Source organism: Tricharina praecox (genome assembly GCF_024521635.1).
Source record: "Tricharina praecox strain CBS 144465 chromosome Unknown BZA05scaffold_23, whole genome shotgun sequence".
In the NCBI taxonomy this organism is placed as follows: Eukaryota; Fungi; Ascomycota; class Pezizomycetes; order Pezizales; family Pyronemataceae; genus Tricharina; species Tricharina praecox.
The window spans coordinates 1-131,778 of record NW_026250425.1 but is presented as its reverse complement, the minus strand read 5'-3'; the positions used below and the strand labels follow the sequence as shown (position 1 = coordinate 131,778).

The 131,778-nt window shown below is 55.3% G+C and overlaps 27 protein-coding genes across 27 annotated transcripts; 16 read left to right on the top strand and 11 right to left on the bottom strand.

Annotated features, from left to right (window-relative positions):
• Nucleotides 1–8,632: 8,632 nt before the first annotated feature.
• Nucleotides 8,633–14,179, bottom strand: BZA05DRAFT_406253 (uncharacterized protein). Its single transcript, XM_051484490.1, has 3 exons — nucleotides 13,225–14,179; nucleotides 9,146–13,167; nucleotides 8,633–9,039 (listed from the first exon to the last, which is right to left on the bottom strand). Exons 1-3 carry the CDS (start codon nucleotides 14,081–14,083, stop codon nucleotides 8,689–8,691), a joined length of 5,232 nt encoding a protein of 1,743 aa, XP_051336876.1. The 5' UTR covers nucleotides 14,084–14,179; the 3' UTR covers nucleotides 8,633–8,688.
• Nucleotides 14,180–21,969: 7,790 nt separating this feature from the next.
• On the bottom strand, nucleotides 21,970–25,263 carry BZA05DRAFT_420857 (uncharacterized protein; the record flags this gene model as incomplete). The annotated part of the gene is made up of 6 exons (XM_051485668.1): nucleotides 21,970–22,329; nucleotides 22,516–22,847; nucleotides 22,893–24,727; nucleotides 24,759–24,879; nucleotides 24,930–25,019; nucleotides 25,107–25,263. The coding sequence occupies 6 exons, from the start codon at nucleotides 25,261–25,263 to the stop codon at nucleotides 21,970–21,972; spliced, it is 2,895 nt and encodes a 964-aa protein (XP_051336875.1).
• A 2,141-nt stretch (nucleotides 25,264–27,404) lies between these two features.
• BZA05DRAFT_420856 (uncharacterized protein) lies at nucleotides 27,405–28,006 on the bottom strand (the record flags this gene model as incomplete). Its single annotated transcript, XM_051485667.1, has 3 exons — nucleotides 27,405–27,422; nucleotides 27,488–27,702; nucleotides 27,868–28,006. The coding sequence occupies 3 exons, from the start codon at nucleotides 28,004–28,006 to the stop codon at nucleotides 27,405–27,407; spliced, it is 372 nt and encodes a 123-aa protein (XP_051336874.1).
• Nucleotides 28,007–29,072: 1,066 nt separating this feature from the next.
• On the top strand, nucleotides 29,073–31,365 carry BZA05DRAFT_132945 (uncharacterized protein). Its single transcript, XM_051478818.1, has 4 exons — nucleotides 29,073–29,399; nucleotides 29,468–30,454; nucleotides 30,507–30,909; nucleotides 30,968–31,365. Exons 1-4 carry the CDS (start codon nucleotides 29,203–29,205, stop codon nucleotides 31,352–31,354), a joined length of 1,974 nt encoding a protein of 657 aa, XP_051336873.1. The 5' UTR covers nucleotides 29,073–29,202; the 3' UTR covers nucleotides 31,355–31,365.
• Nucleotides 31,366–38,899: 7,534 nt separating this feature from the next.
• BZA05DRAFT_132863 (ammonium transporter AmtB-like domain-containing protein) lies at nucleotides 38,900–41,129 on the top strand. Its single transcript, XM_051478817.1, has 4 exons — nucleotides 38,900–39,210; nucleotides 39,300–39,809; nucleotides 39,876–40,703; nucleotides 40,938–41,129. Exons 1-4 carry the CDS (start codon nucleotides 39,141–39,143, stop codon nucleotides 41,045–41,047), a joined length of 1,518 nt encoding a protein of 505 aa, XP_051336872.1. The 5' UTR covers nucleotides 38,900–39,140; the 3' UTR covers nucleotides 41,048–41,129.
• A 2,494-nt stretch (nucleotides 41,130–43,623) lies between these two features.
• On the bottom strand, nucleotides 43,624–44,340 carry BZA05DRAFT_447311 (uncharacterized protein; the record flags this gene model as incomplete). The annotated part of the gene is made up of 1 exon (XM_051487148.1): nucleotides 43,624–44,340. One exon carries the CDS (start codon nucleotides 44,338–44,340, stop codon nucleotides 43,624–43,626), a length of 717 nt encoding a protein of 238 aa, XP_051336871.1.
• A 1,532-nt stretch (nucleotides 44,341–45,872) lies between these two features.
• On the top strand, nucleotides 45,873–47,401 carry BZA05DRAFT_431251 (DHS-like NAD/FAD-binding domain-containing protein). Its single transcript, XM_051486180.1, has 2 exons — nucleotides 45,873–46,075; nucleotides 46,141–47,401. Exons 1-2 carry the CDS (start codon nucleotides 45,950–45,952, stop codon nucleotides 47,098–47,100), a joined length of 1,086 nt encoding a protein of 361 aa, XP_051336870.1. The 5' UTR covers nucleotides 45,873–45,949; the 3' UTR covers nucleotides 47,101–47,401.
• Nucleotides 47,402–50,491: 3,090 nt separating this feature from the next.
• On the top strand, nucleotides 50,492–52,047 carry BZA05DRAFT_406224 (glycoside hydrolase superfamily). The gene is made up of 4 exons (XM_051484489.1): nucleotides 50,492–50,780; nucleotides 50,844–50,857; nucleotides 50,944–51,071; nucleotides 51,138–52,047. The coding sequence occupies exons 1-4, from the start codon at nucleotides 50,597–50,599 to the stop codon at nucleotides 51,889–51,891; spliced, it is 1,080 nt and encodes a 359-aa protein (XP_051336869.1). The 5' UTR covers nucleotides 50,492–50,596; the 3' UTR covers nucleotides 51,892–52,047.
• Nucleotides 52,048–52,772: 725 nt separating this feature from the next.
• Nucleotides 52,773–53,199, top strand: BZA05DRAFT_447308 (uncharacterized protein; the record flags this gene model as incomplete). The annotated part of the gene is made up of 3 exons (XM_051487147.1): nucleotides 52,773–52,847; nucleotides 52,912–53,000; nucleotides 53,067–53,199. 3 exons carry the CDS (start codon nucleotides 52,773–52,775, stop codon nucleotides 53,197–53,199), a joined length of 297 nt encoding a protein of 98 aa, XP_051336868.1.
• Nucleotides 53,200–55,312: 2,113 nt separating this feature from the next.
• BZA05DRAFT_438127 (uncharacterized protein) lies at nucleotides 55,313–57,470 on the top strand (the record flags this gene model as incomplete). The annotated part of the gene is made up of 7 exons (XM_051486479.1): nucleotides 55,313–55,767; nucleotides 55,845–56,227; nucleotides 56,324–56,448; nucleotides 56,498–56,561; nucleotides 56,623–56,706; nucleotides 56,740–56,832; nucleotides 56,919–57,470. Exons 1-7 carry the CDS (start codon nucleotides 55,485–55,487, stop codon nucleotides 57,468–57,470), a joined length of 1,584 nt encoding a protein of 527 aa, XP_051336867.1. The 5' UTR covers nucleotides 55,313–55,484.
• A 2,687-nt stretch (nucleotides 57,471–60,157) lies between these two features.
• BZA05DRAFT_132758 (uncharacterized protein) lies at nucleotides 60,158–61,812 on the top strand. Its single transcript, XM_051478816.1, has 3 exons — nucleotides 60,158–60,256; nucleotides 60,361–60,670; nucleotides 60,756–61,812. Exons 2-3 carry the CDS (start codon nucleotides 60,400–60,402, stop codon nucleotides 61,697–61,699), a joined length of 1,215 nt encoding a protein of 404 aa, XP_051336866.1. The 5' UTR covers nucleotides 60,158–60,256; nucleotides 60,361–60,399; the 3' UTR covers nucleotides 61,700–61,812.
• On the top strand, nucleotides 61,614–62,839 carry BZA05DRAFT_406211 (uncharacterized protein). Its single transcript, XM_051484488.1, has one exon. It carries the CDS (start codon nucleotides 61,925–61,927, stop codon nucleotides 62,621–62,623), a length of 699 nt encoding a protein of 232 aa, XP_051336865.1. The 5' UTR covers nucleotides 61,614–61,924; the 3' UTR covers nucleotides 62,624–62,839.
• Nucleotides 62,840–68,465: 5,626 nt separating this feature from the next.
• Nucleotides 68,466–71,043, top strand: BZA05DRAFT_438125 (uncharacterized protein). The gene is made up of 3 exons (XM_051486478.1): nucleotides 68,466–68,508; nucleotides 68,568–69,646; nucleotides 69,722–71,043. Exons 1-3 carry the CDS (start codon nucleotides 68,475–68,477, stop codon nucleotides 70,553–70,555), a joined length of 1,947 nt encoding a protein of 648 aa, XP_051336864.1. The 5' UTR covers nucleotides 68,466–68,474; the 3' UTR covers nucleotides 70,556–71,043.
• A 5,447-nt stretch (nucleotides 71,044–76,490) lies between these two features.
• On the top strand, nucleotides 76,491–78,843 carry BZA05DRAFT_458085 (uncharacterized protein). The gene has a single exon (XM_051487592.1). The coding sequence runs from the start codon at nucleotides 76,833–76,835 to the stop codon at nucleotides 78,711–78,713; it is 1,881 nt and encodes a 626-aa protein (XP_051336863.1). The 5' UTR covers nucleotides 76,491–76,832; the 3' UTR covers nucleotides 78,714–78,843.
• Nucleotides 78,844–82,211: 3,368 nt separating this feature from the next.
• Nucleotides 82,212–84,786, bottom strand: BZA05DRAFT_132655 (uncharacterized protein). Its single transcript, XM_051478815.1, has 3 exons — nucleotides 84,188–84,786; nucleotides 83,132–84,090; nucleotides 82,212–83,061 (listed from the first exon to the last, which is right to left on the bottom strand). The coding sequence occupies exons 1-3, from the start codon at nucleotides 84,630–84,632 to the stop codon at nucleotides 82,354–82,356; spliced, it is 2,112 nt and encodes a 703-aa protein (XP_051336862.1). The 5' UTR covers nucleotides 84,633–84,786; the 3' UTR covers nucleotides 82,212–82,353.
• Nucleotides 84,787–87,596: 2,810 nt separating this feature from the next.
• Nucleotides 87,597–90,122, bottom strand: BZA05DRAFT_132616 (uncharacterized protein). The gene is made up of 3 exons (XM_051478814.1): nucleotides 89,935–90,122; nucleotides 87,727–89,865; nucleotides 87,597–87,667 (listed from the first exon to the last, which is right to left on the bottom strand). The coding sequence occupies exon 2, from the start codon at nucleotides 89,787–89,789 to the stop codon at nucleotides 87,738–87,740; it is 2,052 nt and encodes a 683-aa protein (XP_051336861.1). The 5' UTR covers nucleotides 89,790–89,865; nucleotides 89,935–90,122; the 3' UTR covers nucleotides 87,597–87,667; nucleotides 87,727–87,737.
• A 1,519-nt stretch (nucleotides 90,123–91,641) lies between these two features.
• BZA05DRAFT_132592 (FAS1 domain-containing protein) lies at nucleotides 91,642–93,140 on the top strand. Its single transcript, XM_051478813.1, has 3 exons — nucleotides 91,642–92,277; nucleotides 92,360–92,717; nucleotides 92,774–93,140. The coding sequence occupies exons 1-3, from the start codon at nucleotides 91,733–91,735 to the stop codon at nucleotides 92,918–92,920; spliced, it is 1,050 nt and encodes a 349-aa protein (XP_051336860.1). The 5' UTR covers nucleotides 91,642–91,732; the 3' UTR covers nucleotides 92,921–93,140.
• Nucleotides 93,141–96,749: 3,609 nt separating this feature from the next.
• On the top strand, nucleotides 96,750–99,586 carry BZA05DRAFT_476009 (uncharacterized protein). Its single transcript, XM_051488227.1, has 3 exons — nucleotides 96,750–97,402; nucleotides 97,488–98,380; nucleotides 98,451–99,586. The coding sequence occupies exons 1-3, from the start codon at nucleotides 97,114–97,116 to the stop codon at nucleotides 99,363–99,365; spliced, it is 2,097 nt and encodes a 698-aa protein (XP_051336859.1). The 5' UTR covers nucleotides 96,750–97,113; the 3' UTR covers nucleotides 99,366–99,586.
• Nucleotides 99,587–105,929: 6,343 nt separating this feature from the next.
• Nucleotides 105,930–107,299, top strand: BZA05DRAFT_132545 (uncharacterized protein). The gene is made up of 2 exons (XM_051478812.1): nucleotides 105,930–107,152; nucleotides 107,203–107,299. The coding sequence occupies exon 1, from the start codon at nucleotides 106,021–106,023 to the stop codon at nucleotides 107,125–107,127; it is 1,107 nt and encodes a 368-aa protein (XP_051336858.1). The 5' UTR covers nucleotides 105,930–106,020; the 3' UTR covers nucleotides 107,128–107,152; nucleotides 107,203–107,299.
• Nucleotides 107,300–108,359: 1,060 nt separating this feature from the next.
• Nucleotides 108,360–110,192, bottom strand: BZA05DRAFT_406188 (uncharacterized protein). Its single transcript, XM_051484487.1, has 4 exons — nucleotides 109,859–110,192; nucleotides 109,569–109,789; nucleotides 108,921–109,515; nucleotides 108,360–108,863 (listed from the first exon to the last, which is right to left on the bottom strand). The coding sequence occupies exons 1-4, from the start codon at nucleotides 110,069–110,071 to the stop codon at nucleotides 108,393–108,395; spliced, it is 1,500 nt and encodes a 499-aa protein (XP_051336857.1). The 5' UTR covers nucleotides 110,072–110,192; the 3' UTR covers nucleotides 108,360–108,392.
• Nucleotides 110,193–113,825: 3,633 nt separating this feature from the next.
• On the bottom strand, nucleotides 113,826–116,272 carry BZA05DRAFT_132501 (uncharacterized protein; the record flags this gene model as incomplete). The annotated part of the gene is made up of 3 exons (XM_051478811.1): nucleotides 113,826–114,847; nucleotides 114,994–115,430; nucleotides 115,682–116,272. Coding segments are annotated over 3 exons (1,977 nt in total), but the record flags the coding sequence as incomplete, so codon positions are not given.
• A 3,571-nt stretch (nucleotides 116,273–119,843) lies between these two features.
• Nucleotides 119,844–121,113, bottom strand: BZA05DRAFT_406169 (uncharacterized protein). Its single transcript, XM_051484486.1, has 3 exons — nucleotides 120,597–121,113; nucleotides 120,484–120,537; nucleotides 119,844–120,403 (listed from the first exon to the last, which is right to left on the bottom strand). Exons 1-3 carry the CDS (start codon nucleotides 120,932–120,934, stop codon nucleotides 120,310–120,312), a joined length of 486 nt encoding a protein of 161 aa, XP_051336855.1. The 5' UTR covers nucleotides 120,935–121,113; the 3' UTR covers nucleotides 119,844–120,309.
• Nucleotides 121,114–121,976: 863 nt separating this feature from the next.
• Nucleotides 121,977–123,624, top strand: BZA05DRAFT_406167 (uncharacterized protein). The gene is made up of 2 exons (XM_051484485.1): nucleotides 121,977–122,368; nucleotides 122,434–123,624. The coding sequence occupies exons 1-2, from the start codon at nucleotides 122,085–122,087 to the stop codon at nucleotides 123,548–123,550; spliced, it is 1,401 nt and encodes a 466-aa protein (XP_051336854.1). The 5' UTR covers nucleotides 121,977–122,084; the 3' UTR covers nucleotides 123,551–123,624.
• A 499-nt stretch (nucleotides 123,625–124,123) lies between these two features.
• BZA05DRAFT_132431 (uncharacterized protein) lies at nucleotides 124,124–124,712 on the bottom strand. Its single transcript, XM_051478809.1, has 2 exons — nucleotides 124,512–124,712; nucleotides 124,124–124,418 (listed from the first exon to the last, which is right to left on the bottom strand). Exons 1-2 carry the CDS (start codon nucleotides 124,598–124,600, stop codon nucleotides 124,202–124,204), a joined length of 306 nt encoding a protein of 101 aa, XP_051336853.1. The 5' UTR covers nucleotides 124,601–124,712; the 3' UTR covers nucleotides 124,124–124,201.
• On the bottom strand, nucleotides 124,590–128,735 carry BZA05DRAFT_132441 (uncharacterized protein). The gene is made up of 3 exons (XM_051478810.1): nucleotides 128,196–128,735; nucleotides 127,597–128,109; nucleotides 124,590–127,541 (listed from the first exon to the last, which is right to left on the bottom strand). The coding sequence occupies exons 1-3, from the start codon at nucleotides 128,537–128,539 to the stop codon at nucleotides 124,826–124,828; spliced, it is 3,573 nt and encodes a 1,190-aa protein (XP_051336852.1). The 5' UTR covers nucleotides 128,540–128,735; the 3' UTR covers nucleotides 124,590–124,825.
• A 1,298-nt stretch (nucleotides 128,736–130,033) lies between these two features.
• BZA05DRAFT_132337 (uncharacterized protein) lies at nucleotides 130,034–131,302 on the top strand. The gene is made up of 3 exons (XM_051478808.1): nucleotides 130,034–130,738; nucleotides 130,805–131,086; nucleotides 131,146–131,302. The coding sequence occupies exons 1-3, from the start codon at nucleotides 130,370–130,372 to the stop codon at nucleotides 131,164–131,166; spliced, it is 672 nt and encodes a 223-aa protein (XP_051336851.1). The 5' UTR covers nucleotides 130,034–130,369; the 3' UTR covers nucleotides 131,167–131,302.
• Nucleotides 131,303–131,437: 135 nt separating this feature from the next.
• On the top strand, nucleotides 131,438–131,756 carry BZA05DRAFT_420836 (uncharacterized protein; the record flags this gene model as incomplete). The annotated part of the gene is made up of 1 exon (XM_051485666.1): nucleotides 131,438–131,756. A coding segment is annotated over one exon (319 nt), but the record flags the coding sequence as incomplete, so codon positions are not given.
• Nucleotides 131,757–131,778: the final 22 nt, after the last annotated feature.

Below are 131,778 nucleotides of genomic sequence, written 5' to 3'. Positions count from 1 at the left end.
AAAAAACTACGCACAGATCTCCTCCCACCTTCGTCCGCCTTATCTTCTATGGCTACCACACGACTAGAACTACCCCTCCTCTCCTCCTCCTCCAACGTCTTCTTCTTGTATTCGGCATACTCGCTCCCAGAGTCCTCGTGTTGGGGCAAATCTCTAGCCCGACCCTCTTCGCCCTCACGGGCGAGGGTATCAAAAGGATTACTCTCGTTCCTGCTTGATGCAAGTTGTGACGTGAAGGCTGATAATGCGCTCACGGCACCGGTGGGAGTTCCGGGCCGGCTGCTTTTGCCAGTGGGAGTTCCAGGCCTGCTTTTGGCGGTTTCGCCTTCGCTAGGGGAAGCCGACGCGACTGTGCCGGTGGCCTTCCACACTCGATTCCAGAACGAGCCTCTTCTCTTGGGGCCAGGCGGCCTACGGATTGGTTAGCACTCATCTCATCGATGGAGGGATTGGGAATGCCATACTTCTTGTCGTCAATTGACGCGGTTGGGGATGGCGGCGCCACTTCTTCTTCCTTGATACTCATCGTCCGTGACGGGACAAGCTTAAGCTGTTCTAATTCATCCTCATTCTCTTCCGCAACCTCTGGTTGAGTCTTCACGATTCCTGATTTCTTCCTCCACAACGTTCTCCTCGGTACTGATGACGCCTCTGATGGCGGGGGTGGCGACGGAACAGCAAGCTCCGTGAGCGGCGTTTCGACAACTTTCTCTTGAACTGGCTCCGAACGTGGCACTTCGACAACCTTCTCTTGAACTGGCTCCAAACGCGGCGACTCCGGCAATTTCGGCAGTGCTGTAACATCAAGTGTGAACTCGTAAGGGGAGCCGGGAGCGGATGATGGAAGCTCCTTTTCAGTCGGTGCCGGGCCAAGTGTCGGCGAATTCCAGGGACTGCTCGGAAGCCCCGGTACCCAGGTGGGCATGATATCCGACAGCAGGTAGGGCGATCCCGGATGGCTGAATGGCAGCTCTGCCTCTTGGGGCCGGGGAAGCAGTGTCGGAGAGAACCATGGGCTTGAGGGCAACACGGGCAGACGCTGCTCGGCGGCATCCGGAAGGAAGTATGGAGATCCGGGATGGCTGGTGGGGAGCTCGAGGTCCTGCGGTGCCGGGCCAAGTGTAGGGGAGTCCCAAGGACTACCTGGTAGGGTTGGCAATGATCGCGGCTGCAGAGACGACAGAAGGTACGGAGATCCAGGCTCGCTTTCCGGGAGGTCAACTTCTTGAGGCCGGGGGCCCAGCGTTGGGGAGTTCCAAGGACTTGCCGGAAGCGATGGTATCCGTGCTGGCAGAAGCGAGCTCAAGTAGAATGGAGAACCAGGGTTGCTGATCGGCAGCTCGACGTCCTGAGGACTGGGTCCTAGTGTCGGTGAGTGCCAAGGGCTGAGCGGCAGCGTAGGGATCTCCGTGGGCAGCAAATCTGACAGCATGTACGGCGAACCAGGCATACTCTCTGGCATTTCCGCCTCTTGAGGCCTGGGGCTCAGCGTGGGGGAGTTCCATGGGCTCACGGGAAGCACGGGCAGCTGTTGTGCCTCGATGTCAGGAAGAAGATATGGCGATCCCGGCTTGCTAATTGGCAATGCCTTGTCCGTTGGCCTCGGCCCCAAAGTTGGTGAATTCCATGAGCTTGGTGGCAATGTAGGAAGGTCATCGATCTCCGGCATCATGTACGGCGACCCAGGCTTGCTCACCGGCAACTTCGTCTCGGTAGGTCTGGGTCCCAAAGTCGGCGAATTCCACGGACTAATAGGAAGCGCAGGCACATTGCGAGGCATCATCTCCGACAACGCATACGGCGATCCTGGCGCACTGATGGGGAGCTCCTTCTCCTGTGGTCGCGGAAGTAGGGTCGGCGAGTGCCATGGGCTGAGCGGGAGCTGCGGAATATCGGCGGGCACCTCTGGGAGCATATACGGCGACCCAGGACGGCTGACGGGAATCATAGTCTCTTGAGGCCGGGGACCCAATGTTGGGGAGTCCCATGGACTGGATGGAAGCGACAGAAGATCATCTGCGACTTCGGCTAGGGAATATGGAGATCCGGGCTTACTGCTCGGCAGCCCCGCGTCTTGAGGACGTGGAAGCTCGGTGGGTGAGTACCAAGGACTGCTAGGCAGTTGAGGCAACCCGGTCGTGATAACGCGAAGCTCCCATGGCGAACCCGGGCGGCTGATTGGAAGCGTCATCTCCGTTGGTCTCGGTCCAAGGGTAGGCGAATTCCACGGCGAGGTGGGCAGTGCAAATCCCGTTGGAACCTCCGGAAGCTGGTATGGTGATCCTGGCTGACTGAGTGGAACGGTGACTTCTTGCGGTCGGGGACCAAGTGTCGGTGAGTTCCACGGGCTCGGCGGCAGTTGCGGAAGGTGAACACATTCTGGAAGCTGATATGGCGAGCCTGGCTTGCTGACGGGGAGATCCACTTCCATTGGGCGCGGTCCAAGAGTTGGTGAATTCCATGGCGAACTGGGAAGCTGGGGTAGGTAGGCAGTCTCTGGCAGTGCATACGGAGATCCAGGTTTGCTAAGCGGAAGACCCAGTTCTTGAGGGCGGGGACCAAGAGTTGGCGAGTCCCATGGTGATCCAGGGAGCTGCGGCAAGTCCGTTTCAATCGCCAAACTGTACGGCGATCCGGGAACGCTGAGTGGTATTGATACTTCGGTGGGCCTCGGCCCCAAAACTGGGGAATTCCATGGTGAAAGCGGTAGCTCCGGCAAGTCGACAGGCAAAGACAGTTGGTACGGTGATCCAGGCTTACTGAACGGCAGATCCACCTCTTGCGGGCGAGGGCCAAGCGTCGGCGAATACCATGGGCTGGGCGGCAGCAGCGGAAGACCATCAAGCGTTGGGAGCTGGTAAGGTGAGTTCGATGAACTCGACGGAAGAAATACCTGCTGGGGAGCAGGGCCAAGCGTGGGTGAGTCCCAAGGACTTCCTGGAAGCTGCGGGAGATCCGCAGGGATAGCCGGGAGCGTGTATGGCGAACTTGGTCGCGAGACGGGGAGTGAGACTTCTTGAGGCCTAGGACCTAACGTCGGAGAATTCCATGGTGATTTCGGTAATGCTGGTAATTCCAAAGGGACCGGTGGGAGCTGGTAGGGAGAATCCGGCCTGCTAATGGGAAGGTCGGTCTCTGTCGGCCTTGGGCCGAACGTCGGGGAGTTCCAAGGGCTGTCTGGGAGCGGCGGGAGATCATCACCCACGAGCGGCAGGATGTATGGCGAGCCGGGTCCACTGCCAGGAAGTCGAACCTGTGTCGGACTCGGCCCGAGCGTGGGCGAATTCCATTCGCTCTCAGGAAGCTGGGGGAGATCATCGGGGATCGCAGGCAGAAAATAAGGGGACATAGATCTGCTACACGGAAGGCTCATGTCCTGAGGCGCAGGACCTAGAGTAGGTGAGTACCATGGGCTGGGCGGAAGATCGGGAAGGTTATCCGGAACGTCCGGCAACGAGTAGGGCGAGCCTGGTGCAGTCTCGGGTAATTCAACGTCTTGCGGAAGCAAGGTGGGGGACCCGAATGCACTAGGTGGCAACTGGGGAAGATCGTTGGGGATCACTGGAAGCATATAGGGCGAACCAGGCCCACTGGACGGTAAGTCGAGATCCTGTGGGGCCGGTAGCAGCGTCGGTGAGTCCCATGGGCTCGCAGGAAGCACTGGTAGGTTGACCGGCACTGCAGGAAGCTGGTATGGAGAACTGCATTCACTTTGCGGAAGCTCTAGATCTTGGGGACCCGGTCCCAACGTGGGAGAATTCCACGGGCTTGGTGGGAGTTGCGGTAGGTTTGACGGCACCGCGGGAAGTAGGTACGGTGAGGTGCTGCGACTCTCAGGCAAATCGGCATCGAGGGGGCTCGGTCCCAGAGTTGGGGAATACCATGGGCTCTCTGGAAGGTCAGGCAGATCGTTGGGAACAACCGGGAGCATGTATGGCGAGCCATCTCTGGTGGATGGCAGCGACAAGTTCTGTGGAAGCAAAGTTGGCGAGCTCGCGCGACTCTGCGGAAGCATTGGCAGGTAAGCCGGCATCGGGAGGTCGTACGGCGACGATGGCCTGCTCTCAGGAATATCCACATCGAGGGGGCTTGGCTCCAGGGTTGGCGAGTACCACGGACTACTGGGCAGTGTTGGAAGATTTTCTGGTACCTCCGGAAGACTGTACGGGCTGGCGGGCCAGCTTTCTGGAAGTTCCACCATTTCGGGCGCATCCTCAGGAAGGAAGTAAGGAGATCTAGGTTCGCTAGGTGAGCGAGACCAATCATCGGCAAGCAAGACGGGAGAGCCACCCGGGCTCATGGGAAGAGGCGGTAGATACCACGGCAAAGCCGGAAGCTCATAGGGAGACCCAGGTCTGCTTGCAGGAAGGGGGACATCCTCGGCACGCAAATTTTTGCGAAGAGGTTCCCTCAGAGCACTGGCAACGCGACGCAACGTCTGCTGCTTCTTCTCTTTTTCGAAAGCCTTCTTCCAAAGACCGCCATATACCAAAGGCACACCGCCTACGCCGTCATCTGACACTGGGGACGCCATCCTTGGCACATCCGTATTTCTTGCTTGTTCGGTAGGGAAAACCGGCGAGCTCTCTAGCGTATGCGAATCTAGCCTCGATGATGGGAGCGCTGACAAGTCCGATGGAACTGCGGGAAGAACATAGGGAGAACTCTGATCACTCTCGGACAGGGCATCTTCAGACAGCAAGGTTGGCGAATCGGGAGGGCTCTCCGGAAGCGGTGGTAGATACCACGGTAGAGCTGGAAGCTCGTAGGGAGACCCAGGGTTGCTATCTGGGAGCATCACATAATCGGGCTGCTGAAGACGGAGGTAGAGAGGAAGCTCTTCCTCACCATCGCTCTGGGCCTCCGAAGAACTGGCCGACCACGTAGTCCCGTTATAATCATAGTGTGCCTGTTGAGGTGATGATGCTGTCGACGAACCCTCATACTGTGTCAGTTGAGTCTCGAGAGATAGGTCCCCCGGAATAGACATGTGTGACTGCGGTGACTGGTTCGGCGAACCGAGAGGGCTCTCGGGAAGAGGTGGCAGGTACCACGGAAGTGCAGCAAACTCGTAGGGCGATCCAGGCCTGCTTGCAGGGAGGGGAACATCCACGGGACGCAAAATATCTCGTAGAGAAAGGTTGCTGAGAACCTTCAGCACCGTTTTCTTCTCTTTCTCATGACGGACCGCTTTCTTCCAGAGACTACCATATGCGAGAGATACGCCACCGGTTTCGCCATCATCTTCTTCTCTATCCTTCTTAACAGCAGTGATCGGGGTTCCGGCAATGCTGCTTGGCGACTTTTGCGATAGCTGTATGGGAGAGCCAAGAGGGAATCCGGGGGGAGTATGCTCATAGGGCGAAGCGGGATTGCTGAGCGGAAGGGTCACATCCCGAGGCTGCTGTACTTCGAGGTGAAGCTTCTCCGGAACACCTTTCTGCAACTGCGGCAGCTGCGTCGGCGAATTGGCTGGACTTTCCGGCAGCGGCGGTAGGTACCAAGGCACGCTGGCGGGCTCATAAGGCGAACCAGGATTGCTATCCGGTAGTACGACATACTCTGGCTGTTGCAACTTCAGATAGAGAGGGTATTGTCTCTCATCACTGTCCACCCATTCCGGTGATGCCGCCCACCACGAGTATTCCTCTTCGTCATCCATGTTCGTTGACCGGGGCGAGCCTAATCGCGAAAAGCCGATATTCTCCTGCTGCTGCTCCGCGAAAGGCAGGTTCTTCGAATCGCTGTCTTGCAGCATCTGTGTGGGTGAACCAGGCGCGCTCTTTGGTAGAGCAGGTAGATACCAAGGAAGTTCTGGCATTTCGTAGGGCGATCCAGGGTTGCTATCCGGGAGCATCACGTATTCCGGCCGTTGCAGCCTGAGGTGAGGAGGAAGCTCCTCTGCGTCCTCCAACCCAACCATTCTCGCGACGTCGTCCTCCTCCTTCTCATCTTGGGTGGCGAACGGGAGAGACACTGCAAATGGTGACTGCGCTGGCGAACCAGGCGCGCTCTCCGGTAGCGATGGAAGATCCCAAGGCATTTCCGAGAGTTCGTAGGGCGAACCGGGTCTGCTATCCGGGAGCATCACGTATTCCGGCCGTTGCAACCTGAGATGAAGCGGGAGCTCCTCTGCGTCCTCCAACCCAACCATTCTCGCGACGTCGTCCTCCTTCTTCTCATCTTGAGTGGCGGACGAGAGAGACACTGCAATAGAATCCGTTGGCCGCGATAATTGCGTTGGCGAATCGGGTCTGCTGTCTGGTAGCATGACATACTCCGGCCGCTGCAGTCTGCGATGAAGAGGAAGTTCCTCTGCGTCCTCTAGCCCAACTATTCTCGCGACGTCGTCCTCCTCCTTCTCATCTTGGGTGGCGAACGGGAGAGACACTGCAAATGGTGACTGCGCTGGCGAACCAGGCGCGCTCTCCGGTAGCGATGGAAGATCCCAAGGCATTTCCGAGAGTTCGTAGGGCGAACCGGGTCTGCTATCCGGGAGCATCACGTATTCCGGCCGTTGCAACCTGAGATGAAGCGGAAGCTCTTCTGCATCCTCCAGTCTGACCAATCCAGCAACATTGTCCTCCTTGTTCTCATCTTGGGTGGCGAATAGCCGAGTCTCCAGAGTGCTGTCGTGTAACTTCGGCAGTTGGGTACGCAAACCCAGAGCTGGCAGAGACCGCTGGATCTCTTCAACTTCGTAGGGCGAACCGGGCCTGCTTTCTGGGAGCATGACATACTCCGGCCGCTGCAACCTGAGATGAAGAGGAAGCTCTTCAGCATCTTCTAGCCCAACCATTCGCGCGACATCGTCCTCCGTGTTCTCATCTTGAGTTGGGAACGGGAGAGACACTGCAAGTGGTAACTGCGCTGGCGAACCAGGAGTGCTCTCCGGTAGCGATGGAAGATCCCAAGGCATCACCGAGAGCTCGTAAGGAGATCTAGGGGCTCTATCCGGGAGCATCACGTATTCCGGCCGTTGCAGCCTGAGATGAAGAGGAAGCTCCTCAGCATCTTCTAGTCCAACCATTCTGGCGACGTCGTCCTCCTTCTTCTCATCTCGAGTGGCGAACGGGAGAGTCATTGCAATAGAATCCGTTGGCAGCGATAATTGCGTTGGCGAACCGGGTCTGCTGTCTGGTAGCATGACATACTCCGGCCGCTTCAGTCTGCGATGAAGAGGAAGTTCCTCTGCGTCCTCTAGCCCAACTATTCTCGCGACGTCGTCCTCCTTGTTCTCATCTTGTGTGGCGAACGGCCGAGTCTCCAGAATACTGTCCTGTAACTTCGGCAGTTGGGTACGCAAACCCAGAGCTGACAGAGACCGCTGGATCTCTTCAACTTCGTAGGGCGAACCGGGCCTGCTATCTGGGAGCATGACATACTCGGGCCGCTGCAGCCTGAGGTGAAGTGGCAGCTCCTCCGCATCCTCTCGAGCAATCAATCCCGCAACATCATCTTCCTTCTGCTCGTCTTGAATTCCGATCGGCAGACTCTTCGGAGCAATGTACGGCAAAGCTGGCAACTGCGTCGGCGAATTGGGAGCGCTATCTGGGTGCATAACATACTCCGGCTGCTGCAGCCTCAACTGGGGGGGAAACGCTTCGATATCGTCCACTTCCTCACCGTGAATCAGCAGTTGTGTAGGCGAGTCGATCGGGCTCTCTGGCAGAACGGGTAGCCACCACGAGACACCTAGAACTTCGTAAGGAGATCCTGGGTTGCTGTCGGGCAGCATCACATACTCGGGCCGTTGCAGCTTCAGGTTCAGGGGCAGCTCCTCTTCATCGCTAACGCTGAGGACTCCCGGGGAGGGCGTTCTACCCAGCTGAAGCTCAACGTCGGACTCAAACTCGCTGGACATGGCGGGCGAAGATAGGTGCTCAATGATGAGCTGGGCGTTCTCCTCTTTCCCCTCTTCTGTGTGGAGGTTGAGGTCAAGGTGCTCCGGAAGGCTGGGCTGTAGCCGCAGCAATTGGGTGGGCGAACCGACGGGACTGTCTGGGAGCATAACGTACTCCGGCTGTTGCAGTCTGAGATGCAGGGGAAGCTCTTCGACATCGACGTCCCCATCATCCCGAAGCTGTGGCAACTGAGTCGGCGAATCGATAGGACTCTCTGGGAGGTCCGGCAGCCACCAGGGAACACCCGGAACTTCGTAAGGCGATCCGGGTCGGCTATCGGGCAGCATCAAATACTCTGGGCGTTCCAGCTTTAGGCTAAGCGGAAGCTCTTCCATATCGGCGTCACTCAGGATAACTATCGACTCGCTGTCCGACTCATACGCCGTTTGGTGCGGCTCGAGAGTGGGAAAAGTACCATGCAGCTTGGGGAGCTCGTAGGGCGAAGTTGGGCCGCTCTCTGGAAGCTGCACGTATTCCGGCTGTTGCAACTTGAGGTGGAGGGGATACGCTCTCTCCTCACTCTCAATCCTCTCCGGTGATTCCGCCCACCACGAGTACTCCTCTTCATCCTCGGTATTTGTTGACCTCGGGGAGCTGATCAATGGAAAGCCCTCTTCTTCCGCGGTAGTAACAGGTGATTTTGGGGTAGTCTCGGAAGTGACGGCTGGTGCTTCGGCGGGGCACGGCAAGGATGATTCCTTCTGGGATCCAATTTCTTCCAAACGGTGCTGGGGCAATTTGATCTCATGTACTAATACATCGTAAGCAATAGCCGGTAATACAATCAACAGAGAGGAAACACACTGGAAGACTTCAAAACATCAGGCTTTCCCTCCGGCAAGACGACCTCGGAGGGCTTCTGCAATGCAGGTGACTGACCTGGCAAGACAGGCTGTGTCTCGCCCGGCAACGAAAAACGAACAGATGGCAAATCCCCAGGTAACGTCGAAGACGAAGAAACATAATAAGAACCGGCCGATTTAATACTGCTGACGGGCACAAAATCTAAAACATGAGAAAACTTTCCACCCTCCTGCTCCTCTTCAACATCTGACAATCTATCTCCTCCCCTCAACTTTCCCTGTACAGCTGCCTTTTTTTCTTCTTTTCTACCACTCCTGTTGCCCGCAACCTCCTCGTTGACGTTAGCCTATGTTCGGAAAGGTCCCAAAGGGAGGCAATATCCAAACTGATAGCGCAGGATTCAAAGCAAAGGGAAGGACAGAGAATTAGGAGGATACCTGTTTGCGTCCTGCAACCAGGGCAAAATCATCTTCGTGCAACGAGGAGGGGGCAGTAGCAGTAGCATCAGAGAGCTTCTTCACCTTTTTCTCATCTGCAATCTTCATGGCTTTCTTGGCCATAGATCCCTCCTCCTCCTCCTCTTCCATATGCTCCGGCTGGATTCCAATCTGCACGCCGGGGAGGACAACACCGTTGTTGCCAGGCTGCTGCTTCGCCTGGACGTACGAGGCCTCGTCGATGTCGCTCTCACTGAGGTCCTCGACTAGCTCGGCAGCGCCGTTGTCGTCCAATTTAACACCCTCTTGTTCCTCCTCAGACGACGACTCTTCCACTGCCTCACCGGCCTTCTTCTGCTCCTCCTTTCTCATCTTCCTCCTCTCCTTCTTCTCCCTCTTTCTTTCGCGCTCGGCTCGCTCCTTCTCCTTCAGCGCCTTCTTCTTCTTGCGCTCTTGTAGCTTCTCCTTCTCCTCGAGATATGTGAGGATATCCATCTTCTTATTCTTCTTCCCCTCATCCCTCAGCTCGCCACCTCTCAGTCCCAAACTCTTTTGCTCCTCTTCAGTGCGCTCGATCTTCAACTTGGCAATAAGCCCATCAAGATCCTCGGCGAGAGTGACGGTGCCGGAAGCAGAGCGAACACGACCGGGCGTCCGTTCCGCCGAAGTAGTGTCTCCGACATCGGAGGAAACCGACGATTCCCTGTTGCGGCGCTTCTTCTTGGTCTTCTCCTCGCCGTCCTTCTGTACCCCCTGCCAGCTCTCGGTAGATGAGTCGCGCTGCAATTGAATTTTGCTGTCGAGCTTATCGCTGAGGCTCATGTCCGAGGTGGATTTCTTGAGTGACTTTTCGGAGCCGGACTTGACGCGGCGAAGGCTGCTGGCCTTGGTGGCGGCGACGGCGACGGCGGCGGTGGTGGGTGCGGGGCTGACAAACTTGCCTAAGAAGCGACTCCAGCTACCGTCACCACCAGATTGCTTAGGCGTCTCCTTGGTAGGCTTTGAGGTAGAGTCGACGACCTCGGTTTGTGAACGAGAGATCTTCCGGCGAACTTGCTGCTTCCCCTCTCCCTGCTCCTCCCTGAGCCGCCTCTCTTCGCGACGTGCTTCGCGGCGCTTCTTGCTAGCTGCCTTCTCCTCCTTCGTGCGGTGACGACGTCGGCCCTGGCCAGCATCTCCTCCACGGAGACCCAACTTCGGGCCTTCTTCACCCTGAGCCGTCTGCTGGCCTTCTGCGAGAGACGCTCCTTCCACATCCTCGCCTGACAATTCTCCATCGGAATCGGAGTCCGTACTATCGTCGTACTCCCTCTTGCTCTCGCGACGGCACTCGAAGGCTTCGAGATCATCGATGCTGGTGAGCACGGTCGAAGCCGCACCGCGGGAAATGACGGAGTAGGTGGTTCCAGATTCAGCCGCAGTTGTGGTGTCGCTGAAGGCAGACGAAGCGCGGCGTTGACGGCGTGACGGCGTGTTAGAAACCTCGGAATTGGGCTGTGAGAATGAAAGGGGGATTGATGCGCCCCAGCCTGGCTCAGATGTCGTGTATTCCTCAACCGGAGTGGTCAAGGGACTGGTGTGCATCATAGCGGTGGATGATGGCATCTGGATGTCGGCGGGGTATTGGCGCGGCGTCTTCTGGTCCGTCTCGTCTGCGATGTATTGCTGCGTCTGGCTCTGGCTGCGGTCGGCATACCGTTGCTGCCTGGCTTCCCATTCGATGACCGCGGGCTGAGAGCTGTAGCTCTGGGTGGGCCGCGGCCTTACAGGAACAGCCTCGCTGTGCTGGCGTTGCTCGTGCTGGCTCTGGTCGGCCTGGACATCATGCGACTGGCGTACATTCCACTCCTCCACGGCAGTCGAAGAGTTGGGGATCCGCCCTCCCTGTGCCGGCGTAGTATCCTGGTGTCGCTCGTACTCGAGTGCGGCTGGTTGGGGTACATAAGGAAGTTCAGCACCTGCGCTCGCGAGATACCCGCCCGACGTCCATTCCTCAGAGGGTGTTGCCGGCTGTGAGATATAGCCTCCAGTCGTCTGCGTTGGCGCAGGCATAGCTACCGATGTCTCGGTACTCTGGTATCGCTCGGACAGTCCTTGAGCAAACTGAGCAGCGCGGATTGCTGCCTGCTCCGCTTCCCATTCCTGAACCGCTGGCTGAGAGCTGGAAACACCCGCATTCGCAAGATATCCTCCCAAAGCCAACTGCTCGGTAGTCGTGGTAGGCTGGGTGATGTAGCCGCCAGTCGTCTGTGTTGGCGCAGGCATAACTGTTAATGTCTCGGTGCTCTGGTTTCGCTCTGAAAGGCCTTCGGCAAACTGAGCGGCACGAATAGCTGCCTGCTTCGCTTCCCATTCCTGAACCGCCGGCTGCGAGCTGTAGCTCTCGGCTGTCTGGACAGGAGCATTGTAGGCGAGCTCGACACCTGCGTTCGCGAGATACCCACCCGACGTCCATTCCTCAGAGGGTGTTGCCGGCTGTGAGATGTAGCCTCCAGTCATCTGGGCTGGCGCAGGCACAACTGCGGATGTCTCGGTGCTCTGGTGTCGCTCTGAAAGTCCTTGCGCAAACTGAGTGGCACGAATAGCTGCCTGCTTCGCTTCCCATTCCGCAACGGCAGGCTGAGAGCTGTAGCTCTCGGTTGTCTCGACCGCAGTATTGTAGGTGAGCTCGGCACCCGCGTTCGTGAGATATCCTCCCAAAGTCAACTGCTCGGTAGTCGCGGCCGGCTGAGTGATGTATCCTCCAGTCGTCTGGGCTGGCGCAGGCATAACTGTCAATGTCTCGGTGCTCTGGTTTCGCTCTGAAAGGCCTTCGGCAAACTGAGCGGCGCGATTTTCGGCCTGCTTCGCTTCCCATTCCTGAACTGCAGGCTGAGAGCTGTAGCTGCGCTCCGCTTGCACACGGGTGACAACATCCTCGCGAGCATTATCCTGGCGACGCTCGTACTCCTCGGTCTCCGTGGTCTGCAGGGGAATGTAGGGGAGCTCGGCACCTGCATTTGCAAGATACCCGCCCGAAGTCCATTCGTAAGAAGGCGTTGCCGGCTGAGATATGTAGCCCCCGGTGGTTGGCATCGGCATATCAGTATGTTCTGAAGTCCCAGTGGTTTGCTCGATCCGATGTTGGATGGCTTGGGCATTGACGGCTGACCGGCGTGCTTCCGACTCATGAACAGCAGACTGGGAGGTGTAACTCTGGGTCGCCTCCGCTGGCAGAGGGACAAATGCTGGACTCTCCATAGTTTGGTGGTGCTCGTACTGTTCTGATTTAGTGTGCCGAAGAGCTGCCTGGCGCGCATTCCACTCCGCAACGGCAGGCTGGGAACTCTGTAGAGAAGCGGCAACATCGACGGGCTGGGTACGTTCTCGTTGATCTTGTACCGACTGGGCACTGTGAAGCTCAAAGCCAGTGTTCGCGAGGTATCCACCTGCCGTCCACTGCTCAACCGGCGTCGCTGGCTGCGAGATGTAGCCGGTGGCTGGCACAGGCATGGGAACAAATGCTGCAGTGCCGGTGGCTTGCTCATATCGGGCCTCAGACGTCGTCTGAGAAGTCTCCGCAACCTGATGATGCGTACGCTGATTCCACTCCGAAATGGCAGGTTGTGAGCTCTGGATGGTGTCCTGGTGACGTTCCTGTGGCTCGACGGCCCTGTTCTCAACACCCGTGTGCGCGAGATACCCGCCCGAAGTCCACTGCTCAACGGCTGAAGCCGGCTGAGAGATGTATCCGCCAGTTGCGGAGGCTGGGATAACCGCCAGAGTCTGGGTTTCCTGGCGATGCTCGGACTGCGCATTTTGGGCTGCATCCACGGTCTGGTTATACTGCTTAGCTGAAGCCTGTTGTCCCGACGCCCATTCCTCAACGGCAGACTGGGAGCTGTAGCTCTCCTGAGTCGTTTCCACCGGGAGCGCGGTGTGGTGTTCAATCTCTGCTCCCTGATAGCGTTGCTGATGCTGGGTCTTTTCAACTTGTGCCTGCTGCGCCTCCCACTCCTGGACAGCGGGCTGGGAAGAGGAAACTAGATCTATTGTAAGCACTTTGCGCAATCTGGACCTCCAAGATAAGGGAAACTCACATTGTTCGGACTTAGTCTGGCTTAATTCGGCGCCCAAAGGTGGGGCGCCCACGTTCGCGAGGTGTCCACCCGAAGTCCACTGCTCAACTGGTGTGGCCGGCTGAGAGATGTAGCCTCCAGTGGTGGGTGAAGGCATTGCGACATATGGTAGGGTGCCTGTGGTCTGATCGTATCGGGCACGGGTAGCGCCGGATTCTGACGCCTGCGAGACATGAGGCGGGCGCTCGGTGGCGATTTGCTGACCGGAGGTCTCATGGTACGTGTCGGATTGGTGGCCCTGGATTGCTCCCTGGGTAGACACCCGCCCCCGAATCGCTTGTGCGTATGATTGAACGGGAGTAGTCCCAGGACGTTGTTGTTCCTGGGTTCTCCCCTCTGACGCGGAAGCTCCACTCTCGACGTTCCGATGGCTGCTGGAGCTCCTCTGATGGCTGACCTCCTTGATCGCCGATCCGTTCTCGCGATGCTTCTCCTTCTTCTCCTTCTTCCCCTTCTTTGTTCTCTCTGCGAATTTGTACTCATTTTCGTCGCGATCACGGCTGTGCAGATAACCTCCGCGGAGTCCAAGAGCGGTGAACGCCTCCCCTCCCTCTGTAGTACCCTCACGAAGCTGTTCCTCTTGTTCCTCATGGTCACTTCTCTCCTCGGCAGAGTGCTCGCTCTCCTGCAAATCCTGGTGCTGTTGCTCACGGCGTTGCTCAAGCTTGTGTTGCTGGGTCAACTCAACCCTCGAGGAAGACGAAGGACGAGAATGGTCCCGACGTGTATCGAGTCCGACAGTAGACGCGGTCTGCCTTATATCTTGACGCTGCTGTTCGTGATGACGCTGCTGGCTAACTTCAACCCCCGAAGGCAGCATGGGAGAGGTAGTGAATTGAGTCCACTGCCCATCCTGGCGCTGCAGCTGCTGAGTGGCCTCAAACGACTGGCGTTGGCTATCGTAACGTTGCAGTAGTTGCCGTGCATCAAAGGCCGTCGACACAGGAGAGGAAGCGGATTGCTCCCGACGTTCCTCAAACCCCGCCGCCGACGCAGTAGAGGAAGCGAATTCCTCCCGATTCTCCTCAAATTCCGCCTGTTGGCTGATTCCAAGCCCCATCGGCCCGGTTGAGGGGGCGTACTGCGACTTTGACTCCTCAAACACTGCCGGACGTTCCTGCTCGTAGGTATGGTGCGACTTCTGGTATTGCTGGGAAACCTCAGGCACCGTAGCGAACTGCGTCCGCTGAGCGACCCGGCCAACCTCAAACCCTGCTGACGTGGAAGGTGCAACAAACTGGCTCTTCTTCGGCTGATCGAACTCCGAAGGCAACATGGGAGAGGTGGTAAATTGTGTCCACTGCCCGTCTTGACGCTGCAGCTGCTGAGTGGCCTCAAACGACAGGCGCTGGCTGTCATATCGTTGCAGTAGCTGTCGTGCATCAAATGCTGTCGACACAGGAGAGGAAGCGGATTGCTCCTGACCTTGCTCAAACCCCGCTGCTGAAGCAGAAGAGGTAGCGACTTGCTCCCGCCGTTCTTCAAACTCCGTCTCTTGGCTGATTCCAAGTCCCGCCAGCCCGGATGAAGGGGTGTACTGAGACTTTGACTCCACCGACGGATGTTCCTGCTCGTAGGTCTGATGCGGCTTCTGATACTGCTGAGAAACTTCAGGCATCGCAGCGAACTGCGTCTGCTGGGCGACCCGGCCAATCTCAAACCCCGCCGACGTGGAAGGTGCAACAAACTGGCTCTTCTTCGGTTGATCGAACCCGTATAGCAGCGAGAGTGAGGTAGTGAATTGAGTCCACTGCCCATCCTGACGCTGTAGCTGCTGAGTAGCCTCGAACGACTGGCGCTGGCTATCGTAACGTTGCAGTAGTTGCCGTGCATCAAATGCTGTTGATACGGGGGAGGTAGCGGATTGCTCCGGACGATGCTCAAACCCCGCCGCTGAAGCAGAAGAGGTGGCAGATTGCTCCTGACGTTTCTCAAACCCCGCCGCGGACGGAGAAGAGGAAGCAGATTGCTCCCGACGTTCCTCAAATTCCGACTGTTGGCTGATTCCAAGCCCAGCCGGTCCGGTTGAGGGGGCGTACTGAGACTTTGGCGCCTCAAATACCGATGGACGTTCCTGCTCGTAGGCCTGGTGCGACTTCTGGTATTTCTGCGAGACCTCGGGCAACGTAGCGAACTGCGTCTGTTGGGCGACCCGGCCAACCTCAAATCCCGCCGACGTGGACAGTGCAACAAACTCGCTCTTCTGTGGCTGATCGAACCCCCATGGCAGCGCGGGTGAGGTAGTGAATTGGGTCCACTGCCCGTCCTGACGCTGCAGCTGCTGAGTGGCCTCAAACGACTGGCGCTGGCTGTCGTAACGTTGCAGTAGTTGCCGTGCATCAAAGGCCGTCGACACAGGAGAGGAAGCGGATTGCTCCTGACGTTTCTCAAACCCCGCCGCCGACGCGGAGTGCTCGGTAGTCTGGCGCTGCGGTTCCTGGCGATGCTGGTATAGCCGTTCCTGGGCAGTCTCAACTTCCGCGACCACATCAACCTCAGCCGCCACCTGCTGACTGGCTCCAACCTCCGCCGAACGACGTTCCTGCTTGTATTGCTCTTGTGCTTGCTGGCTAAACCTTGATGGCAGTGAGGGTGAGCTAGTGAATTGGGTCCACTGCCCATCCTGACGCTGCAGCTGCTGAGTGGCCTCAAACGACTGGCGCTGGCTGTCATAACGTTGCAGTAGCTGCCGTGCATCAAATGCCGTCGACACAGGAGAGGTAGCGGGTTGCTCCTGACGTTTCTCAAACCCCGCCGCAGACGCAGAATGATCGGTAGTCTGACGCAGCAATTCCTGACGCTGTAGTTCCTGGCGAAGCTGGTATTGTCGTTCGTTGGCGGCCTCAACGTCTGCGCGCACACCGACCTCAACCACCTCCTGCTGACTGGCTCCAACTCCCGCCAAACGACGTTCCTGCTTGTATTGCTCTTGTGCTTGCTGGTCAAACCCCCATGGCAACGTAGGAGAGGTGGTAAACTGTGTCCACTGTCCATCCTGCCGTTGCAGCTGCTGAGTAGCCCCCAACTGCGCCGATGTCGCCTGACGTTCAAACGTCGTCAATTGGCGTTCCTGCTCGACGTTCTGTTGGTGCTGCTGCTGGAGTTGTTGGGTTGTTCCAAACACTGCCGACGAGGACTGGGTCTGCTCAGCTCCCACCGATGCCGAAGGGGCAACATATTGGCTTGAGCTCTGGTGTTGGCTATCGTAACGTTGCAGCAGCTCCCGTGCATCGAAGGCCGTCGATACGGGCGAGGTAGCGGGTTGTGTCTGTTGGCTATCCTGATAGGCATGCTCGCTTTTCTCGTACCGCTCCTGCTGAACAAATCCCGTAGGAATCGTCGGAGAAGCCTCGACCTGTGTCCACTGCCCGTTCTGCCGTTGTAGCTGTTGGGCAGCCTCAAATCTTACCGCCGACTGGCGCTCCTGATCCTGCTCCTGCTCATAGTGCAGTTTCTGTAGTTGCTGCTGCGGCTGCTGCGGCTGCTCAACAAATCCCGTCGGGATCATCGGAGAGGCAGATAACTGTGTCCACCGGCCGTCCTGCCGTTGCAGCTGCTGAGTAGCCTCCAACTGCACCGAAGATGCGTCACGCTCAAACGTCGTCAATTGGCGTTCCTGCTCGATGTTCTGTTGGTGCTGCTGGAATTGCTGAGTTGTTCCAAACCCTGCCGACGAGGACTGGGTCTGCTCAGCTCCCACCGATGCCGAAGGGGCAACATATTGGCTTGAGCTCTGGTGTTGGCTATCGTAACGTTGCAGCAGCTCCCGTGCATCGAAGGCCGTCGATACGGGCGAGGTAGCGGGTTGTGTCTGTTGGCTATCCTGATAGGCATGCTCGCTTTTCTCGTACCGCTCCTGCTGAACAAATCCCGTAGGAATCGTCGGAGAAGCCTCGACCTGTGTCCACTGCCCATCCTGCCGCTGCAGCTGCTGCGTAGCCTCGAACTGCGCCGAAGTTGCTTGACGCTCAAACGTCGTCAATTGGCGTTCCTGCTCGATGTTCTGCCGGTGCTGCTGCTGGAGTTGTTGGGTTGTTCCAAACACTGCCGACGAGGACTGGGTCTGCTCAGCTCCAACATATTGGCTCGAGCTACTCTGTTGCTGGCTATCGTAGCGTTTCAGCAGCTCCCTTGCATCGAAGGCCGTCGATACGGGCGAGGTAGCGGGTTGTGTCTGTTGGCTATCCTGATAGGCATGCTCGCCTTTCTCGTACCGCTCCTGCTGAACAAATCCCGTAGGAATCGTCGGAGAGGCCTCGATCTGCGTCCACTGCCCATCCTGCCGTTGCAGCTGCTGAGCCGCCTCAAACCTCGCCGCCTCAAATCTTACCGCGTCTTGGCGCCCCTGCTCCCGCTCATGCTCCTGCTCCTGTTCGTACCGGCGGAGGTGGTGGGTTTGTATCGCGGCGCGGTCAGTTCCAAACCCCAGTAGCTGACCGCTGCGAAAACCCGCCGATGCCGATGCCGACGCCGCCTGAGAGGCCGAGACCTTCTGGCTATCATAGCTTTGGAGAAGCCCCTGCGCATCGAACGCCGTGGACACAGGAGAGTCGGGGACCTGCGTCCGCTGGCTTTCTTGCCGCTGGTACTCGGTCCGCTCATACGTCTCATCCTCGAACTCCGACTCCAGCTCCGACTGCGGCACCCTCCTATTCGCCCGCTTCTTCCTATCGTTTTCAATCTCGTCGAAATTCGACAGGAACGCTGTCGTCCCCGGCTTCTCACTACTCCCATTACTCCCATGCGCACTCCCATTACCATTTGCAACCCCGCCATGTCCATGCTCCTGATTAACCACCTTCCTAACCACGCCCTCGGAGTACCCAGCGGCCTCCGCGGCCATCGCGGTGATGGCGCGGAACTCTGCGGCCTCCTGCTGCTTAGGCGTAGGGGTGACGACCTCGGGCTCATTGAACACGTCGAGTTCCGACGACGGCTTCGATTCGGCAAAGTAGTTGACTGGCGCGGGCGCGCGCGGTGTCTGCGTGGGCGTGGTGCTGCCGGCAGTGTGGTACCCGCTCGACGAGATCGAGCTGCTGCTCGTGCTGGCGATGGATTGTAGCGTTTTGAAAGATGGCGCGGCGGGGCGCGGGAGACGGCTGGTGGATGCGCCGGCGGTGGTAGCTGTGGACTTGTCAGCGCGTGATCACCGGACGGGGAGGGGAGTTATACCTTGCGATGCGGAAGCTGACGCTTCAGGAATCGACGATGTCGATACCGCCGCCGACGTGGCATCCTTCAGTTTCTGTGCTGCCGCGTACCAACCGAGCGTGCCCTTCTTCTTCTCGACGGCGGCGGGCGTCTTCTCTTTCCAAAAGGAACCCCACCTCGACGGCTTCTTGGGCTCCTTCTTTGCGTCCTCAGGGGAGGATGGTGGGTGCTGGTCCGTCGCGTTCGAGTCGAGCGAATACAGCGATGCGGTCTCGGACTTGGTCGACGCACTCTCCGTGCGCTTGAGTATATGCTGCAACCGCTCCCTTTCCGAGTCGAGCGACTTGCGCTCCGTCTTCTCCTCATACGAACCAAACGACGTCCTGCGTTCCACGTCCACCGTCTCATGCTGCTGCTGGGATTCCGCAACGCGGAGAACCTGCGGCACACTCATGACCGGGGCAATACTCGGCTTCGCGGCGGCAACGGAGGGGATGCCGGGAGCACGGAACTTCTCGCTGCCCTTAGTTCCCTCAACAAACCCACCACTCCAGCGCTCGTGCTTCTCTTTCTTCTCCTTCTCCTCCTCCTCCTTCTTGCTATCCGCGGACTTGATCTGCTCTAGCTGCTGGTCCACCTCTTTCGCCATGGTGTAGTACTCCTGTCGCGATCCGCCAGTGCTCTCACTATGCTCAACCTGTGCGCGCTGCGTCTCCGTCGTCTCTCCCACTTGCCGATGGTACTGCGCCACACGTGCGGTCTCCTCGGATTTCTTGACCTCCTGCGCGACCTGGCCGGAGTAATAGCTAGCATTCTCGCCGCCAACGACGCCGGCAGACGGGAGTTCGGGTCCGTAAAAGACTTCACTCGATGGCATAGCCGGCATGGCGGGCACAAAAGCATTGCCATGATTCGACTCGATGCCCGCGACGGGGTTGAACGCAACGAACGGCGGCATATCGGTCGGCGCGAAATCATCGCCAAAGTCGGGTTCTGCGACGACAATTTCCAGCTCCGCGGTGACAATCTCCGGCTCGTCGCCGAGAGAAGGCAGGTCCGGAACGTCATCGGGGCCACTGATGGAGATAGACGGGGTCCCGGGGGCGGTCATGACGGGGTAGACAGTCTCCGGCGCGCTGGACGGCTCATGAGTCGCGCCGCCAAAGTAATCGCTACCCTCGCAGTGGACCACGGGGACAGTCATCGCGGCGCCAAACCTCGGCGTGGGCGGGGTCTCGATGAGTCTGGGGACCCTACCAGTCCAGTTCTCCCAGGTGCCGAAGCGATCAATCATAGCCTCCTTCTCCTCGTCCGTGAACGTGATAGCCTTCTTCTTCTCGTCGGGCGTGTCCTTGACGATGGGCCCGAGCCCGAGCTTCTTGCGGACATACTCGACCTCCTGTTTCCGTGCCTCGGCGCGCTCGGCTTCGCGGTCGCGCGACGAGTCGCGCTGCCGCCGTCGCTCCTTCTTCTTGTACTCGTCCGAGCTGCGCTCGCGGCGCCGCCGATCTTTGACGCTGCGCTTCTTCGCTTCCGCGATCATGGATTCGAGCTCGGCTTTTTGCCGCTCGAGCGCAGTGCGCGAGAGTCGGTTCTCTTCCGTCTCGTCGGATGAAGAGACCACTGAGGTCGACTCGAGTTTCTCTGTAGAGGTGACGACTTGTGTGCCTGATGGCTGCGCAGTGGAGATCGTCGTCTCCTGAGCCTTGGCCTCGGCCGCCAGCTGGATCTGCCGTTGCGTCCAGGTCTGCTTTCGTCCACGCTCCTCGGCCGCATGCTCGCCACTCGCAGATGTGGAGCTGGTGTTGATGATAGCCTGATCGCGACCGGACGTGCGTCCCCTGGATACGTCCCGCTGAACGCTCTCGGAGGAGGAGGAGGAGGAGTACGAGTGCAGTTCCTTCGTAGAGGAAGTAGTAGTAGCCGTAGCAGTAACCGACTCTCTCCTCTGCTTCTGTACCAGCCGCTCCTTCTCAGCTCTCAGATACCCCAGCCGCCTCGCCTCGGCCTCCAGCAACTCCCTGCGTCGGCCCTCCTGCTTCTCCCTCTCCGCCCGCTGCTCGAGCTCAATCTTCTCCTCGATAGCGAGACTCTCGCGCCTCCTGCGCTCGTCGATCCCCGCCTCCAGCGCCTTCCTGGTCCTCTCCGCCTTCTCATGTTCAGCCCTCCACAGCTCGGCCTCCTTAACCTCACGATCTCTCTTCTCGCGGGCAATCATGGCGGTCCTAATCGCCGCCTTCTCGAGCTCATTAACCCTCGCCCTCTCAACCTCCTTCAGCCTCTCAAACTCGCGAATCTTCTCCTTTGCGAGCTCATCAAGCCGTCTATCATCCTCGAGCTTCCGGCGTATCGTGTCCTGCCGCGCCTGATCCGCCAGCTCCTGATCGCGCCGCGCCTTGACCGCCTCCGCTTCCAGCCGCAGCTGGTCCGCGGCGATGCGCGACGCGTTGGCTGCAGCGCGCAGCCGCGCACCCGTAGATATCGGCGCGGCTTTGGCCGCGAGACCGGCTTGTCGCACGGATTCTTGCAAAGACATCTTGCCTGTGGGCATCGGAGGCGCACTGTCGAAGTCGATAAAGTGCCGTGCTGGCTGCTGGAATGCCCCGATTGCCGCTAAAGTGGATGCGCCGGCAACGAATTGCGATGATGACTGCGAGGAGCCGGAGCTCGAGGACTCGGAGATCGCGCCGTGCGAATATTGTGAGGAGTGCCCGGTCCCCATGAATGATCCTCCTCCTACTGCTGCTCCGCCAGTGAATGCCCCTGAGCCGGTGGTCGCTGATGATCCGCCTTCGGTCACTGTCCTCGATGCTGCTCCACTGCCTCCACTTCCTCCTCCAATGAGTTCTCCACGCATGACCTCTCCCATTACCGCCCCTCCTCCTGCTCCCCCTCCTGCTACCATTACCGCACCAGACGACGAAGCCTCTTTGCTCCGCCTCACCTGCGTCTCCGTTTCCGTTTCCGTTTTTGTTTTCGTGATTTTCGTCGATGTAGATCCGCCTGCCACTGTCCCTGCCACTGCCCCTGCCACTGCCCCTGCCACTGCCCCCGCTCTCCTCCGTGAAACATGCCCCTCATCCTCCGAGCTATCATTACTCGAACTCGAGCTCGAGTCGGAAGTAGAATCGCTGGACGAGGCCTCAGAAACATGTCCTGCAGCCGTAGACTGTCCGTGTCCGTGTCCGTGTCCCTGACCGTGACCGTGAACGCGCACGACCGAGGGGGCCGAAACAAATGCCTCTGAAGATGAAGAAGAAGAGGGTGATGAATGAGAAGATGAAATATGAGTATGAGAAATATGCTGATGAGAAATATGAGAATGTGAAATATGAGATGTGTGAGAAGAAGAAGTATGCTGATGGATATTATAACGAGAAGATGAAGAAGAAGAATTATTGACTACACTATTATCTACTACTACTGCTTTCTCCGCCGCCGATGGTGGTGGCGGTGGTATCTGCTCGTGTGTCTGCAGCGGCAAGGGAATGGGCCGCACTCCCTCACCGGACACGCCAACGCGCGTCACCAGCGTTGACGGCGTCGCGCCGGTGATTACCGTTGCCTTTGTTGCTGTTGTTGCTGCTGCTGACCCCGACTGTTGATACTGCTCATGATGCTGATGTGCGATTTGTTGTACCGACTGCTGCTGCTGATGTTGCTGCTGGTGTTGATGTTGTTGCTGCTGCTGCCATTGCGGTAGATAGGGTTGCTGCCCGTATTGCGCTTGCTGCTGCCCGAACTGCGTTTGTTGCCCGAATTGCCCAAACTGCGCTTGTTGCTGTTGCCCGAATTGCTGTTGCTGCTGCTGCTGTGGAAAAGGTCCCTGGTAAGAATGTGTTTGCTCACGCTCACGCTCAAGCTCAGAGATGGAAACGCGCGAACGACGGTGCTGGGAGGAGGAGGAGGAGTATTCTGTCGCGAGGAGGGGGGCGGGGACGATTGCGGAGGTTGAGGAGGTGGAGGCAACATTGACATTGGTGGTGGGCTCGAACCTTGATGTAGTCTGTTGTTCCTCACGGGCCCGAGGGGTGGGGGCGAAGGTTTAGAAAAATCCGGTGATACAGATACGGGGGTGGGGGGAAGATGACTTAGACATACCTGTTTCTGCTCCAGTCCTCCATAAGTGTGCTCCCTATACGAGGACGCCGACCTGCGCTCGCTCCCGTTCCCGTTGCGCTCTTCGGCATAGACCCCCGCGCCCGCACCTCTTGTCGTCTGCTGCTTCTTCTTGCTGCTTCCGCCGAAGCCAAACAGCGCGCCGCCCAGCGCCGCCACAGCCGATGCGCGTCGCGTGGGGCCCCTATTGCTAGGGCGCGTGTCGTCGCTCGACGGGGTGAGGGAGCTGTCGGAGCTATACGATTTTGGCGATTTGTTGCGGCGGCCGGCAGAACCACCAGCGGCGACGGCAGCGGCGGCTCGCGCGCTGGTTACTGCGGTAGAAGTAGTGGTAGCAGTAGTATTCGCGCGGCGCAAACCCAGTGTCCACCAGCTGCGGCCGCTGGACATGGCAGTAGTGGTAGTATTGCGCTCCTCCTTCCTCTTCTTGACGTCGTGCGCCACGCCGCCCTCGAACAAGCTGCTCCCCGAGGAGCTGCTGCGTCTCGAGCCGACGGAGGAGTCGCCCATCCAGCCGCTGCTACTACTCGGCGCACGGTAAAGTTTTCCGCCGCTGGACGAGCCATAGACGGAGGTCGAGGAGTGGCGCCTGTTGGCCACGAAGCCGGAGCGTGTGGTTGCGTTTGCGCGAGTGCCACCCGTAGAGTTGTGACGGGTCAGCGCGACGTCGCTGTAGTTGTACCCGCCGCCAACCCGGCTCGACGACCCGTTGTTCTGCTGCTGCCGCTTGTCGATCACCACGTCCCACGAGCTGCGACGCTCGCTCTTCTTCGACCCCCACAGCGCGGACTTGATCGAGCCGGCCATCGAGATCGGCGCGGGCTTCTTCGGCGAGAACGAGCCCCACGGCATTTCCGGCGAGGTTGAGTAGAGATCACCGTACGCGAGCGCATCCGACGATGCGACCGACGTCGCTTTCTGCTTCTTCCTGCGACTGAAGAATCCTCCGCCGCCGCTGGTCGACCGCGAGCCGACGGACGAGCCGTAGGCGAGGCCGTTGTCGGAGCTTGAGCTCGGCGCGCTAAACACCGAGGATCTGCTCGAGCTCTTGGAGTGGTAGCCGCGCCGCGATTTGCCCTTATCCTTCTTCTTGCTGGCGCCGCCCCACAGGCTGCCCATGATGGACGACGAGGACTTCGAGTGCTTGACGCTTTGGTACACGCCGTCGTGCGATCGCCGTGAGCGACGCGCCTGCTCCTCCTCCTCCTCCTCTACGTAGTAGTGTGGGTGTGGAGTGCCGTCCGCGCCGTACCCCGGATCGTAAAAGAGAGTGCTGGACTTCCCCGCGGCGCTTCCGCCGGCGTGGAGGCCGGCGGTCAACGACGACGACGAGTGCACAACCTTTGTCGACGACGATGAGTGCTTGATCATGCTGCTACTGCTGGCGGTGGTAGTGCTGACGACGCCGAGCGCTCGTCCAACCCTTCCAAACAAGCCCTGCGATTGCTCCGCGCTCCGAATCTCCTCCTGTCTCCGCCGCCGACTCTCGATCTTCCGCTCGTGGCGGATCCTGCGGTACACATGCTTCCTCCGTCTCGACCCCGAGGACAATCCCGCGTCGTCACTCGACGAGTCCGAGCTGGAAGTGCTACTGCCGGTTCCATCGGACGAAGACGTGGACCTCCTCCTCCTCCTTTCGCCCCAACCCCTCGGGCTCCTCGGCACCCACACGCGGCGCTTCGCGTCCCACCGCTCACTGACATGATGCTTCCTTGGCGCATCGGCGGCGGACGACCCGGGCTCGAAGCAGTCGCGACACATCCCCTCGACCTCGGCCCACGCCTCAAACTGGCCGATCTGCTCGCGCTCCGACTCCTTGAGCGAGCGCCAGATCCCGCTGAGACTCCGGCGCAGCCCCGTGCGACTGTGGTGTGTGTGCGTGTGTTGGTGCTGGACCATGGCCAGGCTGCTGCTGCCGCCGGAGGAGCCGGACGCCGCGAACGGGTTCTTGCCGCCGCCGACGAGCTGCATCGAGCTGGAGCTCTGCTGCATGCTCTGGCTGTGGCCGTTGTGGTGGTGCACCAGGTGGTGCTGGTGCTGGTTGGAGGAGCCGCTGCTGCTCGATTGCCCCCCCATGTAGCCCGCGGTCGTGTGCGAGAGCGAGTGCGCGCTGTTGCTCTGCGTCAACGCGGTGTATGACGCTCCCGCCAGCGGCCCGGTGGTGTACGGCGACACCTGTGGCACCGGCACGGGCCTGTATGTGGATGGCAGGCCGTGGGGTGCACTGGGAGTGGGGATCGGTATTGGCATTGCCGACATTGGTGTCGATGAAGTATGTGCCGCTGTATTTGCTGCTGTAGCTGTAGCTGTAGTGGTTATTCCCAGACCTCCGCCGCCGTTCAAGGTCTGGCCATAGTATGACGAGTTAGCAAAGGGCGGGGGCTTATCATACGTACCCGACGTAGAAGTACCATCAGTCGACATGTGCGCATAGACCGAGGAGCTCGACGTGTTCACGTTCGCGTTCGCGGCGCCGTTGGACTTCGCTGCGGTTGTAGTTATGGGTGTTACAGTGGTTCCCGTTGTTGCCGCGGCCGGAAGAGGAACCGAGCATGTGGTAACAGCGGACTGACCGCGATCGGCTGTTTTGGTGGTGGTGGTAGTGTTGTTGTTGCTTGCTGCGGAGAGGCCGCGCGGGAGGAAGGGCTCACTGCCGGGAGCGGTGGATTGTTGTTGCTGTTGCTGCCCTTCGGCGCAAGGGGTTCGTGATGACTTCATGGGCGACGACATATCCGGCGATGGTGATGGATTATCGTTGATGTCTCGTTCGAAACAAGCACAGAACTCTCTCGAGGGAGTCGCGCGTTGATTCTATGGCCGCTATGTATGTAGGAAAATATGGACGCGAATCTGGACGATGCGATTGGCCGCGGAACGGGAGGAAATGGATGCTAATAACACAGAAGGAATTCGAGGCTCGCTTTCGTGGATTGGATGAATGGAATACAATATGTAATACACAGGGCAGGACGCGCGCGCGCGGAGTTGGAGGGCGTCTATTCGTTTAATAGTTGGGGGGAAGGGTATCGATGTGTTTGGCCGGCCGTTCAGGAGTAGTAGAGTAGTAGTAACAAGCAAAGCAAATTGCAAGCAAGTAAATACCGTCTGACCAATTGCTAGCAATTGCGGTATTGGTTGACGGGTTGGTCGCGTCTGTGTGGGCTCAGTGTGATGTGATTGGGCCCGCGTTCGTTCAATTCTTCTTCTCGGAGACGATGTGGTTGGTGCCGATGGATGGGTCAGGGAGAGGAAGGCAGGAAGGCAGGAAGGCAGGAAGGCAGTTCTCGTCTTCGTGTTCTTCTTCTTTTTCTTCAAGGAGGCCACTTGAGGGAGGCGATGTGCATGCAACGGACTTGCGTGTAGGGTAGGTCAAGAAGGATGATGTGGATGGGGGTGGAATGATGGATGATAGGCAGCAATGCGAACGGGGAGGACAACCAGTGAGAGGGCGGCTAGTCGCAGTTGCGTACCGGAGGAGAAGAAGAAGAAGGGTGGCGGCGGTGGAGGGTGGAGGCGGCGATGATGATGGTGGAAGAGGGTGATGGGTGTTTGTTGACGGCCTACCTACTTGGAGGATGTGTTCCTACTAACCAAGATCTCTCCGTCGAATCGAAAAGGCCAAGGTGGGTCACGGTAAAAGCGACGATAATAGTGCACAGGAAAGCGTGGACCGTCGTTATGCGGTGCTCCAAGGGGATATAGAGTGGTCTGCGTCGGATCGGGGTCAGCGTCTGAGTGGCCGCGGGACGGTAAATTGCAGCAGAATGCTCCAGGGACTTAGGGACTCTAGTTACCCGCAAGCAGGCAAGCTGGTAAGCTGGTAGGGGCCGCGTAAAAAGGGTAGGGGATGGATCTAGGTAAGGTCAAGAATAGGGCAAAGGCCAGTAGCCGATGAAGAAAGAGGAGACGAGAGGGAGCCACGGCACAATGTACCCTAGGCAGGCGAGACGGGCTGAGCTGAAGAGGAGGAAGAAGAGGAAGGACCTCAGTGGCGAATCGAGTATGTATCAGCTCGGGATACGGTACGGACAGAGGCAGTAAGAAGACGGGACAGTGGAAGGTCGGCCCGTGTTCGATATCTCTCGGTCAAGCCACAGTTCTTCAAGGGATCGGGTTTCCGTTTCTTCGTTTCTTCGTTTCTTCACGATATATATCTCGGGCTTCGGACAGGAAACTAAACAGAATACAATAACAGTCGTAAGAGGTCGTGAATGGTCGTGAGTGGTCTTGAATTGTCTTGAATTGTCGTGATGGTCGTTTATTCGTTTATTCGTTATTCGTTTGTCCGTTTGTCGGTCTGTTCGTTTGTTGGTCGTGCAAGAGGTCGTTACAGAGTTCGGATTCTCGGAAGCGGCGATAATTGCGAACAAGTCAGGCTGCTACGAGAGCACGGAGATGATTGGCAATATCGCGAGGATCATATGCAAAGCGCGTGTGGGTATCCGGACAGAAGTGGCGCAGAGCAGAGGATTCCCGCAGTGAGCGATAAATCAGGGGCGGTAACGAGAAGGCGGGAAAGGCAGGAGGCGCTGGGCAGGCGGGAAGGGGCTGTGGTGCAGGAGAAGGCGGAGATGGGAAGATCGGAGAAGGGAGAAGGCGGCTTCGTCTCTGGCTGATGCTGCCTGCTCGTCCAGTGTACTAGTACTAGGAGCAGTTAGTATTAATCGTACGAAAGAAAAGGAGGAAGGAAGGACGGAAAAAAATCAAAAAAATCGACACACGCTAGAGCTGAGGGAGCTGCAGGCCAAATTGCAGTGCAGCCGATTAACGGTAAGGTGTCGTTCATTAGAGGTTCCTCTAGGCGACGACGGGATTGGTCGTGAGGAATCTGAGCATGGAGGTAAATACGACTTGCGTGGGTCTGCAGCGTATCAACTCCGTAATAGAGACTAGAGTAGGGTAAGTCAGTAAATAAGTGGTTAGTGGTGGGCTCATGCACGCCATGCACACTTACGAAGGCGGATCGCAGCAAGCAAAGACGGGGAGGAGACCGTTGCTTCTGCTGCTTCTGCTGCTGCTGCTGGTGATGCTGCTGAAGATGCCTGCCAGCTGCTCGAGACTCGATAGACGAAATGCGGCGGGGCAGTATCGGCGTAGGTGTGTCGTTGGGGCGATTTCTTGTCTGGCTGATGATCCCTCCCGCGATACATTCATCACCGATCGGAACAACTGAGTGCAGCAAGCAAGCAAAAGCACATGCAAGCAATAGCAGCAGCAGATAAGCATTGTAGATACCACCGCATTCAGATGTTTGACGAGTGGCGCGAGCGGAGGAGAAGAAGATCAAGATGCGCCAGCCAGCCAGCAACCCGAATGGCTTTGAGATACCCATACCTCTTGCTCTTCTTCTTCTTCTTTTCTTCTTCTTCTTCTTCTTCTTCTTCTTCTTCTTCTTCTTCTTCTTCTTCTTCCTCTTCCCTTCTCTTCTCTCCTTCCTCCATCTCCTTAAGGTTCCACATACCACATCCTTCATCCCTAGTACAACAACGACAAATAAAATAAAAAGCTTGCACCACCTTGCCTGTCCCATTGGCCCCACTCGTCTGCGTCAGCAATCAAGATCACTGGGCCAGTTGAGTCCCCCCTCCATCCCATCCGACGTGGCCCTGCAATTGCTCCAATTGGCTGTTGCGGAACGCGAATGTCTGCGTTCAGGTGGGTGAGGCGAGTGCAGAAACCCAGCCTGCCTACCAGCCAAGCATGCGGATATCATGCGTTGCGTTGGGAGGGAAACCACTCCCTCCCCCCCGACCATCCCACAGACAAACGCCCCTTCTACCCTCCCACTCCCCCCTCCGTGTGGCGACGAATAAGGACTTTCCCGGCCTCGTGCATCCGTCCGCCGAAGGTAACCCCAACGCCAGCCAGCCAGTCAGCATTCCCGAACCGTGATGGTGTGCAACTCCCCGACCGAATAGCGCGCTTTTTCAGCTGAGGCAGGGTCAGCGGGGGCGGAAATCCTCATGTCGTCGAGTGTTTGTGAGGTCACATCCCAGCTATTCCAAAATGCTATTATGTAGTACCCAGAATCCTGGATGCCAATCGTTGCCGCCAAAGTGAGACAAGAACGAGTGCGAGGTCGAGATGCGAGACAATGCCATTGTCGAGTCATGTACACTCACTCGTTTCTCCAAGCGCCCACCGTCCCCTCGCCTCCCCGCAATTATCGCCACGGCCAATGAGCCAGAGATGGTGGGGCCAACTATGGGCTTCTAGGTCGTACCGCTGCATATCTTCAAACTCAGGGGAACCCACCACCCAAAAGCATGCCAGAGCATGTATCCCATCTCCGACCGAGGTGAGCGCGAAGGGAGAGAAAGAGAGATGGCTGTCGACCAGAAGCGCCCCTCCAGTCCAGCAATATTGACCTCGCCCTCCTCCGACCCCTCCGACCCCTCCTCCGACCATCCTCTCTCGCAAACACCCATAACCCAACAGCCCTCAAGTGTACCGGCGTAGGTGTTACAAGGAACCGCTCCTCACAACCTCAGCTCGGACAATCTGGATCTGGATCCTCTTCCCGTTCGGCAACGCATCGGACGTACCGGTATTCTTCAAGGTTCAGCTACCTAGAGAAGCGAAAGGTGGTATACGGTAGCTCGCGAGCGAGCTCTCAGCTCCACATACGTAAGGGTAGCTATAAAAAAAAAGAAAAAAATTAATCAGAAGATGTCGGACATGTCGACCACGAGCCTGGCAACCGCGCTCCACGGCCTCGGCATTCACACGTCCGAGGAGGAGAGAAGACACTCCACAGCCTCAACCGCGTCCACTCCGATCGAGTACTCGCCGCCGGCAACACCCCCGCCCGCCGACGCCGAAGACAAGAAAGACCGCGATCGGATAATCGTCGGCATCGACTTTGGGTACCAAACCACTCCCGTCCCCCTCCCCCCGCCCAGCTCAGCAGTCCCCCTAACCCGGCCCGACCCAGAACCACCCACAGCGCCCTCGCCTGGGCCCACACCAGCACTCCCGACGAGTACGAGGTGATCACGCAATGGCCGGGGCAGTCGGGCAAAGACTGGGGCAAAGTCCCGTCGGACATCTCATACAACACGGGTCGCTCGCCATCACCGCCCGCGACCACCACTCCCACCCCCTCCTCCCTCACCCCGTCCCCCGACACGCTCTCCTTCAAATGGGGCTTCGAAGTCCCCGCGGCGGACCCGCAAAAGCTCAGCTGGGTAAAGATCCTGCTCGACCCGTCACAGCCGCGTCCGACCTTCGTCCAGCCCAAAAAGTCCGTGTTGCCACCCGGCAAGACGCCCGTCTCCATCGTGACCGACTACCTGCGCGCCCTGCGCGCCTACACGCTGCTAACGCTGACGCGGCGCCTGGGCGCCGAGGTGGTCGAGACAACCCCGGTGGAGTATGTCCTCACTGTCCCCGCCGTGTGGAGCGATAAGGCGCGGGCGACTACGCTGGAGGCGGCGGTGGCGGCGGGGCTAGGCGGGGTGGAGGACGAGGAAGGGGGCGGGCTCAGACTCATCACGGAGCCTGAGGGCGCCGCGGAGTATGCGTTGCGAAGCTTGAGGCCGAATACGCTGAAGGAGGGGGACTGCTTTACGGTGTGTGATGCCGGCGGCGGCACGGTCGACCTGATCACGTATACCATCTCGTCGCTGCAACCGCTGCAGCTGCAGGAGGTCGCGGTGGGAACGGGCGCGCTCTGCGGTGCGGTCTATCTTGACCGGAGGTTTGAGGACTTTGTGGCCGAGAAGATTGGTAGGGACAGGTTTGAGGCTATGGATCCTCGCGCCAAGTTCCAGATGGGGCAGTATTGGGAGACGTATATGAAAAGAGAGTTCTCGGAGAAGGTTGCTGGCGACAACGACGATGATGACTTTTGGGTGCCTGTGATGGGCGTGCCGGATACGGACGACGGAAGGATGCGCGGTGGGTTCTTGAGGGTTTCGAGGTGCGCTTTCGTCCCATACACTACGGTATATAGATGTGCTGACCCGTCGCAGAGACGAAGTACGCGAGATCTTCGCGCCGATCGTGGCGCAAGTCCTCGAGCTCCTCGGGGCACAAGTGTTACAAGTGCTCAAGTCAGCGCAAAAGCCCGTCGGCGCAATCCTTCTCGTCGGCGGCTTCGGCAGCAGCGAGTACCTGTACCGACAGATCCTGTCCTGGTCGAGCGGGAGCATCCCGGTGCTGCAGCCGCGCAACGCATGGACCGCGGTGGTGCGCGGCGCAATAATCCGCGGCCTCCAGGGCGACACCGTTAAGGCCCGCCTGAGCCGTCGCTACTACGGCGTCGTCCATGACGCCAAATTCGATCCCCAGAAACATGATGACGTGGAAAAGCAGTGGCACCAGCTGCGATGCGAGTGGGTCGTCAGGAACAGGATCCAGTGGTACATCCGGCGGGTATGCGCCCCGTCCCGCCCCCGCCCCTTCTCCCCCTCCCCACTGACCATCCTTCCAGGGCGACGTAACCACCTCAACACGCACGCTCTCGTTCGCGTTCTACCGGACGATCGCGGCTTCAGACATAGTCGGCGGGACCCACGCGCTCAAGACGGAGCTGTGGGTATGCGATGCCGAGACCGCGCCCAGCAAGCGCGACAGCACGGTGCGGAAGCTGTGCGTGATGGAGAGCGAGCCCGTCCCTGTCGAAAGGTTTGTCAAGATGCGGAATGAAAAGGGCGACGTGTTTTATCGCGTCGATTATAGCCTCGACATGACAGTCACCGGCGGCGCAGTGGTTTATGAGATGAGTATGGCGAAGAAGGGGGTCAAGGGAGTGAAAGGGGAGAAGGGGACGAAGGGAGAGAGGGAGAAGGTAGGAAGGGTCGAGGTGAGGTATGAATGAATGATGACGACGATTCGCGTATTAGAGTTTTGTTTGTTTCCCCTCTGGTGAGGGGGCATTCTGATGCGTCATAAAATATGGTTCGGCTTGGGTTAATGGTGCGCGACGATTTTGGTCAAGATTTTTTTGTGGATAGAAATGAAATGTAATATCTATTCTGCAGCGCTCGTATGCAGTTGGGCGGCTATGGATAGGGCGTGGTGTTTGAAACTGACGGGTTTACTTGTTGCACTCGCATCGAGCATGATCGTTGGCAGTGTTCATTCATTCACCTAGCATGAATGTCTGCAATGTTTCATTCAATCGCTCACTCGCCCAGAACGATTCGTCTGCAACGCCCCATTCCCTCACATTCGCTCACTCAGCACGATCGTCTGCGGTACCTATTCACTCTTACAACACAATCGTTGGCAAGGTATCATTCAATGTTCCATTCAGTCACCCAGCACAAAACATGAGGATGGTCTAGATTACGTATGAATGACGACGAAGAGTGCGTGTGCGATTCGCGTATTTGAGTTTTGTTTCCGTCTTGGAAGAGGGGGCGCATTTTGGTGCGTCATGAATTATCGTTCGTTTTGGTGATGGTGGGCGAAGATTTAACGATTTATTTGGTGATAGAAATGAATTGTAATATCTGTTTTGCTTCGCTCGTAGGGAGATGAGCGGCTATGGATAGGGCGTAGTGTTTAAATCTAGAGGTTTTTAGTTGTTTCACTCTCACATAGCATGGTCGTTGGAAGTTTCGATTCACTCTCGCAGTATGATGATCTGCAGTGTCCATTCAGTGTCCCATTCACTCACCCAGCACAAAACGGTGGGATGTTCGAGACTAGGTATGGATGACGACGACGAGTGCGTGTGCGATTCGCGTATTTGAGTTTTGTTTCCGTCTTGAAAGGGGCGGGGAGGCGGCATTCTGGTGCGTCATGGATTATCGCTCATTTTTGATATTCGTGGGATTATTTTTATTTTTGAGAATAGAAACGAACTATAATGTCTACTTTGCTTCGCTTGTATGGAGATGGGCGGTGGCGGATAGGGCGTGGTGTTTGCACCTGACTGGTTTACTTGGTCTGCTCACGCAGGATGGTCGTCGGCAGTGGCCATTCACTCTCCCAGGCTCCCAGGCTCCCAGCGATCGTCTGCAGAGTTTCATTCAACATCCCATCGAATGCCCATCAAATCACTCGGCACGATCGTCTGCAGTGTCTCATTCAGTGTCGTATTTACACCCGCACTCGTCTGCAATGTCCCATTCAATGCCTCATTGACTCATCCAGCACAATCTTCTGCAATGATGTCAGAATATTAGACCTCCGGAGATGACGATCTTCCTAGCGCACTCTAGCGGGGGATCCGACCACGGAAGACCCACCTTCCGAAGGTTTAGATCCAGAGATTTTCTGGTTCGTGAAGCTTGTATACCGGTATAGAGAGAGAGAGCTGCTCACGATAGGTACTGTTGCTGTACTGAATACTATTGTCTTCTTCTACCTACTTCATTATTCAACAAATGTCACATTCACTCACTCAGCACAATCGTCTGCGATGTCTCATTCGGTCACATTAACTCACTCAGCACCATCGTCTGCATTGTCCCATTCAATTCTCCACTCACATTCAGCACCATCGTCTGCAATTTCACATTTACTCACCCAGCATAATTTGTGTAATGTCCCGTTCAAAGCCTCATTCACTAACCCAGCACGATTGCCTGCAATGTCCCATTCATGTCCCGTTCAATGTGCCATTCATGCCCGATCTCTCCCTCATTCACCGCCGTCTAACATAACACGAAGAGCAACAACGCAAGACCTCAAGTCCGCCACGCCCAGGATCCTGGCAAAAACCTCCACGTTGCAAGCCGTAGTCATGGGTTGGCACTCGGAACACGGATATCCGTTTTTTTTTTCCTCTTCTTTTCTTTGGCTTTTACTTGTTATTCTTCTTGTATCCATGGTCGCCGAGAGGCTGAGAAGATAAGGATGCACTATCGGTAGCTGGGGGAGGGGGGAGGGCGCAGGAATAGCAGGAATACTGCCGTGCCCGAACCTAGGGGCCAGTAGAATATCCACTTGTGTACACAAAGATGAAGCACAACAGTGAGCACTCAAGAACCCATAGCTTCTGCACCTGGCTATCGCCAAGTATCCACAGCTACAGCAACCACCGCACTGCGTAGCCGGAGGAAGTCACGGCTACAAGTTTTATCGACCTGCGTAGCTTTCGATCGACGCGGTGCATCACCAGCCGCGGGGTCGTAACCTCAGGGATCCATTCACACGACCTATATGCTACACTACAGTGTTATTCACGGTCGGGTTGTCGGTGGTATCGGTGGTATGTACGCGTTCGGGACATCACGACTCACGAATCGCTGCAGCGCTTGACTTGACGGACAATTCTCCTAGCTCACTACCCGCCAGAGCACTATCTGCCAGACTACTTTACACATGAGAAAATGAACAATTTGCACGGTTCGTCGATGGTGCAGATTTGCAAGAATTCGAGTGATAGTGAGTGATAGAGCCCGGCATCTGCACGATACCTCCTCTCCCCTCCCCTCCCTCCCCCCTTCCCCAGGATCTGGTGCGTGCCTGCCTGCGTGCAACGTGCGACGTGAGCTACGTTACGGTGGTGCTGTCATGCGGTGGTGCTGTGTACATACGTACGACGTGGACGGTGGACGGTGGAATGCGGGATTCCGCATAGTCCGTGGTAGACATTGGAGATGAGTTCGTGTACGGTGTACGGTGTACCTGTGTAAGCCTTAAGGACGTGGGGGGAAATGTGTGACAGTGTGACGCTCCTTCAAGCCTTGTTGTCGGGCGGCGAGACATGTAACATTGTAATCTGCTCGCTTTCGTATCGGTACATAGCATCGTGGCGTCGTAAAAAGCCCGAGGCGGAGCGAGATCGCCGCGCCCACGAATGATTGCAAGATGGACTCCGGAGGTTCCTGCGGATCAGGTACACATAGTAGACGTTGGCTCGATGTTTCTTCTTCTTCTTCTCCTTCTTCTTCCCCAGACAGGGTCATACATACATACTTACCTACATCCTGCCGACATACCGGCCGGTTACTGGCCGACCCACGGCAACCTGACACTGCGTAGTACCCTCGCATGATGTACCGTACCTACTGTCATCCTGCGCCTACCCACTCCACTCCACTCCACTCCACTCCACCGTGCCGGATGGATGTACGTTGTACGCGTGCGTGCGACTGGCGTGCGTGCAACGTGAAGTCGGCGACGATCCACGTAGCGAGGGTGGGCCCAGGGGTGATATGTATAGGTAGGTGGTATTCGTTCACGCCTCGAACGATCTCCCCAACATACCTAATTTGCACATGGATGGGGTAGATATGTTGTACATGGGTCCTCGCAAGAGAAAGCAAGAGAGACCAAGAGAGAGCCCGCCGACCGGCTTCCTCCGCAAGCCGCAACCTCTCCGACATGTTTTCTAGCTCCTCGTCACGCGTCATCTCCTCCACTCATCCACGAGAACTTGCGGGTTCCCCGGCGATGTATGTTTCATAGCGCTGCCTGGCCTAGAATCGCCGAGATCTTGGGGCCGTTGAGGCGCTGAGGCGTTGACGGCGGCGCCGGAGATCGGGGGTGGTGGATGACTGCGGCGAGCATGAAGAGGGCGGAGTGGAATGTGGGGGATACGGGAGGTAAGTAAGCAGCTATGGTTGGCTCCGATGCGACGGACTGATAGAGTGTTCGCCGCGCTCCGTTCAGGAAGCAGCCCCTCTCCCCGTTAGAGGAGGCAGCCCTCATCTGGCGGTTTGGCGAAGAAATAGATACCTGCCTCGATACAGAGTCATGATCTTGGTCTTGGTCGATATTTCCGCGCCGGCCGGCCGACCGGGATGCTGGCGATTCGATTCGCCCACTGCGATACATGATCCGGGGTAACCGTGTAACTAACTGTGTAACGAAGGGTTAGGGATGGGATAGTCAGTTAGGACTGGATTGCGATCGGCTTTAGCATACCTAGTAGTTATGGTCGCCGAATGCAAACCTTTCCAACGCCGGGTCATCTGTACATGCCATGCCATGCCATGCCTATGTACCACTATATACACACCTACACACCATACCGCACATCCATACATCTGTTCCCCCGAGCGAGCCTCCACGTTTGCTCTGCACACGCACGACTGGGGAACGACTGGTCGCCGAGGGGGTGGGGTGCGTGCCTGCCGCGCTTTCTTTCTTTCTGTCTGGGCCCTGCCCTGCATTGCATTGGCATTGCGTGGCGGGAGAATGGAGATCCAAGAAGCCCGGCGGACTGACGCTGACGGACTGACGGACTGACGGGTGGCGCCGGGTCGTGAGTGGTCTGGTCTGGGTCTGCGAAACTGGGAGACTGGCTCGCCTTAAGAGATGATAGATCGCGAACGAACGGGGAACGGGAAGCCGCGCGCGGATGAGGCGGTTGGCGCTATCATATAGTATAGTTACGGCGTGGGTTTGTAGGAATTGAGGTAGTGTTTTTATTCCGTGGCCGGGAGGACTCGAGTCCGTGCAGACCCACAGTCATCCCGGATTTTCGATCCCGCCTTTCGATCGCCGCCTTTCGATCGCCGCCTTCGCGCCGTCGGACCGACCAAGAGCATCGAGTCGTACGAGAATCTTGCGTCGCTATGAGGTGCTGCCGTTCGGTTTCCCCCCGCCCCCAGAGTCTGAAGGTTTCCCATGCGAGTTGTGCATGTCGTCGCTCTTCCCGCTCCAATGGATAAGCATTCCCCTCCATTGCCCACTGCTGCTGCGCCCTCTGTGGTGGAGACGACGACCTCTGCCTCTCGCCTCTCGCCTTTCGCCTCCGCATCAATCATCATGATTCATCTCCATCTCAGTCCCGCGTAGAGTTGTCTACCGTACACCATGTTCCATACAAAACAAACCTACTCCACCCGCGGCGCCGCCAAGCAATTCCTTATCTCTGACCACCTCGCGCGTGAAAACAACAAATAACCGTGTCGCGCACGAAATTTTAGCGAGGCGGATGCGGCGCGCCCATTGGCCAGACCAGCTCCGGAACCGTGGTACTGTCAGACTCGCCAAGGCACCTTTTTATCATCTGTGGGACGGCGACTAGATAGAGTACACGGAGAAGGGGAGAAGGGGAGAAGCCAATTGCAGATGTGGAATATCTGCCGGTCGGTGGCTGGCTGGTTATCATATCAGAAGAAGGGAAGCCCATCGAGAGCTTGGCTTGGAGTGCGGAGTTAGTTGGAATACTAGGTACGGGTTACGGTAGTAGGTGCTATAGCTGCCCTGTGTATGTGGAGTACTATGCAACAGCGCACTCCAGAGTTGGTGATTCATGTTGTTGACACAAGTGAGAGGGTAAGATAGAGTACCAGGCGCTGATGTTGCTGGGGAATCGCTAGAGATTCGACATTCTGGCCATGCTGGTTGATTGTTTGTTGATTGTTGTTGTTGCGAGGAGGAGGAGATGAGGATGCTTTGATAATCAGCGGCGCCCCCCACGTCGGCGATCATTTAGAAACCTCGCGCCAGGGCCAGGCCAGCTTATATGAGCAGAGCATATCAGAGCAGAGCAGCGCAGCGCAAAGCAGCGCAGAGTAGGTAGAGTAGAGTACAGGACCGGTACATCCATCCAGTCCATCTCACCTGAAACTTCGCCGTTGGTGTATGTATGTGAACGATGGAATGATCGGAGCCAGCCGAGCGCCACCGCTCCACCGCTCCACTGGGGGGATTCTCGGCGGGTTGGCGTAACTGCCCAGTTGCCTTGCCCACGTCCCCGATCTGCGGCTGATCCGGTTGCGCCCTGCTATGCCGGCGGCTGGGAGCTGGGAGCTGGAGCAGCACTCGGCCACCGCAGTGGCCGCACCTTCTCGGGGGCAGCAGTTCTATGCATACCGTACTACCTATAGCATACTCGCTATCGATACCCGAAGGGGACGATCTTGGTGATGATGACGGGCCCTACGACTTTCGATTTCTTGCTCCGGCTTCTTCCCTTATCTCTGCGTGCGCCACCTACGGAAGAGATGTTAGTTCGTCCCTTAGCTCGGAGGGCTAACTATCTAGCGGTTCTGTTCGCCGCAGCCCTAGTGGGAGTTCCCGTATTGTACATTCCCATGCCGGGCTTTGGCTTCTCGGAAGCCAGTGCCAGTGCGCCGTACGTCGTCGTCCCAAGGCTGGCAAATCGACGGTAGAGAAGATAGTTGCCGGTAGATTGCGCCCTTACTTCGCCTGCGTACGGTGTTCAGCACTTTGTTATCTGTAACCACGGCCCTCCTTCAAACACAAGGCAGGACACAGTGTCATACCGTATACCGGCGGTACTTTGCTCTATGCCCCGCGAAGCATGATAAGCGACTCGAGTATGTATCTAGAGTCGACGTGAAGGAAACGAAGCAGGTGCGATAACTACTGGTAAGTCGGTAGTATGTAGCACACTGCGGTGTGTTCCCCACCACCTCCACGGGCAACTCTGCCAAGTGGCCATCCCACGCCAAGAGATGCGGATGTGCATCATCAATCGAATCGAAGCACGAGGCACGAATGGCTCCAACACGCGAGCAGGTCTCGGATAAATTCTGGAAACAGCTCAGTACGGGAGGCGACCATGTACAGTACACGGTGCTAGTAGAGTTGAGTAGAGGACTTGCTAGTAGCAGTGGAGTAGAGCGCTCTCTGCATCCGATAGAGTGCCTGGAGCACCTCTAAATGCGGTTCCCAGGCCAATCAGATCCGGCACGATCAGGGCTGGGAGGAAGCAGTAGTACTGGTAGGGAATGTAGGAAGGCAGAATGGAGCCCGGCGATGGAGAATGGTGGTGGTATCATGGTTACCTAGATTAGATGGAAGGAACCCGTCAAGCACGAGTGGTGGTGGTGCTGGTATCAAAGTTACCCAGATAGAGCGAACCCGTTGAGCAGGAGTGTACTGGTATCATAGTTACCTAGATAGGGCGAGCCCCCCCTCCCCGGTTCCCCCCAGCCAACTGCCTGCGCTGCCAGTTCGGCGACGTTCCAAACCCCAGCAAGATGTCTGAACGGGGAATTGTGCGACAAGATGCTCTATCGCTGCTGTACCGGGACTTTCTTCTAGCTGCTGACCAGCCAGCCCTGATTCGCCGGGCTCGTCGCGGACTTGCCAACTGCGGCAAAATAAAATAAAAAATAAAAATAAAAAATACCCGAAGGCGGCGTTCCTTCTCGTCCAGGAACTCGATCCTTCTCCAGGAACAGTTTAGTCTTGGCAGGAATGTACCCAGATTCAGGTCCTACCCACCCCACAGCCTTCTGCTGCTTGCGACGCCATCGCTGGAAAGCTTGGTGCAACGAAAACGGTGGCGCACTGGTTATCTGCTCGCTCGCTATTGACATGCTCTAACACTAATTACAACTTCGTACGGAGATACGTCCCCGCACGCATCCCTCCTGCGCACGGAAAGCTGGACCCGAGGTTCCCGCAACCTCCTGGTGTGATGTGTATCAGCATTGGTGAATCAGACAACCCGAGATCCTCCCCCCCCCCCCCCCCCCCCCCCCCCCCACCGAGAGTCGGATCCTTTAATTGTCGGGCTCCTGCCCCCTCCATCGGGTCCCTTTCTCTTTCGATCTCCTCTCCATCCCACTACAGCTCTCCATCAGCATATACACAAGTCGAGGCAGTGCCTGGTATAAGACGACTTGCTTGGCCATATCCGACAATCGAAGTCCATCCACGACATCGACACGACCGCTCCGTATCTACAACTCAGTAACAGCAGCTTCAATCTCCAGTTCGCCAACATGTCGTACGCCCATACCGGTGCGCCGACCGAATTCAATGGCACAAACGCGTTGATGGGTGGTGATTCAAGTGAGCATTGTCCCGTCCAACCGCAATCGTCTCGACTGGGACGTCGGTGGTTTTGGCCCGGGCCGAACTGACCGCATTCCCCCTTCCAGGAACCGAGAACCTGAACCAGTGGTTCACTCATGGTGACGTCTCCTACATCCTCATCGCCTCGGCGATGGTGATGATCATGGTTCCCGGCCTCGGCTTCCTCTACTCGGGTCTCGCCCGGCGCAAGTCCGCTCTGTCCCTCATCTGGGCATGTATAGGATCGTCGGCGGTGGTGACGTTCCAGTGGTATTTCTGGGGATATTCGCTCGCGCTGTCGCCGAGTGCAACCAACGGCTTCATCGGCGACCTCAAGCGCTTTGCGCTCCAGAACACGTTGGGCGCTCCGTCACCAGGCTCGCCGCTCATTCCCGAGCTGCTGTACAGTTTCTACCAGATGCAGTTCGCCGCCGTCACAGTCGCCATCGTCATGGGCGCTATCGCCGAGCGCGGTAGACTCCTCCCCGCCATGGTCTTCACCTTCTTCTTCACCACCCTCGTTTACTGCCCCGTCTGCTGCTGGGTGTGGAATGTCAACGGATGGGCTTTCCAGTACGGTGTTTTGGACTACGCTGGTATGTTCTTCACGGGTTGGGGGGATTGCGGCAGGGCTTGCCGATGCTGATTGGTTTTTTCTACAGGCGGTGGTCCCGTTGAGATCGTTTCCGGAGTCGGTGCTCTCGCATACTCGATGGTCCTCGGCAAGCGTCAGGAGAAGATGCTCCTCAACTTCCGCCCCCACAACGTCTCCTTGATCACCCTGGGAACAATCCTCCTCTGGTTCGGCTGGCTCGGCTTCAACGGAGGATCCGCTTTCGGTGCTAACCTCCGCGCTGTCATCGCCTGCTGGAACTCGAACCTGACCGCCGTCATGTCTGGAATGACCTGGGTGCTCCTTGATTTCCGTCTGGCCAAGAAGTGGTCAATGGTCGGTCTCTGCTCCGGGCTGATCTCTGGCCTCGTCGCGGCTACTCCTGCCTCCGGCTTCCTACCGCTGCACGCCTCGATCCTTCTCGGCGTGTGCTCCGGCGTCATTTGCAACTACGCCACCAAGATCAAGTACCTGATCCACATCGACGACACGATGGACGTGTTCGCGGAGCACGGCGTGGCGGGCATGCTCGGGCTCATCTTCAACGGCCTGTTCGCCGCCGACTACGTCATCGGCCTCGACGGCGTCAACAACGGCATCACCGGCGGCTGGCTCAACCACAACTGGAAGCAGCTGTACATCCAGATCGCGTACATCGTCGCGTGCACCGCGTACACGTTCGTGGTCACCGCGCTGATCTGCTACGCCATCAACATGGTTCCCGGGCTGCAGCTGCGCGCGACTGAGGAGGCAGAGCTCCTCGGAATGGACGACGACCAGCTCGGAGAGTTCGCGTACGACTATGTCGAGGTCCGCCGCGACTACCTCGCCTGGACCCCGGCGAAGGAGTACCATCACCAGCCGAGTCCTGTTGCGGGTGAGCTCCCTGGTTCTTCCTCCTTCGATGCGATCAATGTTCCCCCCACAAAGCAGGAATAAGGGTGGAGATGATGGAGGCATAATACGTGCCCGTCATTCTCCGCGCCTGTCTTTGCTTTCCCCGTCATCTTCTCCGCTTTCTTCTCCCGACACTCGCCCGCCCGCCTACCAAATCACCCCAACCCTTCCATCCATCATCAACAGAAAACTGACAGGTCTTCCGTTCCATTAGCTGGCGACCGCCACGGCATCGCCGCACACAGCCAGATGATCGAGGGCTCATCACCACAATACCAGACGCCGCCGTCGCCCGTTACAGAGCTCAACACGAAGAAGGACTAGATCTAACTCCAATTTCTCCTGTTTTTCTTACGACCGTTCGTTTTTTGGATACATCATCATCACTTTTTGGGATCGGTTTGGGTTTGCAATTGGTTATCACATACAAGCGGGTGTTTTATTTATTTTTCTAATTTTTTTGTTTTCGTTTTCGTTTTTGATACCATTAACTACGCCGCGACCTTTTTCTTCTTGCAGTTTCTTTGTTGTTTAGGGGGGTTGGATATCGTGGATATGTGCCTCTGCCTGTATGTAGGGGAGGCCGTTCGGTTTTTGGAGCGATAGTTATGCGGGTTTGGATTTCAGTTGGGGGTGGGGATTGTTTGTTACTTTGTATGTACGTGGGGATGGGGGGCGGCGGCGGCATATTCTTTCGTTTTGCTCTTATAAATTTTATAAGTAGTACCGGTACTTAGGTTACTCTACTGCACTGTATGCACATTGCGGATGCCAATCACGACAATAACAGCTACAACTCAGCAGAGATCTAGATGTGTATGTGTGTAGGTATGTCAATTCGTGATGTCCGCCTGCCTGGAGGCTGGGCCGGTGGGGGGTGGCGGAGATCGGACGGAGATCGGCGGGTGGCCGGTTGGAGGATGGGAGGACGGCGGAGGACGGAGGGAGGGAGGTAAGTTCAGCGCTACGCCACTATCTACATTATGTATCTACATTCATACCGGTACCGGTACCGTATCTCCAGGAACCCGACTGGACTGGACGGCACTGGACGGCACTGGACGACACTGGACGGCACTGGACGGCACTGGACGGCACTGGACGGGGCTGACAGCCATTAGGTCACTCGCGGTGTCAGCATTCCTTCCTCTGGAGACTGGCCCTCTGCTAGGTGCAAACGCCCGCCGCGCCGCTGCGCGACGACCGCACCAGCGCACGAGTCACCTCGGCGACACCCGGCGATACCGGTACCCAGCGATACCCAGCTACATACACCCGGCGGGCGACCCCGAGCGATACGGAACGGCGACACGGAACGGAAGTGGGAACGGAACAAACTCGATTCTCGTTTCTCGTTTCTCGTTTCGCGGTCATCCACTGAAGTTCCACCGCCAACCTTGGGCCAACACCGTCACCAACCTTGAACCAATAGTTAATCCGGATCCTGGTCTGTGGTCGGCGGCGGTCGCTGGCGAACCGGGTATGTAGAGTACTATGCATCACGGATTCACGGTATCGTACCATCGCTACTCTAATCCGGGATTTGTCGTCGGCTTTATGTAAAGACCCCAAGTCTTTTTTTTCGAGCTCTTTTTTTAGCGTGCGTGCTTTCGCGCCTCGGGACAGGGGAGACGGGGGGGACAGGAGTTGGCGCTGGTGTGTAAGGCTGTGTGGTAATTCGAGCGCGACGAGCCCGAGGTGCGACGGGACTGGGCGGCGTGGGGGTCCAGATGGCTGGCGCGAGGGAGGGACTTGGAAAGGGAAGCTAGCTGGCTAACTAGGGCAGGCAGGCAGGCAGGCAGGCATAACTACGATGCGCATAGGTGGGTGGGCTGTCGCGACTCTCGTTCGTCGCGACGAATCGCAACGGCGGCGGCGGCGGTGGGGTGGTGGGGTGGGGTCACTGGGGTGGGGTGTTCTCGGTCGGGGGGCGATGGGGGTGGCGACTCGCGAGGCCGGGGGGCAGGGCGCTCGGCCAATGGGTACGGCCCCCTCCTCCTCTCGCTCGGCCACGCACCGGGCCGACATCAAAAAAAGATCTTCGGCCCACTCACACTCACACACACACTCGCGCGCAGCCGACGGGATGTGCCACGAGGTGTCACATCACATCACTCGCAACCGTTTCCGCATGCGGCCATCCAGATCCATCGGAAGCTTTCCATCGTAGATCTAGATCACGACCGGGCGGATCGCTTCGTTCGAGATTAGAGATTCGCTACCGGAAATTCGGTGCTGCCTCCTGGACGCTGGCGAACCAAGCTATTACCTGATAGTTACCCGCGCGGATGGGTTCCAGGGACACAGAGACAGGGCCAAGAAGAAGCGGGTGGGGCTATTACGTACTGGCATCGCTAGGAATAGGACTGGTGCTGGGTAACGGGCTTGGAGGTTGGAGGTTGGTTGTTCGTGTGAAGGGTTTTGTTTTTCTTTCTGCGAGGGAAGAGAGATGGATGAGAGAGGAAGGTTGGCTCGGGTAGGGCTGAGGAGTTGGGGGACGCGCACGATGGCAGGATGAGTACCGCACCGTTTCGGAGATGGGATGGGATGGGGATGGAGATGAGGATGGAGACGGGATGGAGATGGGGATGGAAACGGTCGTGCGGGCTTTTCCCACTCTGCCTATCCTGCTCCGTGGCAGAAGTTCGACATCTGGAATTGCCCACATTGACGACCAATCTCGTGATCGTCAGTGTCCAGCCACTACGGTATTCAACACCGGCGGCCGGCCCCCTACGCGGTACACGTCTACTTTCCGAACAAATCCAACCCGAATACACACATACATACATTCGCATCTGCTCCAGCTGCTGCGCCCGCCTCCAGAGTAAACTTACAGGACATATACAAGGCTCTGAAACTCACGTCGTCCCCATCAATATCGGCCTATACACCGCCAACTACGGAACCTCATTCAGCAGCAGCGCCACGACCGCCTGCGTGGCGGAACCCTCCATCAGCCACCCCCCGAACCTCGGCACCGCAGCATACAGCTCGTCGACGGGGTTCCACCCATTCTCATAGAACGCCCCGCTGGCAACCCACCTGCGGGCGAGCACCCACAGCAACCAGACAACTCGGCGGACGCGCGGGTACGAGCTGCTGTGTGCGCGGGTGTACTCGGCGACGAACGCGGCGACGGCGGTACCGATGGTGTACTGGAATCCGTAGCTGGTCACGGTGGTGTACGCCCGGCTGTGCAGGCCTCCGAGCAGGTGCCAGAACAACCCCGACGCCGTGGGGGCGGCGGGTTGGGGACCCCGGACGTAGCTCATCAGAATGTATATCGCGAAGGCGATAAATGCCATTTTGGCGGCGAGGAAGGTGAGCTGCACGATGGACAGCATGATTTCGAACGGCAGCGTGGTGATGTACCATAGCAGCCGCGGCGGGATGAGCAGGATGTATTTGACCGTCCCCAGGATGATCCGTCGGGCGTACCAGACGACCGTGATGAAGAGGTAGGAGATCGGTAACAGCAGGAGGGAGAGCAGGAGGGAGAGCAGGGCGTAGAGCAGGACGTAGAGTAGGACGTAGCTCGTGCCGGTCAGGCTGGAGCACAGAATCGTCCCCATCAGGGGAAGGACGAATTGGGATGTGGAGAGTATGGTATTCATCTTGTCCGTAGATGGGGAGTATATGGGCGCAAGGTGCTGACGGCAATAGATTCCGAGTTGTAGATGTATGGAGGGCAGCATTGGCTCATCATGAAGCCGGTTGGGCTCAGGCTGGTCGCGACTTCTAGGTCCGATGTTTTCGATAGTTTTGTGCTTGCTAGGTCGTCAACGGAAATCGAGAGTTGATATCTGTCTGTTCGTCGCGACCCGCGATTCTACGTCTTGCACGCAAATATCGATCGCATCTGGTGAAAATGGTAGCAGAAGCACTCAATGGCCTTCTCATGGAAGGCCAGTCCACGCAAGGCCAGTCCGTAAAAGAATGTTTTCTTGCCCTGAATATGGGGTGTCTGTGCTCCTACCGTTCCCTTTAGAGAAAGCTCTATGTACCACCACGGCCTGATGCTACGCCACGGCCTGATGCTACGCCGCTGCCTACCAACCAATTTTACAAAGGAAAACCATGCTCACACTCATTGTCCCCACACTCATTATCCACACACTCATTATCCACACACACATTACCCGCACCCTCCGTAAACGCAATACCCCGCCGGGCACTCCTGTTCGGTCCCGGATGCGTCACTCCCCTCTCCGGCTCCGGCTTCTTCTATCGTTGGGATTTTCTTCCCCACGTCCGTCGTCCTTAAGTATTCTAGCACTGCTTCTGAGCAGTGCTCATCTGCAACAGGTCTGCCATGCTCCATTTCCTTCTCTCCATTCCGGTCTCCTTTCTGATCTTCTCCCACAGCGCTACCTGTTGAACTCGCCATCTGTTGCAGTTCTTGAACAGGTGTTCCCTTCTCTGCTTGGAATATTGCACCACCAGCATTGGCTGCCGTCTCGCTGCTTGGTCCACTTCAGATGGATCGCCGTGAGGGTATATCCTGAAGTCAGCTGGTAGTACTGGGCGGCCAGCCGCTTCGGGACTCTCCCTGGAATTGGGTCGACTGTCTTCATCTTCCTCGGTAGTATGAACCTCCTATGTGTGATGCGCGTTGCTGACCATTATCTAGCTTCTCTCCATTTCTCATCACTTATCCGCCTCTTGAGGTGTGCGAGGGATGCCGGCAGAGGAAATTTCCGCCTTCCGCATTTATGGGTGTACCGGTGTCACTCCACTCGTCGCTCGTCGGGCTCAGACGCTGCCTGCTTCGTCCATACGTCTGCCATCTCATTTCCTTCGATTCAATCTGTGCTGGATACCACCGAATTTCGATCGGGCATTTGATACCAGGTCCTATCTCGGTTGGCTTTAGTCGTTTGATTGCGGCGGTCGAGTCTGTGAAGATGGTGACTCAACTCCAGTGCTCTAAGGATGGCATCACATTCAGCACCATACGCTTCCTGGTTGAACCTCGTATGGACTCGGTGTCCTTTCCACTGCTGGTGAGTTTTCCACAGCCATCTCAATGGTCGGCTTGGGTATCTTCAGAGTGAGATTGTGTGGTCAAGAGCTTCCACGTGATGTCGGCTTGCTAATCACGACTAGTATGATGACCAACGCGCTACCAACCCCGCCATCCTCGCCAAACCGCATCGCCGCATCACGACAAGCCACCAACGCTACACCCTCTGCTCCTTACTCACCCACTCTTCAGACGCCAACATGGGACAGGAACAGTCGGCAGAGCCCTTCGACCAGTCGATTCCCCCAACAAAGCTTCTGCGACGTGATCTCCTCGCCGTCGCCGAGTACATCAAGTCAGGCCAATGCAAAAAAGTCGTGTTCATGGTATGTACCTAGTCTTCGCTCCTCCCCTGACCTCCGTAGGACGCGGATTGACCTCGACCCTCCAGGTCGGTGCGGGAATCTCCACTGCCGCGGGAATCCCCGACTTCCGCAGTCCTGAAACCGGCCTCTACAGCAACCTCGCGCGCCTCGACCTCCCCCGTCCCGAGGCCGTCTTCGACATCAGCTATTTCCGCGAGGACCCACGGCCCTTCTACGCGCTCGCGCAGGAGCTATGGCCCGGAAAATTCAAGCCGACGCTGACACACGTATTCATGAGGATGTTTGCGGACCGGGGACTACTCCTCCGCTGCTTCACGCAAAACATTGACACACTCGAGCTCGCGGCGGGAATCCCACAGGACAAGATCGTCTTTTCGCACGGTAGTTTCGCGGGCCAGCATTGTATCGACTGTAAGGAGGAGTTCGATCGCACCGAGCTGGAGGAGCACGTCAAGATCGGCAAGCCGGCGTTCTGTGCGTGCGGCGGTCTGGTGAAACCGGATATCACCTTCTTTGGCGAGGCGCTGCCGGCGGATTTCCACAATAGCTTGCATCTGCTCGACTCGGCGGATCTGGCCATCGTCATGGGCAGCTCCCTGTCTGTCTATCCGTTTGCGTCGCTGCCCCAGAGGATCGACGAGACTGTGCCGAGAGTGCTGATGAACATGGAGAAAGTGGGAGAGATTGGAACTCGGCGCGACGATGTGGTCTGGTTGGGCGAGTGCGATGATGGTATCAGGGAGTTGGCTGAGGAATTGGGCTGGTGGGAGGAGATGGAGGAGGTCTGGAAGGGGCTGAGGGGGGATGTCGGCTTGGAGACGCCGGTGGCTCTCTCGGAGGACACTCTCGAAGCCGAAGTTACCAAGCTTACCGACGACGTGGAGAAGAGCCTGAGGGTCGCGGATGAGCACACAAAATGGGTCGTCAAGGGCCTCGACAAGGAGAAGACACCGAGTGCCGCCGCCGTTGACGTTACCCAAGTCGAGACGCACGCTTTCCCAAAAGCGGAGCCGGAGAAGGAATGAGCTCTGTTCTCCCGCCATACGAGCCGGATCAACAGATGGAGAGAGATGCCCACCGAGGAGAAAACCCATGTATGTAGATCGCATTCGAATGGATAGAGATACAGGGGCGTATATGGCCGGGGCATGTGCGATCGCATCACCCGATGATTTTTTCTTGTTTTGTTTAATTAGCTAGGCGTGCTGATGCCTGTGTGTACATTTTCTTCGCATTTGTTGTCGGTTACTCCTTGCGAGGAGTGGATTCTTGTACTTGTCAAGGAGTTGGATTATGAGCCATGAATAAAGGACTGTTTATCCTGTGCATCGAAGTATGTATCGGCGTCAATGGGTACGTTTGTCATCACTTGTCGGCGGAATGAATCAGAAAAATTCTATATGTCGCCGCGATAGTTCGAGATATGCAGCTTTAGAGCCCACTATCACTCGGCCCCCATGATCGATGAGCTGAATACTAGAGCCTGCAAGTGGTTATTACGGAAAGCGCTCACCATCCAATTATAACTACATTCTCATCGCACGCACTCGCGTTTGTGATAGCAGCATCCTATTTTGCCTGCCAGGCGGTTTCACATGGCGCGGGACTTGGAGTAGGTATCTAAGAGTCAATTGTGAAATTCTTCATCACGGACGTCGCTGTTCAGGAACCCGATGCCCAGTTCCTCTTAACCATTACCATCACTTGAAAATGCACGGCTCTTGTCCCAGTGTCGGTATCGGCGTCGAACCTTGTTTCCGCCAGTAGTACGTACGTACGTACGTACGGCGTGCTTTCGTTCAGAAATCAGGAGTGAAGCCTGGTTGGTTTGATGAAGCAGTTGAACTGAGTAGTCTTCCGCTGTCTATTCCGGGGCTAAGGGGTGCTGTGCTCGACCGCTCAGCCAGTGCGGGGGGGTTCCACCGTCCAAGAGAAATAGCTGCTTCCGAGTACCGGTATCGCAGACCTACCCTGGAAGGCCTACGCTTTGTTACCGGGAACGATCGCAAGTCGATTCCAATTTTCAAGCAGATGTTGATTCGAGGCGAATCGAAGAAAACGAGTGACCCAGGATGATTGCGCGGATAGGTATGTCGGTAGGAGTTCGTCTTTCGCGAGTCTGGGTGGCGGGTGAATAGCGCTGGAAGTTGGGAGCGATTTCTTCGTGAGGAGATTTCAAGACTGGAAAGAAACCTTCATCCTGTTGGGTTGATAACATTGAATGGCAGCTCGAGACTGAGACTGGGAGACTTCCGCCCAGTTCCGGCTGCAGCATGAGTTCATCTTACGGGAAGTCTGGGTGGCCAATAACCTTGGAAGTTGGAAACCCCTTCGTTGTGGGGGATTCCAAGGCATGAAAGAAACCTCCATCCTGTTGAGTTGATAACCTTGAATGGCAGCTCGAGACTGCGAGTCTTCCGCTCAGTTCCGGCTGCAGCATCCAGCGTCCAGCGTTCCTCACCCGGAACGGACAAATCCAAGACTATTCACAATATCGGTATTCCCGCGCACACACTTTCACCATCTACCAAATCTGGGAGCTACCTACATATCCCTAAAACTTCAGTCGGCAGTGCCACGTGCATGCTGTGTCTGCCATGATCTACTAAGGTCGAATGCAATTATGAGTAAACAAAAAAAACCACGTGCCAGCCATTGAGCTCCGGAATCACGCCGTCTTCTGGAGTAGAATACGGTACCGGTGCCGCACGGTTAAATTCACTAATGGTGCTTATACTATGCTAGTGCCTGACTCACGACATCGACAAGGTGCTATACTAGTAATATTAGTTGGCATATAGTTGTTTGAATTACCTAGGTACTCCTGCGGCGTTTACGCCGGCCAAGGCGCATACCTGCCCCACAGATGAAATAGACTTATCGCTTGAGCCGCGTCCGACCGTTGAAGCCGACACCGTAGGTGAGTGGGTGATGATGCATGATGACAACTTCCCACTCTATGTAGGGAGGCTTGGAACGTGGCTCGTCTACTATATCGGCCCGTCATCGCCGGGTGCAACTGGAAAACCGCCCCGCACGGGGGCTGTGTCGGCTGCGTCGGCTATTCGCACTGACAGTTTGGGAAGCATGAACTCCGAGGGCCAACCGTCAAGCCTTGCCATGGCCCAAACAACTGAAATAGGTACTCAACGCTCACTACCTAGATAGTCCTGCCATGGCCTTGGAACATAGCTCAGCATTCGCCTTGGAAAAAAAGCTAGTATTCCGATTACATGATATGTAGCGCAGCGCGGCGCCTTCCGGCGTCGGAACCCGATATCCGGGCAGAGGCCATGTCTACATTGTACAGGATTGACCTCATCCGGGCAACCCCGTGGAGCACATCACGAACCGCGGTGCTGGATAGAGCGGTTCCGCCTGTTCCAAGCTCGTGGACAGTCGACAGCACTAGTTGGCTGTCGTAACTAGTCTGGTACATAACACCAATCAACCGCCCAGTAACAATGCAGTTGCTAGCGCCCAGTCATTCTGGGAAATTGCTTGGAGCTAAGAGCTTTGCCGCCGTTATTGCGGGGTTGTGACTTGTCCACCCACCTCCGCGCTGTATGCTTAAGGGGTTACTGTAAGTCAGAACCCAAAAGATTTTCTACGATAGATCCCCGGATCGCCGAGAATACATACTTCGTACCTAGCCCATGGTTACCACGGCCGCGGGATAAGATGGTATCTAAAACACTGCTCACTTGGTCTCTTGGGAACAATTGTGTGTTTCTACCGTAAACTTTCGTATGTACCGTTGTACTTGGGTATACCTATCCAAACTTCAGTTCAGGACACAAAGCAAGGGGGAAAGGGAGTACCTGCAACGGGGTGCCTGAACTTTGAAGTCAACACCCTGCATAAATGCTGCTCTAGATCTGTTCCCGACAACACGTGATACCAGCAGACGCTGTCTCTTTAAAGACCCGGTCGTGAGTCACTGTCAAGACTTTAACCGAGTAGTCGACTCGAATGATGTGCCTGACTAGACAGTTAACGGCAAGTGGGGAAACAATGCGGAAGTTCCCAACGAGAGATCTCAGCAGCGTCCTTCACTTTGACAAGATGGCGGACTGCACTCGTGGGTGACGAGAGGAACAATCAGTTGGTTAGCCGGATACTATTGATCGGTACACGGGTGCCGAGAGGATAAGGAGGAGGCGGAGGAGAAAGAGGAGGAGAAGGAGGAGAATACGATGTTAGTTAACTACGCCTGTCCTGTTCGAGGCATTGGATCTCTCTCGAAGCTCTGTGGGACGGGACCGAAAGGGGGACAGTTGTCCCCATTGGTCTTAGCCACAGCCATGTGGGAAGGGGAAAGGCCCAAAATTGCTTTTTCTTCCACTGGATCCAACATGTCGTGAAGATCCATAAAGTTCGGGGTATTCCTCGAGACGATGCAGTGGCATCTCTGCATCAACATCGATCCAACAGTCCGTCCGTCGGACTCCCACGCTCATTTTTCAGTGCGCACACACCGGTTTCGTTGGCAAAGCCGTCTTTACTGTCTTTCCCCCAGTCATGCGATCCACTCTCTCGACACTCATATGCGTGGTGGCCGCCGCTCTTTTCGTAACCACCGCCAATGCCGCCTTCGACTTGACCAAACGGAACAACCTGGTGCTCTACTGGGGACAGAATGCCCATGGCTCCTACGACAGCACCCCCGAGAAGCAGCAACAAGATCTGCTGACATACTGCATGGGTCAGTGCAGCCGTGATCTCCACATTGTCGTGTCAGGAACCGAGCTGATCTGAGACATACTAGACACGAATGTGGATGTGAGTTCGAATTTCAGGGCTGAAGCCGCCGCCACCTCGCTTGTAATGAACGATTCAACTGACCCGAGTACTTGCGCACCTTACAGCTCATCTCGGTTGGATTTCTGAACACTTGGAACGGTACCGGCAATCAGCCAATCGTCAACTTTGCCAATGCGTGTACCGGCTACCAGATGTTTCCCGGCACCGAGCTGCTCTGGTGTCCTACCATCTCGTAAGCAATCATCGCTCGTCCTCACACGAGGGGTGGGGGAGGCTCCAATGCTTACGGTTCGTGCAGCGCGGATATCCGGGCGTGCCAGGCCATGGGCAAAAAGATCCTCATCTCGATCGGCGGTAGTACCGCGACATACGAGGGCTTCGAAACCGCAGCGCAAGCCGACGCCTTCGCCTACCAGATCTGGAACATGTTCGGGCGTGGCTGGTCGTACTACCGACCGTTCGGCGAAGCGATTGTCGACGGCTTCGACCTGGACATCGAGACGCTTCCCGCGCTCTTCTACGAAAAGTTCGCGTACCGCCTCCGCGTGCTCTTCGAAGCCGACAAGACGAGGAAGTACATCATGACGGCGGCGCCGCAGTGCATGAACCCCGACCAGCACCTTGAGAGCGCGCTCAGCAAGGTCGCCTTCGACGCCGTCTTCGTCCAGTTCTATAACAACCCGTCGTGCGCCGCATCCGCGTGGAAGACGAAAGGCCAGCCCCAGCTTACGAACGCCGGCTTCAACTTCGGCATGTGGAATAACTGGGTCGCTACCAACAGTAAGAACAAGAACTTGAAGGTGTTTATGACTCTCGCTGGAGGCGGTAAGGTCGCACCTGCCGGCGGTTACGTTTCCAAAGCCGTGGCCGCGAGCATCATTGCCGACCTGGCGAGATTCCCGACGTTCGGTGGTGTGGCCATGTGGGATGCTAGTGAGGCTTGGGTCAATGCGGGATACGTTGCTGCTGTTAAAGATGCGCTCAATAAGCTGCCCGCTATGGTCAAGAGGAGGAACTTCTTTGGGATGTGGCCGACATCGGCGATGTTGTAAATTTTGGTTGAATCTTTGGTGGACGAGTGGTAAAAATGGGGTTCAGTGAGAGCAATATAAGTAAATACGGGTCGTGCTTCTACTATATTTATGTACAAATCTATGCTGGACGAAGAAATCAAACTTACATCATAATCAAAGACGTCTATTTATGGGAGCATGAGTGATCATAACTCTACGATAACTGGGTAATGGGACTTTCAAAGACATGCGCAAGGCTAATATCGGTTCCAGAGATAAAGCTTCCCTAGGAAACGAGTGATAAATCGTAGACCTCCTCCGGCTTCACACATCGACACTCGACACTCGTCCATCCACACCAAAAACGGCTGGTTCAATTCACCGGCAAAGAGAAACAAAAGCGTCGAGTACTTGAAAATCCGACTCCCATCTAGTCTGACTAATCACCTGTCGTCCGTCAAGCTTGGTAACTACCTAGAATTGTTCTGTCCCCACCGCGATGCAGTCCACGGCGTGCTGAGGTGGAATACCTATTCTCGCTAGCAGTACATGCTTTTCTACGTACCTATTCTACGCTTGTTTCTACGTAAAGAGTTGCGAATTCAACTCTAATCGCGGTGGACACAACCTGAACCGATTGATGGTAGCGGCGAGGGATCGTACGGCAGTAGTCACGTGGGGTCGTTTGGATGTTGAAAATATATATGGCACGCGAAACGGTAGAGGAAGGGATACTGAGGAGCGATTGAGAGTAGGATACACATCAGATGACGATTCGACGTACCATTGACCGTGATGTGAGGCCTCAAAAGTACCACATCCTTTAGAACACCTATAAATACCAGCTCTCCGGCTCCCACTCTCTCCCTTCTTTCTACATCCACCACCCCAAGCACTTTCTCGTCCTGCATTCACAAACAATGGTTGCACCTACCACTCCTGCCGCCAACGGGCACCTCCTCTGCGACCGTTCGACCATTAAGGCGCCGGTCAAGGTAAGATATTCACTCTTCCCACGCCACCATTTAATGCATCACCCACTCATTCGATTTTGCACAGCTTTCGCCAAGCTTCGTCCAGCGGAGGAGGGCCCGTCGCCCCAAGAAGGCCAGCCCTCGGCCAATGGGGGCGAAGGTGGGCAAGACCCGGTGTGCGAAGGTACGTTCGTTCACGCTGATCCATCTCTGTATCTGTATCTCTAACAATGCACAAAGAGCCGCCGCTGCCACCACCACCACAATCACCACAACCACTACTACCGCCACAAAGGGCCGCTCCAAGAACCCGCCCAAGGCCACCAAGTACTGGATGGTCCTCTGTCCCGCCAGCGGGAGGAGAATCATCTAGGTGGCCGAGGGTGCGGAGGTGCCTGAGGACGCGATCTCTGTCGAGATCGTGGTCCCGGCCTCCCACCGGTTCTTGGACTGGCCCGAGGTTGCGCGGCTAAAGGTGAAGGGAGAGGGGAAGGGGTGGAACAAGAACAAGAACAAGAATAAAAGTATTTCTTTTCTTTCTAAGTCACACGTCTCGTGAACCGCCCGCAGTGTGCCGGTATTGTCATCTAGAATCACCCCCGAGTGTGCTTTCGCTATGTAGAACAGGGCGAGAGACGGCTCCTTTGCTAATACCCCTCCAGGCCAGTGATGGGGTTGAGAGGAGAGCACACATAGAGGAATGATGAGGTAGAGGCCGAGCGTCTATTCTGTAGATGATGATCAAAATAGAAGAAAACCCGCGGATGTCAGCTCAAGTTCCCCCTCCTCATTCACTAGTTGAACCCCTCATGCACCAACGTTGATGCCCACTATTAACCACATTCGCTTCCTCCCGCCGACAGCTCCTGCATCGCTCTGCCGCAGCGGGGGCTTCATCTGCCGATCACTCGTTCCCATTCTCAAGATGACGCCTTGGAAGTATTGGAATGTCTCGAAAGCTAGCAGAGAGGGGGGGTGTCGTTGGTATGAGTGAGGAGAAGTGCTCATTAAGTTTTCATACGGCGTGGCATTCCGGGGGCTGCATTAATGAATATTAGCCAGTGTGGGACACAGCCGGAACTGACGTCTTGACGACAGTTTTCTATCCTTGGCTGCGGACTTAGGATGGTCTTGCCGTCAAGATGTTATAATCAGCTGGGGAACTCGATGCTACCCTACCCCTATCGGGTTTGTTTTGATTGTACCGTTTCGTTTGTTTTGATCCCTTTTGTCGGACGGCACGGTGGTGATACGATCGGTGGAGGTAGCTCCGCCGTATCAGGTCTAGCGAGGGCGGCCAATTTTGGTCGCACCTGTTGTATTTAATCAGCGGGTCTGTCTTTCTATTTTCGGGTGGTCAGTCTGTCGTCTATTGGCCTATTGTCTGTTACCTGATTTGTTCAGCAGTCGCTGAGATCGCTTTCTTTAGTGTGGGACTTCCTGAATTATACAGGAACACTGTGGTAAGATGATCCACCAGACCCATTCCTGGAGTGCAGTAATTGACATTAATAATCCTGTGCAGAAATTAACCTGTCCGATTATCCGCAGAAATCTCCACTTCCTGCGAGCACTGTTGGCGGAATTGCCGCCACCGCGATGAGCCCTCCCGCGTTGCTGGCTACAGCCTACGTTCGAACTTTGCAATTGTAAAGTAAATAGTGGGACGGCGTATGCAGCAGCAGGCAGTGTTGATCCTGGTGATGGGGCCTCGTCAGTGTCTTCACTCGTATTTGAGGGTGCACATTCCGGTTTTCAGTTCTGAACCATGAATCTGAATGACAACCCGAGACAGAAGCTAATCTTTCGTTTGCAGAAACCAATGGTTTGCGTTTAGCCGAGCCAACTCAGGGAATTATGGTTGTGCTTCTAGCAAAGTCCTCATCTAACTCTGACCTGTGAAAGCAGAGCAGTAGGGGGTGGCGCGTTGCGAACAAGCGGGTAGATCCGCAGATCCGTCGAATCCGCTGGCCAGACCCCAGGGGTCCTCAGTGTGCGTGGCGGAGTAGGGGGACTGGTGTAAGAAATCGACAGGCTGGGTGGAGGTTTGCACCTCCGTCGTCACGCATATAGAGAGGCGATGGGTATCCTTGGAAGTGGGTACTGAACCAGCATCCCCGTGGCCTTGCGGCCATGTGGATTGGAAAGTGATATCGCTCTTCAAGGCCGATTAGTGACCGGTTCACGGCAAACCGCCGGAGAGAAGCACTCCAGAGAGCTTCGGGAAATATTGCTTGCATCTACCAAGTTATTCGTATCTGAATCTTCCGCACAGGGCCCTCACTCGGATAGGCATCTTCGTGAGTCACGCCACATCGCACTCGGATAGTTGGCAGGCATCATTGCAAATACACCTGACCGAAATATCCTACTATATCGAATTCACCCCGACGATATTCAATCTATCTATCAGCTGTGTGGGGGCTCGTTGTCACACATACCGAGATTTCCAGATCTGCGCCTAGGCAAATTGAAGAATCCAGATCCCGCTAAAACCCCATTGGCACAGGAGATACGCCCTCCCTGCTAATCGGTGTGCGAACGCATGGACCGGCGTCAATCCGGTGGTTAGTAGCGGTTGATATCTCCGATCTCGCAGCCCCTTTACCGGCCCTCGTTCGAATCAAGCTTTGCACAAACCACGCCCAGCATTTCACAATGTCTAGCACTCTCCGCCATCTTCGTATCCTATCCCTACTCCTCCTCTTCGCTTCATGTACTATCACCACATATGGCATGCCTTTGGCGCAAGAAGTTGATTCCGGCGTGACAACGGTAACGATTGCAACCGTCACTGTGCAGCAAACCCCATCTGGTTCCTGGATATGGGTTCCCGCTGCTAGTACCACGGCTAGCATTGTCGGATATGTACCGAACCCCAAAACACGCGGTACCATTGGGATCCTCTTGAGTTGCGTCCTGACCTTATTCCTATGCATCTGTGAGTACCTACACTGCTTCCACCGGGCGTCACTGGCTATACAGATTGCTGACCGTGGATCGCTCTAAACCATCTAGGGACCACCGTCGCTGTCAATATCGAGCCGGTTATCGAACTCGACAAGAACGCAGGATGGATCGCAAAGATCGATCACTTCTTGGCCAAGCGGCCGATAAGGAAGCTCGCCTGGAGTATCGCAAGCCTCATGGCGCCCGAAGTCACAATGTCCATCGCCGCTTTCGAGAGATGCTCCGTGAAGCTGCTCCGTGCGGAGCTTGAGAAACGTGTGGCTAAACATGTGGAGGAGAAACGGATGGTCAATAACGGCGGCATGCAGATAGCTAATATGGACAACGTAAACAACGACGGACGGAAGGCCTACAACGGTGACAGCAAGAAGGTCGACGGTATAAATAGCGCAAGCAACGACAGACGGAAAGCCGACCACGACAACATGAAGGTTGACGATATAGACGACGAAACGAATAGAGACGGAAGGACGACGAGAAACGGAAGGCTGATTATTGGAAAGACTTGATGCTCTCGTATTATGCAGTTATGGGATGATTCAGGGTTATCTACGACCCGAATCATACCCATCCGGACGGAGTGGTCCCTGCGCAAGAGGGCCAATGGGAGGAGCCAAGAACCGAGCCGGAGCAATCGAGCGCGGCTGTGGCGGTAAAATCGGTGATCAGGGATGATGGCAATGAGAATGTGCAAACAACAGCGATCCTCAGAAACCAGGTTGTAAATGCCAGATCAGAGCCTTGTCGAGGGAAAAGATGCGCGTGGTATGCTCGGAATGACACGGGTGTGTCCGCCGGCACACTCACCCCGCACGGCGTTCTCTAGATGGCAAGGAGGGGATGGCTACCAACTGTCTCCCCGGACTTTGTGAAGGACAAGTCCAAGGTCAATGCTCTGGCAAAGGCCTTGGTGTGTTTCCAGGCTGCATGGATGATAGTCCAGGCGATTGGACGAGTGAAATATAAGATTCCCATGACCTTGCTCGAAATCCACACAGTCTTGCACGCTCTATGTGCCGGGACGATGTATCTCACTGTAAGTTGCTTCCTCCCTGGGAAATATGGGCAATTGTTTGCTTCGTCCTTCGAAAGGATACGCATGGCTAACGGAAGTTGCGACAGTGGTGGGACAAGCCTGTCGACATTGACCTCCCGACCGAAATCTACCTCAATAACGAGCAATTCAAAGCTCTAAAGAACGCCTCGGACGACGCCGCCGGAGAACCTAACCCCACCAATCCTTTCTCGGAAGGAAGGCTCGGTAAGGATAGCAAAGGTGCGCCAGACAACCAGTACGTGACTTCACGTGCCGGGCTGGGAATTCTCATGTACCGGCAGCTCTCGGACGGAAAGAACGTCTTTACGAGCATCGCGACTCTCGGAGACGCATTCGACCGGATCATCAAGGGCAAAGCAAACATCATATGGGAGACTGTTTTCCTGAGCACCGTGGGGCTCCTCTACGGCGGCCTGCACCTGGCATCTTGGGACAACCATTTCGAGAGCAGGTTCGAGGAGCAGGCGTGGAAGGCGTGCGCTGTCAATACCGCTGTGGCGCTTCTGGGCTTCGTGCTGGAATTGTGTATCGGGAATCTCATGAGCTCCTATAATCCCGAGAAGCCGGCAGTCAATCCCGCACGGCCAGAAACCAACCAACGAGCAGATATCGCGTAGCGGACTCCCCTCCCCGCTGATGTCGAAAAGAACACCGCCGAGAGCCAGACCTCGCCTCCATCACCACCACCAGATGGCAGCCGTCCGGAATCCGATGCTCGCCAGCCGGCGGGGTCGGGTGCCGCGACAGCCCGAGCTCGACTTACAATGCGGTGGTCTTGAAAGCTCTACAAGCTCTTTGCTGCGATCACAGTTTACCTTGGCTCCGTCATTGTTATCTTCGCTAGGTGCTTCCTCCTGGTTGAGTCGTTCATTTCGCTGAGGGGGCAGCCCCACGCGGTCTACGACACAATACCGTGGATTGAATCGATACCACATGTGGGATGAGAGGCCGCGGGTGGATGAGGTTTATTTTGCGGGGTTTGGCACGGTCGGGGGAGGTGGATTCAATGTCGGGCTGCAGCACATGGAGGATAGATGGAGGGTCTGATAAGATAGGAGGAGGAGAGGCAACCTAGTCGGATTGGCGGATCCGTATGGTGGTGATAGCTGGACTAGCCGGATCAGGTGGTACCGAACGTTGTAGGCAGTGGAATTAGATGGCTCTTCGAAGCTGAATAGAACCTCAACTTCTCCATCATTCTTCATTTTCGCCGTTCCCTTTGCCGAGCTACGTTAGTGGTAGCAACACCTTTCTCTCCGATCGTGAGCACCCACCAGACGAACTGACGGCCATTCCATCGTCAACGGGTCAAACTGCTCCATCCCAACCCTCGTCAATGGGCCGAGCCCGAGCAAATCTTAAAAACAGAAGGAAACTATTGTCAAATCTCGCGAATATGAGAGAGACAATGCTCGGTTCTTGAAGCCGGCAGCTCAGCAGTCCGCTACCGCACTACCTTGCAGTCATCAGAAAACACATCCCTGACTTCCCCATACTCTCAATGCCACCTTCCTCTTCCTCTTCTACGGCATTCTTCATTTCACCATTCCCTCCGTTGCCGGGCTGCATACGTCAAGCGACCGTTAGTTTGCGAAGAGGCGTCACCCAAGCCGCTAGTTTGACGTGACGTCATCCATCTGATCCGCAACTACATGACCCCTCCACGAACCTGCGTACATAGTTAGAGCCTCAATCTCGCCCGCTGACAGATCATCAAGCACCTAACTACGGGAGGAAACTTTCCCTTTCCATTCGCCTATCGGAAATCCGCGCTGACACCGTGGGTTAGGCTCTAGTTATACGTGCGGAGCAGCTACCTACTCCCGTGGAGGACCCACAGTTTGGCTGGCTGTCTGCAGAGACGCACCAAGGAGTGTGGGGCCGGTATAGAACGAGCGAGCGAGCGGTATCGTCGAATGCCGTCCATTCACCCCGCTCGACACGCTCTAGCACGCGACTCAGCTCTTAACTTCCTACACACGAGAACTGGTTACTGGTTTTGGAATTGCCGCGGCCTGGCGGTCACCACGATGCGGCAGGCGGCATCTGAGAAGCCGGCTTCTCGTACGTGCATACTATCTTTGCGGGCCACGTTTGATCTACCGGTACTCTACTACTACCGGTGACTACTACCGTAGGAGACAGCCGTCGAGTGGTGGGGGGTAGGATGCGCGATGGGGCCGCAGCAGACCGCAGTGCGCGTGGTGATGTCTACGAATACCGGTACGCATCCGAGTTGGAGACTTCCACTCACTGGCCTCATTGAATGGAACGTGCATTCGCCGCTTCTCGGCCCCCCACATGTGACATAGGTACTTCGAAGACCTACGGGCCACGGCGGCTTGTGCTTCTAGGCAAACCCCTCGCCCCGCCTTTGTCCTGCGGACGGGGGAGCGGAAGACAGCCGGGGAAGCTGTGGCGTATGGCGCACGACGACGACCCGTCGCCGATGAGAAATTACGAGCCATCGCCTTGGAGATCGAGCGAATCGGGTCGGTTTTATCGCGATTAACGCGTGGGCGGCCATTGTGGAATATCTCCAATAGGTAGAACCATAGAAGTGCTTCTAGAGATACTCTAGTCCCATCAGGACATTTTATCAGGCTACTCTGATTGGTATGAAGTGAGCCACGACAAATACCTGTCGGATGAAGGACAAATAAAGTCGCAGACTGGACTCTGGGTTTCTCGGGTCCTACATGTTCTTTGCTGAGCGCAAACCCCGTGAATTGGAATCTCCTTATTCGACAATGTCAGTATCCACTACAGAGTGGGAAACTAGCACTACCCACCTCTAACCTGGCAATTATTATGCGAAGGGACGGGGCCGGTAGATTCGCGGCCAGTGTGTATGTGTCTGTAATGCAGCTGGTTGGACACCAGGACTACTGATAATCGATGTTCACGCCGTGAGGCATGCATGCAAGCGACAGGCATGCCACTATCGGCCATTCGTACGGACAGCTGAGAGTGAGCTGTCCGCAGGATTCCTTTTTCTGCATGCGTGGGGAGGTATGTAGGGACGATGGGCTTTTGTACGGCGCGGTGGGTTGCGGCGGTCGGGGGACGGTCGAGTTACGGTGCGTGGGCCGATTGGCCGCAAATCTTCGACTGGCCATAAGCGAGAAACGACACCCAGCTAGAGGTCCCGGGCGACCGGTTGTTGGTAGTCATTGGATGGAAGGATTCACAGTTTCAGACGGGCTGACACATAGACCTGCAACAGCCAGCAAACGCGGCGACTCTCTACGGCTGCGGTTTTGGGACCAGCTGGCAGCTGCAGTAGCAGCCAGCGCAGGCGGTGGGACAGGTTCGATGCTCATTGAATCTGGAGGACCCGCATCCTGCATTCCTCGTATGCCACAACCTCGATACGACAAAGTCATTAGGACTTATATCATCAGTATGCCCAAGCCGCCTCAAGCTGCAGTGGCCACCCTACTTCGTCCGTCAAGCACCGTGTACCGTCGGTATTTCGTGGGCTCACTGATCTGCGGCCATCATCAGAACTTTTGTCCACCAAAATCGCCCGCACAATCGTTTACAATGCCTACCTTCCATCCTCTTCGTATCCTGCTACCGCTCCTGTCGTTATGCGCAATAACCGCGTACTGCATGCCGTTTGCCCAGCAGGGCGATGATTTCGTCGCTACTGTGACGGTAGCAACCGTCACGATACAGCCGACTCAGGCATCGCTCACCGCCGGCGCTGCTGAACCAACCGCAAAAGGGCTCTTGAGCTATCTGCCAGAACCGGACAGACGCGGCACCATGGACATCATCTTGAGTTGCGTTGTAACGCTATTCCTATGCATCTGTGAGTAATGGCACTGCTTCCACCCCGTCATAATCCCCTTCCGCCCCGGGGTCAAAACGAATTGTTGACACTACTCTATAATAAGGGACCACTGTCGCAATCAACATCGAGCCAGTCATCAAACCCGGCAAGGCCGGCTGGATCGCAGCGATCGACCGTCTCCTGGCCGACCGCTCGGTCCGGAAGGTGGGCTGGAGCCTTACCAGTCTCATGGTGCCCGAAGCAACAATGACGATCGCCGCATACGAGATGTGTACGGCGCGGCTGCTGCGTCGCGCGATGCAAAAGACTATGCAAGCGCGAGACGCCGCTGCCGGCGATCGAAAGGAGAGCGACGACCGGGGGCCCAAGTCCGAAGTCCGACAGCAGATCGATGTCAAGCAGAAGCCCGAGGATTGGATGGATCTGAAACTCCCGTTCTACGCCGTCATGGGCGGGTTCAGGGTTGTCTACCAGCATGATCGGGAGGATGCCCATGCTGAAGGCGCGGCGCCCGCACAGGAGGGCCAGCAGGAAGAACCGAGATTCGCTACTGAGCCGGAGGGTTCGCAGGCGGGGAATAATGCTTCGAGCGGTACGAACAGGAAACAGAAACACACGTGTACGGCCAACGGTACCTATGCGAAGAGCTGTAGTCGCCAGGCCGGGTTCTTGTCCAACATAAAGTACGGCACCAAGAAGAAGTGTCCCTGGTTCGTCAAAGATCTGTACACCGGGGAGTCCGCCGGCACACTCACGCCTCACGGTGTACTCTGGATGGCAGAGAGGGGCTGGCTGCCCCTCGTCTCCCCAGACTTTGTCGACGACAAGTCGAAGGTCGATGCTCTGGCAAAGATATTGGTGTGCTTCCAGGCTTTCTGGATGATAATGCAGGCGATCGGACGAGTGGCCGCAAATCAGCCCGTCACCTTGCTCGAACTCCACACGGTCCTGCACGTTGTGTGTGCTGGAACGATGTACACCACTGTATGTTTCACCGTTCGAACGGCAGATATTCGCGGTAGTATGTACTCGGAGGCACGTAGCTAACACGTTCCACAGTGGTTCAAGAAGCCGGTCGACATCGACCTCCCGACCGAAATCTTCCTCACCTACGAACAATTCGACGAGCTACGGCGGGCGAGCCAAGTCACCGACGACCTCGGCGACCCAAACCCGACCAATCCCTTCTCGCGGGGCAAGATCGGCACGGACCTGCATCCGGGCGAGCGCGACAGCAAATACGTGACGACGCGCGCCGGTCTCGGGAAGCTAATGTACCAGCAGCTGTCAAACGGGCGCAACGTATTCCTCAGCTTCACGGCGCTCGGCCGGGCCTTCGATCGGATCATCCGGGGCCGCGCGAACCTTGTGTGGGAGGGCGCCCTGCTCTGCACCGTCGGATTGATCTATGGCGGCGTCCATCTCGCAACCTGGAATAACTACTTCGTCTCCGCGTTTGAGCGCCACGCGTGGCGCGCTTGCTCCATCGTCACGGCGGTCGCGGTGCTGGGATTCGTCCTCGAGCTGTGCATTGGCGCGCTCATCAGGTTTATCGATCCAGAGACGTCGATTAAGCCGTTCACTTCGGAGTCGAAGACGCAGCGGCAGCCTCAGCCTTCCACCGGCCGCGAAAAGGTCGCGGGTAACGGTACGCAACAGTCCGCGCGCGAGCCCGTCGAGAAGAACGCCGAAATAATCGAGGCGACGACGCCGCACGAGCACGAGCACGACAGCGCGACAACCCCCGCGGCGAAGTCGGAGGCGGCAAGAAACGATCCGCGGAAACGTGATACGTGGTCCTGGAGGGCGTATAGGCTTGTCGTTGCGGTCACGGTGTTTTTTGGGTTCATCGTTGTCATGTTCACACGGTGCTTTCTCCTCGTTGAGTCGTTCATTGCGCTGAGGAAACAGCCTGATGGAGTTTATGATACGATTAATTGGGTCCAGACGGTGCCGCATGTGGCGAAGTAGGAGGGTTGAGCGAGGGGCTGGGCTGGCTTGCAGATCGGCAGATGATCGGGGTTTTGTTTGGTGGAGTCCGTTTCCGTTGGAGGTTTTCTTTCCTGTCCAGGAGTTTTCAAATCGCAATGTAACCAGAAGCTGCTGTAATCCGATCCTTCTCCACCTCGCAGGTTGAATTTTGCCGAGTTGGGCTTGTCGCTTCCTCGCGTGTAAGCGCAGTGGGATGGAACGTGCGTGGTTTGCTTGAGGGGCTAGGGAAATCATGTGATCGGTGCATATAAGTGTCACTCACGACTGATCGCTGTGCTGCGATCTCGGCCGCCACGCGCCCTATCTCAAGATGTCTCAGTGAAGGACTCTACATACAGCGACCACGACCGCGACTTTGTACGAACGTTTGTTCTGCATTTAACTAGAATATTGATGTGCTCACACGTGACATCTGCCTGGTTCCTCAGCCGGACGGAACTGGAATAGGTACATAAGTCCAGTCCGTCTGAAGATGTGTGCTGCACGGACTGATCCGGACTATGTAGTATACTGGCTTCGTGGTTCCCGCGCAGTCCTTCACGCGTCATCACTCGGGACGCGAGTGACTTGATATGCCTCCACGGCAGCGGCAAGTCACAAGCCTCAATAACGACTCTCAACGGCGATTTAGCTCCAAGCGCCGCGTGAGTCTCTTCCCGAGAGGCGTTTCTTCCCGAGAGGCCTCTCTCCCCTCTCTGCCCCTTTCCTCACTGTCTCCTCCCTCTTCTTCCGACGCACACAATCAATCGGACCCACCGGTCAACATAACTGTCGTGACGCCGCGAAGGTCATGTAATGTACCAGATAGTTATCTCAAGCTCGTAGCTGGCAGGCTTCCTTGTCATAGCTATTTTTTTTCGTGAATTGATGAAGATGACAACCTTTCTACCATGCGAGGGAGTGAGGTCGCTGGGCCAGCTCAGTCCACGTGAGGGCCTTGCAATCGCCGTCCGTCCGATGTGGCGCCTGATGCCTACCCATCCCGGGTTAAATATACCGGACGACCGCACAGCCCACCGCCCCATCTTCTAGTCTTGATCCATCTGCAATATTGCATTACCTCCTGTGTTGCTAGCGAGATTTGGGTTTCTCGTCGTACGTTTTGCTTCCTCCCTTCCCTCGACGCGCAGGGAGGGCTGAGGCCTGGGCGGAGAGCAATAGGGAACCGATATCGAGCTTATAACCAGCGGTCGGTGACGGCCAGGTGGAACCGGATATATAACTTGCTACGATTTACCAAGGTCGAAAGCAGTGATAATTGCACCAAAAAACGCCAGCAGCGGAAGGCGTGTCACGTGATACATCCGAGTGATATCGCGTGCCTTACCCGGCACGTCAAAAACAAAAACCATCCCCACCCCATCGGGTGGCTTGGAAACCCCAAGAGCTGTACGCAGGTCTGCACCCGGGCTCGAATCGGGAGCTTTTCCTCAACTCCCCTCGCCGATTGCGTGTCTCGACCACTGGACTACGCGGGGTTTTTTCCGTGCTGGAAATATGAATTCGATTCTCATAAATTGGTAGCCTGGTGGGTGTCCCGCGACCGAATTGCTCCGCCACAACGCCGTCTGCGTAGCGTACACAAGTAGGTAGAGCGCATCAACGGAAGAACACTAGGAAAAGATAGAATCCGCTTCCTTGTGGTGACAATTTTAAAACGTGATCTTGTACTCGATGTACATAACCGTCGGTGGTCTCAGACCCTCTACCATGTACTAGGTAGTTGGTAGGAAGCAGTTAGTCATCAGAGCCGGAGTAAACGGCGTTTGATCAACGCTGGGATGTGATTGCCTGTGGACTTCGCTCGGTACTCTGAGTAATCAGGCTGCCGCACGCTTTGTACGGCATCTAGATTCCATCGGGACCAACTACAACTGAAAAAACGCAGGGTTCGGAGAGCAGCCAAAGCCGACCGCATCGAAACCCAAATACGGCGTCGCAGCGGCATCGAAACGAGATCGGATATTGCTAAGTAGATTTCTACACCCTCGGAAGTGCCGCATTTGATTGAAGCAGAAGTGATGTAGGTATTCGTGTAGGTAGGTGCTGAGTGCCAGTACACTCGGTAAGATAAAAGATAAAAATAACACTTCTACCCGTAAACCCCAACATCCAGGTAGGTAGTCGATACCCGTAATCATTAGACACCATTCATTCACTCGTGCCATGTCATTCCGTCCGAATCCGTCTATCACCCATACTCCCTGGTCATCCTGGGGCTCTGGACGTCCAAAGCCGACCAATGGGACCCTAGGGTACAAGTAATGCGGCAATGTCGCATTTAAACTGAATGGGCACGCGTTAATCATTGGGCTCTAATCCGGCCAGAATAGGCTCTAATCCGGCCATATTCCGGCTCTACTCCGGCCCTACTTCGGCCATAATAGGGCTCTACTCCAGCCATAATCCGCCTCTATTCCGGCCATATTCCGCCTCTACTCCGGCCATAATAGGGCACAGTTGATCAACCGGCGTTGATAATACTTGGCTTTTAGGAGCTCATATGGCTGACCTAAACAATTATACGAGCCCAATCTGCTGCTTGAGATTGCTATGGTTCTAGCTACTGCTCCTCGCCCCATATGTATCCTCCAGGCTCCCCTCCACGCACTGAACCCCGCTTCTCCCCCTCTCTTCTCGTTCTCTCCGCTCTCTCCACTCTCCGCCCTTCACCCAGACACCTTAGCACACATTCAACAAGACCGACCTGCTCAATAGACAGTCTGTTAGTATCGGCAATGACAGTGAGGTGTCCGTAGCGAGGTAGGTTTAGGAGCACGATTATCAATACGTACCTGCTGTAGTAAGACTAGAGACTGTAAGAGAGTGAACAACGGTGGGGGGGGGGGGGGGGGGGTAGCTATCGACGACAGGAGGGAGCGAGAGGGGGAGCGAGAGGAAGACTCAGTGATGGAGGAGCTGTCAGTGAGAGGAGGATATGATGGAGGAGTTGTGGGCGTGGGGAGGAAGGGAAGGAGGAGCTATTGGCGAGATGAGGAGAGTAGAGGAAGAGAAGACGAGCTGTGGCGAGAGGAGGAAGTGATGGAGGAGCTGTCGGCGGGATGAAGCGAATGTGGTTAGTAGTGGGTATGACGGGGGGCATGGCGGGGGGGCACGCATGGCGGGGTTGGCCGAATATTGAGAAAATGTTTCATTTATAAATCGAAGCCTATTCATCACTCGAGCCGGAAGCCTAATGAGCGGTAACGCATCGTTTTACCAACGGTTACCCGAAGAGAGCGGTGGAGAGGCATTGCATTTACTGCCAATCGCCAGTTTACGCCTCAGGCTTCTTTCCATTCGACACATTGAGTGTTGACAGCCAAATTAAGTATAAGAGCCTAATTTCACTATTGCAAACTGGCCGCAATTACTACCAACCGCCTATTGACTCGGCTTCGCCCAATTTGATTATCGTGAGCTGGCCGCAATTACTACCAGCCACCTATTGACTCGGCTTCGCCCAAATAAAAATTGCAACTTGTCAAAACATGCCGGTTTATGAGCAGAAGCCTGAATTGCCAGTGCAAATGAGCCTCACTTTGTGCTAATAGCCAGTTTACAAGCAGACTCGCATTTACTTAAATGCGGCTTGCCACATTCCTTATACCCTAGGGGATCGGTGCAGCCGTGTCAGTGCAGTGCGTGTTGTCTTACGTCGGTCGTCGTCCGAACCCTGGCCCTAATTCGCTGTGGAGGATCAAAGTGAGCAGCCACTAGTAGGACAGGAAGTGAGTGAGGCACTGAGGCGCCTGCATACCTATCAATAACATTCCTAAACGAAATCGTTGACATAAAACGATGGTTAGCCAGTGATAGGCAAGATCATGGGGGCTAGACCACTGCAACAACTCCGTCTCGGACAAAGTATCTGTTTCATAGTGTATCTAGCGATGTATAGTTAAACAGAGTGTAAGCTTTTGTGTCTTACTGGTTCACGCAGGTGAGACTGGAGTGTAGCTTTTTGGCCTTCTCCGACGGTGACAGCGGCATTGGTACCAACTGCAGTATAGTTGCCGCACCCAGAGAAAGCGCTGGTACAAAAACCATGGCTTCTCGGACCTGGAGAGGCAGTTATCGGGAGACGGTATGTAGAAAATCGAATGGCGGGTCTGAACAAGAAACTTCACCATACGAAACCCCCAACGGAACGGAACAGAGGCTCCTTCATGGTAGCCGGTTACAGGGTGCATCGGCGGAGATCGACCGCTAGGTATGTACATATAATTAGCGAGCGGTACTAGCGGTCACCATTTATCTGTGGAGGGACCGCTCGGCGTTCACTGACAAGCATTCAACCACCCCGGTTTCGGGAAAGGCGAGAGGAACGAACGAGTCACCAATCTCGGTCAAGCCATACCGCCCCCGTCCCCCGCCCCGTGCGGACAGCTCTTTCTGTAATTGGTCTTTTGGTTTCTTCCCGACAGCTCCTCTTCCTGTGGGCACTGCTGGATGGAAGTACCACCGCCACGTAGGGCCCGGCATCTGAAGGATGGGAGAGGCGTGTCACCCTGCTATCATACTCACCGTGAAGGCTGAAGGTCACGTGAAACTCCATCGGTCGATAGCACGAACGACGCTAGACTCACGACAAACCGTTGGATGGAACAAGTCCAATAGCGACATGAGCAATGCCGGAATGGCCCGGATTCAATCATCAGACTGCAGAGGTGCAGTGGCCGGTGTCCACCCCTCCCCTCCCTCCGAACTTTCACTCTGATTGGAATTCAGTTCGCCACGACATCTCGCCGGCAGAGGATTGACATGTACAGAGGATTCAGGAATAGACCTGCACCCACGTAGGCTGAATCTACGGTCTTTCCTAGCCGCACATATCGGCCCTCACGTGCGAGCGGAGGTTTGATTTCGCCGGATATCCAATCGATCATCAGCACAGCACTGCAGTGAGCTCCCGATTGGCATGCATTGGAAGCGTCCTGTCGGTAGCGGGCTATAAGCTACACGTATGTACCAGCAAGGACTACTGGTACTCAGTAGCCTTGCTGTAGAGGCACATGCATGGCTATACGGGTGGCGAGTCGCAGCGCGGTGAAATGCCGCACGACCTGAATGCATCGCGTTGTTCGGGCACTCGTTTGCGGACAGCGTATGGCCCGGTATACTCGTTTCATCTCTATTCGCATGCAGCCAAACTACCGGTAGACTACTGCGATTCATTCAAGCAGCTGGTTATGCATCATATATGGCCGAGTGATAGCGAAAACTTACCAGAAGTACATGGTTTCTCAAACGTACGATACTAATGTGCCCTATGAAAGACATGCTGAAGCCAGCGAAGTTCATGGCGGTGCTTTTGTTCACTTGCCAACTGGCCGACAGTCAGTCTGTCAGGTGTCTTCGAACTCAGTTCCGGAAACGAGCTCGGGAGAGAGTTCCTCTGCATCAGCACGACCAGTACTGTCCAAGTTGTCTTGCAGCCACCACCTCATCGGATCGTATATCATGTAGTACATTCCCAGACTCACTTCGCCACGCTTCATTATCTATCGAAAACTGAGCACATCTCAAGCTCCATTATTGTTCAGCGGCCCTCACTCAAACTAAACTCCACGGGAACAGCTTTCAGCTCTTCATGATGGCTACTTGCAACCATCTTCACATGCCGCTGCTCCTCCTCGCATCATATGCCATCCTTGCATACGGCGTGCCTTTGACACAACAGGGAGAAGATTTCGCCACTACTGTAACGGTTGCTACAGTCACAGTACAGCCAACTCGAACCGCCGCCGCCTGGGGGTCTGAGCCGAGCAATGTCGGGATCATAGGATATGTACCGAGCCCCGATCGACGCGGTACCATGGGGATCCTCATGAGCTGCATCATGACATTGTTCTTATGCGTCTGTGAGTACTACCCACAATCCACCGATCCTGGCGACCGATCGCACGGCTAACTCCGAAAGGGACTACCGTCGCGGTCAATATCGAGCCGGTTGTCGAACTCAGCGAGAATCCCGGAATCATCGCAAGGATCGATTATATCTCGACCATCCGGTCGGTCAGGAAAATTGGATGGAGCATTTCCAGTCTTATGGTGCCGGAGATCACGATGACGATCGCTGCCTACGAGAGATGTACGGCGAGGCTGCTTCGCACTGAGATGTGGAAGATCATCGAGGACAAAAATAAGGCGGAAATACGGACGGACATCGGCATACAGACGACCGATGGCGACGAAAAACGGAAAGATATCGGCGTACAGACGACCGTGGACGACCTACTACAGGCGACCGATGGCGAAGAAAAAGGGAAGTGTGGCAGTGACATAGTGCCCGAGACCGACGTCCAGCAGGAGGCCAACAATAGTGAACAGAAGGGCAACGTCGTACAGCGGACCGCCTCTGCTGTGAAGAAGACCAACGAGCCCGGAAAGAAATACGAACCCCACCCTTGGGACTGTTTAACACTCTCGTACTACGCTGTTATGGGAGGGTTCAGGGTCATCTACGACCACGATCCAGAACATCCCCATGCGAAAGGGACAGCGGCTGCGCAAGAAGGACAACAGGAAGATGCACGGACCGAGAACGAGCCTTTGCACGGAACCATGACGAAGGAGTCGTCTAAATTGGCGAGTACGGATTCCACGTGTACTCCAACGGCGTTCCGGTGTCGGAATAACCGCGAGTCCAGCGACAGCCAGAGCTGCAAATGTCAGATCGGATTGCTGTCGAGTATAAGGGGCGGCAGCAAAAAGAAATGCCCATGGTACATTCAGGATGCGAAAACTTACCAGTCCGCGGCGACGCTCACCCCTCACGGCGTACTCTGGATGGCAAGGAGAGGATGGCTCCCCTTTGTCGCCCCAGAGTTTGTGAAGGACAAGTCCCAGGCCAATACTCTGGCAAAAGTCTTGGTGTGCTTCCAAGCTGGATGGATGATACTCCAGGTGTGTGGACGGGCGTCAGCGAACCAGTCCGTCGCCTTGCTCGAACTCCACACCGTCTTGCGCGCCATGTGCGCTGGAACGATGTACATCACGGTATGTTTCTTCGTACGAACGTGGGTCGGACTCACCATACTTGAAGTATCATGCAACTGACACACCCGACGGCAGTGGTGGGACAAGCCAATCGATATCGACCTCCCGACAGAAATATTCCTCAAAAAGCACCAATTCGATGAACTAGTCAACGCCAAAGAAGAACCAAACGCCACCAATCCTTTCTCGAATGGAAAGCTTCACTCGCCCGATCCACGGTTCAAGAGCGACGGAGAGCCGGACAAAAAATACGTGACGTCACGTGCCGGGCTTGGAAAGCTCATGTACCAGCAACTCTCGAAAGAGAAGAATGTTCTCACAAACCTCAGGAGCCTCGGGGAGGCATTTGACCGGATCATCAAGGGCCGATCCAACATCGTGTGGGAGGGCGCCTTCCTATCCACCGTGGGACTGACCTATGGCGGTGTGCATCTGGCAACGTGGAACAACCACTTCGAGACCCTGTTCGAGGAGTACGCGTGGAAGGCGTGCTCCATTGTCACGGCTTTTGCGGTTTTGGGATTCATATTGCAGCTGTGCATCGGCACCTTGATACAGCACATCGATTTCACCGAGAGTACGGAGCTAAACGACTCTAAGACCGGTACGCAACAGTCGGAAGTTGGCGGCACCGACGTCGAAAAGAACGTCCTCTCGGAAATCATCACAACCATTCACGTGCCGCCAGGAAAGTCCTCCCCTGGTGCGGCGAAGTTGGGTGTAAGAAGCAATCGACTGTGTCGGAGGATCTACAAGCTCATCGTCGGGACAACATTCTTTGTCGGGTTCATCATCGTTATTTTTTCCAGGCTCTTTCTGTTCATCGAGTCGTTCATCGCCCTGAGGGGACAGTCCAACGGTGTCTACGACACGGTGAATTGGGCTGAATCACTGCCAAATATATCATGAGAGGCAAATGGATGGGATTCGTGTTGGGGGTTTCACTGTTTGGGAGAGATGGAGTTATTACCTAGTATCATTTTTTATCACACGACCTTTTTCGTTAGATTCCGTCTGAAGCTCACCATAATTTTTTCTCTTTTAATGAGTTGGGTGCAGAATAAGGTGAATGGGAATTGGCAAGGCGATTGTTGTGTCGGCAGGGTGGGGAAGATCACGCGAGATTAGATTAGATAGTGAGATAGATAAGGAAAAGAGCCAAGTGGGTACTGAGGTGCGCGAAAGCAGAGGCTGCTTGGCGTTGTCAGGTGTGCACTGAAGGAGCGGGACCCTATCGGGTCTGAGTGGGACTTTGTTGGACTTGAATGGGACAGACGGATGGAGGAGCGGGACTTGGTATCATACAGACCTGGCGAGACCAGCTGTCTTTGGGGTGATGCCAGTCGTCTTTGATGGGAAACTCGATGGGGGGCGTCGAACGTTTATTTATCTTGCTGTGACTACTTCTGTTGTGCTTGCTCGTCTCGTTTTGTTTTCATCATCATCAAGAAAGTCCTTTAGTCCAATTGATCACGATTTTGTTCCTTCACTTGTTTTTGGGTCTCTCAGTACTTACCGATTCTCCCCTACCTACGTACACAGCCGGCAGCGTGGGCAGCGGAGAGGGTTGAGCCGGGAGGGTTAAGCGGAGAGCAATGGAGAACCAATATCGAGCTCGTGGCCAGTGATCGGTGACAGTGATCGGTGATAGTGAGTTGGATACGGATATATAGCCTGCCATGATTTGTTAAGTTCGAATGCAATGATAACTTAAACCAAAAAAACCCGGCAGCGCAAGGCGTGTCAGGTGATGCAACCGAGTGATATCATGTGCTCCATCCGTCACGTCAAAAACAAAAACAATCCCCACGCGGCGCTGCACATTCACTCTTGCGTTACAGGCCAACTTTCGATCCTCATGAATTTTTCCTGAGTGACGTAGATAGTGGGTGGAGGTGAAAGGACGCCGGCCAGCCGTGCTTGCATTGCATGTTGTCGACGTCCGCCCGCCGCCGCACTCCGTCACTTCCCGCCCCCGCATAATGTGATTCGATAATGGATAACGCGACGAATCAAGCAGACTTAGAAGTTGGAGATCCGTACATGCAGATGTGCCTACTACCTAGAGTAGTTATTTCCGTCGCCATCCAGGCAAACTCAACTCGCTGGAGTTCTCTCGGTGGGGGAGGAGGGCGAGTGATAGCCAATGCTTGCCGACCGCGTCCGATAGGTACATTCCTGGTAGTCCCCGTTTGCCCCGGGCGGAGCGGCACCATGGCCCATCCCTGCCATTTGTTGCGGGGGAAACCTTCGTAGTCTTTGAGCTGCGTCCCACTGTCCCAGATGTTTTCTTCCAAAACAAGTGACGGAGACGTCTTCTACTTTCCCCCTCCCCTCTCCTGACCGCCGTGCGGCCGTAGGGCTTAATCCGGTGATTTCTCGCGTTTTTTTCTGCACACAAGCTGTACTATGTGGGGGGTACATGAAAATGAGTTGTCCACTGCTGCTGTGCCGCCGCCGCCGCCGCCAGGACCGTGGTTGGGCATTGAGCGCGCTGCCCACGCGTGATACATATGTACTACCCAGGCGCCACGAATCCTAGAGTCCTGTGATACCGTAAGCAGTGAGCACCCACCTGTACTCCATGTATGTATCTACAATTGAGGTGCGGAAATGCTCTAATTTGCCTGATGTATGTAGAGCACACGATGATGTGGGGAGTACGTGTGGAGTAAGAGGTGCGGCCGCACGGAATAGGGCTACATAGAGTAAGTACATGTCCACACACAGTGATGTCACGCCTCGCTGCGGGCGGCGGGCGGCGGGCGCCTATCCTGTGCGCGCTGCACGGCGCAGGGCAGGGCAGATGGGCTGATCAGTGTTGCATGATACATCAGCGAATGGAATCCTCCAGGTGTCGTTGGCACGGGGATGTATGTAGAGTGAGAGGTACATATTATACACGTAGCCGGTGGAGTGTATGTATGGTACCATCGCGACAGGCAGGCGGGCAGGAGAGATATGTTTGGCCGAGGGAGGGAGGGAATGTTTGGTCGCACAAGAGCGGGATTGGGCACACGGGCCACTGGGATTCTTGCGGGACCCGTGTGCGCACCCGCATCCTTCTCGTTCCGTATGTATATTATGTATATATGGGGAGGCTGGGGACGGAGGCGACGGAAATGCGCAATTACTTCCTACGCCGTGTGTGCGCAAATAACTTGGAGCGAAGTGGATGAAGCGAGGGGTCTCTGTGTTTGTTAAAGAAGCTCTTCGGCCTGGTTGGGGCATTTCGATTGAGAGGTTGCCATGGATTCCAATCTAGACTACTGGTACTATGGATTCACGTGACCGACAATAGCGTCGTGAGTCGTGACAAGGGATGCTCTCGTCTCACTGCGAATGTTGTTGCTATTGTTGTTGAGGCTGGTCGGTGGGATGTTCTACGTGAAATCGGTTTCACGAGTGTGGATTATCGGCGGGACCGATACCGATGCTTTTTCCAAACCTGTCAGACTTGATGTGACTATGTATCTATGAAGATTTAAATCTGCGAGCTTTGCAGTGTCAATATAGGTAGATACTTACCTATGCAAATAACATGGAATGGCTCCTCGCTGACGTGATACGAATCAGCACTCACTCGGACTGGACCCCGAAGAGCTTTGATTCACTCACTCGAACTGATCTCTTCATAACTTCGTCATGTTTTTCACATCACCTCCACAATTCGCATCGTCCGCAGGCTCCTCCTCATCCTCTTCATCCCCATCCTCCTCGTGGTATAAAATTTCCCCGACTTGAAAGTTCACTGCACACTCATGAACCCGCCACGACGCCACTCGACGAGATCTGGCGCTCAACTGTCAACATCCAAAACCCTGCAGGGTGCAGATTAACAATTAATTACAGTTTGAGCCAGAGTGCACTCGAAGTCGCGCTTCTCACTTCCAGCATTTTGCCTTCTTCTTCTTCTTCTTTTCCCCTTTTCGTCACCTATTCGCGGCTTTTTTCCTTCCATTGTTTTTCTTTTCTTTCCGTCGTGTCGCTATGTAGGCGCATGCACGGGACTCATGCGGAAACGTCGCGTTTTTGCACGCCTGCCCATAAACATCCATCCCATCCATCCATCGCCAGAGAGGGAAACACCCAGATCCGGACGGGAGCACAACGTGTTTGTTGACATTTCGGTTTGGTTGTATTTTTTCTTTTTTCCTTTCCAGCGCGCGTGCGGGAGCGGGCGGGCGGGCGGGCATTTGTTAGAATTGCCCATCCCCCGACCAGCCGGCCCGCCCGGCCCGCACCGCACGAACTAAATGGAGCCCACCCCCCCGCTCCCGCTCACTCGATCGCAAGCGAGCGAACGACAGATCGATATCCGTCACCAGTCTGTGCTTTTTGTTTCTCATCTGTAGATACCTACCTAGCCTGAGTAGTTAAGTATGTACCCAACTACTATTACCTATATCTAAGTGCTCTATAGACCATCTACTGTGCCGGCCTGCTCACCTCGCCCTCCTCTCTGCACTCTCCAGCACATCGTGATGGAGGGAAGGGGAGGTGGCTCTCTCTTACGGTAATGCTCCGGCCGCATCATGCCTGGAATACTGCCAAAATGAGACGGAAGGCATCCAAGTCTACTACCTATTCCTAGCACTGCTGTCGCCGCTACCCAGGACCTTGCATGGCACTCTATATTTACATAAGCACTTGTGGTTGCAGAGGTTCGCAGCGCGAAGTTCGAGCCTGAAGACTACTACTAGTTATATAGTATCGAACGCCGTGAGTTCACCATAACTGGTAGCTGCTGTCTTAGTAGGTACTTGAGTTACCTGCTCCGGAATCCGCAGTGAATGGATGAGGTATGTACTTGTCGAGTACTCGGTCCATGTGCTCCACGGTACCTGGCCTGGGTACCTACCGTATGTCATCACCGCGTTGCAACAGGTACAGGATTGTTTGCTCCCCTTACGAGAAGGAAGGGCGAGAATAAAAGAAGCGGAAAAAAGCCCACCCGCCATTCTTTCAGCGGTGAATTCGCCGAATCACCGGGGGTCGTGGGCTATGGGTTAACTCCTGATTTAGAACATGTACATAGAGGAGTCCTCAGCGGCTCAGCCTGGAGGATAGGTAGACACTAGTACATATGGACGTAGGATCTTCAGGTTGCTCTAGTGGGCTTGTGTTGTTTCTCCGGCCGTTGGTTACATACCTAAGTAGGAACTCGACTTTTGTCCATATACCCATGATGACGGGCGAGTGATCAGGACCTGCCTCGCACTCTGCAGCGGATCTGGTGGCTAGGTATCCCACCCTAGTTCCCCCCTCTTATGTACGAGCAACCCCATATCAATCAACGATCACAGGCTCGCCGCCGCTAACCTTCTTCGTCCTCTTCCTTCCCTTCCCCTCACTCGTCGTACCATCCCCTTCCCCCGTTACTCTCCGTTTCCCCTGTCCCCATCCCCGCCCCGGCCCATCCCCGCTCAACCGTGCGTTTGCCCCTTGGTCCGCTCCTTCGTGGTAAACACGCAACCAGCCGTCAGTTCTCCGCCCCCCTTCGCTCACTGGCCGCCCTTGTCTCTCCTGTTGTCCGGCCTGGTCATAGGTATTGGGTGAAGTCCACGGTACCTACTCAATAGAGTGGAGTGCACTGCATCGGCGGTGGTGAGGGTGGTGGTGTTCTGGTCGGTAAATTCCCTTCCACACTCCCATATCTCTCTCCCTTCCCGGTTGACCAGAGGTTTTGCTGCTGGACACTGGACATTGGACATTGCTGAGATCAAGCACGTCGCCCGACAGTCAGTCAGTCCGACCGGGTACATAATAACATCGGATTGCCGTCCGTCCCATCTGCTGTGGTCTGCAACGCGCACGACTGCCGTTCGGTGAGCTTGTATTCGGCCCCTTCGACACGCCGGGATTCAAAACAACATACTATCGCGCCCTCATCCCGATTCCCCGCGGCCGCCCTCCGGTCCGCTACTAGTTATACTACCAGTATAGCTCATCCTTCGCGTGCCGCGACAGTCCTCCCTTCCGCACGCAGATCAGTATCGTCGCGGCCGTTTCTCGCCTCGATCGTCCCGAGAAGGGCCGTTGCCCGCGCAAACCTGAGCTCCGTCCTTAGCCCTCCAGCAGCACAGCCCATAGATAAACAATCGCGATACGAAACGAGCCATTATTACTAGCTACGAATAGTCAGTTGTAACTGGTCATTAACTACTAGTGACTAGCACTCCTGGCCACCCTTTCGCACCCGCATTTCCCCTCGCCCCTAGATTCCTATCCTACTCTACATCCCCTGTCCACTCAGCACTGTCCATCCAACGGCCAATAATTCCCCTTGCCGCCCTTGTCTCAACCGGCAGACACGACCACAACGCGCTCAGACTCGCGATTCATTCTTCCTCCTTATCCTCTCCTCCCTCCGCCTTCTCCTCCTTCCCCCTCTCGTGTCCACCCCAAGATCGAGTGTCCTCTTCCCCATTCAAACCCTCGTTCTTTCCGCCAGAGTCCCCTTTCCACCGCCGATTCTCAGCAACCGGCATAACCATATCCATCCATCACGCTCGGCCCCGACGAACTCAATTCCATTCGCTGTTGTGGTTACCTCATCGCGAAAGAGGAGCGCTCGCCACCCCCACGAGCCAGTTCATTCACTACAAACCATATACATAATTTTGATGCACGCGCGCTGATTTAACGGCCAATTCAACGACTCGATAACGTACCCTCAACGACTACGACTACCCTATACATACTATATACTTCCTCTCGGACACTCTTTTCTCGAGGTTTCTTGATTTGTTTTCCAGCTTCCGCGTTTTCGGTGTCCGGTTCGATTGAACTCGAAAAACGACCTCCAGTCACTATATACCCCTAAATTGCTTTGCGACTTCCCCGCGGCATTCTCGTTGGACGACAGGTATTCGTTCGGTCTCGGTTGTCATTCATCGACAGTATAATATTGCATCGCGCTTCCTGGTGTTCGCTTTGACTCCTGCTGCTCTCGTTGTTGCTTTTCCCCGACGTAATCGGCAGCAACAGTACAAAGCGCCTGAACATTCGAGACTCGGACACACAGCGGCTTTCCCTTTCCCCCGTGTAGTACATATCTCTCTACATATCTATTTTCCGTTTTTCCTTTGGGCTTCTATTCGTACAATACCCGTTGCAACCCCTTCCCCCCTTAATACTCTAAAGCTTCGATAACCACTGCATCCGCCAAACAATCTCGGTCACGATGCCCAGTCCCGCTTCATCCAACTCTGGGGACGTCACCCCCAAGGCTGCCGCCCCGTCCCTCCTGCCGTCGTTTCTCTCCACCGGTTTCCCTGGATCCGGGACTCGCCACTCCACTCCACCGCCGCTGGAATCGCCTGTTCCCCGAACCCCTAAGCCTCGTCGCACGGTGAACGGGCCTCCCCGAACCCCGTTGGCGAAGGCACACGTGTCGTTCGAGGAATCCGACATCGAGGAAGACGTTGATGCTGCCATGCTCCACTCGGGGATGGCAATAACGCGTCCCAACTCGACCTGTTCGTCGTACTCCTGCTCTTCGGACTCTTCGGTCGACAGCAATACCACGTACACCACCGCCGACGGAAGCTGTACCAGCATCGAGGACGAGGACGGCGGCTACTGTCCCGTCGACGAAACGCCAAAGCGGAAGCCCAGAGACATGGACGGGTATCTCCTTTCGGCCATGCCAGAGCGGCAGACCATGCCTGGAGGTAGAGGCAAGGGCAAAGAACCGGCGCGTTCTTCCGGACGCAAGCGGAAGACAAAGTGGACGGACGCGATGGATGCCCACCTCTGGAGGACGTATGCGTTGTACCAGCAGGATCCCAAGATCACGCCCTTCTTCGTCCTCCCCGGCCAGGTCCCGCCGCTCGGTGTCTGCTACAAGGTTGCGCGCGAGACAAAGAAGAGCTGGAAGGACGCCAAGCTTCGCGGCGACTACGCGCCCGCTGCCGCAGCAACAACGCCGCGACCCCGGACGAGGCAGCGCACACCCGTCCCCGCCGCCGAGACCAGCAATCGCGGCGATGCCATGCGCATGGGCACGCCCTACACCTGGACGGCCTCGGAGTCCTCGACGCGACGCCGTCTGCGCGAGCTCTGCAGGGAAAACTACGGCCCCGCGGCCAAGAACCCATACCACTTCCACCAGCAGCAGCGCGGCACCGCCGCCGGAGACGATACCGGATCGCGCGCAACCAGCCGGATTCCACCGTCGCTATTCGGAGGACCTGGAGGCTTCACGACGCCTGCCTCCCGCGACGCGTTCTCGACCACCCGCAACATGGCGCTCTCACTCACCACCAGCACGGCGTCCTCGATGCGACCGACCGGCGCATTGGCCTCCCTTGCGGCCGGCCGCGACGTCCACATGCCGGCTCGACAGGTCTTCCAGTTTGGTGGCCAGTTCGGCGGCATCGCCGAACGCATCGCGAGCGCGTCCACCGCATCCGAGGAGCTCCAACGGAACCCGCTTTCGACGGGACCGCTAGGTCTCGGCTTCGAGATCAGTAGTGCCTTCGCGTTGAAAAAGACGGCCAGTGGCAACGGCGGCAGCAGCAGCAGTAGCAGCAGCATCATTAAGCGGGAGCGCTCCCCAGTCCGACGGCATCATCGCCAGCTCTCGCTCGACAGTAACACCCCTTCCCTCCTACCTCCGCTGGAGCTTAAATCTTCCCGGTCGCCCTATGGTACATGGCCACGAAGACTGAACCGCGCTGAAGATGAGGAAGCAGAGCCCGCCGGCCCGGCACCGCCAGCACCCCGGACCCGTCCGCGAAGGAAGACACTCGTCGACCTCTTCGGCGACGAGAAGCCATCGCCAATCGTGGCCGCCGCTACCGCCGCCGCCGCCGCTCTCCCCCGGACGAGGACGAGGGGGTACACCGTCTCCGCCGGCACGAATCCGCTCGGAACGAGGAGGAGGCCGACGACCACGCCCAGGCCCAGTGCGCCGCTGTTGACAGTTACCGGCCCCGTCAGCTACGAGGGCGACATGAGCAGTCCGACGACGATGCGGGATGCGCAGTTCGAGGGAGAGTTGGACATGGGCGCTGGACCGAGGAGGCTGGGAAGTCCGTTCGTGGAGCGCGGGAGGGATTAGTGGAGGATCGGTCGTGTCGAGTACGGGGGACAGTGATGAGTTGGCTGTGGTTGTGGTTGTGGTTGTGGTTGCAATTGTGGTTGCGATTGTGGTTGCGATTGAATGTTGTACGATTAAAAGTAGAAGACGACGGCGACGACGATGTATGGTGCTCATGTTCGGTAACGATAATGATTGTGTTTCGTGCGCGGGGGCGGCGGCGGGCGGGGCGGGGCGGGCGGCGGCGGGGCGGGGATCATTGTAGCTGCGACGGACGGACGACGGGTGGTTATTGCTTTCTCGCGGATGTATGTGGATGACACGTTACGATCTTATGAAGGTGAAGGCTGGAGTTTTTTTTTTTTTTTGCGGTGCGTGCGAAAGGCGGGGAGGGGTGGTTTATGATGACACATTCTTTCACGATCTCTTTGTTTCGGAGATTTTTTTTCATCTCAGCGGCCGCGCCGCGACTATTACTTTGGTTGGTTAGTGACGCCGTGCGTTTTCTGCACTTACACTTGCGCTTGTACTGTAGTTACTGTCTTTTGGACTTTTGGACTTTTGGACGTTTTGTTTCCGGATTTCTGGCTTGGATGGATGGAACATGTATTGAAATATCGAAATGCACCACTGTACTATTTGTGGTTTGTGTGACATTTCAATCAGATTACGATAGTACTATCGCTATATCGATGATGTAAATAGATGCGAGACTGGATTACGTGGGCTGTGGTGGTTTTTGTTTTGTTTCATCATCGTAGTAGGTATTCGGCCTTATCAGATCATAGCTGTCTACACATATCGGGTTCTACCCCACCGTCTCCGACCGCTGGCCACGAGCTCGATGTGGGTTCCCTATTGCTCTCCGCCCAGCCCGTGGGCTGTGGGCTGTGGTTCTGCACGTGGATTTATCCCTATAAGTAAGTGCTTACTTGGGTATAGGTACATAGATGGGTATGCTGATAGGACGTAGTCCTGAAGAACGAAGGAAAGCAGCCCACTCACAATACAAGCCTCGTGTCAACCATCTCAACTATCTGAACCATCTCAACCATCAAGACCGCAAGGTGGACTCGCGGAGCGGAAGGAGGAGCATGGAAGGACAGCAGGACGAAAGTCACGATATATCACTCGCTTGCATCTCGCGCATCGGGAATCGGGGATGTTCATTGTCTAGTGGGCGGCGGCGGTGGAGCGCTGTAGATCCGGTAGAGGGGTATGAACTCTCATAGGCGGCTGGTATCTGTATCTGTAGAGTAGCAGTACACGAGTACTCTATTCTATGATTGCGGGTGGTTTCCACACACACACACGACAACACACACATACACACACACGCACATGCTACATCACCATGACGGCAGCGATAGGCCGCTGGCTTTTACGGTAGGTGCCTGTCGTAGGTAGGTGCGGTATGGCATGGTGGAAGAAGCCGGTTACCCCTCCCACTTGGAGTAGAGTAGGTACTTTACATATGTGTCGGAATTGCGCGAGGCAGAGTAGGTTCTTGAAGTTCTTGAGGTTTTTGCGCAGTACGGTCTGCTTGTGCCGAAAACTAACCTGAGCCCGCGTAATATCCTCCAGCGTCGCCAGATCCGTTTCCGATCGCGGGAGACGTTCTCCTACCAATCAGGTCGCTAATTAGGCCACGGATCACGGGAGTTGGCGAAACACCAAACAGGGTTGGGTTGTGGGGAAGATCGGCGTAGCGGGGATCTGCATTGCGGTTACAATGTATGTATATATGTGGGCTTGGAGGGCGAGATGAGCGCGGGGAAGTGCTAAGTACTTACCTAGGTACTCTAAGGACGTTGGGAGCGGTCTTGCATGGCGGAAAGTAGCCGACGGCTGGAGAGGAAGGCTGCGGACGAGCTGGTGCGGGTCTGCGATGATGGCCATGCAAGGCGGCGACCTACCCATGCTACAGGGCCGAGGAGAAGAGTGGGGGTCACTTTTTCTATTGTTTCCTCATGTATCCGGAGTGCGGAGATAGTGTGTCCTCGTATGTACCTGTACAGTCCGCATGGCCGAGACGCAGCCGGCGCCCGGTCATGATCTCTCATCCAGTGACTTTGTCGCCAAAGTGACTTTAGTCTCCAAGAGCCTGCCCGATCCGAGGTTTCCTACCATGCTTGGTAGGTACGTGATTTTGATTATCCGATTAGACCGAAGCTTGAAGTTGCGTGTTGAAAAGTCGCTTTTCTATTGGAATCAATCAAGTACCTGACAGTGATATTCAGTGATCACAATCCTTCTGTGCGAGGGTGATGCCTATGAAAAGTACTAGGTGGTACACATGTAGTCATCAGGTAAACCGGGGTAATCGTTGTTGAGGTAGGTTCTGGCGACGCCGTAGGCGGCCGAGTAATCGGCGGTGGAGCGCCGGGAGCGAGCGGATAGCAGAACCTAGATGCGAATCCGGCATCAAGAGCCTAGATGTGGACTCGGCACCAAGAACCCAGTTTTGTCGATTTCTAAGTTTCTTCGCTGTGTATGTAACACACTGTCCTTTCCATAGTTTCAATCGATATTCACACTCGCATTAACAATCGTTCACATTTGTCACGCAGGCTATGGCAATAGATTGCTAGTAGCGGCGTGTGTTGGGGTTCTTCGTGGTTGCCATTCAGAGTGGCTTTAGTCGTGCCGTAGATGGGTTTATGCTTGTGTTGATCTCTATGCTTGTGATGCCGTCTGAAACCGCCTCAACAAGGATAGGTTGGCGGAGGGGTAGGCATAGTGACAGCGGGAAATCGGAACATGCCCGGGAACCTGAAGGAGAGTGTCTCAAGTAGTCTAGGCAGCGGGAAGGTAGGCTAGCAGAGAGGATGGGAAGTATTACAAACTATCAAGAGCAGAGGAAACGATAATAACAGTGTTAAGGAATCATCAAAAATGACTCGCATTATCTCTTGCACTGACATGCGTTCCCGAGTGATTCATATTGACTCTATCATCCGGGCAAAGGGCAATAGGGAACCTACATCGGGCTCGCGGCCAGCGGTCGGAGATAGTGGGGTGGAACCGGACGTTTACACAGCCGTGATTTGCAAAGGTCGAATGCTACAATGATGAAAAAAAACAAAAATTGATTCTATCATCCTCCGGGTCCCACTGTTATCTTCTCCCGCCTGTCCAACTGCCCCGTCCCACGCTTCATGGTCCATCCACCTGGGCGAGTGTTGTCGGCGTGGTCATCACTGGAGTGACGGCACGAGACATATAAAACCCAAAGGGACAAAGAATATTAAACATATTTGCAATTTCCCTTCACACCATGACCAACTTTGAGGAAAAAAAAGAAAACCCGAGCCATTATCATCGAACCTTCGGATCGAAGCAAACAAAAACATGATGGAATAGCAAACAAAGAACATTCGCCAGCCCTATTTCTCCTAGCCCGTGAAACTCAAGCCAATCTAAGCCCCATGATCCAGCCGTTCCTCACCCTGCATGTGGCACCGATTCGACCCAATTCACCGTGTCGTATGCTCCGTCGGGCTGTCCTCTCAAGGCAATGAACGACTCGACCAAGAGGAAGAGTCTGGCGAAGATGACAATGATGATCCCAATGTAAAACGTGACTGCGACAAAGCCTTTGTAGACACTCCAGAGCAGTATGTCGCGTTTACGATCAAGTTCTTCCGGCCTCTTGCGCCGCTTAATAGGGGTAGTCTCTTGTCCGGACGGCGCGGTTGGGTTGCGTTTGACATCCTTGATGGAGTCCTTGATGGAGTGTTTTTCGAAATCGGGGGAATCCTTGGTAGCTTTCTCGCCGCCGACGGTTGGCTGTGGAGTTACCAATGCTGCTTGTTGTTCTGGTGTTGCTTTTTTTGCTTTTTTTGCTTTTTTTTGCGTCGACCTTAGCATCGATGATCGATTTTATCAAGGCGCCGATGCACAGCTCCAACACGAAGCCCACAACCGCTGCAGCACTAACCACGGCGCTTCCCTTCCACAAGTACCGCTCGGCCTCGGTCTCGAAAAAGTTTTCCCAAGTCGCGAGGTGAACGCCGCCGTATATGAGTCCCACGGTACATAGGCACGTGCCCTCCCACACAAGATTCGCCCTACCCCTGATGATGCGATGGAATGAGTTACCGAGTTCGCCCACACTCCTCAAGATGTTGTTTTCGCCCGACAGCTGCTGGTATGGGAGAACTCCGAGGCCCGCGCGCGAGGTCACGTACTTGCTGTCCCAATCTCCGCTAGCCCCGCCATCTCCAGAGTGGATTTTTCCCTTCGAGAAAGGATTGGTGGGATTTGGCGTTCCCTCTTTGTCCAGGCTGATTTTCTGTAGCTCTTCGAACTGATGCTTGGTAAGGAAGAATTCAGTCGGGAACTCGATGTCCACAGGCTTGTCCCACCACTAAGGTGTTTGTCAGCTAGAGCCGCTTTAAATGCTGTGAATCTATCACAGTTCTCGGATAGTAACGTACCGTGAGGTACATCGTTCCGGCACATACAGCGTGCAAGACGGTGTGGAGCTCGAGTAAGGTGACGGATTGGTTCGCGGCCACTCGTCCGATCGCCTGAATTATCATCCAGAAAGCCTGGAAACACACCAGGACCTTTGCCAGAGCGTTGGCCTTGGACTTGTCCCTCACAAAATTTGCGGACACATTGGGGAGCCATCCCTGCTCCGCCATCCAGATGACACCGTGAGGGGTGAGTGTGCCGGCCGACTGGCGAGTGTTTGCATTCATAACATACCATGGGCATTTCTTCGTATTGCCATGCGTCATATTCGACAGGAATCCGATCTGGCATTTACAGCCTTGAGGGGATGTATCGTAATCACACACCGCGCCTGAGCCTATCACTGGGGTGCCTGTCACCGGGGTGCTGACTACCTTGTTGTTCGGTCGCGATGCCTCCGGTTGGACTTGGTACTGCGGATACCCGCTGGGCTCGGTTCTTGGATCCTCCTGTGGGCCCTCTTGCGCAGGTGCCACCCCTTCCCTGTTGAGATTATCTCCATCGTGGTCGTAGATAATCCTGAATCCTCCCATAATGGCGTAATACGACATTGCTAAGTCTTCCCATTGCTCGAGGGTTAGTTTCTTCGGGTTTTTTCCCTCGTCTGGCGGTACGACTCCGTCAGTCACCATCGGAGGAGCCTTCTGTTGGTGGGAGGGGTCGTCGGTCCTCTGTGGGATCACAACCTGCTGAGATCCTGATTTGCCGATAATTTTCTTCATCTTTATTTGAAGTAGCTTCGCGGTACATCTTTCGAAAGCGGCCACCGACAGCGTGGCTTCCGGTACGATAAGACTAGTGAGACTCCATCCAACCTTCCTAACTGCTCGTCTGGCCAGATGGTGATCGATCCACTCGATCCATCCAGGCTCCGCGCTGAGCTTGACAGCTGGCTCGATATTGACGTTGACAGTGGTCCCTTCAAGATGGTAAAAGAATCCAAAATAAGCTATTCAGTGCTTGCCAGAGTTGGTGGGAGGGGGGAAGGATCGATCAATGGAAGTATAATTACTCACAGACACATAAGATTAACGTTAGAATGCAGCTCATCAGGATTCCCACAGTACCGCGTCTGTTGGGGTTCGGCACATATCTCCTAAGTCCAGTACTGGTCGGCTCGGGTGCCCCGGTACTTCGGGATGCTCCGGTCGGCTGTACGGTGACCGTTGCTACCGTTACTATAGCGACGAAATCTTCACCCGGCTGCTGTGCTAAAGGCGCACAGTATGCCGTGATCGCGCATAGTGCGAGGAGTAGGAGTAGGATACGAAAAGAGCTGTTGAAGGTAGACATTGCGAATGCTGGGGGTGGTTTGTTTTCTCTCCGTGAACCTATGTAGGTTTGAGTGGGGACCGGTTGGGTTCTGTGGAGTCCGTGATGGTATGGATGGGCCAAGTTCTGGATAATAGTCTGGTAGTGAAGACAGTCTGGGCATACCCGATGATATAGGGCCCTAATCATCACCCCGGCATATTCGAATGGCGACTTGCAGCGCCGAGACCGCCCAGAGAATGCGGGTTCGCGTCGATATCTAGAGGAGCGTCGAGCTTGTCTCCATGACTAACGCACCGCAGTGCCATGCCCATTACCGGAAAGCAGACAGTGGCGGCGAAAGGCACAACAGAATTCGCTGGCAATTTCAGATGTCGTGTCGTGACACACCATCACTCGAGTGTCTGTTATCTGCTGGTCGTTTAAACGATGGAGACCAATGGGCGCAAACGCTGCGGGGGATGAGGTTCACCTGTCGGGTCAGTTGTCGGCTGCGGCGACGCTACTACTACTACTCGAGGGTTAGGACTGGGTGTGATACGTGCGTTCGTAGATTGTCATGGTCGGAAGAATGCAAAAGTATGACGCAAAGAAATCACAGAATTGCCAGCCCGCCCCAGAAGCCACCCGCATGATTTCCAGTGACAGAGAAAGGAAATCGACTCAGCGTGCTGCTCAGCGCCATTTTCTGGGATGGGCGACGACACGGTCACGGCCTGCCACTCGCATGCATGTATGTCTCACCGCGTGAATACCGACTGGTTGATCCTCGTTAGTTATCGGCAGGGCTTATGGCTAACAAACTACCGGACTATGCTTTCGTGTCGATTGCCAGGGTGGGGTGCCAGCTAGTTGGTTGCTTTCCCCGCTGTGCCAGTGAGCAATTGGGAATTCGGCCAAGTCAAATTTTCTCGCTTCGCACAGGTGGATGATGATGATCACTCCGGGTATCTAGCCCCCGGCCGTGCGTAATTCCCAGGTGGGTGCGGGTCAGGGTCCGTTCTACGATACACAGTCGGTATCCGTCGTCGAGACTAGGCGCTATGTCGTGGCTCACCAGAATCCCAATCGGAGTATGGCAGTCAGTAATGACCCTGTACTGTTGGAGTCAGGCTGGGGCGATATCGCTAAAGCTGCTGCCATTGGAGTGGTTCCACTCAGACGGTTCGCGATGAATCGGGCTCTATATGTATATCGACCGATACTCGGATTCACATGACCTTCACTGCGGTGATGGGGTTGTTTGATTCGCGCCCAGCTTCCCCATAACCGTATGGTTAGTGAGGGCAAGGTGACGGATCTCCCCCCTCTACTCGATGTCTTACAGCTGTCCAGCCCAACCGAAAGTTCACTTCCCTACAAGCCCTCAACTGGGTCTATGTATCGACTCGGCCGACCTAATCGAGAGCTGCACCTGCTTCGCTCTCTCGGCACAGCTCAGCGGTGAGGGTTTTTCTAGAAGCACAATCCGTATGATCGTCTCTGAATGGGCTCGACTAGGCGGAACTATTGGAATCTGTGTCATTTGCAATCACTGCTTAGCGCAGAATGCTGAAAGAGGGGCTTTCATGACGTTTGGAGGGCATACCTATTCAGCGATGGCTATCACCGGAAGCTTTGTGCCGGAGCACGTATTCCCCTTCGCTCGGAGTTGTTTGTCAGTGGACATCGGTCAAGCTCCAACGTAGCCCACACATCGTATACGCACGGTCCACCCCGCGAAGATCGGTCTCTTGGCGGCGGCGGCGGTTCCACGTATTACATGGCAATCGCAGTGGAATTGTCGACGGATACATGGAACGCAAAGCCAATAACCTCTTTTACATTTCCTCATATTTATGATGGAGCGGGTAATGATGGTTGGTCGGAGAACAGCCTGATCTGAGGCGGGGATGTATTCGCCAGCGCTGTTCGCTTTATGCGCAACTCGGACTTCCGCCGGGCGTCCCGGTAGCCAGCCAGTAGGTAAGAGGAACTACCCCGGTCGGTTTGCCATCGGTTGTCAGTACATACTGTATAGTGAATGGGGTAAAAAATACGATATTTGACCGTACTGGTACGCAAAAAAGCGTATTCCAGCCCCCCCCTCACTATACAGTACGTATGGCGAGTTTTCTTGTCTAGCCTCGCGGTTAGACTTCTACCGCACCATGAACTCAGGTCGCCCCTCCCCCTTCATCTTTCCCACTAGAGACCATCATTTTATGAGCTTGTACTTACGCCCACCGACACCAGACTAGGTAACAACAGTGCCGCTGTCACCTCAGTCTTCGGCCCTTAGTGGATGCCGGACGCCAAGTTGCTCCGACAAGATGTGGGCGAACCAGCCATTTTTCGCCTTATCTTACTGATAATTAGATCTCGCTGAGGCCGCTGCTCCATTGAAGTCTTTCTTCCAGATGGCTTCGTAATTGTCCGAATCCCGGGACCTGGAGACCGAAAGTACCACGCGCATAGGATGAGTGTTGGAAACTGATGTGCCGTCGATGGCTGGGATGGGGAGGTGCTGGGAGAGGCAGGGCTGCTGTACTATTCGACGTCGTGGCGATCGAAATTCGATGGGGATCATGATACATCACCCTATTCTAGGTATGTACGAACGACACTACTACTTCTTGATGCGCTACCTAGTAGTCTAGTCTGCATGGCCCGGGCTTCTGAGACATTGTGATATCGAATTTCCGCCATGCATTTCATTGCGTTGATACGGCCACTGCGGAATTGCGACTCTTCTTACCTAGATACCAGAGACTGTGTGAAAGGATGAACGCCCAGCTCGAGGCGAGACCACCGCTACATTCCTTGGGAGTCAGACACTGGGCCATCCCATGCTTGTATCCCATGCTGGAGTGCGTGCTCACCAAGTGCATGTTCTCGAAGACGTCAATTGATTTGTCCTTCATTAAACCGACATCACTAGAGTACCTACTCGCTACATTGGAACATAGTAATACGGGGAATGAGATGCCCATGACAACAAAGAAAAAACAATATGCCCTCCGAGTCCTTCGAATCAATCGCCCAAAAAAAACACCGACACCATACCCATACACCCTCCATCCACCTTCGTAGATACGCTATTCGTCGCAGCTATTAAGTAAATCCAAACACGAAAAAAGAAACAGAAAATGAAAGCCACCACACAATTACAGAGAAACAAGTACTAATTCTTCGGCGAACAATCCCTCCAAAGAGACGCAGAGTTGAGGGGCGAGGAAAATCGTCTGTAGTGCAGTCGTGAGTGGATGCTCTGGTAGGGAGGTGCGAGCCAAGGAATTCTTACATCACATAGGGTCACATGGTTAAATCCTTCAGCACATCACCAAAGGTCAGATTCACTTCCTCCCACTGGTGCGTCATCCTAATCTCGTACGCGGGGGTATTTTCATCCGTCTTCCAGAACATCAGCTTCGACCAGAATGAGCGCGGCGTTGTTTGTGCAACGCTTGCAGCGCCTTGCTTTTCGTTCGGAGATGATGGCAGATTAGTGTTCTGGATCTTGACGAGCTTCGGCTGTACGAAGGGCGACCTGTGCTCGGCTTCCGATGAGCCGCCAGGATCCGGAAGAGCCTTGACGAACGGCGTCATCGAAGTTCTGCCTGACCATCGGGGTTCTCCTTCGTTCGCCAACACCTCGTCCAGGTATCGGTAGAGCTGCGATGCCTGGAGTGCAATGGCACGGAGATTGTGCCGAGATTTGGCGCCATCGTTCCTGGCCTTCGCACGGGAGTAATCCATCTTTCCACGGATGAGCACGATGATCCAGAGCAAGGCGCACACACACGGCGTGATGGTCAGCGTCAGGACCGACATTGCCGCCACGTCGTGACTCTCGACGATAAAATCCGCGTTGTCATACGGCACCTGTCCATTGTCGTCCGCCGCCACATTCCTTACCTCCGCCTGGCTAGCGAGGGAGCTGTAGAGCATGACCAGATTGCGGACGACCTCACGCGACGACACGAAGCTGATCTGGACGAGCCGTTCCAGATCCCTGGTGGTGTTGGAGTAATGCGCGTTGAAGTTGCGCCTGTTGGCGTTGGTATACAGCGACGACTGGAGACGCGCGAAGCCGAGATTGTTTCCGATCTGGATCAATGGAGGGGAACCGAACTCGCGTGCGAACACGATGTCGCGCAGGAATGGAGACAGCTGCAACCCCGGAAGGTCCTTGAGATCTTCCACGAAATAGACCGAGTTGGCGCCGAGCGACCAGGTGTCGTTCTGCCAGCATTGGAGCGCCGGCCGGCCACGCCGCACGCGATACGGCGATATCTCCACGACCTGGTTCGTGCCGTTCGGCGGGATGTAATCTGGATTGTCCTCGGTCATGTACCAGATATCGTCGGTATTCTCCAGGTTGGTTGAGCGGTAGACGGTGTTTGGAACCATGGCAAACTCGTAGCCGTGGTCCGCAGCCCTGCTCAGGTTCAATCCGTTGGGGTGCGGAAACGTGTTGACCCATCCTGGAATCCCGTTTGCACCGTCGGCGAGCGTGGTGGCGTCGTCGTAGCCGCGTATTCCGAAAAGTGGATAGACGTCGAATCTCGGTAGTGTTGTATTGAGCCAGTCGTATCGGGTGCGGCATTGTCCGGTGACCGAATATTTCAGGTTCGGAGCCCGCTGCAACCCCATGTCCTCGCCGGTAATGGCATAGCTCCACTGGAACGACAAAGACGGTCCGTCGGTGGTGTTGGCGATATCGGATGAAATGTGGACTACTTCTTGGACTCTTGATTGCGAGGCGGCGACTCTTCCGAGGGCTTGGAAAGCTGCACCAGCCCTGACTGGCTGAACAGTCACCCACTGGTCCGAACTTTCACGTGATGATGCGAGGTCGGGATAGAACATCACATTCGGGTTTGCTCTTGCTGCACGTCTAACGATGAGCTGGTTTCCGCTGACGAGGAACTTGGCCGCTGCGCTGCCTCCGATCATCAAGAGGGATACGGCCACGAGGCAGAGCCCGGAGCGAACAGTCGGCCAGTCGACCGCCCACTTGGATCCTCGGCGACAATTGAAGAGCGCCTGGCGGATATAGTTTATGGTCTGCGTGACGGCCGTGGTGGGGGAGTTGGCGTTGTAGAAGGACACCAGCATGACATACTGATTTCCTCTACTTCCGAGCGGAAAGTTCGCGAGCGCCATGCTGGTGGTCAACTTCGCAAGCGCGACGAAGATCATGCTGACCAGAATAGCATAGGCGACGATCCAGTTTGTGGCTTCTTGACTGCTGACCGCGATAACTCTCGTCATCCGGCCGTCTGGCGCTGGCCGAGCTATTAGGAATGTTGAAAGTCGATCGGTAAGGAATGCCTGGCCGGCCGGTTCGACGTAGAAATCCATCGTTGTGATATTCCGAGGTGAGAACGCCGAGGATATGGCCCGAAAGGTGGTGGTGATGGTGGTACTCTTCGGCTTGCTGGCATGTTAATAATGAAACCTCCTCCTATTCTCCCCGGAAACAAGCACAGAGTGGATGGTGGCTTACAGGTGTGAGGAAAGATGAGATGCGGCGGCGTCGAGAAACCGGAGCGAAAGGAAAAAGGTTGTTACACCTTAATCTTCTGTACGGTACGATTCCCAAAATACGGGGCACAATGCAGGTCTCCACTAATATACCAGTAGATGCGTACTGCGGATGGGTGATCCTTCAAGATAGACAGGCGTCGGCCTAATGCTAGCCCCAATTTCTCGGCGAGTATTGTTATTACTACTATAATATAGCTAGAGCAATAGGCAACGGTGATCTCGTCGTCTGGAGCTGCTACAGCAATGCCAGGAAGCACCCCAGCACGATCAGCGTTGTGGCGGAATCAGCTCTCCCAAGGCCGGTGCTAGGCCTGAGGCTCAGCCGCACGCATGTGCTCGTTTCTTTCCCAGCGGTATGTAGGACTCTCGAGTCTCTACCTGAAGGCTGAAGACTCATTGGAAGATGCTGGACATACGAGGTTGATTGCATATTTTACATTGGAAACCCCGCCTGGTATGTATGCATGTCTCGGAAAAGCCAGCTCAGTGCTCGCCGTATCCATTCCACAATCTACGGAAAGAGGTATTAGTAACTACTTGGACAAACTTGTCGCTGCGATAAAATTCCCCATACACCTTTCGCACAGCCGGTACTACCCGTACAGGTAGCAGCTCGGACTTTCGCACAGCCGGTATTGACTAGGTACTCCGATACCGGTAGTAGCACCATACTGCGTGAGCCTTGCTGTGGTTGGAGCTGCGATCATCGAGCACACCGCCCCAGCATGACCTTAGAATTCCTTCAAATTGAAAGCGCATGCCACAACGTAGCCGATTACTGGGTGGACAGGCAGCTACTAGGTTTCGGAGCTGCCTGCATATGACCAGCTGCACTGCAATTGGGCAGCCAATAACCCACCCGCAAACGCTGCAGTTTCCCCCACCTCCCATTCGCCCCCATGCACGAGCTTGAATAATAGATGGGCTAATATCTATAATTCCGCCAACTATTTCTTCCTCCTCCTCCTCCGGTTCTCCCCCGGCCCTCAGCCGTACTGTGCTTTCAAATGCAGACTGAAATTGTGAGCGATTTGTTGGACCTCTCGGACCTCTCGGACCTATCCTCGAACGAACTGTGAGGCTCATGAATGAATGAGACATACGTGGGTATTCAAGGCGAGGCTCCGTCGAGTCGGGTCTTTCCGTGTTTGGTGAACTGAACTGGAGGGCTGGCGAAGACGATTTCTGAGCCCATCTGGTCGAGTCGAGTCAGCCGCGCGGCGCCGATGCCACCTACCCTAGCCCACTGGAATCTGTATGCTGAAGAACGTTCTCAGCTGCAGTGACATGTCTTACAGCACTGCACTCGTTGTCTTGGAAGTCATCTTGTACGTACGAACAGAAACGGAGATGCCGCTCGGGAGATTGTAGGTCCCTACTATGGATCCTATGGAGCTCCAAGTAGCCAGAAATACCGGCTATGACGTTGGTCGACTGGTACCACGCAGCGTTGAGCAATGTACCGAGAATCGACTCGTACTGTCACTGACATACGGATTGGTTTCGATGCGATGCATGAACGTACGGCTGATGTCCGGCGGCCTGGCGGCCAGGCGGAGGCTAGCTACTACTTAATAGTTGCAGTATTCCCTTTCGTCGTTGAACTCAGCATTCAATTCCTGTTACAAGACAAGAAGTGGTTGCCCTGAAGTTGAAACTGTAGTGTTGTCTCACACTATATACTACCCACTCGCATTCTACTGATTCCCCGGTCCGTCCGTCATATCTTTTCCCATCGATCGAATTGAGCATTCAAGATGAAGATCACATCCCTCTTCGTTTCCGCTGCCTGCTTCTCTCTACCTCTCGTCTACGGCCAACCACTCATCGACGTCCTTGTCACCCGGGGATTCACCGAGTACGCCGCGAACCTCCAGGCGTACCCGGCGCTGCTGGCTCGGCTCCAGGACCGCAACGACATCACAGTGTGGGCGGTTCCGAACAAATATGTGACATCGCCCGATTCCGCTACTTCGAGCCCACGCCTTGTCCGACGCCAATCGGAAGTGGAAGTCAGCGCGAGCATCAGCCACGACGGCAAGCCGCCAACCAGCGGCATTTCCAAGCGGCAGGCTGGCGGGAATGCTGCCAGCAACTTCATGACCCTGCGGACATTCCTTGAGGACCCCACCTTCGTTAACTTGGGTCCCGGACAACCCGGCAGATACGTCCGTAGCTACACCGACTCGCCGCCAGGATCGGACCAGGCAAATATCCAGATCACGACGGGATTGGGCACGGTCATCACGCAGTTCTCGGGCCCGTTCAAGTACGACAAGGGCCTGATCTACGGAGTCACCAAGTGAGCCCCCACCCCAACCTCCAATGCCCGATCCGGAGTCTTCCCAAGTTAGTTAGCTGACAGCAGTGGCAAAAAAATAAAGTTTCCCCACCCTGCCACGCCCACTGCCCGAGACGCTGCAAACGCTTGGTCTGGACACGTTCCACGCGGCGATCACCGCAGCGGGGCGGGAGGACAAGCTCGACAACACACCTGGCGTGACCATTTTCGCGCCAGCGAACAGTTCTTTGCACGGCGACGACACGATCGACGTGGATGCGCACACCATCAGCGACGGCTTCTTTTTCCTCCCCGAGCTATTCGACCAGAGCCCGCACCGGAGCGACGCCGGCACCACGCTGACCATGACATTCTCCGAAGGGTCGTTCTACGTCAACGGTGTCCGAATCATCAAGTCCGACATCTCTATCAAGAATGGTGTCGTGCATGTCATCGAGAAGGTACGTTTTGTTTTCCCGTCCGGATTAGTACATAGACTAATGGCTGCGCGTTACAGCCGCTGGATTACTGCGGCGAAGGAAAGGATGATAAGAAGAAGGTGGAGTACAAGGCTCCCGCCGCGCCCACGCCGGTCAAGGAGAAGGAGCATAAACCCGAGCCGACCAAACATCACTACAAGCCTCGCGGTGCCGTCAGGATTTAAGGAGGGAAGGGAATGTAATGATACGGCAAGACCGAGTGAATGGGTCGCTAATGGTTATGGATGACGATTTTTTGGATGATTACGGATTTACGGGTTGACGGGTTCGGGTTGACGGGTGTGGAATCTGGATGCATTAATTATATGGCTCTCTCTCACATGTTCAAGTGCGCGTTACCTGTGCCAGATGAATATCTGCTCTATTGTAACCATTAACTTACACACATCTTGAGATTTCTTCACAGTTCAAACCCCAAACTGTCAAAAAAAAAAGTAGTGAATGTTACATGTCACGGTACGACAGCTGTTGCCTTAGAGCCGTGTTCCGGTGTCGACGCGGTTCGCCTAGACGACAGGCTACTCCCCGTTCCCCCCGCCTGTCCAGTCAACGGGAACCCTAATCCCAGCGCCGATCCGCGGCACTAATAGTCATCGCGGCCGAACCCTCGCCAACCAGAAGCGCGCCGTAAGCATGACGGCCAAAGTGAGACATGCTGCACTAGAGTAGAAGCACAGACCAGGAGGGGCAAGTGCCAGACTGCCAGTACTCCACATCTGTACATGACTACCCGCCGGTAAGTAGTACACTGTAAACACCACTGGTTGATGGTGCTCATTCGTGATGACATGCAGCCCCGCACAGCGCATTCTAGTGTTTGATATGTACTGTGGGTAATAGGTAATAAGGTTGCTGCTCGCAATTGCCAACTGTCACTGTCACCCACCCACCCGAACGGGTAAAATTTAGTTACAGCTCAGTAGTTGCTCTACAAGGCGGGCTGGATGTGCTCCTACAAACACCGGCGCGCACTCACTCTACAATTGGAACCAGCCAATCGAAACCCTGAAACCCAAGCGACAGCCACTCTCATAAACGCCGTCGACTGTGCGGTCTCCTTTCCGCATGTGTTCGTAGAATGCGATGACTCTGGAACCAGTACCAAGCATTCCCCTCGTATTCCATAGCACCGTAACAACAGTGCTAGAAGAGTAGTCAGTGGTATGGACGATGAATGCTCGATCCACCACTGCCACTCGTTGACCGCCTCGGTGTGCGCTGCAATGCGCTGCAAGAATCCGCATCCGGCGAGGGAGCCAAAGAAGGGCTTTTTTACTTTTTTATTAGATAAATATTTATCCACGGCGACAGTCGAGATGAACATTTCCACTCCTAATCCTACAGAATTCATCCCGTCGAGCCGCGCGCTCCGGCGTCGGACCCAACCACGCCCAACCACGGCCGTCTCTCGAGTTCGTATTTCGATTCGAATCTTCGATTTCGGAGCCGAGAAGAGGAGTGAATCCCCTCTACATACTTCAGCGTATTGGTTGGGTAATCCTGTATTAGGTAATTACATACCCAGGTGCTGGTGGACGCCTGCTGCCTGCCTGATATACATCTGCGGCTGTGAGACATTGAGACAGCGACGCTCGACGCTCAACGCTCGTCGGTTGAGTTCCTCTCCCCTCCCCTCCCAATCCTCCCAACCAGAGACCGATCACTGGCAGGCATTCACAATCCTTCAGCTGAGCTCCCCCACTGCCAAGCAGACTGAAAAGGGTCGGATACTAGGTACCGATGTATGTATGTAGGTTACAGGTACCTAGTCAACAGCGGTGCGAGCCGTGCTCGGCTGAACTCTGACACGTCCGTCCCTTAAACCTTTCATTAAGGCTTAAGCGCCCCGAAATCCCTCCGAAATCCCTTGCATTTTTCTTGCACCGTCACCTCGACGGTGCACAAATTGGTCGCATGGATAGTAACTACCCCCGACGGCGGTGTGACGAGTGCGCACTTGTGCTTTTAGCGATCGATACGCTGCTACTCCCGCACGGAGGGGGCTGGATTACGTACTTGTACAACAGGAGGTGGATGGGCGTGGATCTGCGTCCGTCTGTTAGAACTTCAAAATATCTAAGACTTCCGGCTGGTCCAATGATGGACACACTCGAGGATCGCTCAGCGCTCACCGTCACCCGTGGTCACTGGTCAGGACGTCGTGCCAAGTCGTGCCATTGCCCAGTGCCCGCCAATGATGATCCGCACATTGGACGATAGCGCGACGAAACGATATCACACTCAGCCGGCAGATCCCGTGCGATATCAATGCACAGAAAGAGGGAAATCGATCGTTTGGAATCTGACGGAGCCCCGGCCCTAACTAGATACAGAGTGGCTTTGGGAAATGACCGACGGCTTCAAGCTTGCCCCTCACATGTGTGAAAAGTTCTTTTTCTTTTCTTTTTCTTTCTATCTTTCTTTCTTTTTGGTTCTCACCATCTGCATATCTGCATACGGTATTCGACCGTGCCGATGCTAACCATCCAGGAACTACTCGTGACTAACGGGTGATACGTCCATATCCGTGTGCACGTGTGTAACTATCACTAGTATGCTAAAGTACTACGTCAAAAGTTATCGCCAGGGGGCCGTTTTACACCAAAAATGGCCACTTTCACACAACCAAAACTCATCCTTCCTCTGACGGAAAAATATTGTGTCTTTCACAGACGCCGTAAAATCATAAGCCCTCTCATATGTAAAACATTTGACCGCTTTTAGTCAAGATTGGTGGCTTTCAATGGGGGTTTGTACATGACGTGAACGGTGAATTCGCATTTTGCATGGGGCTCCCATACAAAAAGTTGCATGACAACCAGCGTCAACCATACATTTTTCTCCTGGGCCGCATTGCTCAACCACAACTGCTTATATGTGCAAGCCAGTTTCTTAAGAGATCATCTAGGCAGTTAAAAGGGACTTCCAATTGCCCAATATTTTTTAAAGTGTGTTTGGGATGCAGAACCTGTGGTTGAAAATAGATAGCCTTTTGACAATGGGACTTGAGTTAGCCGCATAACTTCACATAAAATATTGATTTTTTTTGGCTAAAAATTTTGTCGAAGCTAGATATCTATCTAATCATCCTCTATGAAAACTTTTATTGCTTTTTGTTGTGTGGTTGTGGTGTTCGAGAGGTCTACATGTGTGGTATGGCTGTCTCATAGGGGCGAGTGGCGATAACTTTTGACCTGGTATTTACATCCCCTCCTTCGCCCGACTACCACAACCACCATGACCACCATCCTGCGTTCGACCCGATTAAGAGCACGCCGTATACGACACGTACCGTAGACACCAATTATAATTCGTAGTCGTCGCGGAGGTTGCGGAGGTTGGGTGGTTGGTTGGTGGGGCACACACCGACCGACTGGTATACCGGTATAATGTGTATGTAGGTATGTCGGCGTCGGATCCCGGAGGCCGCTAGCGGAAGATGTAGCATGTGAGGAGCCCGAGTGGGGAGCTCAGGGAGCGGGAAGAGAAGAGGAGAAGGAGGCCGCTGGGCCACTCCCGTGGTTCCTCCGCACACCCTCCCTCCTTCATGGGCCATGGCATCTCCCGATGAAGAGGTAGGTAGGTGGCAAGGCGGAGTGAGGACTGTGGAGCGGACTTTGCTTTTTCCTGGAGGGAAGCTTATTTCTTCGGGAAAGGCCAGGTAGAGGGCGGGGGAAGCTACATCCGGATGCTTGACGATAGGTGAGTTGGACTCGGTGGACGTGGAAAGGGTGTGTCCATATCGCCATCGAATACGGAGCTAATGTACGATATCAGATATCTGTATGGAGATTGCCATGATGGACGATGGGACAATGGGTGTCCATGTTCTGGTTCTGTACCAGCAGCCAATTAGATAATGTGCGAAATCGCACTTATGTGCACACACGCAAGGCGGATCTAGAAATTTGTGATATACAGCCATGAGCAATGAGCAGCGAGCACTGGGCAGTGATCAATGGGAAATCGAGCAATGAGCAGTTAGGTATGCAACGGAATTACACGCCCTCCTACGTCTGGCCAAAGACCACCAACAGCGAACCAATACAGCGACAATTGGACGTTGTACTTGGTTTCAGCTCAGGTACTCTACATACCAGCTGCAGCCGCCCACCGCCTGACATTTGGTGTGCTCGGAGGGATCGGGGGCTTGGAGGCCCTTCTGTTCTGGACGTCTGCCACCAGTGCTGTTTGGGAGGCTTGCAAGTGGGACCATATATATTCTGCCTTCTCTCATGCCACCGCCATAACGCACGCATCTAGAGTATCAAACACTTAGCCCAACGTTATCCCGTGGGTTCCACCAACGCCGTTTACCGGGCCCTCACTGAATCCCCCGCCTTCATAGTTCGTAACGATGTCTACTTTCCGTCCCCTCCGTATCCTCTTCCTCCTCCTCGTTCTATGTGCGATCGCAGCCTACAGCGTGCCTCTAGCACAAGACGGGGAGAACTTCGTTCTCACGGTGACGGCCGCAACCGTCACCGTAAGACCCTCAACCGCCACGCGGGCGCCGCAGCCAGCTTCAACGGCGCATCAACAGTCGGACCTGGAGGAGAACATCGTGAAGTATGTGGCCAATCCCAGAAGACGCGGTACGGTGGGGATTATCATGAGCTGCATCTTGACGCTGTTCTTGTGCGTGTGTGAGTACCACTATCCATCTACCCTATTCGGTCGTGCAGTGCGCAAAGCAAGAAACGCTGATACTGGCTTGTTCCGCTGGCCTAGGGACCACCATCGCCGTCAACATCGAGCCGCCGATCCACGTGCGCAAAGGCGCGCACTGGATCGCAAAGCTCGACCAACTTTGTGCGAAGCGCAACGTGCGGAAGATCGGCTGGAGCCTGACCAGCCTGATGTTTCCGGAAATGGCGATGTCGGTCGCCGCATTTGAGCGGCGCACCGCGCTGCTGCTGCAGGTGCATTTGAGGGAGATTTTCGATCCCATGTGGAAGGAGAAGCTGAGGCGCAAGGAGGTCAACCTCACGCCTGAAGGAGAGGAACCGCCAAACCCCTGGAAAGAGCTGTCGCTCTCGTATTTCGCCGTTATGGGCGGGTTCCGCGTCGTATATAGCAAGAACCGTCAGCACGCGGCCGGCGTGGCGCCCGCCCAGGAGGGCCAGCAGGAAGTGTCCAAATTGTCGGCCTTTGACTATGAGGAGGGTTCGCCATCCGGTGCCGTAAGACCAGGCTCCGAGACCCCCGACCGCAAAGATTTCACCGAGACCTCGTTAGTCTCGCAGCCATCAGTGAATGATCCCGAGTTGGCGGAATCGGGCCCACGGCGGGAGCCCGCCGGATTTGTGCAAGGACTCTTCTCCGGCACCCACCCGTACGACTGGTCTCAGGTGGATCCCGTGACCGATGAAGCCGGCGGTACGCTTACGCCTCATGGTGTGCTCTGGATAGCAAGGAAGGGATGGCTACCCGTCGATGCGATCTCCCCGGAGTTCGTGAAGGATAAGTCCAAGGTCAACGCCCTGGCAAAGGTTCTGGTGTGCCTCCAGGCCGGATGGATGATAATCCAGGCGCTTGGGAGGTTGGCGGCAGGACAGGAGGTCACCTTGATCGAGCTGCACACTGTCTTGCACGCTTTATGTGCCGGCACGATGTATATCACTGTATGTTGCTCCAGGCGAACGCGACATGTTCGCACGCAGCACCCGAAGCCTTTGCTAACACGCTCCGCAGTGGTTCAGCAAGCCAGTCGACATCGACCTCCCCATCGAAATCTACCTCACCGACCAACAATTCGCAGAGCTGAAGAACGCGGGCTCGGAGCCAAACCCGACCAATCCCTTCTCGAGGGGCAAGCTCTTCCCACGGAAGGGGATTCCCGCCGCCGCTGGTGAGGAGGACAAAAAGTACGTGACGTCGCGCGCCGGGCTTGGCAAGCTGATGTACCAGCAACTGTCGAAGGGGAAGAACATATTCGTGAGCATTACGGACCTGGGCGATGCGTTTGGGCGCATTATCAGTGGCCGCGCGAACCTGGTCTGGGAGGGCACTTGTGTGTGCACCGTGGGCCTCATCTATGGCGGCGTGCATCTCGCCACCTGGAATAATCACTTCGAGACCGAGTTCGAGAAGGTCGCGTGGAAGGCTTGTTCTGTCATCACCGCGGTCGCAATTCTCGGCTTCGTGCTCGAACTGTGCATCGGCGCGCTGATAAAGTTCATCGAGTGGGAAACTATCGGAGAAGGAGGGACGGCCGATGCCGTGAAGACGCCCACCGGGGTCGAAGAGACACCTGCCGCCGCTGATGTCCACCCATTTCCCGCCGAAGTCGAAAAGACGCCCGCGACACATATCACCGCCGCGCCGGCGGCCGGCCCCGTGCCATCGAGCAAACCCCGAAAGACTATGACCAATAGTTCAAGGCCGGGAAAGGCGCCTCGCCCAGTGAAAAAGTTTGGGAAAAAACGCGACAAACTGTACTGGACTATTTACAAGCTCATCGTCGGGTCGACATCTTTCTTGGGGTTCATCGTGCTCATCTTTGCCAGGTGCTTCCTCTTAGTCGAGTCGTTCATTGCCCTTAGGGGACAGCCTGACGGCGTCTACAACACCGTCAACTGGGTCGAGTCGATACCACATCTGTCATGAGGGAGGAATGAAGATCCGCCCACCTGGGGGTTGGAAGTTGAAGGTTATGCTTGTTGGATGGAGGGTCCGGATATCAGACTGGATTGTGATTGGTTTTATGTTTTACCACACGCGATCATGTTTTCATTTGACTTTGACGGAGGGTTAGTTATTGTTGTGATGATAATTAGTAAACGCATAGCATTCTAATTTAATGAAATATCTGGAATGCTCTATTTAGATCAGCTTTGTATCGTCCCGTAAGGCTGCAGTCAATCTGGTCGTGGTTGGCGGACGGGCCAAGGTAGTTGGGCAGAACCTTGATGACAGCAGTGATCGTTCATCACCGTGGAACTTACCGAAACGTCTACGGGCTCCACATGATTGCCGATGCCGTTGAAGCTCATGCTCAGGAAAACGTCGGACATTACAGTGGGCCATCCGATACATAGTTTTGTACGCGATCCCGGCGACGGAGTCACGAAGCAGTGAGAACCGACTAGGCCCCACCCCGGGCCGGACGGTAACAAGTGCCAGGTCAAAACGTATCGCCACTAGCCCCCTACGAGACCACCACACCACACCTGTAAACTTCTCGAACACAACCACACAATAGAAAGTCATACCAGACTGCATACATGATGATTAGACATGTACACATCCACTTTCGACAAAATTTCCAGGCAAAATAAATCAATATTTTATGTGAAGTTGTGCGGCTAACCCAAGTCCTAATGGATCAAGGCTATCCATTTTCAACCACGGATTCTGCATCCCAAACACACTTTAAAAAATCTTGGGCAATTGGAAGTTCTTTCTAACCGCGTAGGTGATCTTATAAGAAACTGGCTGGCAAATATAGTATTATCATCGCAATAATTTTACTAACAATTTGCTTGCGTTTAATAACTGTCTAATGGCCAATTTGTCTCCAGTCGCGCGTTGTGAACAGCGCAGACCAGACGAGTGGAATTTGCGCTTGAGTCATAAACGTTACTGACTCGCTGTGCGCACGTTTTGTGGCTTGTCATTAAGATGGATTGACTCGTCACTAAAATAAATTGATACGCTACTAAATTGGATTGACTCTTCACTGAAATACCAACCAAAATTTTACCTTCCAACGGTGGAACACATAACCCACGAAAAAATCGTTATAATAGTTGGGAAAGCAGCACCATAGAGAACTCCAGTGCTTCAATGAAATAGAAAAGCATCCTCTTTTTCTCTATCGAACTCTCTTTGCCCAGTCGACTGCTTCAAAAAACTTGGTTTTGTACGCAGAATTAGAGTGGCGGTGCAGCGGGAATCGCGTACCGACGAGGGCACCCTTTTAGCTCAACCGCGGGCATTCTATGACAAAGTACTATCTATCTAGGTCAAAAGTTTTCGTACAGGGACCGTTTTACACCAAAAATGCCTATTTTCAAGTAACCAAAACCCATCCTTCACTTAGCGGAAAACATTCGAGTCTTTCATAGAAGCTTTGGAATCGCAAGATCCATCACTTCTAAGAAGTCTGACGACTTTTGCTTCGGATTGGTGGTGCACGGTATGGTGTTGTGCACGGGTTGGACAGTGATTTCAGATTTTGTATGGGGCCCTCATACAAAATTATTGCCTGACAACCAGTTTCAACACCACCTTTTCTCCCATACGGTAATACTCAACCACAACTAGTTAAAATTATATGCCGATTTCAATTGAGGTTCTCTACCTATTTTAGAGGACCTTCTAATGGCCCACATATTTTTATTCTACCTTATGGTTGCTGTATCAATGGCTGGAAATGGCCTGCCTTGGTGAAAGGGAAATCCGTTTAGCCATTCTACTTCGCATAATATAATCAGCCTAGCGAGCTAGAAATCTCATTGAAGCTTTATTAGTATATACCTAATCCATCATATATGCCAGTTATGAGTACTTTCTAAAATTTGGTTGTTGTGTTAGAGAGATATATGTGTGTGTGGTGTGGTGGCGCTGTTGGGGAGGGTGTACATTTTGACCTGCTACTTTATCTTTGCTCTAATCCGAACCGAACTGAACGAAGCGCAGCCTTATCCGGACATGCTTCTGCGTGAGGAACGACTACTTGCACCAGAATTTCCCCTAAACTCGGCGGCTTTTCGGAGGGGATTGTTCGCCGTGGGAGGAACGGTAATCTCCCTGCTCTTTCCGTTCTTTTTCAGTTCGCGGAGCAACCAATGGCTGCAAAGAGTGAGATATAAAGGACTGGATGTATTGGTGATTTCTTCTGTGCGGCGGGCTGGTTCGGAGGATGCAGAAATACGTTGGTACGGTCGTGACTCGTGCCAGACTGCCAGTGCTGTTCAACGGAGTACGGTAGCCGAGTCAAGCGATGTGCTTCTACTATAAGGCAGCAGTAGGCTCAGCATGGTCTCACATGGAGTGGGCATGCGGCCGTACCGTATCGATGCATGCACACATCAATATCGCAAGCGATATATATCATGGGTAACTATCAAAGATGGCTGGTGATCACTGCTAGGTACCTAGTTAGCTGCCAGTAGTATGATAGGGCCAGTGATCCAAGAAGCCGCAACCAAGTATGTACATAGGTACATTCCCGTACATACTCGGGAAGGCGTGAAGATCCACCGGAGGATCCAGTGATTTCTACTACCCTTGGAATTTGATTTGTTCGGAGCGGGCAGTGGTGTGGCCGGTAAGATCACTCCAAGGCAACGCAGGGCAAAGCTTCACTCTCATAACTAGTACATACTAGTACATACTAGTTACCGGTTCGCACATCGGGTGTCGGAACAAGCCTGGCCATCTTCCACCGAGGGCTGAGGTGACAGCGGCAGTGTTGCCTACTGCGGAGTAGCCCGCGGGCATCGGTGGTGGAAAAAGCAAAACAACCACCGACGCCTAGCAGGTAGTTATGTAAGTTGTAGCCAGAGGGCATCGATATGTAAGACACGACGGTAACTATCTTATCGATTGGTCGGTCGCAGACTCGCAGGCACGTACGTACGGGCAGTGTTCCGAACCGGGCATTAAGCGAGCGAGCGAGCGGCTCTGGCGAATGCGCGCTCAGCTCAGCTCCGCCCGGGATGAATCCTTGTTCTCATATGCGGCCCCCAGGCCCAAGGGAGACAAAAGATGGGCGACTACATACCAACTCTGCGAATCATCGGCATCTCCACAAACGATGCAAGTTGCAACCCCGCTTTCTGCGGCCGGTATTTGGAATTGCTTCGGCTTGGAAGTCACTTGGCGGGGAGCGCTCGAGCGGGGTAATTGCATGATGCGGTTCGGCACAGTGTTTCTGGGGATGTGCCGTAGTACCTAGGTGGCGGTGGAAATCATCATGCGAAATTACGTTCTTGAAATTAATCGACGCACGATCCACAGCCGACCGCCAGAGCGCCGAGAGCAAAGGATAATGCGTGTGAGATACCGCCGGGCATCCCGGTTGGAACGGCGCAAACGTCAGTATTCAACTCGCAATATCGCACCGGACAGAGGACGCCGCGAATACGAACCGAACGGCGGCATCGGGGCGATGGTGCAGGCAGGGCTCACGACCAGGCTGACGCCCAGATCTCTCTGACACTGCTACTGATCCCCAGATCTACTGCGCACATATAGTTTCGAGTGCGCTGGGATATCGCCAATCAATCGTCGGCACGCAGCTGGAAGATATTTACATACCCCTCCCTGAAAATCGCTATGCAAAGAGTATCCCACCTGCATCTGACCGGTACGCTAGCTGCTCACGGTAGGTCGCTACAAACCCCGACCGGCCAGTTACATACGGCCATTGATAAATATTGAGCGACCACGTTCTGAGACATGCATACCTGCGATGGCTTGTAGGTTACCTATTGGTGATTTGTGGGGGGTTCGAAAGCACCTCCTCTGGGCAGATCAGCAGTGCTCTTCGGTCGTCGGTCGTCGGATCGCTTTTGTGAACAGCAGCTTGGCGAATACGGGTGGTTGGAGCGGTGGAATGCTCTGGGTTGATCGGTCACTCAGAGGCGGACGGACGGCGCAAGTGCCTTCATCCGTTATCAATACCGCCCCACCGCTCAGGAGCGAGTGATGGCGAAGCAAAACCGCTGGGCATGCTGCGAGGTCGTTTGCAGTCATTAGATGATTACCTCCGAGTTTTCATGTATCATGGTATCCTCGTGTGCAGTCATTGGACGACTGTCTCGTTTTCAACTTGGACTTATCATCGTGTGGTCGAGAGTCGAGACACGACTTGCAGCAAGCCAGCAAATACATACAGTGACAGTGTGTGGTTGCGCTTCTAGGGTTTTCTCAGCTACCAGCTGCAGTCCAACACTCGCAATGATTCATCTGGTCCATCATTACGGATGAACTTTTCTAGATGAGTGACAGGTCTGTGGCTGCCCGCAGCCCGCCCAGTAGTTGCTTGCGATTAGGACTAGCGGTCGTGCGGAGGCGTGGAACGCAACAGTTTACGGTGGACAGTTGACTACCGTCCCTCCGGTCCGAGAACTTGAGTCTTGACGGGGGTTGATATAGTGGCCTTTTTAGTTATCTGCTAAAGCTGAGACCGCGAGCGACTTACCATCCAGATTATATTCGACTGCCGTCACTTGGACAGTCGGGAAACGAGTGCAAAGCTCTTCTACATACCTACTAGATCGTACAACCCATGTCTAGGCGATCGTGATAACATCAATGAACCGCATATCATTTATCATATTCACATTGCTTTGCCATCCCTTAGTCATCGATCACTCCTCTACTTTGGCCTCTGGGGGCCCATCTACTAGGTAGTATATCCGCCGCCCTCCAGTGCTGTTCATGTGCCCTCACTCGGGCATTTCTGAGTGACAATAGATGATCTTTACGAGACCCTTCAGCAACTGGAAATCTTTACCCTATCATCACCGTTGCCGGTATCCAGCTCAGTCTACCAGAGCTGGCGTGACCGCAAGCAGCCCATTCGACACCCCATCACCTTTGGGGCGTCAATTCTCGACCGAATGTAGTGGAGGACGCGGCGCCACTCCTTCGACCTAACCGGGTCATCACTACCTGGGGCGCGCCCCGCTCTACAAATACTGTCAGGTAACATACAGTATCAGCCTGTGCCCGCACCGGCTGGTATGTACAGTGCGTGTGACGGTACCGTGAGTACACGGAGCCGCACTTACAGTACAGCACAGAACACGGCGGTACTGCACCTCAACACCCGGCACCGGCCTGCTTCACTATGACGCAGGTACCGCGGCATAAGGTTAATCACAGAGTACTACTTGGTTAAGATTACTCCAGTTTTACCCTTCATTGATCAATCCGTGTCAGACACTCAAACAAATGCTGACTTGAGTCTTGAGATTGCTGATCCATCAAGATCAGATACCACTGTCGTTGGCACTATGGACAGCCAGCACTGGCTCCCACCGGAACCACAGATGGATCGCGGACTTGAATATCTCCTAGCCTAGCTATTAGCTGCCTGATAAGGAGATCGAACGGAGACTCGTCACCAGAATAATAGTACCGATTCCCAAAACCCCCGGTCAATCACTGCATTCGAGAAGAGCGCCATAACAGACGACGCACACCCAGAGAAGGCCATGCAAACGAACAAACACCTAACCCTAACCCATTGAAGAAGCCGACTCCTACAACAGACGCTAAACTGCTTTGGACGATCCACGTGGTACAAGTTTTTTGCGTCATAATCCCAGTTTACATCGGGTTTATCGTTGTCATCTTCACCAGGCTCTTCCTTTTGGTGGAATAGTTCGTTGGATTCAACCAAACGGTAGATGGATTATACTACAGCATCTTGCCAAGAGAGGCGGCTGGCGGTAGGTTGGAGTGAGTTTTCAACTTGTGGGAATCCAAAGTCCAAACACGAGGTCACGATGGTCTTATCTTTTGCCATGTAATTCTTCGTTCGATTTCGATTTCGATCTGGAAGTTTTAATGCTTTCTTTTCCATGCCGTTGTCACATGGTAGAGTGGGTATACGGGCTAAGCTGAATGTGCGGCCGTGCAATAAACGAGAGGTCCGCCGGGAGTATGGGCGATGGATGGGCCCTGCAGTGATGACCTATGGCGGCTCGGTTACAAGTGACCCCCTGTTGTAGGCAGTCACGGACACATGAGCAGTGGTTGCTAGAGAACAGAAACCATATTTCAAAGTTTCTCTAGGAAGAGATACCCACTGCAGTAACTTTCGATTCCTTCCGACAACTCAAACTGCTGCGCCCCGCTGCGCCCCGCTGCGCCGCGGGCACCATCACCGCAGCGGAGGACCGCCGTGCGAAGCCAAAGACAGCGACTGGCCAGGCAGTTCGATTAAACGCCGCATTCTCTCGCGAGGGCGGGGTGATCCAGAAGAAGCCAATCACTCCATCCACTCCATTCTTTCAACTGTGCACACTGCACGAACTCTATATACACAGAATCCCATGCGCGGTACCATGGGCAACCACAAACCCGGAAATCCAGAAACCCGTCATTGCTGCACCGCCCCGTAGTCGTTGTTCCATCTTTTAAGCCGCTTTCCATCTATTGCCCCAAGGCATCATCCGCATGTTGTTGTGTTGGGCTCGAGACTGTGCCATCACCTAGGTACCTACCCAACCCCTCCTTCCTGTACGTCTCGACTGGCATCGTGAAGTCAGAACAGCAGGCTTCACCGCTGCCACTTCCGATAGAGATGAAGACTCCACTCCTCCTCCGCATCCTCTGCGTCCTCGCAACATTCGCATCACCATCCGCCGCCCTCTCCGCCGCCAACAGCAACTCGACCGATCTCGTATCATGCGTATACCCCGTGAGCGGCAGCTACGGCCTGCTCCCGCGCTGCCTCTTCTACGTAACCCTCGTCTTCGCCGTAGTCGGCGCCCACCGCTGGCTCGTCGTCGGCTGCCTACTATCCTCGATGACGACCAGCTCCGTGGGTGCATTCCACGCGATGGTGCTGGGCCACGACGGCAATAACCCGTCCGTCATCGACCTCGACGCACGCGTGCTCCTCGTCCTCTTGTCCACCTGTGTACTGTGCTTCTGCCCACTGATCCAGTGGGCGCCTGCGCTGCGCAACCCCGCGGGCCGACGGATATTCGAGATATGGGGGCTCCTGATATGGGCGGGGGAGATGTGCTGCATCGTGGTGTATCTACTGCAAATTTTAGCCGGAGACTCCGCCGATCAGAAGAGCAGCGAGGTAGCGTGTCGAGGTGCCGACGGACAACTATTACGCACGCCCCTGGACATCGCGGTATCGGGCTCTGACTGCAGCTACGAGTGCTTCAGCCGTGGTTCAGTCCTGCGCGGTTCCTTGGAGGTGCTCGTGGTCCCCATCGCCATGCTCGACGGCGCGCTGCAGAAAAAAGCGCTCATATTCACGACCGCGCTTACGCTGCTGGCGATGGTCGGAATGCCAGTGTACGCAGTTCACGCGCGTAACGCGCTGGTGATAAACTTCCAGAAGATACGGATCCTATCCTCGCTCGGAGAGGACATAAAGGACATCTCGGAGACCAGGCTGAACCACCTCAAGATGGACAAGTCGAAGATCTTTAATCGCATCTGCTTCGCGGCACTCATCGCCGTGATCATCCTCAACGAATATATCTTTGCTACTATGAGCGGCGGCTTGCCGAGCTTCGATCCAATGTTTTCGATCGGCCAGTGGGAGCCGTGGGTGAAGGCTGGCGTCCTCATGGGCGCGGCGTTGGTCAATGGGATAATGGAAGAGTCCGGGGACACCAGGCGGCGGAGGACTAGGAGATCGGGGAATGCCGAGAAAAGTTTGGCTTGATTGGGATCGTTAGTTGAAGCTTAGTGTACGTTCTTCCACTCGAACGGTTGAGAATATATGGGCTGATGAAAGCAGGTCCGTCCGGCGGCTTTAGTTTAGGAGCCTGGAATGGAATGGAAAACAATGACTGAGCTGGAGTACTAGTACTAGTACCAAGTTTGAAGATTCGTGGCTTGCACGCGGCAAATACTCGCGGGCAGCAGCACGAGATTTATTACTGTGTCCCCTGGAGCTACCATGACGGATGGAGGATATTTTACTATGCGAGCCGAGTCCTAAGAAAAAGCCCGAAAACTAGCCGGAGGTTTTTCTTTTCTTTTCTTTTTCTTTTTTCTTCTGTTGTATAGGATGAGGCCCATCTAGGTCATGGCAATCAAGACTCAGAGCATCAGTACTCCCCCTATACATCTACAGTCCAGTCCCGGTAGTCGGGCTCGGTGAAAAACTACCCCCGTCCTGATCAATACGTTGTTTTATGTATTGTACAATACATTCCAACCTAGGTAGGTTGGTAGCGGCAGGCTATGCGGTAAGCGCCGATTACGAACACCAAACGCCCCATTCCGCCCTTCCCCCGGTATCTAACCATCCTCGGTGCCCGGGGCCATGGACCATGGTGCAGCGCTCCCCAAGGCGGCGGGTACCATATGTAAGATCTGCTGACCGGCACGATTTCATGTACCACCGGCCCACCGTGGAAACCTGTGGGGGCCAATAAAATTTCACTTCGATTGCCGGAAGGCATGCTACCATTTTCAATGAAGCTTAGTGTCTTCTATTCACTTTGACGGTGGATTCTGCGGTATCGTTCTCCCGGGCGAGTGATCGCATATGAACGAACTCGTCTCTCTTCGCCGCCGACATGAACTGCCCTAGTGGCTCTAGCAAAGCCATATCCCACTGATGGTGTTCCAAGCAGGGCCTATACTGATGAACGAGACCTTCCAGTAGCCATACGCCGCTGAGGGTGTTCCAAGCAGTACCTAACGACTGAATGGGAGTTTCCAGTAGTCATACGCTTCTGGTAGTGTCCAAACAGTACTGTTACACCGATGAATGAAAGTTTCCAGCAGCTGCGCGCCATCCCCACGCCGCTCAGGGCCAATACCACCCCACACTCAACCGCACATTCACCGCCTCGCAAAAGCTCTAGAACCCACGGCTACCTCAAGTTTCAACCAGTATATTTCTGAATCTAATATATATCTATCATCTACCCCCCCCCCCCCCCCCTCCAGCGACTTACCCCAACATTAACAACACCTCTAAAACCCCTGCGGATTGTACAAAATCCCCATGGGATCGACCTGGGCCTTGATAACCTTCAGTCTCGCGACTCCATCACCCCAGTACCTAACCTGCGCCTCGGCCTGGCCCAGCTCCGGGTCCGCATACGGCGCATAAGCGGGCAGGTCTGCGGCCTCCTCTCCCATCGCGGTAACCATGCCCTCCACGAGCGGGATAATATCGGCATCGAACGGCGGCAGGGAGTTGGCGGTGTACGCGTATAGCTGGAAGACGTAGCCGGCGGTGCGGTGGGCGTAGCTGCTGGTTGAGCTGGGATCGGTCGATGCGGGCAAAGAGTTGATCACGCTGCCCGGGCCGCCGTAGAGGTTCGCGATTATCATCCATTGCGCTGAGCTGGGCGGAACGACGGTGTATAGGTAGGTGAACAGCGCGGTGAGCGCTTCGAAGGAGAGCGGTGCGGATTCGGCGGTGACGATGGATTTCGCGTACTACAACCTGTCAGTCCTTATCACACGAGCGGGAGGGGGAGGGGTGGGTGTGTATACAAAAGTATCATGGGCATCATAACCCCTAGCGGGGGTCGCCAACGCCGCGCCCGCCAGATCCGTCAGCGAGTCGATCCAGCCGAGGGTTTTAACGCTCTTCGTCGGCTCGACACCCCCATGCGCCGTCTTCAACTTCGCCAGAAGCGGTGCAATGAGCGCATCGTACTTCGCCTTCGCGCCGTAGTAGACACCACGGACGATAAACGCATTCCCAGGAAACAGCATGATGCCGTACCCCAGCTCCTTGGGGGCGCTCTGCTGTCCCCACGTCTGCGCGATCTGGAATGCGGTTGCGGCGGCCGCCGGGGTCGGGAACGAGTACGTGTACGACCAGTTGATGTTTACGGCGGGCGCAGCAAAGGTCTTGAGCTTGAAGGAGGTGACCACGGCGAAGCCCGGCCCCGCGCCCCGCAACGCCCAGAATAGCTCCTTGTTTTGAGAAGCGGACGCGGTCACGGCAGTGCCGTTTGCGAGCACGGCGGTCACCGACGAGATCGTGTCCACCGTTAACCCCCAGAGGCGCGAGTCGAGGCCGAAGCCGCCGAGTGTGGCGTGGCCGCCGATTCCTACGCCCTCACAGGTTCCGTGGGGAACGCTGGCGATGTTCAGCAACGGATAGCAAAACGGAAGGGCAGGGAGGTTACGAACCCACGCTTCCCCAGTGAGAAGAGCTTATTGGCCATGTTCCCTAGCCGAACACCGGCTCCGACGGTAGCGATCTTGGTGGTCTGGTCGAGATTCACGGTCTGGAACTCGGCCATGTCGAGTACCAGTGTGCCGCTGAGTCCGTAGGCACCGTAGCTATGGCCGCCGCCTTTGACCGAAACCCGGATTTTGTTTGCGTGTGCGCATTTCACCGCAGATTGCACCTGGAATGCATGGTTAGTCATGGACAGAACGTGGTGGAACACCCCCCCCCGGGGTGAGATCATGTGTACTTCTGCTTGAGTGCGCGGAATGGCCACGACGGAAGGTGCGGGCGTGAAGCGGAGGTTGTATGGCTCGATCTCATCTGCCCAGCCGGTGGTGGACGTGAGGAGTATTGGCACCGAAGCCGTGTTCAGGCAGTCTGTAAGGACGGAGCGATAGGTGTTTCTGGCGGAGACAGCCAGAAGGAGGGACAGGGAGAACAGGGTGGTGGTAGCACGCATCGTGGGCAAGCTGAATGGTATACAAAGACCTTGGTGATTGTGGAGAGCGTGAACTTCTGGCTCCAGGAGCGTGCTTTATACAGACTTCATAACCCCAACATGCCATCTGCATCGACTAATCATAATTATCCTCAAGCATTCCGATAGGTATCGAATACGAGGTTGCACGGTATATACAGTAACACTCTCTACTTTGGGAGGCCGGATAGCCGTGGTCGTTGGATCGACGTTGAAACACTGTAGGAATGTACAGGATGGATGTAAGTACTGGGAATCGAGGAACGCGCAGTTGATTGGATCCCGGCAAACAAAAGGCTACGTACATACGTTTCGGTGTCATTATTCTCCCGGCAAGAGTGATGGCTGTGTCCAACGTCGCACCGGTGCACTATGGAGTGATCTTATCATAGGCACGGTACCTTGCAGTGCCGGTCCGGCCCGCGGCTACGTGACTCGCGAGGGCTGGAGGTGGAAGGTGAAGTTTCTAATCCTGACCGAGCCGGGTATCAGGAGTGCAATATAGTAGTCGGCATCGCACTGCGCACGTTTTCTCTCGTAGGACATCGGCTGACCAACCATCACAGTGTCTCCCGTATGATCCGGGACAAGTTATCATACAAAGAGTGCGCATTACCCCATCTGAAGATTGCCATGATCTACTTAGGTCGCAAGCAGTTACTGATCAAACAAAAAGAATTACCCCACCTGAAGGATTTCTCATGATAAAAATACCGGCGTCTATTTCCGCAGCCGAAGCGGCAGTTCCCAGTCGATGAGTCGATGGATGCCTGCTTTCCTACACCGACTATTCTAATCAGCAAATTAACACTCGGAAGCTCGGGCGGATGTCGCTTCGGCGAAGCTTTTAGACATCGGCACCGGGTACGGTATCCCTGGGTATGTATGTAGGTACAAAGTAGGAATCTCACCTGCAGATTCAACTCGAGGTACCGAAGGCCCGATATATCTCTCACTCGGGATTCCCATCTCATCTCAGACATAAATACCCAGCTGCCCGCCGCATGCTTCCAAGTTCCGGCACTGGGGATTCCCTTTGAACGGGGGAAGCTACACGCCGGGGGCGAATGTCAGTCCGCGCTGGGATCTACTACCTGGTAGGATGGTTCGCCAACGTCCACGAAGGAAGTCTCACATCGCCGGATTTTCGGGCCGCGCTCTCTCTATCCACCACCGGTAACCGAGTACTTTCCTCTCCTCCTCCTCTTCCTCCTCTCCTCCTCCTCCTCCTCCTGCTGCTGCTCTTCCTCTCCTCGCGTCTAGTCTCCCGCGCGCGACTGATCTGGTTGTGGGGGCCAAATTCCAACGATGGGCTCGTGTCTTCGGGAGGAATGAATCAACAACAACGGGGGCGCCGGGGGGTGGAGGGGGGTGGAGGGAGGGGGGTCCACGCCGACGCACGCGCGAGCGAACGAGCGGCTCAGGGCAGACAGACCTATACCGGGTCGTGTCGTATTGGAGGATCCACCCACCACCATCCACCATCCACCATCCACCACCAGGCACCAGCACCAGCAAAAAGCACCTCGGTGACTTATCGGAGACCACATCTCCCCTTCCCTGATCGACACGGCCCCACGGCCGCTGCCCGCAGCCCGCTAAGCCGTCCAAGATCTGGGGTAATACACCCCTTCCCTTTCCTCTCGCTCCCTCTCGCTCCCTCGCTCCCTCGCGCGCGCGCACGGCCCACGCGAGGGGAAGGGAAGGGAAGGGCTCAAGGGCCCAAGCATGGGCTCAAGGGAGGAAAGCATCGGATCTCCATAGATTATTCCCTCCCTCGGCCTGCCTGTCTTGCGTGGCGTGGCGTGGCGTGGGTGGGAAATTCGACAGGGTGTATGTGGTAGGTAGGTTGTGTACATAGAGTACCGTATGCACCGGTACCTGGAGCACGGTAAATACATCGACGACGATAGGTACTGGTATGAGAGTAGCGTACCGGGTGCGAACTAGGGGAATAATGTGGCCTGCTCCGTCCGGTCCAGTTATGTACCGACGAACGAACGTCACCGTGCCTACTGCGACTCTATGTACACCAGCGACACCACCCCCTTTGCGAAATTGTAGGAACATACTCCAACGATGTATCAGTCATCTTTTCGCGAGGTCCGTAGGTAAGTAACCAGGCGGCAGTCTCAGGTTATACCCAGTGCTCCAGTTACCAGTGCTCCAGTTACCAGTGCTCCAATTACCAGTGCTCCAGTTACCAGTGCTCCAGTTGCCGGTGCTCCAGTTGCCAGTGCTCCAATTACCAGTGCTCCAATTACCAGTGCTCCAGTTACCAGTGCTCCAGTTGCCAGTGCTCCAGTTGCCAGTGCTCCAGTTGCCAGTGCTCCAGTTGCCACTGCTCCAGTTGCCGGTGCTCCAGTTGCCAGTGCTCCAGTTGCCAGTACTCCAGTTACCAGTACTCTACAATGGCGAAACACACGAGTGGCGAGAGTCCGGGGAGGACGTCGGCTCGCAGAAGTTGCCGCACCCGCCCCCCGTTCCCCCGTCCCCCCGACCACTCACGCTCGATACTGAAACTCGACACTCGACGCAAGCGAACATGCGATGCGGTGTCGTTACCCGAGTCGCGATGCCGAGATGCCCTAACCAACTACTCTAGCGGGGTGGGGGATGGGGATGGACTGTGAAGAGGAGAAGATGGATGTCCGGGCAAGTCTGTCGGGCGGATCAACGCTAGAGCAGCTAGTCTCGTCCTGAGAGTTCGAGACGGCCCTGCCCGCCCTGCCCTGCCCTGCGCCATCGTCTCCCAGACTTTCAGACAGACTTTCGCTGTTGAGATGTCGGAATTTGAGGACGGAGAGGACGAGACGTCGCATCGGTAGGTGGTAGTTGCTATACGTTTGTAGCTGACCCAGTGGTCCCGCGAACGCCAGACGCCAGTCGCATTCGTTTCGCGCACCGGCGACTCCATCGGAGTCCATCCCCCCTCCTCGCCGTGAAGGCTCATCAAACTTTCACTCACCGCGAAGTGTCCTCGTATTACCTAAGTCCTTACCTACCCACTACTACCCAGGCCCCGATTCACGTCGATTCAGACTCAGACCCAATAAACTGCCGAATTTACGTACAATCACATATTATACATAGAGTCTTCCTAGCCCGCACCATCTCCATCTCATTGCATCTCCTCGGGAGGGAGGGAATGCTTGGGTGATCCCACCACTGACCACGCCCTGGTTTTTTCAACCTTCCTTTGCCTTTCCTGGCCTTCGCTACGTAGTTACTGTACATAACCGTTTAAACGAACCCATACCGCTCGGACGCCGAACGGAGATACGACATACACCAGCGCATCGACATGCTCGTTGCTGGCTGGTATCGTGGGCGTGAGATGGATGTTTCCGTACGAGGTATGCATCTGTCACACCGGTACCGTAGTAGAGGGTCGCATTTCACCAAAGTCACTCCTCCGGCGATCGACACGACACGACACGAGCAAGGACGGACCGAAAAAACGCAATCCGCAGCCAAGTATGATAGATACTACCTACTGATTGTACAGACATCTAACGTTATAGAACACGCTTGTATATATCACCGCTCACTACTCCGAAGTCCAAGTACGCCAGCTCTAAAAATGAACCCCCCAAAGCAAAAACGAAAAGAGAAAGAAAAAAAAAACACGATGAAAATCATGAACGCAAAATCCCAGACATGACATGTAGAAAACAAAAAAAAGAAGAAAAGAGAAAGAGAAGAGAAAGAGAAGAGAAAAGGATATATACACAAATAAAATGCAATGCAATAAAAAAAACCGAAATGCCGTCATTACAGGAAAGGAATCCGCCCCTGGTCATATCGGATCAATCGAAAAAGAACGCCTCCTTGCTGATGACGGCGCGCTCCTCCTCATCGTCGTCCTTCCGTCCGATGCGATGGTGATGACTATTCCGGTCGCCAAAGCTTCCCTGACTCCACCTCTTAGTCGCAGCGGCGGGTTCACTCAGCGTCTCGACGATTCTGTCCAGCCGCTCACAGGCGCGCGGACATATCGAGTCCCACCGATCGCGATTCTCCTGCACGCTTCCGTCATCCCACTCCTTTCCGCCGTCGTCCACCTCCCACCGCAGCTTGGTCTTGCTGGGCGGCGGCGGAGGATTCAGTTTCTGGCTGTGATCGCAGTCGCTGTCGTCGTCGTCCTCGTCTTTCTCCGACAGGAACGGTGGGTCGGGAAGGTCCATCCAGCAGGGGACGCCGCCGGACGGCGCGACCCCGGGCGCATGCTGTATTATCCCCCGTCCGGGCTGCAAAACGAAGCCTGGTGCTTTCGAGCTGGCGGGCGAGTGCACTTGCTGCCCACCGTGCCCACCTCCTCCACAGCCGTGCGTGGTGTGCATCGCCTTAATGTCGTTCTCGTCGTCGTCGCCGCAGCCAGAGACGAAACTGCCCATCTCGATGTCCTTCCCGCCGCCGCCGTGGAACATCCCGCCGTTTCCGCTGTGCATCATCCCCCGCGACCCCAGTCGTATCCACTCCGGCGCCGTCGAGTCCGTGCCGTCCCATATCTCGCTGGCGGCTAGTGTCGTGCGTACCGTGTGGTTCGTCGAGACGTACGTCGAGGCGTAAGTGTCGGTCGAACCGTGGTGGTGTTTCGGGGATGAGCCGCAGTCGTGGTGGTGGTGGTGGTGGTGGTGGATCCGGGCTGCTGGCTTGGAGGATTGTATCAGGATGCGGAGCGCAGGACAGCAGGCGATGATGATGCCGGTGGTGCATTCGACTGTCGTCCATACTGCAACCACATTGGTGGTCCCGCTGGTAACGGTTAGGAAACTGATCGGTCAGAGCCGAATATGAATCGGATGAATCAGATGAATCGGATGGATGGGATGGATGGGATGGATGGGATGGATGGGATGGATGGGATGGATGGGATGGATGGAACCAATTAAAGGACATACCTCATGATGGTGGCAGCGACCCGAGCAAGGGTGCATGCGATCGCCAGAAAGCCCAACGCAAATAGAATAACAATACCCCATGCGCGGCGGTCGTGCCGCGCAAGCCGAGCGTGCCTCATCAGCGGAAAAGGGTAGACGAAGATCAGTAAGTCGGTCAGGATGTGGCAAGCGAAAGTGATGTAGAAAGTGGGGGCCTGAGCCGACGCGATACATATCCGTGGTCCCTCCAGTGTCCAATTCCTCGACACCGGCCAGCACCAGAGAAAGCTGAATCCTAACGCCAGGAGAAAGCTGATGACGCAAAGTGCCGATATGAGCTGCAGAGCGCGGCGGCAGCGTGTCAGCGTCTTGGGCGTTATGGTGTAGTACCATATCAGAAGCGCCGCTTTAACGAGGTAAATGGCGACGGTGTACGGAAAGACGGAGGCGTAAATAATCTGCAACCAAAAAAACAAAAAAACCGTCAGTCTTCGCGATCTCTGAAATCGTCCAAATTCCCTCTTCCCCGCCCTTCCCCCCTCTCCCCTCCCGAAACACCGATTCTTTCTCCGGCTCCGAGTCCGGTTGTGCCCCCGATGTTCCCGTCCCGCTCTCCACCAATTTTTCCCTCCCAACGTTGCCCTTTCCTTGGCCTTTCCCCCCAATCCCCCTGCCTTCACACGTTCCATCCGGATGGGTGGGCTCGAACCTTCAACATCCGAACATTATCCTCCGGCTTCTCGTTCTTCATGACCAACGTCCGATCGAAATTGCTCGCGGAATCGAACAGCGACAACTTTGACAGCACTGTATCCAGCACGACCATGACTGCGAGCGCCAGCCACGCCACGATGACGATGGCATCGGCCAGCTTGTAGTGGGGATCGGTGGTCGGCACCGAGAAGCGGACGTATATGCGCAGAAGGACAAAGATGAGCGACAGGGCGATTAGCGCCCACTCGATGATGATTGGTGTCCATCCATTAAGCATTTCGGTGGCGACCGCTCTACCGTTCCATGGAGGTTTGTGGTTGTTGTCCTGACACCAGAGTCGAGGGACCGCGTGAGTCGGCGATGATGAACGGACGAGTGCGGGCGTGGTGGTTGAAGGTCGGTTTTTCGTTTTGCTATCGCATGTCTCCGCTTCATGGGCGGGGGTCGTCGTCGTCGTTGGTTCAGCAGGATCAAGGAGGAAGGAAAAGGAAGAAGGGAAAGAAGAGGAGGGAGGAGGAGGAGGAGGAGATGGAAGGATGAGGCGAGCGAACAGAGACAGAGACAGACGAAGAAAGGGAAGTGAGAGCCCCCCCCCCCCCCCCCCCCCCCCCGCTCCCCTCCTTTCCCATCCAGGCAAACTAGCCGCGAGGAATAAGCCATCTGTATCAATAATCATCGCAACCCATGCATGGCGTGAGAAGCAGGAAGGGAAGGTGTGCGAGTGGGTTCTGCTAGAGGCTTTTCGGGGCCATGCAGTGAGCGGACTTCTCTTACTCCATACGGTAGCTCGTTAGCTACCAGGCCCTGTCGAGTTGGTTCCAGCATCTGAACGAGCACGAACAGGCTGAAGAAATTCGTGAGCGCAGGTTAGATGGACGGTTTAGAGTAGGAGCTGTGGGTAGGGTACTCACCTATAGTACAGTTAGATATTCGAACTCTGTTTTTTTTTTGTTGATTATTTTTTGATACCTCATTTCTCGGTAGCAGGTAGTTGTAGGTGTGTAGCAGGCACGCATCAGACACACACACGGAACGATCATGGAAGGATTCCTCAGGTCTTGGGGGGAGGGGGTGTTTCCCAGGATGGGCCTGCAGAGTTTCCAATGGTTAGTGTTGGAAGGGCGTCAGGCACACTCGCCCTCCCCCACACGGTAAGTTCACTTTGGCTGATACATGATGGAGCACGTAGTTAGGTATGTCATATGTAGGTAGATGGATACATATTACAAAACTGACTCCACCGCAGAGGCAAGAAAGAAAGGGATTTGTGAGATGTGATGTGCACCGGGGGGAAATGCCCACGGAGTTCCGCCGTCAAGCAGGCCGTTTATGCAGCACAGCTGGGGAATGCCTGTCGTCGCCGGTAGCGCGAGAAATGATTCGTTCCAACTTCACCCCCCTTATGAAGCCAGCTTCAAGCAGTTAGGAGCTTCTCCCGAATTCCGTTATCATGCGTTTGCCTCGCTTCCGGAAATTTGTTCCTCTCCTTCCACGCAGCCCACGCCTTCCACACGTGATGTTGTCCCGACCAATCGAAACCGGGCTGGCTGGCTGGAGGGAAGAGGGATGAGGGCTAAGCTCTTGCCAGGCGATGGGGCGAGCAGAGCTCTTGCCGGTGGTGTTCTGATTGGCTGCAGAGGTAGACGAGTGCGGAGAGATGAGTGCGGAGAGATGAGCAGTTGCGGAGAGTGAAGACGAGTGCGTAGAGCAGAGACGACTGCCTAGAGACCGGAGCGTAGAGTAGAGAAGAATGCTCAGAGACGACCGCCTACACAGAGACGAGTGCATTGCTTAGGGCCGGCGCCTACCGTCGAGACTCGAGATGGGATGTGCGGGGATGATCGAAGGAAGCTCGAGTCTCGACAAGTTCCAGCAGATGGAAGTGGCAATTACCCGGCCCCGCCGACGGTGACGCCACCACATCTCGGACGAGAAGGACAGGCACTACAGGCAGTAGTTATCCGCTTTCGTTCCAGTCCAACGCCCCGGCTTTCCCAAACCCCCCGTTCTCGGGCACACCCGAGACAGGCTTTATGGAGTGTGGAGACACTTACGTGAGTGGATTCCCTTCGGGCGATCGTGGTGGTAACGGTGGTGGTGGGCCGGCCGGCCGGCGCCGAGGCTGCGAAGCGATGCCATGCGAAGCGATGCGATGCGAAGGGAGAGAGAGAGAGAGAGAGAGAGAGACGCGACGCACGCTTCCCGCTTCGTGCCTCCAAATCCGCTTGACATACATACGAGATATCTCTCCTGCCAGCCCAGTAGGCCCCACCCCACCGCACCGAGGTGCAGCGGATAGCCATGAAGGCTAGGCTAACAATGGGCACTGCCTGCCTGGCTGCCTGCTGCCTTACCCTAGAGACTGAGAGAGAAGATATAGTTAGCATCGTCCCTGGATGCTCGATGATTCTGTCTTTCTTTCGTTCGGGGCGGCCGTGAACGGGAGGGAGGGGGGAGGGATGGAACGTAATCTACGAGTATGATGTGTAGACTACTACTATATGTGCATACCGTACAGCAAGTGGTGGGTTAGGGGTGGTCACTTGTGAGGGGGCGGAGAGCAGAGACCGATACTGGTCAGGGCGATCGGCCGGTGAACGTTCCGCATCGCTTGGGAGTCTGGGGCATGCTGATGCCCGTGTTCGATGTGATTGGATCTCAACGGCTTGGATTCCGTGGGGGAGCGTGAAGGTATGTAGAGTACTCTACGCTGCATATCTACAGTGCTCTACGGTGCTCGAGCCGACATCGTATCGTTTGACCTGCGCGCGTGCGTCAGTTCTGGTCGCGGGTAGCGGTTAGGGTTGGTTGGCTGGTTCTGGACGCTGCAGAATCCACATATGTACCGTAACTATATCTCGCGATCGTGAAACAGCGACATGTATGCCATCTCCGTCGTACCGTGCCGTTCGATGCATAGGTCGATATACTAGCAGTAGTATTGTCGGATAAGCACGCACGCTTTCTCGCTCTTGATGCTATGTAGAGAAGGTAGGTGGGTATGTATGTCTAGATTCTACAGCGCTCGTCCATCCCCCGTCCGAATATCCCCATCCCTCCATTCGCCTTCGCGGTTCGCCCCCCTTCCCGCCGCTAGAACAACTTCAAGCCAGGATCATCATAACATCTCTTCTTAAGGGTGCCTAGAGCCCTCGTAGAGCACCTATATCACAGCAAGTAAGCACCAACTCCATCACCAACTACGCCTACATGCTCTCCAGTTTCCCAACGCGTCCGATCCCGCATCCCGCAACGGCGGGTTCCGCATGCCGAGTCAGTCTCGAGTCGAAACGTCTCGGCTGTTTCATGACGATTAGCACCGATCAGAGCACAGGACCAGGTAAGCATGTATGTAGAATCCAAATAAGCATGTAGGTAGTGCGTGTAGAAGCCCCGTTCTCTGCCAGCGGCGTTCGTTGCATGCATCTTAGATCGGTATGCATGCAAAGAAAACGTGCAAGTAAGAAGCAAGCGTGCGATGGGACGGACGGACGGGCGGGCGGGCGGACGGGCGGACTCTAGAGTAGTAACGATTCGATCGGGGAGCGAGTCGGCGCTGGAGGTGGATTTGTATGTGGAGATGGAGAGATATCCGGAGCGGACAAGTAGGCGTGCGTGCGCTGCGCGGGGGGGTGAACGGATTTTGCAGCGAAATATGACCATCGTAGAGACTCTCAACTCTAAAAGTCTACAGGTGTGTAAGCAACGAAAATATCGACAAGGTGCATCCATCCCGACTACTCTACGGCGGCGATACGATACCAACGAGCTTACCCCCGAAACTCCGTCATTCCCAACTTCCCGGCACCGGCATCTTCACCACTTCCCCGGCGCCATATAAGCCTTGGGTTTTAACTAAGGGCGGCGACAGGAAACGGTCTCGACTGTTGATATGGAATACTCAGGAATCTTCGCGAAGCTGCTGGGATGGATGAAAACAATGAGATCTCGGGATAAGTCGACGGCTCCGAAACTCCGAGTCGCATCTTCTCTCGCATGTTAACGTGGCTTTTCCATAGTCATCACCATTATGCCGCAAAGTCTAGATTCTAGGTCTGAAGAATTCACCGCCTCGATAGGTACATACCTCCTATGTGTGAATGGACGGAGGCGAGGGGAAAAGATCATCCGCCCCCCCCCCCCCCCCCCCCCCCCCCCCCCGGCGCCGGTGTAAACGCGCGAAATAAACTTAACGGTCGGTAAGGGTACGAAGGCACACGCATACTATATAGTGTCATAATGAGAGCACTCACATGGTACGGTAGGTATGGGAGGCAGGTACCGTGCATAGGTCTGTAGGTCTGACGTCCCTAAGTAGGTACCGTATTCTCGGCTGCGGGATTTTGGTCACTGGTCACTGGTGAGCATTGGTGAGCACTGAGACGGTGAAACTAAACCGGGAAAGAGAAGAATCACGCCACGTTCGTGCGATTTCCATGGCCAGATCGATTGGTGGGCTAGATAACTAATCGTTTATTGTGGCGGGATAGAGAGTGAGAGCGAGAAATCATGATTGAACAGGGACTGATCATGTACGTATGATACAAGAATAGTAGATAGGTACATAGGGTACACCCCCCTATCTTTTGATCACTGAGTCTACCTGTCCGCAGACTATCCTGATCACTGAATCCACATGTCCGCGATGTATCCAGTGACGAACGCAAACACGGATTTATGGAGCACATCGACGATTTGCTCTGCGACGGGCCAGGTCCTACGGCGTGTACTTTAGTAAGTACATACTCACCTATACCACCTCGACGATATATATCAAGAGGAGAAGGAGATACATACCAAGGCAGCGCCCCAACACCCGTCCAATTCTCCAGCGTCTGGTCGATTGCCAACCTTCAAATTCCATCACGTGTCAGCCCCCCCACCCTCCACCATCAGAAAAACAACCTCACCTCAACCCCGTAAACATAAAATCCGCAAACGGCCCCCTAACGCCATAGAGCGCCATAACGCCTCTGATGCCGCCCGCAATAGCACCCTGACCGTAGTGCATAGCCATATTCCAATTCCACATGCTATCGGGCGACGGATCGATGCCGAGCAGCCGTACGAGTGTCCAGCCGGGGACGTACGAGTTCGCACGGTTCGTGATCAGCGACTGCTCCGTCTTCTCGGACGCCGTCATGGCGAATACGCCGATGACGCCCGCCGTGCAGCCGTATAGGAACGCCGTGCCGGCGGAGATCCGCGGCAGGGGCCGCGTGGGTAAAGTGGTGCGGCGAGAGGACATAGTCTTGCGCTCGTGATATTGTACACTTGGGCTCTTTGTGCAGTTAGTCTGTGTGTATGATGATGGTGATGATGATGTTGAAATGAGATGTAGAGCGCGGAAAAGGTGGGTTGATATGGACTGTGAGCGATGACGTAGCACTGATGTCGAGAAAGGTGTACGCGATGGTTACGTAGCTGTATGAGCAGTCTCGCTCTCTAACGGCACACGCCCATCTCATTGAGAATGCCCGAAACACATGTCCGAATCAGTTACCTACATCGCCGTGAATACGAATCGAGTTCGAATCGCAGGAATCTAAACGGGCTCACGGACTGTCACTCGATAGGTATGTTGGACGCAGTGGAGACGTCCATCAAATTCGGCGCTGTGGTGGTAATAGCCTGGTAAGGCCGATCGCAAATATGATGTACCTATGGTGTTCGAATTACAGAGATTTAAACGTTCTCCGGATTGTCACTCGCTACGCACAATGGACACAGTGAAGATGTCCCATCAGATTCGGCGCTGTGGTCACCGTAGTTTAGCAAGCCCGTATGCGAACAATAAATTGCTGTTCTCTTTCTCTCTCTCTCTCTTTCTCTTTCGCTCTTTAATTCCACGGTGGAGTTTGAGGTCGCCACCGTCGAGATGGGCCGTATGCGATGATGCATCCATTTCCACCGTTCCCCACTCGATCTCTATATTTCTATTCCGTCTATTGTCGCATACCTACGGCCTTTACCGACCACATATGCTCTTGTTAGCTGGTCCAAGCCAACGCCGAAGTTCGCCGTGACCACGAGTGACAACCCATGGTCACGTCATAGCAGATAGCTAAGAGACACGATGGTCGATGGACAACCGTAGATTTTTAGGGATGTGTCGGTTTAAGCTCAACCTCGAGACAACCGGGCTTGAAGCTTGATTGTGTGTAGTTTATTTGACTATACACGTACCTGGTACTCGAGTAGATACCTTGGTATCTACATCTGTGAATCATCAGTTGGCAGACAGGCGCGTCGGACGTGGTACGAACGATGTACCCTGTCGGCCAGGCCGCATTTGGCCCCCGCGCGTCCCCCCGCACGCGCAATCAACAAAACCCGACGCAAACATTGCACCCCCTCACCAACCGCAATTCCCGTGCTCCTCCTCACGCTTCACCCAGATGCATACACATGACCCCCTCTCACCCCTCCCGCGACCCTTCACGGTGATCATCCTCGGCAGCAACCTCTCGTCGCTATCACTGGCCCTGTCTTTAACCCGTAAAAACATCGCGTTCACTCTTCTCGCCCGCTCACCGGGGCCCTTGCCCATCGCCGACGACGACACCCCGGTAGTTCTGCACCCGCACGCCGTCGCGATCCTTACGCAGCTAGGAGTCTGGGGCGCCTTACAAGCGCGACACACCCCGCTGTCGGGTGGATGGTGGAGCGCCGTCGAGAACTCGTTCGCACTCCCAGTCCCCTCCTCATAGTTATTGCACGTATACACCCAGCTGACCCACGTAAAAGTCTCGGCTGCCCGTTTACTCTCCTCCCGCGCCGCCACCTGCTCGAAACACTCTTCGCGCTGCTCCCCGCCCCGTCAATACATGCCGACACGAAGGCGGTCGATATACGCGCCGACGCGCAGGGCGTCACCGTCATTACCGCGGGCATGGAAATGTTCTGTGGCGATATCGTGGTCGACACCGAGGGCCTCGCGGCGGCGTTCCCGGTGCAGAGAGGCGAGTTTACGTGGATTACGGGGGATACGCCGGTGGATGATGCGGATCCGATGGAGGCCGAGGGGAAGCCAGGGATGACGGTCAAATCGTGGCAGGGCGGGGTGGAAGTGGCGATAAGGATGGAAGGGAGAAGTTACTGGTGGTCGTTGCTGCGCGGGGCGTCGGGTCAGGACGTTTCATCACATCTCCGTCTCGATGCCGATAGCACGCTGTCTACGCTCTGGCTCACACGCGCCTCCTCGCCCAAGATCTCAGAGGTCGAAATCGGCATCTCCCCGCCGGGCCACTGGTATAGCGCGCGTACCCTGCAGCTCGCCGATGGGCTGTACAAGCTTGCACCAGCGGCCCTCCTTACCGCATCGCTGGAGCTGGAGGGGGTGGCGGCACTTACGAACGCGATTGTCGCGGCAGGTGAGGATTACACTTTGGCTTTCAGCACGTTCGAGAAGGCGATGAGGCCGCGCGCCGAGATGTGTGCGTGGGTTTCTACACTTGCTACGCGTGTGGCGGTAAGGAGGGCGTGGTGGCATGGTGTGCTGGCGAGGAGGCTGCCGGTGTGGGTCTATTGTGAACTGGCTATACGGTCTATACTATTGGATAGCTCGGAATTTCCCGTGCGGGGGAAATTCATCAGGGCTAGACGGGTTGGAGGGGTGGCGGGGAGAGTAGGTGATATAGGGCTGAGAACGAAGAGGGTACTTCAGATGGAGGAGGTCATGGCGGCGGTGCGGTGTGCGGTAACTGATATCGAAAGTAAGCCACTGGCAAGGTGGGGCGTAAGGTTAATTGGTGGCGTGGCCATGGTGATGCTAGGGATGCGCTGGGTGAAACGTGTGGATTTTGGGTGGCTACTCGGGAGGGCAGTGGCTATGTCGGTGGTGGCCGGAAGGAGGAGGTATTAAGTGGATACGTCGTGGAGGATTACGAATCATAGGATACAAATGAAAGCGTACAAACCCTCAGGTCCCCAAACGCCCATTTGTTTTGAATCTTCATCTTCCTCCGTTCTGCTCCTGGGATCAACGTTGGAGTTAAATCTTTGCTATTCATGTAGCTCGGGGGCGAGGGAATGAGATGGACGTGTGCGAGCTTACTGCTTGCAAGCTCGGTTGAATGGAGACATCAATGGTGATGGCAGTTGGATGGAGAGCTTTCATGACTTCACATAGTATCACTAGGTAGTTCGCCAGTTACCCATCGGCCTCCGCAACTCTCCGGTCACGTGGATCTCTTCTGCTCGAGTTGCGCACCGTAAGAAGAACGCAAGAAGTTGGGTACATAATGTTTATAACCCAGGGGGTCTAAATACTCTACTTGTTGACCGGAATCCAGATGGTCTCGAGTGCCCTGCTTTTGCCCAAAAGTCTAATACCTATGGACTTTTGGTATGTAGTTAGGTGACGTTGCTTGATCCATGCTACACACCCGTCCCCGCACTCCATCCATCCCCGCACTCCAACCATCCCCGCACTCCAAGTCTCGAACCATCTCTCCTCGTTACTTACGCCGGCACCCGGCACCCAGTACAAGGCCACATCCTCGCCACAGTACCCTCAATCCCACACTACTACTGCAATACCATCAGTTTTGTGTAGATAGACCTGACCGGGACCGGGCTCGCAGATAGGCATCCGCTTAGACGTCGATAAGACAATGTGCTCAGCTACAGTACCGGTGCCGGCCCGCAAGGCGTGAGTGAGGCTGTTTGAGATGGTCCGCTTCAGCGAGGGAAACCCTCGCGCCAAACCCGGACAGGATTCATCGCTGCCACTAGTTCACACCTCACTTCAAGTTTAGTTTCATCCAACACCGAGTTTTGCTTTGAGAATCAGAATGCCATTTGAATCCACAGACGGTACATACCTCGTATGATAGGTAGCAAACAAACTCGTACACAGAATCCCGCTCGCCACGCCACAAACGCAAGTCCACCCCCATTTCATAAGGTACATACATGGTACATATTCCAAAGGAAGAAAGCCTAGAAGTAAAGGAAAGGAAAGGAAAGGAAAGGAAAACGAGAATAAAATGAAATAAGCCCCCTATAATCTATAATTACACCTAAATGTCCTGCCAATATGCGCGCACCCCACTTAATATGAAAAAAAACAAAAGAAGCCAACCGGTATAACGAATTATTACAAAGAAAGGAAGAGAAATGGGGGGTAGATGGTAGATCATAGCTCGACCAAATCGCGCATATCGAAATCCGGCGGACTCCGCGAGTACTTGACGTGACCCCTCGAGTCGAGTCCCGCGTACTCGTTACTGATCCACACCTTATCCGACAACTTCATCGTCCGTATGATCTCATCATCGCTGACACCCAAGTCGTCCCGCGGAATCCAAATAACCGGTCGCTTCGCCCTGATAGCCGGATGCTGGAAGGCACGCGCAACCAGGTGATCCCGCTCCTCGGGTGTGAGATCCTCAATTTCGTCCGCAATGTTCTGGAATAGCTCCATAGCGGGCTTGTCGCCCATGAGACTACCGTCGCCTGCCGCCTCGGGGTCGCGGCGTGTCGGTGGGTTGGTCATAGGCTTGAGCTCAATCTCGCCGTTCTCGGCTCGCTCGCGTGCCTCAAGGAGTTGGTTGAGGTCCTCGCCTTCGCGTTCCTGCCGTCCGAGAAGGTGCTTTTTCCTCTTCGCGTCTTGTTCGCGAGCGAACTCCGCATCGCGGATGGCGGCGTCGTCTTCGAGTGTGATGGGCAGGTAGGTGAGAAGTGGTCCGAATGCTTGGTTTAACATGTACTGAAAGATGACGGTGAAGATGGTGGCGATGATCATGATTATGCCGTGCGGGGCGCAGGCCACGCGGTCCTGGGCGTCCCGGACAAGGAAGAAGAGACCGATCAGGCAGACTTCCATGACGTAGATGCCAGTGAAAAGCTGGTTGATGGCCCGCGGGAACAGGAGACCACCGGTATCGAAGCGGAAGTTGACGACGAACAGCAGGTTGTAGCGGTAGACGATCCAGAAGAGCGAGAAGGTGATCATGTTGAAGAGCAAGATCAAGGGTGAGATCACCGAGTAGACAATACCGATACAAGCGAGATTGGTGTACACGGGAAAGAAAGTTCCCCACTTGATCTCCATGAGGTGGGTTGCGCGGTTGAACTTGTCGCGCGCGGTGGAATCCACAATTGGCGCCAGGACGAAGTTGATTATCAGCGTGGCAATCTGCAGGAGAGCAGCTCCACTGACAGAGAACGCCTGCAGGAGGAGATACGAGAAGAAAAAGTTGGAGGCCTTTGGCAGGTTGCGCGCAAGAATTTCAGGGGCAGCGAATGGCTGCTCCGAGATCTGCTCGATGACGGTCGTGATACCCGACGAGATACTGACAACGAGGAAGACCTGGATGAAGAGGAAGGCAAAGTACATTCCCTGGACGGACCGCTCGATCGCCATTCCCGTATGACATCCTTGAATCCGGGCAAATAGTCGCAAGATGAGTGGGAGCACTGCCATCAGAATGGCCAAAAGTACTGGGGGCAGAACACCGGAAATCAGACCCAAGACGGAGTCGGGTAGGTCCTCGAGCCACTCCAACCATTTGAACGTGTCGGTCAAATAGTTGACTTGAGAGATCAAACCGACGGCAGCAACGGGAAAAGCCCAGCCAAGGATCAACCCTCCGGTTGCAACCGTGATGAGACCGCTGCGGATGTACCGCTCCCACCATTGCATCTTCATGTTGCCCCAGATGACGTCGTTAGGGGAAACCTCGATATGGCGGGGACACATGTGCTGCGGAACATGATGGGACACGGCCTGACAAGCCATGTGTGCCGCCACCTGCTGGTTGAACTGTACGAACGCCGAATTCATCAGGGGATATTTCTCGGGCGTCTCCTGGTCCTTCTCAATCTCCAAGTTCAAGCGAGCCAACTCTTTTCGACAGTGGTAAATGGTGTCAACTTTTTTACCAATCAGCGGGAACGCAGGCAACCAAGACAGCAGGGGAAGCCGCATGGTGGGACGGTCCTTCTCGGTGATGTATTTCTTCCACACGGGTTCCTCACCCCAGCTGTCATCGACATAGCGGGGGTCGTAAGCATCGGGATACTCCTCCTTCGCTTTAGGCTTGAAAACGGTCTGTAGTGCCTCCGCGAAAACGTGGGAAGTACGTGGCGACGTTGGTGTTTGATGGCTCAGAGGGATCTCGTCGCTCTCTCCCTTGGAGGGGTCCTTCTTGGGCCACAATCGCATGCCACGATGTTTGCGAGATTCGGGTTTGGTCGGTGCCGACGGAGCCCTGCTCAAACGTTCGTCCTCGCGACTAGGAGTCCTTTCGAGTACCGTTGGAGTGCCCTCCGGCCCGATCAATGTCGAGCCACGCTTCCTGCTGCCACGGGACGACCACCGGCGGTCAGCCACACTCGGGCGTTGAGCAGAGGCGTCAGTCGACCACTGGCGGTCAGTCACACTCGGGCGTTGGGCAGATGTGTCATTCTCGTCTGCCGGCGCAAATCCTTCCGGCTCCGAAAAGTGCCGATCAACGCCACCAGTGATTTTCTTAACACCCCCTGTGACCACTCCCACACCACTCATCACGCCCCGGGCAAACCCACGACCGACGCCCTCAACGACATCACCGACATCCAAGCCGGACTTCTTCTTCGTCTTCTCCCTCTCGTCCTGAGTACGATTGCGGAGCAGGGTCGGGATCTGGTGAGGATTTCCGGAGGAGAGACCGGGTCCGGTCACAAGCTTTTCGGCGGTATCCTCGGATCGGTCCTTGTCGGTAACAGCGCTGGGATCCTTCTTCGCTGCTAGGGCGAGCTGCTTGATGTTCTTCTTCTTACAGAGCACGATCAGTTCCGTTTCTGCCTTTTCCAACATCTTGGCCAAATCGTCTCGTTCGTTGACCTTTTCCTCCAGATCATCGTAATCCCTGCGGCACGTCAGCATCTCAACCACCACCACCAAGCTCGAACGGCACCGCGTACCTGTTGATCCAGACGTTCCTGATACCACCGGGGAAGACGTCGTAAAGATCCACGAGTTTCTGCACTGTCAACCAGCTCATCGGTATCGCGCTAACCAACACCGTGGTCGCACTGGCCTTGAGGCGGTGCTGAGGACTCGTCAGGTAGGCCTGTCGCATGCGCACGTACTTCCTCATCTCGCTGTAGAACATGTAGCAAAAGACGCAAATCAGAGTCAGGGCGAGCAGGAGATGCGCCCAATAGCGCTGTGTGTTTGCCTCCGAAATGTTTGACCACGCCAGTCGATCCAGTCCTTGGACATCTTCGCCTCCCTTTCCGCCCATGTAGTTGATGGGTAACAGGATAGGTAGGATCACGAGTGCTATCGTGGCAAAGATCTTGAGGAGCATGAGGAGGTAGCGGAGGAAGAAATAGGCATCAAGACCAGATTTCGAGATGAAGTCACTTGTTGCAGTTTCGAACACCGGTGCGAAGAAATTGAAAAACCCTTGCGCGGGTTTTGGTGTTCTCCGTCTATCACCCCCACCGAAGTCAGCATTGGCATCAACACGACTCTCACCTCTCACCCACAGGTTTAGGGTAGGAATGTTCCCACGCACTTATCAGGCACCAGGTACGTTCGCGGTTCGTAGATGCGATGCAGCTTTTTCCGCAGCATCACGAATAAGATAACTTCAACGCCAAAGACTATCGCTGCCACTGCCAACGACGCAAGGAAAGTTTCGAGGGACACGCCCTCCTGTTGCTGAGCCGAGCCATTCTGCTCCCCTATTAATTCGCTCGCCGGTGTTACTGTCGCACTCGCGGACGTCGCGGAGGCGGAGGCCGAGGAGGAGGCTGTTATGGAGAGGGCTGTCGATGCTGCTGACGAGAAGGCGCTCGACACCACCGATGCGAGACTGCCGGAGGGTTGTGCGGATGCTGGCGCGGATGTGTCGGACATTGGAGCGCGGCGGGGGTTCGCGGCGACGCGGATTCTCCAAACACGGCGTTCTCTATCGTGACGCGAGAAGAAGAAGATGTAGTTGTCGACTGGATGCAGATTGATTCGTGGTAGGGTTTCACTGGGTCACTTGAACGGACTGTGGAATTCTTTTTCAGGGAGCAAGGAGATATATGGGAGTTCGAGAACGATAAGCCGTAGCGCGGGCGGTAGCGTGAGAACGGGTTCGAGGTAGAGGTGGTAGCTTTCGCGGGGCAACTAACTGGAAGCAGCATTAGCGGGCTGGCTGGCGGGGAGAATAGGAGGGGCGAGGGGGAGGAGGAGGAGGGAGGGGGTCTATTCGCACGCTCTAGTGGAGTTTATGGCTGACGGATTCGCGGTCACGGTGATGATGGTTGAAGGATAGAATAGAATTGGCAGCATCCGGCGGAAGGACGGAAGACAAAGGGACGAGGATTGAAGAAGAAAGCCAAAAGCTAAAGGATGAGGGAATGCAGATCGCGGTTTGACTTGGAATGAGGGTTAGTTAGCGACAGGCCAGATGCTGCTGTTCTATGATGGCGATCGGTCGAGACCGGTCCCGCCGTTGTCGTCGAAGCAAGGCATGAAAGGAAAGCATTTCTAGAGGTAGAGTGCATGGCATGCAGGTATGACGCGTTGGCTTAAGGCATGGGATAGAGTTGTGCGAGAGTGGCTTGTCCCAGGGCAAGGGGTCAGAGTGAGCGGCGAGTGGCTAAGCTCCGTGGCTGGGCTGGACGAGGTGGGGCTCTGATTGGCTGGCAATAAAAGGTGACATCACCCATGTGAAACGTTGGAGCGGAAGTGCGGAAGCCAAGGAACAAGTGTCGTGGCTAAAAGCCTGGCGCGCGGTTGGCTGGGCAAGGGCAGGGGCCCGTCCGAGAGCGAGAGTGCAGAGTGAGGAGAGAGAAAGACGACTGACGGGTATCGAACGGGATGTCTTGATCCATCCGGAGATCTACGGCAGTCTGCAATTATCAAGATGATCTGATGTGGTTCTACCTTATAACAGCGCTCTCGATGTACATCTACATAGGTACATGCTTAATCTCCTTAGGAACAACGGCCGTGCACGGCAGACGCAGGGACTGCAGCAGCACTGCTTGGATTGCCTTGCGCTGAGATGCGCGCCCCTCCAACGGCATACCGACTCGTAGGAGCCTCGAGAGCCCGTCCGCGGAAATGGGGCTGCGTACGCGTCCGGCACGATGAGTCGGTCTCGGCATGGAATCCGATCGCTGGGAGATTTGGCTGCCCATCATTCGGTGCCGGCACTTCCCGTCGTGGAACATGACGATGCGGCGTGGCGCGGTGGGAGGCTGTCACGTGGTGTCTTGGCGTCCCGGACTCGCGGCGGTCGCTTGAGCTCGGAGCTTGTCGGATGGGGTCGGAAGGATGGACAATGGAAATGGACATCGTTGCGTGCAATAATCTCACAACGAGAATGAGCACGAGACCACATGAACCAGACGCGCGGATTCCTTTGTCAGTACTATGAGGCATGAAGCTCCTGACATGGTTCACGAACGCCGTGATGAATAAACGCATAACAGTGTCGCTCGCCGTGGCAAGGCGCGAGTAGATGGGCCCAAGGTGGGTGCTTTACATGCAGGCGTCCAGCGCCAATCCGCACCATCGATCTGCAGAGTACATTGGGGCTTGAGGTCCTTCGCGTAGACTTCCGCTCAATCAAAGGTTGAAGCCTCCGACAGGCGACGCGCCAGAGATCATCGCATATGATGTGGCTCAGCAGCTTCCTGGCGCTTGGCTTCCGCTGCCCAGCAAGCGAGCTATGTCGCATGTGCCGGTGACATGGGCTTTAACTTGAGCATGCGCAGTTTTCTTCTCGTCGGTTGTGAGGATCCGCGGACGTTTCTCTTTAGAGTACCCACCGCCATCCTTAACACTCCCAGGTACCGAACAATCGCGCAGAGCCGTGGCTCGCGTGCCCGACAACCTCGAAGGGACGTTGAAGTACGGTACTCCACTCTATGTACCTATGATAACTCTCTCCATGCTGATCCCAATCGCATCGCTTCACATCCTCGATGCGGGGTTCGCATCCGACATCTAACTATTCCTGCTAGTCTTCGCGATCGCTCCCCAGGTAGTACCGGTAGTAAAAGTTCATCAGACGTGGCTTGGATCGATTTCCATGACGGGAGCCTTCCTTGGTACCAGGTAAGTGAGTACATACTACCTATCTGCGATCGATCTTGCCGACAGAAAGCTGACTCTTTGGAAGAGATTCCTTCCGCAGCCGCGTCGAATTCCCGCCGCCGCCGCCGCGTCGCAGTGAGGTTTATTTCGCCAGGCGTCGCAGTGAGGTTTATTTCGCCAGGCGTCGCAGTGAGGTTTATTTCGCCAGGCGTCGCACCCGGATGCCGTCTCCGCTTCCGCTCGTCTACCATCCCCATTCTCAGCGGCCGGCCGGAACCACCTTCTTCTCCATCGCATGCATTCCTAACCATGAATTTCTGGTGGAAGCGCAGGATCGATTACAGACAAGATTCCTCTGAGCTCTTCCACGTCTTTAACCGCTGATCGTGACGTGACACCTGCTTGCAAGGCTAACGAACTACTACCAGCCAGGGATGGCGCATGGATGACGTACCGAATCTCGGCCTGCCAGGCTTCCAGACTGTCTGGCGGCAGCAAGAAGAGGGAAAACTTGAAGTTAATGACCGCGAGGAAAGCGTGGAAGAACAGGGCCATGGGAGGGGCAAATAAAGAGTGATCCTCCCCCTCTCCACAGCTTTCAGGCATCATCAACTACCAAATATATCCGACATTCACCGACCGACCGGCCGGCCGCAATCGTTACACGAACCGACCAATCAACCAACCAACCGCACAATACAACAACAATAACAACAAACAATGCCACTCCTAAACCGCGGCATTTCCCTGCCCATCCGCCTGCTGGCCTCTCTCATCGCTCTCTACGTTCTCGGTGTATCAGCATACCACATCCACCAGCGGCGCCCCAACATCTCCTCGACCCTTTATGCGGTAACCGTCATTTCCGGTGTCGGCGCGATATGGGCGATTTTTAGTGCGATGGTGATATGCTGCATCAAGCGACCGTCGCTGCTCATGCCCACAGCCCTGTTGGATCTGATATTCATGGGAGGTTTTGTCGCGATTGCCGTGCTGCTCCGCAGGGATGCACGGACAACTTGCGGAAGCAGCAAGCTCTGTAAGGTTGATAAGACTGCCTT

Excerpts from the sequence above, each read along its gene's own strand:
- BZA05DRAFT_132945 (XM_051478818.1), top strand. The coding sequence starts at position 29,203 with ATGTCGGACATGTCGACCACGAGCCTGGCAACCGCGCTCCACGGCCTC. Across the intron at positions 29,400-29,467 it reads ATCGTCGGCATCGACTTTGG|AACCACCCACAGCGCCCTCG; the intron begins GTACCAAACCAC and ends GGCCCGACCCAG. Across the intron at positions 30,455-30,506 it reads GGGTTCTTGAGGGTTTCGAG|AGACGAAGTACGCGAGATCT; the intron begins GTGCGCTTTCGT and ends GACCCGTCGCAG.
- BZA05DRAFT_132655 (XM_051478815.1), bottom strand. The coding sequence starts at position 84,632 with ATGATTAGGGCCCTATATCATCGGGTATGCCCAGACTGTCTTCACTAC. Across the intron at positions 84,091-84,187 it reads AACGTTAATCTTATGTGTCT|GGACCACTGTCAACGTCAAT; the intron begins GTGAGTAATTAT and ends ACCATCTTGAAG. Across the intron at positions 83,062-83,131 it reads CCGGAACGATGTACCTCACG|TGGTGGGACAAGCCTGTGGA; the intron begins GTACGTTACTAT and ends CAAACACCTTAG.
- BZA05DRAFT_438125 (XM_051486478.1), top strand. The coding sequence starts at position 68,475 with ATGAGCTGCATCATGACATTGTTCTTATGCGTCT. Across the intron at positions 68,509-68,567 it reads GACATTGTTCTTATGCGTCT|GGACTACCGTCGCGGTCAAT; the intron begins GTGAGTACTACC and ends TAACTCCGAAAG. Across the intron at positions 69,647-69,721 it reads CTGGAACGATGTACATCACG|TGGTGGGACAAGCCAATCGA; the intron begins GTATGTTTCTTC and ends ACCCGACGGCAG.
- BZA05DRAFT_132592 (XM_051478813.1), top strand. The coding sequence starts at position 91,733 with ATGAAGATCACATCCCTCTTCGTTTCCGCTGCCTGCTTCTCTCTACCT. Across the intron at positions 92,278-92,359 it reads CTGATCTACGGAGTCACCAA|TTTCCCCACCCTGCCACGCC; the intron begins GTGAGCCCCCAC and ends AAAAAAATAAAG. Across the intron at positions 92,718-92,773 it reads TCGTGCATGTCATCGAGAAG|CCGCTGGATTACTGCGGCGA; the intron begins GTACGTTTTGTT and ends TGCGCGTTACAG.
- BZA05DRAFT_132545 (XM_051478812.1), top strand. The coding sequence starts at position 106,021 with ATGAAGACTCCACTCCTCCTCCGCATCCTCTGCGTCCTCGCAACATTC.
- BZA05DRAFT_132337 (XM_051478808.1), top strand. The coding sequence starts at position 130,370 with ATGGGCTTTAACTTGAGCATGCGCAGTTTTCTTCTCGTCGGTTGTGAG. Across the intron at positions 130,739-130,804 it reads GGAGCCTTCCTTGGTACCAG|ATTCCTTCCGCAGCCGCGTC; the intron begins GTAAGTGAGTAC and ends TCTTTGGAAGAG. Across the intron at positions 131,087-131,145 it reads ATTCCTCTGAGCTCTTCCAC|CCAGGGATGGCGCATGGATG; the intron begins GTCTTTAACCGC and ends AACTACTACCAG.
- BZA05DRAFT_476009 (XM_051488227.1), top strand. The coding sequence starts at position 97,114 with ATGTCTACTTTCCGTCCCCTCCGTATCCTCTTCCTCCTCCTCGTTCTA. Across the intron at positions 97,403-97,487 it reads GACGCTGTTCTTGTGCGTGT|GGACCACCATCGCCGTCAAC; the intron begins GTGAGTACCACT and ends CCGCTGGCCTAG. Across the intron at positions 98,381-98,450 it reads CCGGCACGATGTATATCACT|TGGTTCAGCAAGCCAGTCGA; the intron begins GTATGTTGCTCC and ends CACGCTCCGCAG.
- BZA05DRAFT_431251 (XM_051486180.1), top strand. The coding sequence starts at position 45,950 with ATGGGACAGGAACAGTCGGCAGAGCCCTTCGACCAGTCGATTCCCCCA. Across the intron at positions 46,076-46,140 it reads GCAAAAAAGTCGTGTTCATG|GTCGGTGCGGGAATCTCCAC; the intron begins GTATGTACCTAG and ends TCGACCCTCCAG.
- BZA05DRAFT_406167 (XM_051484485.1), top strand. The coding sequence starts at position 122,085 with ATGCATACACATGACCCCCTCTCACCCCTCCCGCGACCCTTCACGGTG. Across the intron at positions 122,369-122,433 it reads TGGAGCGCCGTCGAGAACTC|TCTCGGCTGCCCGTTTACTC; the intron begins GTTCGCACTCCC and ends CCCACGTAAAAG.
- BZA05DRAFT_406169 (XM_051484486.1), bottom strand. The coding sequence starts at position 120,934 with ATGTCCTCTCGCCGCACCACTTTACCCACGCGGCCCCTGCCGCGGATC. Across the intron at positions 120,538-120,596 it reads TTTATGTTTACGGGGTTGAG|GTTGGCAATCGACCAGACGC; the intron begins GTGAGGTTGTTT and ends TGGAATTTGAAG. Across the intron at positions 120,404-120,483 it reads GGTGTTGGGGCGCTGCCTTG|GACCTGGCCCGTCGCAGAGC; the intron begins GTATGTATCTCC and ends TACACGCCGTAG.
- BZA05DRAFT_132441 (XM_051478810.1), bottom strand. The coding sequence starts at position 128,539 with ATGTCCGACACATCCGCGCCAGCATCCGCACAACCCTCCGGCAGTCTC. Across the intron at positions 128,110-128,195 it reads ACGTACCTGGTGCCTGATAA|ACGGAGAACACCAAAACCCG; the intron begins GTGCGTGGGAAC and ends TGGGGGTGATAG. Across the intron at positions 127,542-127,596 it reads AGGAACGTCTGGATCAACAG|GGATTACGATGATCTGGAGG; the intron begins GTACGCGGTGCC and ends GACGTGCCGCAG.
- BZA05DRAFT_132863 (XM_051478817.1), top strand. The coding sequence starts at position 39,141 with ATGTCGTACGCCCATACCGGTGCGCCGACCGAATTCAATGGCACAAAC. Across the intron at positions 39,211-39,299 it reads GTTGATGGGTGGTGATTCAA|GAACCGAGAACCTGAACCAG; the intron begins GTGAGCATTGTC and ends TCCCCCTTCCAG. Across the intron at positions 39,810-39,875 it reads CGGTGTTTTGGACTACGCTG|GCGGTGGTCCCGTTGAGATC; the intron begins GTATGTTCTTCA and ends TTTTTTCTACAG.
- BZA05DRAFT_406224 (XM_051484489.1), top strand. The coding sequence starts at position 50,597 with ATGCGATCCACTCTCTCGACACTCATATGCGTGGTGGCCGCCGCTCTT. Across the intron at positions 51,072-51,137 it reads CTCTGGTGTCCTACCATCTC|CGCGGATATCCGGGCGTGCC; the intron begins GTAAGCAATCAT and ends CGGTTCGTGCAG.
- BZA05DRAFT_458085 (XM_051487592.1), top strand. The coding sequence starts at position 76,833 with ATGCCCAGTCCCGCTTCATCCAACTCTGGGGACGTCACCCCCAAGGCT.
- BZA05DRAFT_406253 (XM_051484490.1), bottom strand. The coding sequence starts at position 14,083 with ATGCTGCCTTCGGGGGTTGAAGTTAGCCAGCAGCGTCATCACGAACAG. Across the intron at positions 13,168-13,224 it reads CCAGACTAAGTCCGAACAAT|TTTCCTCTTCCCAGCCCGCT; the intron begins GTGAGTTTCCCT and ends CAATAGATCTAG. Across the intron at positions 9,040-9,145 it reads TGGTTGCAGGACGCAAACAG|GAGGTTGCGGGCAACAGGAG; the intron begins GTATCCTCCTAA and ends AACGTCAACGAG.
- BZA05DRAFT_132758 (XM_051478816.1), top strand. The coding sequence starts at position 60,400 with ATGCCTACCTTCCATCCTCTTCGTATCCTGCTACCGCTCCTGTCGTTA. Across the intron at positions 60,671-60,755 it reads AACGCTATTCCTATGCATCT|GGACCACTGTCGCAATCAAC; the intron begins GTGAGTAATGGC and ends CTCTATAATAAG.
- BZA05DRAFT_132431 (XM_051478809.1), bottom strand. The coding sequence starts at position 124,600 with ATGTACCTTATGAAATGGGGGTGGACTTGCGTTTGTGGCGTGGCGAGC. Across the intron at positions 124,419-124,511 it reads TTTGCTACCTATCATACGAG|TGGCAGCGATGAATCCTGTC; the intron begins GTATGTACCGTC and ends GGTGTGAACTAG.
- BZA05DRAFT_406211 (XM_051484488.1), top strand. The coding sequence starts at position 61,925 with ATGTACCAGCAGCTGTCAAACGGGCGCAACGTATTCCTCAGCTTCACG.
- BZA05DRAFT_406188 (XM_051484487.1), bottom strand. The coding sequence starts at position 110,071 with ATGCGTGCTACCACCACCCTGTTCTCCCTGTCCCTCCTTCTGGCTGTC. Across the intron at positions 109,516-109,568 it reads TTCTCACTGGGGAAGCGTGG|CGTTCCCCACGGAACCTGTG; the intron begins GTTCGTAACCTC and ends GAACATCGCCAG. Across the intron at positions 108,864-108,920 it reads ATGATGCCCATGATACTTTT|TACGCGAAATCCATCGTCAC; the intron begins GTATACACACCC and ends GACAGGTTGTAG.
- BZA05DRAFT_132616 (XM_051478814.1), bottom strand. The coding sequence starts at position 89,789 with ATGGATTTCTACGTCGAACCGGCCGGCCAGGCATTCCTTACCGATCGA.